This window comes from Melanerpes formicivorus, unplaced genomic scaffold (assembly GCF_026170545.1).
Source record: "Melanerpes formicivorus ecotype bairdi unplaced genomic scaffold, bMelFor1.0.p_v2 SCAF_34, whole genome shotgun sequence".
NCBI lineage: Eukaryota > Metazoa > Chordata > Aves > Piciformes > Picidae > Melanerpes > Melanerpes formicivorus.
Genome location: NW_027142386.1, coordinates 8,684,278 through 8,827,362, shown reverse-complemented (window position 1 = coordinate 8,827,362; position 143,085 = coordinate 8,684,278). Strand labels below are relative to the sequence as shown.

Here is a 143,085-nt window from a genome sequence, read left to right as displayed (position 1 = left end):
CCTCTCTACCCTCCAGCAGATCAACTCTTGCCCCCAGCTTGGTGTCGTCAGCAAATTTACTGATGATGGACTCAATGCCCTCATCCAGATCATCAATAAAGATGTTAAAGAGCACAGGGCCCAGCACTGATCCTTGGGGCACACCACTAGTGACTGGCTGCCAGCTGGCTGTGGCACCATTCACCACCACTCTCTGGGCTCGGCCCTCCAGCCAGTTCCTAACCCATCACAGTGTGCTCCTGTCCAAGCCATGGGCTGACAGCTTGGCCAGGAGTTTGCTATGGGGGACAGTGTCAAAGGCCTTGCTGAGGTCCAGGTAGACTACATCAACAGGCCTCCCCACATCCAGCAGGCAGTCACCTGATCGTAGAAGGAGATCAGGTTGGTCAGGCAGGATCTGCCCCTCCTAAATCCATGCTGGCTGGGCCTGATCCCTTGGCCATCCTGTAAGTGTTGTGTGATTGCACTCAGGATGACCTGTTCCATGATCTTGCCTGGCACTGAGGTCAGGCTGACAGGCCTGTAATTCCCTGGCTCATCCAACCGGCCCTTTTATAAACCAGTACCCATGTATTTCTCTGGGCACTCTCCTGCCCATGTGTAGATGTCTCTCCTGTGTGCATCTGAAGTTGTCAGGGACCCAGAACTGTAAAGTGAAAATAAAAAAAGAACTTTATGTATGAGGGTGTGTCGTAGGGTTGGAAGGGAAAGGCTGGGCCTTCTCCTCCCCCCTATAAAGTGAAGGGAAAGAAAGTTGAAAGAAAAAAAAAATGCACAGCCGGATTAGCAAAGGAGCGTGTGCTGTGTATTTACAAAGCAATTTAGGGAACGCAGGGAAATAGATACAGAATTTACAGTATTTACAATATATACAGAAATACACAACAAAGTCACACAGAAATGAGGGTTACCTCCTCTGCTGAGGGGGGTTCCCCACCCCTGCTCCCCCTTCTCTCCCTCTTTCCCCAAAAGAGGGTTAGAAAGAGAGAAAAAGAGCAAATGTTAAAAATGTTAAAAAAAGCAGTTAGGCGGTTATGTGTTAGAAAAGGCCTTGTCTTATCAGTCTGGCTGAAAGCCCAGAAAGCTGCAAGCTACCGAAGGAGGGGAAGACAGACTGACCAGAAAACTGCTGTACTCTCAGTTCAAAAGGTGCTTCCCCCAGTCTACCAATGAAATTAGTTTAGATCCGTCTTTCGTTTACAAACATCCGACCACAATATTCCCTTTCTTAAGGGGACAGCCTCAAACGGTCACAGGGTGGTTGGACTCTGGAATAGGCTGCCCAGGGAGGCTGTGGATGCCTCCTTCCTGGGGGTGCTCAAGGCCAGGTTGAGCAGCTGAGTCTAGTTAAGAGATTTCCCTGCCCATGATGGGGAAGTTGCAGTAGATGATCTCTGAAGTACCTTCCAACCTGAACCATTCTAGGATTCTAAGGTATGATCCATTCCAGGATTCTAAGGTATGATCAGTGTTCTCCTAGTACAGGCACACAGACAATGGTTATGCCACAGACATGTTTACTGTGAAGGGTGCCTCAAGGACTAGATGCAGACACTAATGATCCTTGCACTGCATGGGACTTCTTCTAATAACTTCTTACATCCTCAGTGCAGATTCCTGTACCATGTACAGGGGTTGGGGACTGACTTGTTGAAGAATGACATAGGGGAAAGGGACCTGGGGGTGCTGGTGGAGAGAAGGATGACCAAGAGCCAGCAATGTGTCCTTGTGCCAAGAAGGTCAGTGGCATCCTGGGGTGTATTAGAAGGGCTGGTGTTAGTAGGTCAAGAAAGGCTCTCTTCTACTGGTGAGGCCATATCTGGAATATTGTGTTCAGTTCTGGGCCCCTCAGTTCAAGAAAGATCTCAGGGAACTGCTTGAGAAAGTCCAGCACAAAGCCACAGAGTTGCTGCAGGCACTGACACACGTGCAACATGGATTCCCCACAGGCACAAAGACCTCCCTGAGGGATCCCTCTGTATCTGGCCTTACACACTCAGTCTACTCGGCAGCTGCCCTGTGGATCTTCCCATCTCCAGCTGGGGCATAAACAGACACAAATATGTAAATGAGCCTCTCAGGTAACCCCAGACCTTACAGTCTCTCCAGCAGTTGGCTTGGGCCTTATGGTGTCTCTAGAAGCCAACTCTCAGATCACCTGATATCTGCAGCATCTGGAGCAGCTTTATGGCCACTTTGATACCTGTCTCCCAGATCACTTGTCCTGCTTGCCAGAAAACACAGCTTGGCATTTGTTAGCCCTTACACTTTGGCACAGGTACCCACACAAGATGCTTTGCATAACCCCCAGATGCTCTTCCCTGCCATCCCATGCCCTTCTCTCAATCCAAAAGCTAAGCTGAGAGCTGCTAGAAGGCTGAGGCTCTAGAGAGCTTCTTCCTTTGACTCATCTGAAGTTTTTATCCCTGGACACTGAGGGTGTTTGTTTTCCTGTTACAGTCTTGGTAGCACCTTTACACTGCGACTCTTTCTCTTGTGCTGCAGAGGTTCTCTGCCCCCTGGTGTCCCTCTGTGCTCCTTTGTGCTGTGATGAGCACAAAGACGAATTATCACATAACCTAAAAAGTATCTAAATAACAAATCTCTTAAGTTATCTGAGAAGAATCATCCTTTATACATTTTTTTTCTTTGCAATACTTAGTGTGATGGGTTGAAAATTCCCCCCAACATAAAATTGCCAGACCAGCTCAGTTAGAAAACAAATGAAGCTGTATTTACAAGCAAAACTACAATCTAAAATATGGAATGCAATGAATATGTACAAAATATACAATATTTACATATCAGTACAATTCATAAACAACACAAGAACCCCCCCGGACAAACCCAGGGGCTACCAACAGCTTCTCCCTCCCTGCTCCCTTCCCTCCCCCTGTACATGGGACAAGAGAAGGAGCAGAGAGTTGCTGTTAGTTACTTAACCACCAGAAGAACACATTCAAGGTCAGCAAAGCCAGCAGAAGGCAGAGGTAGTATCTGCTAGAGTGAAGGAAGATGAAAAGATGAAAGTTAGTTTACCAAACTATGTTTGTTGTCTGTCCAATGGATTATTTAGACCTTATCATTATTTTCCTTTTTACATCCAATGGTAATTTATTTGTATTCTACTACTTTCTGTTCAACATCTGTGGAATGTTTTTCCAGGTACAGCCTAAACCACACAGATTTAAAAATCAAACTTACTGTGGTTTTGTCAGAAGTGGCTGAGGATATAAAATGCTGTAGAAAAGCAAAGATAAGATCTATATTATCATGGAGCAATGTCCATGGTCATTCACTAGCACTGCTATCCAATAATAACAACGGTGCTGGAAGTCACATCCCTGAAGGTTTTTAAGAATCACAGAATCATTCAGGTTACAAAACACCCCTGGGATCACCAAGTCCAACCATTAACCATAAGTCTACAAAGTTCACCCCCAAACCATATCCCCAAGCATCACATCTAAATGACCTTTAAACACCTCCAGGGCTGGTGACTCAACCAGCACATTCCTGGGCAGCACATTCCTGTGTCTGACCACTCTTGCTGGGAAAAAGTTTTTCCTGATGTCCAGTCTGTGGTCCTTTGCTGAACTCCCTCCAGTATTTCCATCTCTCTCCTGCTTTTTCTACTAAAGCAAATGGCTCTAGAATAGGCAATTCTAGAAAAGAATTCTTTCACCCAACCCATCCCTTTCACAGACATTTGCAATTCATCTGGAATGCTGACTGCCACCAATAAAATACTATCAACCATGGACCCTTCTAGCTTCTGAGATGGGTGGCAGCAGGGCAGGGAAAAAAATTCACTTAAGCTCTAGGTAAACTGCAAGCATTTCAGCATTCACCATCATTTGGCCCTTTCTTTTCTGAAAGCAAACAAGTGGAACATTCTGCATCTACACATCTGTGCAGTGGCTTCTGGAAGAGCTCTTTCTAAAACTAGGAATCCTTTGCCATTCACTCAGCCCTGTTCTCAGCTGTTCTGACTTGTATGTACCACAAACAGCCATGAGAACCATGTCATAGCCTGTTAATGAAGCCAGAGAACTTATCCTTACCATGGAAGCATTGGAGAGGTTTCAGTCAAGTCTGTTTGTCTGTAAATGAGAGAGCAATAAAATGAGAGAGAAATAAACCAGGTCTTGGCAAAGCAGCTTTGGATTTCCTATTTCATGGCAGAAGAGATGACCCCACAAGAGATCCTTATGGGTTCCAGCATGAATCTTCCTTCATCCAGTGTCAGTTGAGCTCCATCACACAGGCTACTTAACCTCCATATCCAGAGTTAACTACCTCTAAGTAATGGTCCCCTCAACATGGCCAACTACAGCTGTGAAATACTTTAAGATTATTTAAATTTATTTAAGATTACTTTAAGATTATTTAGGATTATTACAGTAAACTTGTTCCTGTAGTGTGGCCTCAGGAAATTTTACTTCTAAATGGTGAGCCTCTGGCCCACAAAGTCCAACCACCTTGAGTACTGTTTGTAATTTACTCATGAGTGCACATCTCTATGCCTACAGTAGAAAGGAGATAGGATACAGAGCAGATGTCACTGCTGTCCACTTCCATTGCTTATGCAGGGTACCAAATGGGAACCCACTAGTCTTGGTTCCTAGATTTTCCACTAGTAAAAATGTTCTATAAAGTGGAAACACTCCATGAAAGTGGCCCTCCCTTGGAGCAAGTCCAGAGGAGGCCACAGGGGCTGGAGCAGCTCTGCTGTGAGCATAGGCTGAGGGAGCTGGGGGTGTTCACCCTGGAGAAAACTCCAGGGGGACCTTAGAGCTGCCTTCCAGTACTTGAAAGGATCCTTCAGGAAGGCTGTAGAGAGACTTTCCCTGAGGATGTCTAGAGATAGGACAAGGGGGAATGGTTTGAAGCTGAGGGAGAGCAGGGTTAGACTGGAGCTGAGGAAGAAGTTCTTCAGCAGGAGGGTGCAGGAGGGTGTCAGGGACCCAGAACTGCAAAGTGAAAATAAAAAAAGAACTTTATGTATGAGGGTGTGTCGTAGGGTTGGAAGGGAAAGGCTGGGCCTTCTCCTCCCCCCTATAAAGTGAAGGGAAAGAAAGTTGAAAGAAAAAAAAATGCACAGCCGGATTAGCAAAGGAGCGTGTGCTGTGTATTTACAAAGCAATTTAGGGAACGCAGGGAAATAGATACAGAATTTACAGTATTTACAATATATACAGAAATACACAACAAAGTCACACAGAAATGAGGGTTCCCTCCTCTGCTGAGGGGGGTTCCCCACCCCTGCTCCCCCTTCTCTCCCTCTTTCCCCAAAAGAGGGTTAGAAAGAGAGAAAAAGAGCAAATGTTAAAAATGTTAAAAAAAGCAGTTAGGCGGTTATGTGTTAGAAAAGGCCTTGTCTTATCAGTCTGGCTGAAAGCCCAGAAAGCTGCAAGCTGCAAGCCACCGAAGGAGGGGAAGACAGACTGACCAGAAAACTGCTGTACTCCCAGTTCAAAAGGTGCTTCCCCCAGTCTACCAATGAAATTAGTTTAGATCCGTCTTTCGTTTACAAACATCCGACCACAATATTCCCTTTCTTAAGGGGACAGCCTCAAACGGTCACAGGGTGGTTGGACTCTGGAATAGGCTGCCCAGGGAGGCTGTGGATGCCTCCTTCCTGGGGGTGCTCAAGGCCAGGTTGGACGAGGCCTTGGGCAATCAAGTCTAATTGAGAAGCATCCCTGTCCATGGTGGGGAGGTCGATCTCTGAGGTCCCTTCCAACCTGAGCCATTTTGTGATTCTATGATTAAGTAACAGATTAAGCAGCCTAAGAGAGATTAAAAAGGAATCATTATACATAGGAGTGCATGTGGGAGTGGGGTGAAAAGACTCTCATGTTGGATCCTTTTTCATTTAAAATCGGTTGCAAAACTAATGAATTCTCTTTGACATTGTTTTTTTTTTTTTTTGGAGTCAAAATTCATTTCTAATTCAGATACACACATCAGACTCCCTGCAGAGTCAAGGGTACCTTTGTGAATGTGCTCAGAGCAGCTTTTCTAGAGAGCAGTATGACTGTGCATTGAAGAGATGATGTGAAGGGTTAAATCTTGGAGAGCTGAGCTCCAAGCACTGCTGGACTGATAAGAAGGAGACAGTGTTGGCCTTGATGGTTTGTGAACTATGGGAACTCAGTACAGCAGTGCTGTTGGAGGAGGGCAGATATTTGATTACGTGTGGTTGTTATGACCTGAGAGGGTCAGTCTTCAGCCATACAGAAGAAGGATGCAACGGAGTCCCTGCTCCTGTTGTAAACGGCTTCTGCTCTGTATTAGTTTTATAAAGAAGAATTCTGTATAATAAAGTGGACACCTGGCCTGCATTAAGCTGTGTCCCGTCTCTTAATCGCAGCAATGATGGAGAGGGGAAGCCTAAGTCAAAAGGCAGTGATCAGACTTAATTCATGGCACAATAAAATGAAGCATTTTTTGTTTAAAAATATGGAAGTGTTTTATTCCAGTAAACTACTCAGTGTTTCAAAATCTGTTACTTTTCAGATTGTGTTACTCCTCAGACTGTGGACAATATGCCAAAGGGCAAGGCTGCCATTCAGGGAACCTGGAAAGACTGAAGAAATGTGCTGACAGGAATCACAAGAACTTCAGCTAAGGCAAATCTGCTTCAGAGTAACTCTGTGCAGCATGGCAACCGGGGCCATGTCCAATTGAAAATGAGCAGCTAAGATAGGAGTCAGCAGTGGGTACTTGCAGCAGAAGACCTGCATTGTGGGGCATCACAGAAAGAGTGCAGCCATCAGCAAACAGGAGAGACTCTTCCCCTCTCTGACATCGGGCAGATACATCTCAGTACAGCGTCCTGTCTGGGGCTCACCTGGACATGGAGGAGACTGAGGAGACAGAGATAGGAGTCTAACAGAGGCCACCAAACTAATGAGGCCTGGAGCACATGAAACAGGAGGAGAAGCAGACAAAATAGGGATGTTCATCTATAAATCAGAAAGGTTAAGGGGTGACCTTGTTGCTATCCAGAACTAAGTGATGGCAGCAGGATACAAAGGAGATGGAGAAAGGCTCTGTGGTGGTGAGAGAAAGTTCAGCTGTCCCACACACACAAAGAAACCATGGCTAACTCAGTTGGAGAAGCAGAAATGAATATAAGCTATATTTACAAGCAGGATGAAATGCAGGTTATTATATACACAATATACAATATTTACAATATACACAGAAATATACAGCAAAGAATGTAATACAGAACAAAACTTTCCCTCCTCCAGCCAGGAGGGTCCCCCCAACCATGCCCCCTCCTCCCCCTACCTCCCTTTTTTCCAAGAAGGGTTAGAGAGAGAGAAAAAGGTAATTATTAAGGAGGAAATTCTGTTAGTTCAAAGCGTGTGCAAGACTTGAGTGCAATCACACAGCACGTAGAGGATGGCCAAGGGATCAGGCCCAGCCAGCATGGATTTAGGAAGGGCAGATCCTGCCTGACCAACCTGATCTCCTTCTACGATCAGGTGACTGCCTGGTGGATGTGGGGCAGGATGTGGATGTGGTCTGCCTGAACTTCAGCAAGGCCTTTGACACTGTCCCCCAAAGCAAACTCCTGGCCAAGCTGTCAGCCCACGGCCTGGATGGGAGCACACTGCGATGGGTTAGGAACTGGCTGGAGGCTGAGCCCAGAGAGTGGTGGTGAATGGTGCCACAGCCAGCTGGCAGCCAGGCACCAGTGGTGTGCCCCAGGGATCAGTGCTGGGCCCTGTGCTCTTTAACATCTTTATTGATGATCTGGATGAGGGCATTGAGTCCATCATCAGTAAGTTTGCGGACGACACCAAGCTGGGGGCAGGAGTTGATCTGCTGGAGGGTAGAGAGGCTCTGCAGAGGAACCTCGAAAGGCTGGACAGATGGGCAGAGGCCAAGGGCAGGAGATTGAACACATCCAAGTGCCAGGTTCTGCACATTGGCCACAACAACCCCATGCAGTGCTACAGGCTGGGGTCAGAGTGGCTGGAGAGTGGCCAGGCAGAGAGGGACCTGGGGGTGCTGGTTGATGGTAGGCTGAACATGAGCCTGCAGTGTGCCCAGGCAGCCAGGACGGCCAATGGCATCCTGGCCTGCATCAGGAACAGTGTGGACAGCAGGAGCAGGGAGATCATTCTGCCCCTGTACATTGCACTGGTTAGGCCACAGTTCGAGTCCTGTGTCCAGTTCTGGGCCCCTCAGTTTAGGAAGGAGGTTGACTTGCTGGAACGAGTCCAGAGAAGGGCAACAAAGTTGGTGAGGGGTTTGGAACACAGCCCTGTGAGGAGAGGCTGAGGGAGCTGGGGCTGCTTAGCCTGGAGAGGAGGAGGCTCAGGGGTGACCTTATTGCTCTCTACAACTACTTGAAGGGGGGTTGTAGACAGGCAGAGGTTGGTCTCTTGTCCCAGGCAACCAGCACCATAACAAGAGGACACAGTCTCAGGCTGTGCCAGGGGAGGTTCAGGCTGGAGGTCAGGAGGAAGTTTTACACAGAGAGAGTGATTGCCCATTGGAATGGACTGCCCGGGGAGGTGGTGGAGTCGCCATCATTGGAGGTGTTTAGGAGGAGACTTGACAGGGTGCTTGGTGCCATGGTTTAGTCGATTAGGTGATGTTGGATGATAGGTTGGATGTGATGATCTTGAAGGTCTCTTCCAACCTGGTCTGGTCTATTCTATTCTAGTGAGGGACCTTCTGTTAAAAAAGATCCTGCTGAGCAGGAAGAGAAGGTTTGTCTTAAAGATATAGGTGAGTTATTGAGACCATCACTGGATACTGGAGATGCAGGACAGGATACAGATTCTGGTAAGACAGCAGCTAATGGAGGTGCTTCTGAGCTTAAAGAAATCCTTAGGAGAGTAGGTGCATAAGCTCTAATAGTGGGAGACAATTCAGCATCTCAGCTAGGATCTCTCTCAAAGGATAGTGGAATAGACAAGACATCTAGGCAGGTGTCTTGGTATGGTTTCTCTGGACATGCCTTTTACTGGCCGTTCTTATGAGATACCCATCCTGAGATGGCCCTGGAATACCGTGGATGAGGGAATTAAGCATCTGAGAGAATTTGCAGTGAGAGAAGTGCTCTATGGTGTCCATGGCACTCTGAATCCTGATGAAATTCCTGTGCGAACTGGTCTTGCTAAAACCTCAAACTTGTTCCTCCCAATTATGCTACTATTTTGGCAAGCAGAATGGTGGCAAGAAATTATGGTGGAGCTCATCCTACGGTTGGCCATTTCACTGATCAAATGGGACAACTGGAGGATAGTCTCACACATGTTTCTTTGGTTTCAGCCATTGAAACTCTGTCTGGAAAAATTGAAAATTGCATGAAAGAGCTGAAAAATTCCATATCCCAACTGACACAAAGAGATGACTCCAATTCTTCCTCCAGATGGATACAAGTTTCAGCTGTTAGAAACAAACGTCCTCCAAGGAGGTCATTCCAAAACAGATCAAACCAAAACAGACCACAGAGGCAATCACGTGGGAGTATTTGGACAACTCTGCGTGATCATGTTAGTGAGAACATGAACCGCTGGGATGGTTCAACCAACTTCTTCGAATCTTTTCAGGAGAATAAGGGAACTGCAAAGTGGCAGAACCCAAGGTAGCAATACCAGAAGGGTAGCTGTTACTTCCACAGTTTCCCAGAAGAACTCTAAGAGCTCCAACAGTGATTCCAATTCTAACACTGGACACTGTACTAACTGCACATGTGGACATATTCCCCATAAATAGGGATGCCTTGCCTCTTGCCAGGGGGAGGAGAGGGGTAATAGAGATAACAGAATCTATTGGGATGTGTACATCCAGCGGCCTGGCACTTCAAAATTTCAGAAGTACAGGGCCCTGGTTGGCATAGGAGCTCAGTGCACCATAATGCCATCAGATTATCAGGGATCAGAGCCTATAACTATTCTGGGAGTCACTGGTGGATCTCAAGACTTAACTAAGGTAGAAGTTGATATGTTTAACTGGTAAACAGTGGAAGAAGCATACTGTTGTGACAGCACCTGACGCACCTTGTATTTTGGGAATTGATTTTCTGAGAGAAGGGTGTTTCAAAGACCCTAAAGGTTACAAATGGGCTTTTGGAGTAGCATCTGTGGAAAGTGATGGACAAAAATTAAAGCTGTCTATTAGAGCTGAACTTTCTGATGAATCTGCAGTTGTGGGACAACATAAGATAGAGGACATTAAATTGCCGATTGCTTCTCAGACAATACAGGACCGACCGTAGCTCTTCGGTGCCCATTCAAAATCTGATTCATCAGTTGGAAAGTTGGAAAGTCAGAAAATCATCAGCAAAACTTCTGGCAATGCCAGCAATGAGCAGTGTGAGCAACCTGGCAGTGTAGGCCTAGAGCCTGACATGGTGGTAGGCCATGCTCAGCATAAATGAAGAAGTGGCTAGCAGTGTAGCAAAACAGTGCTGTGCATGCAAAACGTGCCTGCAGCATGTAACTAAAGCAGGGCACTGGTAGCTATAAACACAGAGAGTTATCTTGGAATAACAGGACACACACCTGCATCAACAACCTCGCGTGTTATCAGTAGTTTGACCAATAATCTATGACAGTACAATGTGCAGTCACTCATTGGTTCCCCATGAAGCTATGCCAACGACGCTTTCTGAGTCTATATAAGTTGTAGAAGTTCCCTTAATACGCACTTTACTTTGCTATACTATACTCACTATGCTCGCACTATACTCATACAATACTGGAAGAATAAAGGAACAACATTAGATCATATTGGTCATCTGTATTGACTTCTGTCTCCATCGCCGACAAAAACTCGTTCACCTTTCAACAGTCCAGTGTGGCTTGTGCGAAAGCAGAATGGAGACTGGCGTCTGACAGTGGACTATAGAGCCCTGAATGAAGTAACTCCACCTATGAGTTGCAGCAGTACCAGACATGATGGAACTCCAATATGAGCTGGAATCCAAAGAGGCCAAATGGTTATGCTACCATAGACACTGCTAATGCTTTCTTCTCTGTTCCCATAGCAGAGGAATGCAGGCCTCAGTTTGCTTTCACCTGGAGAGGAATCCAGTACACTTTCAACAGACTGCCAATGGGCTGGATCCACAGTTCAAGCATCTGTCATGTGGTGATCCATGATGCTCTGGAGAAAGGTGGTGCTCCAGAACACATCCAGTTCATCAATGATATCATCGTCTGGGGTAAAACTGCTGAATAAGTCTTTGAGAAAGGTAACAAAGTCATTGACATTCTTTTGAAAGCAGGTTTCACCAACAAGATGAAAGGACCTGCTACAGAGATCCAGTTTCTGGGAGTGCGGTGGCAGGATGGATGCTGACACATTCCAGTGGATGTGGTAAACAGTCTCTACCATGGCAAATCCCATGAACAAGCAATAAACTCTTCGTTTCTTGGGTATAGTGGGATTTTGGAGACTGCACATTCCTGGATACAGTCAGATTGTGAAACCTCTGTATGATGTGATTCGAAAGAGAAACAGTTTCCACTGGGGACCTGAACAACAAGCAGCCTTTGACCAGATAAAGCAAGAGGTAGTCCAAGCAATGGGTCTGGGACCTGTCCAAGATGGTCCAGACATTAAGAACATTTTGTACACGGCAGCAAGTGACAATGGTCCAACCTGGTGCTTGTGGCAAAAAGCTCCAGGTGAGACATGTGGACGACCTCTTGGTTTCTGGAGTCGAGGTTCAGAGGCAAATTATACTCCAACAGAGAAAGAGATTCTAGCTGCCTATGAAGGAGTAAAAGCATCTTCTGAAGTGATTGGAACTGAGTCACAACTTCTTTTAGCTCCCAGGTTACCAGTTTCGAATTGGATGTTCAAAGGTAAAGGTTCTACACCACATCATGCCACATGGTCCAAGTGGATGGCTCTAATAATGCAGAGAGCTCAAATGGGAAATCTTGAAAGACCTGGTCTGGTGGAGATGATCACAAGTTGGCCTGAAGGTACCAACTGTACTAAACGTCCAGAGGAGAGAGTAACTCGTGCTGAGGAAGCTCCTCCTTACAATGACCTTCTGATGATGAAAAGAAATATGCTTTGTTCACAGACGGTTCCTGTCGTCTTGTTGGAAACAAGCAAAGGTGGAAGTCTGCAGTGTGGAGTCCAACACGCCGAGTTGCAGAGGCGAAGGATGGAGAAGGAGAATCCAGTCAGTTCGCAGAGGTAAAAGCTGTCCAGCTACCTCTCGACGTAGCTGAACGTGAGAGATGGCCAAAGCTTTATCTCTACACTGACTCATGAATGGTAGCCAATGCTCTGTGGGGTTGGCTAAAGGACTGGAAAGAGAATAGTTGGCAGAGGGAAGGGGAGCTGATCTGTGGCAGGACATTGCTGATCAAATCAAGAAAAATCCAGTGAAGGTGAGACACATTGATGCTCACGTTCCTAAGAGCAAAGCTACTGAGGAATAATAACACAACCATCAGACAGATCTAGCTGCAAGAGTTTCTCAAGTAGACATGAATGCTGATCTTGATCTTGACTGGAAACACTGAGGTGAGATGTTCTTAGCTCGGTGGGCTCATGATTCCTTAGGACATCAAGGCAGAGATGCAACCTACCAATGGCCTCATGACAGATCCATAGACATTTCCATGGATGCTATCACACAAGTCATCCATGACTCTGACATTTGTGCTGCTATTAAGCAGGCAAAGCCAATTAAGCCATTGTGGTATGGTGACAGATGGTCCAAGTACAAGTATGATCAGGCCTGGGTAATGCAGGAGAATGGTGAAATTACTGAATTTGATACTGTATTCCACAAAGAAATGTAACTGTAGCTGAGAGCTTAATTTCAGAATGTTGTACAGATACATCACACCCAAGGAAGAATCTACGGTGCACAAACCCTGAGAGCCCTGATTCAACTGAGCATCCCCAATTCCATTTTTTCACTTTGTCTACAAAGAGACAAACTGTTTTCTTATTTCCTGATTTTTTTCTTGGACTTGTGAATCATCTACAGCTGAGATCAGCCAGAAATGGACCGTGAACTTTACTTACGAATTACAGATATTGTTTTAGATTAGATGGACAGTACTAACAGCCAGTGAAATTGTACAGAAAGGGTGAATTGTGACAGTTTAGGCTGTGCCTTTAAGAAAAAAGATAACTGCAAAACTCTCCAGCTGAACAGTCAGGTGTAAAAAGGAAAACAAAGATTAATTCTAAATTAATTTCATTGGTCAGATGTGAGATGTACCATAGCAAATATCTCTCAGATTCCTTTCTCTCAGGCACTCTGGCTTCTGTCTTTCTCTTGGCATGCATGCTGCCCTTGGACAGAGAGAGAGGCCTCCTATCTAGCAAACTTTCAGATAAGCATTGCTAGCTTTCTCTAACAAAGCTTTGAGCTAACTGAAATACCCCTAACATCTTTTTTCCTACTCTTCTCTTTCCTTCTAATTAACTGGAGGGAAAAGGGGAGGGAGAGAAACTGGGGGGAACCTGAGGTGGAATCCTCTTCCCAAGGAGGTTTTCTGTGTTGTTTCTTTCCTGTAAATTCTTGTATGATATTGTAAATACTGTACATTTTGTATATATTTATTGTATTCCATTATTGCTTGTAAACTACAGCTTCATTTGCTTCTCTGACTGGGTTTCAGCTGAGCTTTTAGTTGGTGTGGGTGGGCTAAACCACCACACTACAACATCCCCCTCCTTCTTTGTTTTTGGTTGTTTGCTTTTTTTCTTGGTCTCAGATTTTTTTTATTTCTTAGTTTTTAATGCAAATGGAAAAACCTCTGAGCAGAGCCCAGCAAAGCCTCTCCCCGTGCATAGGGACAGGAGACACCCCTCAAAACAGTCAGTATTGCAACCCCTCTTACAGGAATCTGTTGACATTTGTGGTGGGTGTGGGGGTACCAAAGGGAAATTTGATAGCATGTGTGCACAAATGGAGGGTGTCCTGGGGGTATTTCAGTTGGATGGTTAGGGGCTGTTGTTGGATCCAACTAATCCCAAATATCCAACTAAAAGATCCTTTGGGACCCTCCAGAGGCTCCCCACATCATCCCCAAATTCCCCTACAACAACCCCACACTGACCATAGATGCCAGCAGCCCCCATAAGAGGGGTGGCAAGATGGACCAGTTAGGGGACACATCTCTTGCCCCCGTGCATGGGGAGCAGCTCAGCCAGCCTGTATTCAGAGGGTTTTCCATTCAGATAAAAAAACAACCAAACAACAAAATCAATGTATTTAAAAAAACTCTACAACCCACACAAAGGAAAATACACCCTTTGTATATTACAGATACACACTGTACATGTATATATTTCAGAACCCCATGTAGCTCATTTCAAAGCCTCCTTTCATACAAATTAATGCCAGTCACAGCCACCCACAACCACAGCCACCCACATTTTCTACATCTAGTTAAACACATGAGCTGTGGAGTTGGATTCATATGGTTGGAGGGGGAGAGTCAGGGTTAGCTAGCTTCTTACATGTTTTATTCCCCTCCAAAAACATTCAGGCATTTCAAACATTCAGAGCTGCTACAGAACCACCCCAGAGGGCAACAGGGGCTGGCACTAATCTGGTGGAGAGCTGAGCCACCAAAGGGAGCCCACAGAAGCTGGAAAACATGGAGCAAAGAGGCGATGTCAGCTGAGTCAGGCAGCACCGAGGCCAGCTGGACAGAGTTGCTGTCCTTTCAGGGGAAAGAAATCTTCTCTCTTCACTGACTGGTCCTAAATATAAAATTAGTGCCCACACTCCTATTCACAACATCCACTTCATCTGTCTCTGGCCATGCTCCTCATGGAGACATAAAACCGCAGATCAAGACTCCCTCTCACTTTGTAGATTTTTTTCTACGTCTCAACCGTGCACGCTCAGCTGCACACTCTAAACAAACAAGGTTTCTAACATTTTAAGTTCTTTTGGGAACTACCCCTGGTTCCCCACAGACAATGCCTTAAACTCTTAGAAGATCCCCATGACCCCATACACTTAAAATACAAATAATATCAGTAATACTTTAAGTTAAACAGTACCTGTAATAAAAGAATGTGACCGGTTGACGCTGTCCCCTTAAGAAAGGGAATATGGTGGACGGAAGTTGGTAAATGAAAAGAACAATCTAAACTAATTTCATTGGTAAAGTGGGAGGAAGCACCTTCTGAACTGGGAGTGCAGGAGGGTATACTAGGCATTCCAGCACTTTATCTTTAGTCTTGCTTCCGTTTCTCCTTCGGGCAGCAGCTTGCAGCTCCTGGGCTTTCTGCCAAGGCTTCAGCCTTGAAACCAATATGCTATAAGGCCTGTATTAACTGCTTTCCAATTAACACAAACTGCTTCTAACTTTTTTTCTCTTTCTCTCTCTTTTCTAACCCACTCTGGGGAATAGGGGGAGAGAGGGGGAGAGCAGAGGTGGGGAACCCCCTCAGCAAGGCGGGGGGGGGAACTCTCATTTCTGTGTTACTTTATTGTATATCTTTGTATATATTGTAAATATTGTAAATTTGTATATATTCCCCTGCATATCCTACATTGCTTTGTAAATATACAGCTCCACTGCTTTGCTAATTCAGCTGTGAGTTTTTTTCTCCCTTTCCCTTCAATTTTCTTTCCCTTTACTTTACAGGGGGGAGGGAGGAGGCTTTTTGGCCTTACCCTTCCAACCCCACGACAAAGAACAATAAAAGAAACAATGCTTATAATACCTTCGGAATCCCCTGGTTCCAACCCAAGAGCTCTTTTACCTCAGACACCAATTTGCCTCTCCTATGTAGGGGGTCCCTTTAAAGCATACATTTGTCTGCCTGGTGCACCTTGTCTGTTCCTGCACTGACCTGAGAGAGTTGAAGGAGCTCTGCCTGAGAAGCCTCAGAGGGGGCACTCAGAGAGGACCTGTTCCTCAGCAGATCTTGCAGCCAGAGGGGTGTCCTGCCGCATTGGCCAGAAAATGGTCTGTGGAAAAAGACAAACTCCACAACTCAAACAAGTTATGGAGTTTTATATGCTTTATTACAGTGCTGGACACAGGCGGGATCTCGCCTAAAGCCTTGTGTGCTAAACAATTTCACAAACTCAATTTAGTTCCATAATACAGGAAGTGGCACTGTTTTAGTGCCAGAAATCTGTTGCATATTTCCCTGTTTTCTGTGGGTTACTGCATATGTTTTTCAACTTTTTTTATCAGCCACTTAGCTATCCATTGTGGTTATTTTGCTCCTTTGACACTGACAGTTTAAAATTCTTATTTTATATGAAAGGTTAATCTTTTCCCATGTTAATTCTTATTTTATACAAAAAGGTTATTTTTTTTCCCATATCAGGCTCAGCCAACCTCTGTTCAGAGGGTTTTCCATTCAGATAAAAAAACAACCAAACAACAAAATCAATATATTTCTAAAAACCCTACAACACACACAAAGGAAAATCCACTCTTTGTATATTATAGATACAGTCTGTACATGTATATATTTCAGAACCCCATGTAGCTTCCTTTCATACAAATTAATACCATTCTTCTACATCTACTTAAATAGGGAAGCTATTGAGTTGGACTGGTAGAGTCAGGGGCAGCTGGCCTCTTAGGGGTTTTAGTCTCCTCCAAGAACATTCAGGCATTTCAAACACTCAGAGCTGCTACATAAAAACCCCAGAGAGCAACAGAGGCTGGAACCAACCTGGTGGGGAGCCGAGCAGCTGAAGGGAGCTACAACACACCCCCAAACACAAAGGCTGGAGCCGCAACACACACCCCCCCCAAACACAAAGGCCAGATCTGCAAACCCCACACCCCGCCTCAAACACAAAAGCCGGTGCCACAAACCCCACACCCCTCCCCCCATAGGCCAGAGCCACAAAACCCACCCCCTCCCACATCTAACCCTAACCATCCAACTAAAACACTCCCACAAGACACTCCATTGGCCCCCACATGCCTCTATGTGCCCCCAAAATTCCCCTTTGATACCCCCACACCCACCATAGATGCCAACAGACCCCCTTAAAAGGGGCGGCAACACTGACCAGTTAGGGGTCCTCTCCTGCTCCTGTGCATGGGCAGCAGCTCAGCTGGCCTTGGTTCAGAGGGTTTTCCATTCAGATAAATAACAACTCATCAACAACAAAATAAATACATTTTAAAAAGCCATACAACACACACAAAGCAAAAGTCACTCTTTTTATTAGAATAAACTAGAATAAACCTTTATTAGAATAAACCAAACCAGGTTGGAGGAGACCTTCAAGATCATCGTGTCCAACCCATCAACCAATCCAACCCACCCAAACAGCTAACCCATGGCACCAAGCACCCCATCAAGTCTCCTCCTGAATATATTTCAGAACCCCACATACTTCATTTCAAAGCCTCCTTTCATACAAACTATTACAATTTTTCTACATCTAGTTAAACAGGAGAGCTATTGAGTTGGATTGGTAGGGTCTGAGTCAGATGGCCTCTTAGGGGTTTTAATCCCCTCCAAGAACCTCAGGCATTTCAAAGGCACTAACCTGGTGTGGAGCCGAGCTGCCAAAGGGAGCCCATGGAAGCCGGTAAAAGCAGAGCAAAGAGCCGACATCAGCAGAGCCGGGAGGCATCTAGAGGAGCCAAGCCTTGCCAATCCCAGTTGGAAGTAGCCAGATGGAACCGCTATCCTTTTAGGGGAAGGATATCCTGTCTTCACTGAGAGAGCTAAGCCAACTCACCCTAAGACTAAAAATCCAACTAAAAATCTCTCCTGTTTATCTAGATATTGAAGATAGATATTAATTGCTAGGTAAAGAGGCTTTGAAATCACCTCCACTGTATCTCTATTACATACAAAGGCTTCTGGAATGTAAAAGCAAATTCTAGGGAGAGCAAAACAGGGTTTCGAAGCATAAACATAAAATGTGTATCAATTAATTAAAAACAGTGGACCTTCCTTATTGCCTGTCATGGGGGGGTGGGGTGTCCTTCTTTGTTTCATTGGGGTTTTTCCTTTTTGTTTCTTTGTTTTCAATACAAATAGAAAAACCTTCAAAGAGGGCCCAGCTAAGCGGCTCCCCACACACAGAGAAGCCCCTATCTGGTCAGTGGTGCCACCCCTCTTAAGGGAATCAGTTGACCATCTCTCTCCCCTCTTCCCCTAAGAATTGTCGAGAACTCAAGCATCCAGCGCAGTTTCCTGCAGCACTGAACGTCCACGGGGCAGTACATGCCGCTGGACGACTGCAGTGCCGACCGTTACACACGTGGGGGCAGCACTGAGCTCTTCCCTGGGCATGGGGAGTGGCTCAGCTTGGCCCTGTTCAGACTATTTTCTATTTACATTAAAAAGCACAACACACACAAGTCCCTGTTTTTCATTTGTACAGACATAGGCTGTGTTTGTAGTTCAAGGCCCTATGTGATTTTATTTTTTCAATTCTAAAAGCCTTTAAAAAACAGAGGAGAGGCAGGGTAATTTCAAAAGCTTTTTTACACATCAGTCGATCCCATTCCTCACTCTCTAGGTGAAAATGAGGTTTTTCTCTGCATCACCTCACACCAGTACTTACATTTTTTTATATTTTGTGGTCCCCTCTGAGAATTTTCAGCATTTTTGGGGGAGTGCCACCAGGCCTTGCACACCTGCTCCTCTGCTGCATCCCCCTGCCCCACATGGCAGAATCAGTCCACCCAGAATCCCCCCACTCCCTTTGATTCACCCTCAAAAAAGGCACAAAATAAAGCAGACTGCCCAGCCAGCAGCTCGTTCCTTTCACAGAAATAACTAAAAATTCTATCTTCGGCCAATGCTATCAGCAGAAAAGGAGGCCTGGCCCATGACGAACTAAATGTAAGTGAACTATCTGACAGCATCACAATCCTGTGAATATTGCAAAGTAACAGTGCATGTAAAATAAGTAAACAATGAGAAAGTTAACTGCTGCTCAAGCTTTACCCAAAGTATCCTATTCAGTTTTGGATTCCACTTAACACAAAGAAAGTAAACATAAAACATGTCAGAGGGAAAACCAACTATACCTATGAAATACATAAAGAAACACCAGAATGATGGGGGCATTTATTCTGCTATCAATAGATAAAGATAACATGAAAACTGATGGGCTAAATCAACAGGGGAAGATTAGAATAAATATTAGACAGAACGGAATATACAAAGCTTCAGCTACATATATTTATCAATTACTCCAATTAGATAACTTTAATGACATAACTTTACTGAATTCAAACAAGCCAGTTTGTGAAGTGTCTTTGTTACAGTCAGTAGACGAGGAGACACGTAGAAGTCAGATGCAAGTGAGGAAGTGAAGAAGTGAAGAAGTGAAGAAGTGAAGAAGTGAAGAAGTGAAGAAGTGAAGAAGTGAAGAAGTGAAGAAGTGAAGAAGTGAAGAAGTGAAGAAGTGAAGAAGGCCTGTCAGCCTGACCTCAGTGCCAGGCAAGATCATGGAACAGGTCATCCTGAGTGCAATAACACAGCACTTACAGGATGGCCAAGGGATCAGGCCTAGCCAGCATGGATTTAGGAAGGGCAGGTCCTGCCTGACCAACCTGATCTCCTTCTATGATCAGGTGACCCGCCTGGTGGATGTGGGGAGGCCTGTTGATGTAGTCTACCTGGACCTCAGCAAGGCCTTTGACACCGTCCCCCATAGCAAACTCCTGGCCAAGCTGTCAGCCCATGGCTTGGACGGGAGCACACTGCGATGGGTTAGGAACTAGCTGGATGGCCGAGCCCAGAGAGTGGTGGTGAATGGTGCCACAGCCAGCTGGCAGCCAGGCACCAGTGGTGTGCCCCAAGGATCAGTGCTGGGCCCTGTGCTCTTTAACATCTTTATTGATGATCTGGATGAGGACATTGAGTCCATCATCAGTAAATTTGCTGACGACACAAAGCTGGGGGCAAGAGTTGATCTGCTGGAGGGTAGAGAGGCTCTGCAGAGGGACCTCAACAGGCTGGACAGATGGGCAGAGGCCAAGGGCAGGAGATTGAACACATCCAAGTGCCAGGTTCTGCACATTGGCCACAACAACCCCAGGCAGAGCTACAGGCTGGGGTCAGAGTGGCTGAGAGCAGCCAGGCAGAGAGGGACCTGGGGGTGCTGGTTGATGGTAGGCTGAACATGAGCCTGCAGTGTGCCCAGGCAGCCAAGAGGGCCAATGGCATCCTGGCCTGCATCAGGAACAGTGTGGCCAGCAGGAGCAGGGAGGTCATTTTGCCCCTGTATACTGCACTGGTTAGGCCGCACCTCGAGTACTGTGTCCAGTTCTGGGCCCCTCAGTTTAGGAAGGAGGTTGACTTGCTGGAACGAGTCCAGAGAAGAGCAACAAAGTTGGTGAGGGGTTTGGAACACAAGCCCTTTGAGGAGAGGCTGAGGGAGCTGGGGTTGCTCAGCCTGGAGAAGAGAAGACTCAGAGGTGACCTTATCACTCTCTACAACTACCTGAAGGGAGGTTGTAGACAGGCGGATGATGGTCTCTTCTCCCAGGCAGCCAGTACCAGAACAAGAGGACACAGTCTCAGGCTGCGCCAGGGGAGGTTCAGGTTGGATGTTAGGAAGAAGTTCTATACAGAAAGAGTGATTGCACTATGGAATGGGCTGCCTGGGGAGGTGGTGGAGTCGCCGTCATTGAAGGTGTTCAGGAGGAGACTTGCTGGGGTGCTTGGTGCCATGGGTTAGCTGTTTGGGTGGGTTGGATTGGTTGATGGGTTGGACACGATGATCTTGAAGGTCTCTTCCAACCTGGTTTGGTTTATTCTAATAAAGGTTATTCTAATAAAGTTCTGAGCTTTGCTGCAGGTTGTTCTGCAGGTTCCAATACTGTCTCTTCTGTGTACATCACTGCAGAATTAGTTGAGCGAATTTGGTCTCAAACCAGCTAATAAGACAACCTCTGCTTTTTCCGTGTGTGCGCACTTGGGTTTTGTTTCATCTGTCACGCTCAGTATTGCATTCAGGTGTAGAACAAGACTCTGGAAAGCCAAACCAAACATACATACTGAAGAAAAGCAAGTGGAAACACAGGCTGATCCCATGAACTTTAAGCATTCACTGAGCCCCAGAAAATGCCTGTAATGTGTTAGCTGCTACCACATCCTTGGTGCCATGTTCATTCTCATTGGAGGCTGTCTAGCAAAAGCATCTGTCCCCAATTTCCTTGGCATTCTTTGATTACCCAGCATGCAAATCTAAGAGGCAGAGTACGAATTGGAAAGCATGTTTCAGCATGTGTGTCTGGAGGCAGGCACTAATGTCTTACTACCCTGTGAACTTAGCATGATGAACCAAAGCTCTTAAGCTTTTTCTATTGGTGAAAACACAACAGGACAAACTTTGTTCCTCGGGTAACAAGGCACAAAACTCATTAAGGGGTTTCTAGGTCAGAATCAATACCTACCCATAATCTGAAACCCTTCTGGCTGCTTCTGCATGTCAGCAAAGTAGCTATTCGTCTCTCTGGGAGAAATTTCAATTGCTAATGAGCAGATGATGTTTCCCATTGGAACAATCCTACTCTTAGTCATGGAGTAAAGATCCCCTTTATGCTGGAAATACATATTCTAATAGGGTAAACTATGGTGAAGAGAAAACACTGCCCTTTTGCAAATAACCAACAGTACTTTTACACCTGTTGCAAGAATATCTGTAAACACTGCATTCAAGTTGTTGTAACACACCCTATGATGGACTCTGATGGACTCTACAGGGGAAAGGTGAGGAGTCTGAAGTGAACTTCTGAGCATATGCCCTGTATTGAATTAAATTAATTAAAATATTTACAGTCAACCATGGTGATCTTCGGGGAAGTGTGACTTTTATTTTTGGAGAGCCTATCTCTAGAGAGCACATGGATAGCAAATGTTGAAGAGCGCTGGTGAAAGAGTCATATTTAGTCAGTAGTCAGGAAAACTTAAACAGGAGCATTTGGGTCCCAGGCAAATGCATGGGTTTTTTCTCACAAGTTTAGAACTAAACTAAAAAGCTGACAGATGTAAACATACTGTGTGAGATACTGAAATATAAGATTACAATGGGTAGGTCAGGCTGTCCTGAGGAGTAGGTGTTACTATACCTTGAGTAATAGAGATATAGAGACATAAGAGCTCCATGATGAGGTCAAGATTTCTTTTTATCCTAATAGCTGTAAAACATTTTCACTACCCAGGCTCCCTCTGCTTCAACCAAAAGCTCTCTTTCTGCTCAGATGGGCTATCTAAAATTTATTTTAGAAGTACTTATTACTAAAGGACAATTTAAACACTTCAATAAGGAGCATGGGATTATATCCTTAGTCCTACAATATATTTCCATCTTCTTTAGCCAACAAACTGCTTTCCACATTCTCCTCATAAATCATGCTGTTCATAATGGGGAAGGGTCTGAAGAACGGGGCTGAGGAGCGGCTGAGGGAACTGGGCTGTTTAGTCTGGAGAAAAGGAGGCTGAAGGGAGACCTCATTGCTCTCTGCAGCAACCTGAAAGGAATCACAGAATGGGTTGGGTTGGAAGGGACCTCCAAAGGTCATCTAGTCCAAAGCCCCACAGTGAGTAAGGACATTCTCCATACAGAACAGTTTCAGTTGCATAAATAACCTGGTTCTAGACTTTTAACACTTGTGATTTTATATTCTTTAGTGAGTTTTTCTACCCAGACTTGGGTAGCTGGGTAGAAAGTAGAAAGGAACACTGTAAGCATGTAGGATTGTACAGGTGAGGATTCAGAATGCTACACTAGTCAGAAAAGACACAAACTCTGACTTACTCTGAAGTTGGTCATTTAGAGTAAAACTTTGTTCAAATGTTAGACTTAGCTGCAAGCCAGGAGAGTGGTTAAAGCTCAAAGAGGAATCAACAGCTATAGATTAGATCATTTTCAGGATGTGAAAAGAATGCTGTGTCTGCAATCCTCAAAGTAGAGTGTACTGACTTAGATGATCACAAAACCCTCCCATGGATTGCTTCCTTAGATGCTTACCTGGGCTGACACAAGCATTACCTTCATCTCTCTCTCTTGAGCAGCACATTTTGCCAGGCTCCCAATCCTGACCTGCTGCCATATAAAGCAGGCCACAGTAGATGTGATCAAGACAAGCCTGGAAGAAGGAAAAGGGCAAACAAAGAAGATAAATGGGGGAGGGAGGAGGGAGGGCAAATCTAAGTTAAGAAGAACTAGCACTGCTCAGCCATGATGAGGGAAGGACAGAGGCCTGGTTTTGAAAGTAGGAAGGTGTTTTTGGCAGCATATGAACTGCCAGCTGCATCTGTTTCATGGGCTGGGTTGCACCAAGTCACTGCAAAAGATGCTAAAATAAATATGCTTAGATGGAGGCTTCTGCAATACAAGCTACAGGAATTGACAAAGGCCACTGCTTGCTCGCTTTTTTCTTTAGCTGAAAAGTTTCTCACTTTGTTCTAATTCCCAAAAGGTTTTCACTGCATTCCTAGGACAGTTACAGGCTTGCTCTGGATGTATTTAATACCTATAAATTCCCATCAAAATCTTTGCAGTACAGCAAGAAAAAAAAAACTCAACCATACCACGAACTGCTTTATATTATTAAGTAGGAACTCAAAATCCTACAGGAATTGTTTTTTATGACAAATTATTCCTCTTTGTTTGTTTGTTTTGGTGCTATACAACTAGTACATATTCACTACCTAACTGAATGTCACAGTTGTGACTCAAAGCCAAGCAAGATAAAGTGTATCAAGAAAAAAAAAGATAGAGAAAGAGAAAGCTAAATAATTCTCATTCTCTTCACTTTTTCCCTTGAGAGATCAAAAACTATAGTAAGGCAGGCCTCAAATTCATGAGCTCTGGGAAATTATTTTGTTTGCATTTCATGGTTCTTGTGTTCAGTTGTAGAATGACATCCTTACAACACCAAATACAGGCTTCTGAAACTGCAGCTTCTGTCTCACTGATACTTCCATGACCTTCTGTCCAAACCCTAATTATATATACTTTAAATTGTTCATAGCTTTTACCACAGATCAGTCTTAGCACATGAGTTTCTGAGCCCAGATGAGTCTTACTGCTGTCTGGCTCTGAGCTCAGGAAAACATGCCAAGCTGCTGCCTACCTGCAGACATCACATCTATAGGACTGAGTCAGTCCAACTTTATATTTCAGACAGCATCTGTCTGACTGCTGTATTCAAATAAGTGTGCCTAGGAAGATCACACAAGCAGACTCGATGTTCATCACAGCCCTGAGGGCACTTGCCAGCTAGCAACTAAGAATCACACAGCTGCTCTCCATACACAGTAGGATGCAGGAGAATAGAATTGGAAGGGTAAAAGTGAGAAAACTCATGGGTTGGGATAATAATAATAGTAATAGTAAAAACAGAAACAACATCAGTAACAACAACAACAATAAGAACAACAGTAATCCTAAGAAGGATAAGAAATGCAAATGAACACTACTGCTCACCATCAGCTGACTGATGTTAACCCAGTCCTGGAGCAGCAGACCACTGGCCAACCTGCTCAGCAGTAATTAAAATGTGCCTGCATTATCAACATTCTTTCCAGCACAAATCCAAAGCACAGCCCCACACCAGTTGCGATGAAGAAAACAAGCCCCACCCCAACGAAAGCCATCACACAGTCTTAGGCAATAGACATAAAAAAACAAGGACAAGGTTGGAGCCAGGTGCGGGTCGGTCTCTTTTCCCTAGGAGCAAGTGCTAGGAGGAGAAGAAGTGGCCTCCAAAAATCCTTCCCATGTCTCCAGCCCCGCTTCAGAGGCTACTCAGACCCCCCAGCAGCACGTGGCAGCAAGCCGTAACCTGCCACGGGCACAAAGCAGCAGCAGTGAATGTGAGAGTCTGCGGTACTTTGGCGCTGAGCCCCCAGCAAGGCCATACAAGAACCCAGACACTGTGCAGATGCCACGGAGACCCCAAACCCACACCGAGACTCCCCCAAGTTCTCAACGGAACCCTGCAGAGAGGCTCCAAGAGCTCCCAAAAGGTCGTTCAGAGGTGCCTATACAATACCAGACCCTTTCAGATGCCCACAAGAACTTTAGATAGCCCCAGACCCTTTTAGGTGCCCCCAGACCTCCTTTGGCACCCCCAAAAGCTGTTTGGATGCCCCCAGATCACCCTTATAGACACCAGAACACGGCTGGGGGTCCCAGGCCAGCAGCAACACTGATAACTGGACTGAAAGCTCCCCGAATGCTGTGGGACCCCTTCCCCTACCAAAGGATGGAGGCTCACAGGCACCATGGCTACACAGAATGAGGTCAGACGCCAAATCAAGGGCTCTCGGTGACAATTCCGGTCCCAAAGCATACGGAACAGAGCGCTGCACACCATGGCGTGTGCGCTGAATCCATGGCGACGCTGGCGCGTGCGTGCAGACCCGCGCTACAGCGCACATGCCGAATCCATGGCAACGCTCGACTCAATCTCTCTCCCTCTCCTCCCCTCTCTCCCCTAAGAATTATCAGCAATCCCCTAAGGATTATCAGTGTCAAGCATTCGGCGCAGCCAGGCTGCAGCACTGAGCGCCAACTGGGCGGCACACGCCGCTGCACCACTGCAGTACCGATCATTACACACGCGGGGGCAGCACTGAACAATTCCCTGAGCGTGGGGAGCAGCTCAGCTTGGCCCTGTCCAGAATTTTTTCTATTTAAATTAAAAACCACAACACAAACAAGATACAATTTTTAATTTCTATAGACAGAGACTGTATTTATATTCCAAGCCCCTGTGTGACTTTTTTTTTGTTCTAAAAGCCTTTATAAAATAGAGGAGATAGAGGGGGGTCATTTCAAAATCTTTTTAACGTATCAGTTAATAGCTAGTTGAAACTGAGAGGTTTTCCTCTGTATCACCTCACCCCAATACTTATATTTTTAAATATTTTGTGATCCCTTCTGAGAATTTTCAGCATTTTGGGGGGGTGCCCCCAGCCCTCCTTCAATCACCTGCTCCTCTGCTGCATCATCCCCCTGCCCCACGTGGCATAATCAGTCCACCCAGAATCCCCCCACTCCTTTTGATTCATGCCCAGAAAGCAGCAGATTCATGCCCAGCCAGCAGCTCGTTCCTTTCATAGTCAGAAGTGTACGCATCCCCCCTCCCCGAAAAGGGGAGCTCTGCTGGAGACATAAAGAGGGGGATGGGAGGGGAAAGGTTCCTCACAAACAGCTGCAGCTACCCCGGTCCTTGTGCGCTGGTGGTGGGGAACGTGCCAGAGGTCAGTGCCACATCTCTCACACCCTGTTTTGGTTGGACCCCTCCGCAGTGATGCTCCCCTCAAGGACTCCATCGCACATTGCAGGCAGGTTCCATGCTGCTGTCTTTGCATCTCAGACACATGCACCCTTTAATCCTCCTGAAGCGATGCAGCCTACTGTGGTGCACCAGCACCCTACAGTGTACCCCAAAAGCTACTTTCTAGACTTTTACAGAGCAGAAAGCTCAGTTTTCTCCCACTAGGAACACGAGACCCAATGCCCTTCACCCCTCCCATAGATGCACTCTGCAGAGCCAACACTTGTTCCCAGAGAGATTTTAGAGTTCAGGTGGATGGAAGATGCAACACAACACACCCAGCACTTCTTTCTCTACAGTAACAAGCATCAACTTGTCAGCAATACTCAGGATACTTACACAAGTGCTCTAAAACGTGCCTCAGATCCATCTCACCCGATCAACTGATCTGCTGAGTCGTTGTGTGAACGAGAAAGAGAACGTACCTTTGCCAGGGAAAGCAAGACAATGTCCTTCTCCCCTGCGGGGGGATGGGGGCTTGCAGGCACCCAGGACTACTCAGCAGCCTGCCAGACGCCCAGGCCTGGGCTCTGTGGCCACAGCTTCCTGCAGCAACAACAGACCAGGAGAACAGCAAAGATGTTTACTTACCTGTCCTTTAAGATTGTGCTGCAGGTGAGAAGCAACAGCTCTCCGCTTCTTCAGCTGGGAAGTACAAAGTATATTAAATACATCCCAGGAGTAAAAACAACATGAAAAATACCACAGAAACACAGCACACACAAAAGCCTTTTACAACAAACACAGCCTCAAACTTTAACCCAGCACAGACTCAAATCCCCTGTCACTGTTGAGTGACAGAGGCTGTTCACATAAACAGTGATCTTCACGGAGACAGCCCTGATCAGCAAGCAGCAGGCTCAGCTGAAGATCTCAACTGCTTTGGCCACCAGATAAGCCAGATCCAGACAGCTTTTCTTGCTTGCTACCCACTCACTGTAAAGTGATTTCTCTGAGGGAAAGAACTCCCTGCTGGAGATCTAAGCTACACCACACTGATCAGTCTCGGCGGAGCGGAGGCTACTCCCCGTACATGAAAACCCTTTGGTTTTCACCACCTCGCAGCCTGAGCTTTTCACCCTTGGCGAGCATCGGGACTTGGAAAGACCTAAGGAAAGCTCTGTGCTACTCTGCTCGGCAGATACTCACCGGTGAGCTGCAGGGTCCTCAGCATTTGGCAGCAAAACCAAGTATTACAAACCTGTTGTGTCTTGTCCGGCCAAACTCTTCGCAGAGCAGGAGAACCACAGGGGACAAGAGTCACAGAGCAGCCGAGGGGGAAGTTCATTTCTTCCAAGCAAGCTCTAAGTGAGAAAGTAAAAGCAGTTAGAGTCCCCAAGGCTGGCACTTTGCAGCAGCTTACCACAGTGACATTCTTGGCTCGCATTGCCAAAGGAAATTTGTTTCTGAGTCACTTGCAGTGAGGAACTTGGTTTCCAACAGCTCCACTTTCTGGTACCAAAGCATCCCACTCCGTGTCAGGGTTTGTGGCTGAGGCCGAACACAAATCTGCAACTTGTCGCCAGGCAAAGCAGTTGAGCTCCCTGAAAAAAAGAAACAACAACAACAACAACAAAAAAAAAAAAAAAAAAAAAAAAAAAAAGAAGAAGAAAAAGAATGTGACAACCTTAAAAACAAGACCTAAACAAAACCCCAAAGCCATTTCTCAGGAAGCCTTCGGGAACCCACCACATGTTGAAATTCCCTTCCCCTGTGGCTCCTGGTTAGCCAAGAGCTGTGGAACATAAAGCAAGGCACAAGCTTGTGGGTACCTGCTGCCCTGTAGCCACCAAAACCGGAGCACCGAGTCACTACCTATCCTAGAGCAGATCCCAGACACAACAGGGACTCCACAGAGACCCCAAAACCTGAGAACCCCCCAACTCCTTCAGGACACCCAGAGATTTAGGTGCCCACAAAACCCCTTTTGATGTACCCAAACTCCTATCTGATACACCCACGTCCATTTCAGGTATCCCCCAGATGCTTTTAATTCCCCCAGACCCACTGCAGATGACCCCAGAAACCCTAAGTCTGTCCCAGATCCTTTAAGGGGGCTCCAGACCCCTTCTAGATGCCCATAGAAACTTTACCTGCCTCCACACCGCATTTGGAGGCCGCTCAGACCCCTTAGCAGCAGGTGGGAGTAAGCAAGTTTGTTGCTGTCATCAGTTAAACCCTTTGATGGTTTCAGCTGTCTGACGCCGTGTCGGTACAAGTCCTTGTCGGGGCACCGCAGAATGAGACAAACCTCCCTTCTGCCCAATAGTTCCAGTAAGAGCACTCTTAGGCAGGCAGCACTGGGGTGGCAGCCGTCAGGTGACGCCATCCTGGCACTGGAGCTGGGCGCCCTGAGCGGCTGAGGAAACCTGGGTAACGCCTGCAGAGAAATGTTGGCTCCTCTGTCGCGGAACGCTGGCATTAGAGACAACGCCGACACCTCCCGAGCCCAGGGCGGAGGGCAGCGGCCGGCGCCGAGCGGGGAGGTGCGGCAGAGCTCTGCGGCGATGCGCCGGGAGCCTCAGGGCGCCGGGAGCCTCAGGGCGCACGGACGCTAGTGCCGCCCTCAGCCCCGCCGCCAGCCCTGCTGCAGTGCTCACAGCCGCCCCAGCTCCAAGCCACCCCCACCCCCCGGCCCTCTTCCATGTCCCTCAGGACTCTCGCAGCCGCTCGGCACACACCAGGCTGCCCCTGCCTCCCCCGCCCGACTCTGCCCGGCACCTGCCACCACCTCTCTGCGGGAGCCTGCCTGGAGAACAATGTCATACTTTGGTGGTTAGTGCAACATAATTCATTAGTATGTATATCATGAACCCACGAGTCAATGCAGAGTAGAGCTCTTACGAGGAGGTCGGAAGGGACTTCCGAAGATCTAATCAACCCCCGCTTCAGGGTTGCACAGGAAAACATCCAGGTGGAATTTGAAAGCGTCCAGATAAAAAGACTACACAACTGCTCTGGCCAACCCGCTCCAGGGCTTCAGCATTCTCACAACAAAAAAAGCTCCTCCTTAAGCTCTCCTTTTTGTTGCATTTCAAGAGGTGGGTTTTCCTCTTTCTGCAGCAAGCTACTTGAGCAGTCTTCTCCTCCTCTGCAGCTGACTCATCTCCAGTAGCATTTTTCATGCTATCGCCTATATCCCTGTGCAGTATGGAGTTTTCTGGTAAAAACAAAGCAAACTAAAAACTTCAGCTGTACCAGAGCAGATTTTATAGCAGACAGCTTGATTCCCCTTCAAAACAAACTCAGTTTGCTGAGGCAGAATTTAAATTACAACAAGAAAGCAGCAGAAAATCCACAGCCTCTTAACAACCCCAGTGAGATTTACAGGTACCATAGACAATGCGTAGATGAAACAGAATCCTTTCAGATTTTTCTGTGGTGATATCCCTATGAACTCCAACTGACTGTGCAATATGTAAGTGGCACAGTAATATCTAAGAGTATGTGTCTGGCATTTAATACCTAATTGTCCACTCCTTTCTTCACTATTACTGCCTCCTCATTTCATTTTCCTTTTTCATATTATTTGGGCTCTAGTGCTCATGATGATGAAATACCGAATCCAAGAGGCTGCCAAGTGAAATTTTAATCAAAGCTGAAAGATTGGGTTTAAGTGATCAATATCTACTGACAGGAAAGAGCCTAGGAGAAAAATAATTCTCTTTGCTTTCACAAAGGAAAAAAATTACCAGCTGTTATTAGAAACATGGGTCAATTTACCTCTCCTGCATCTCTGAGGAACCTGGTTCCAATGTTAAATAAACAGATTGGCTGAAATCTCTGCACAACCGTTCTAAGAGATCTTCTAATCTGTCCTGTTTATGAGAATATGAAGAGACTGCTGATACCTGACACCTTGGGAAAGAAAAAAGCTGCTGCAGTTATAATTACGTGCACCACAGAACTCGTTCTCTATCTCAAACCTGCATTTGTTACTTAGCTGTGCAATGGGCTAAAGAAAAAGAGACTGGGCTGAAAGTACATATGGAATTCTGCCAGACATGGAGGGCTAGAATGGTGAAGAATATTAATTAATATGCTTCTTTGGCAGCATTACAGCTAGGAGGCAAATATGGGCACCACCAGCAAGAACCCAGAATCATATCACAACAGAATAGGAAAGGAAGGCATGATGAGAGCAGGAATGGGCTACAGAGAACCTGATTGCAATTTATTGTGAAGTGATTCAAAAGAAACATCCTGTCAGCCCTTCAGCCTGTTCAAGAAACTTATTTGTAAAATTCCCTGGGGAGCAGCCCTCAAGAACCAAGGGGTCCAGGCTCAAAGAGGAGCTCCTGAAGGCACAGGAACTGGCAGTTCCCACATGCCGAAAGACGAGCCGGCGGGGAAGGCGACTGGCCTGGATGAGCAAGCAGCTCCTGGAGGATTTAAGGGGAAAATAGAGGCTGTATCACCTTTAGAAGGAGGGGAAGGGTTCTCCAGGTATGTTTAAGGAAGCTGTTAGATCACGCAGGAAAAAAGTTAGACAGGCATAGGTCCAGTTGGAACTGAAGCTGAACAGCTCTGTGAAAGAGAATAAACAGCATTGTTACAAATACATCAACACTAAAAAGAAGGGCAGGAAGAACCTGCACTGCTTATTGGACCTGGAGGGGAACACTGTGACTGAAGATGAGGAAAAGGCTGAGGTCCTGAACACCTTCTTTGCCTCAATGTTTAACAGCAAGGCAGGAGGAGTTCAGGACGAGTGGCCTCCTGAGCTGGGCGATGGGGTCAGGGAGCAGTGTAGTGCCCTGGAAATCCATGAGGAATTGGTTTGGGACCTGCTGAGCCACTTGGACACTCACAAGTCCATGGGACCAGATGGGATCCATCCTAGGGTGCTGAGAGAGTTGGCAGATGAGCTGCCAAGCCACTCTCCATCATTTTCCTCCAGTCCTGGCTCACAGGTGAGGTCCCAGGTGACTGGAAACTGGCCAAGGTGGTCCCCATCCACAAGAAGGGTCAGATGGAGGAACCTGGAAACTCCAGGCCTGGCAGCCTGACATCAGTGCCAGGGAAAGTGATGGAGCAGATTATCCTGGCGGCAATAACTGCACACCTGAAGGATGGCCAAGGGCTCAGGTCCAGCCAGCATGGATTTAGGAGGGGCAGGTCCTGCCTCTCCAACCTGATCTCCTTCTATGATCAGGTGACTGCCTGGTGGATGTGAGGCAGGCTGTGGATGTGGTCTACCTGGACTTCAGCAAGGCCTTTGACACCATCCCCCACAGCAAACTGCTGGCTAAGCTGTCAGCCCGTGGATTGGACAGCAGCTCTCTGAGCTGGGTTAGGAACTGGCTGGAGGCTGAGCCCAGAGAGTGGTGGTGAATGGTGCCACAGCCAGCTGGTGGCCAGTCACCAGTGGCATCCCCCAGGGATCAGTGCTGGGCCCCATCCTCTTTAACATCTTCATTGATGATCTGGATGAGGGGATTGAGTCAGTCATCAGCAAGTTTGCAGATGACACCAAGTTGGGAGCAGATGTTAATCAGTTAGAGAGCAGAAAGGCTCTGCAGAGGGACCTCGACTGACTGGACAGATGGACAGAGTCCAACAGGATGGCATTCAACAAGTCCAAGTGCCAGGGGCTGCACTTTGGCCACGGCAATCCCATGCAGAACTACAGGCTGGGGTCAGAGTGGCTGAGAGCTCCCAAACAGAGATGGACCTGGGGGTGCTGATTTACAGCCACCTGAATATGAACCAACAGTGTGCCCAGGTGGCCAAGAAGGCCAAGGGCATCCTGGCCTGTATTAGGAATAGTGTGGCCAGCAGGAGCAGGGAGGTCATTGTGCCCCTGTACTCTGCTTTGGTTAGGCTGCACCTTGAGTCCTGTGTCCAGTTCTGGGCCCCTCAGTTTTAGAAGGACATTGAGAGACTTGAAGGTGTCCAGAGAAGGGCAACAAGGCTGGGGAGAGGCCTTGAACACAAGCCCTGTGAGGAGAGGCTGAGGGAGCTGGGATTGTTTAGCCTGGAGAAGCAGAGGCTCAGGGGTGACCTCATTGCCCTCTACAACTACCTGAAGGGAGGTTGTAGCCAGCTGGGGGTTGGTCTCTTCTCCCAGGTAACCAGCACCACAACAAAGGGACACAGTCTCAAGCTGTGCCAGGGGAAGTTTAGGCTCGAGGTGAGGAGAAAGTTCTTCACCAAGAGAGTCATTTGCCATTGGAATGTGCTGCCCAGGGAGGTGGTGGAGTCACCATCCCTGGAGGCGTTCAAGAGGAGATTGGACGTGTCACTTGGTGCCATGGTCTAGTCATGGGTCTGTGGTGACAGGTTGGACTCAATGATCCTCGAGGTCTCTTCCAGCCTTGGCGATACTGTGAAAAAAAGTCATGTTTTGCAACATGAGAACAGGTTCATTAGCCCCACTCCCTTCAAGGACCACCCCAGTCCCCTCAGCATCCTCATGGCCATCCACTAGACTCTCCCCAGTACTTTCCTGTCCTTCTTGAACTGTGAAGCCAAAAACTTGACACAATATTCCAGGTGTGGTCTGACCAGCGCAGAGTGGAGAGGGAGGAGAAACTCTAAATGTGAAGAGAAACTCCTATACTTTGAGGGTGGCAGAGCACTTGACCAGGATGTCCAGAGGGGTGGTGGAGTCTTCATCTCCGGAGTCTTTCAAACCGTGCCTGAACACATTCCTGTGCAACTTGATCTAGGCAAATCTTCATTAACTGGGAGGTTGGTCTAGATGATCTCCAGAGGTCCTTTACAATCCCTATCGTTGTGTGATTCTGTGACCTTCAGATCCAGGAAGCAACTGCTCCATTGTGGCAGGAGGGTTCTAAATGCAGCTCCTGAAATGTGGGGTTGAAGAAGCCAGTAGAACGGATGGATGATATAAATAACAAAGTAGTCATGAGTATTATATTGTTGGTTTTGTTACTATAACACCTCACAGATGCTTGGTCTATCTTAGGAATAGCCCTAAGGAATTTGATCTCCATTTCACAACCAAAGTAGATACCTTACTCCAAATAAAGAACTTTTCTCGCTCCCCATTCCCGTACCTAAACCATTAATCATTTTCTTCCCATACTGCTACACTGGGTTTTATCTTAATCTCTAATAAATGTCATGTTTGTGAAAGATGTTATAGAATATGGGGAGAAATAAATACAAACTGTATCCAATGACTAAGTGTCCCTTATACTATGACAGTGCTGGTCAGCACTAAATTTAAAGGCACTGTGACAGGGTCATTACTCTGCTGCAGCTTTAGGTTCTCAGCAAGACTTCAAGTACCTGGTCTGTTCAGTTTTACAGATGGCTGTAGACATGTGGCACCTGTGAGGTAGAGAAAAGACCCTCTTAAAGTTTATGTCTGGGAGGAGGTGGAGACTTTACCATGTAAGAACAGGTACATGGCTTCCCTGGGGCTACGGTAATTGCTTTTGTTTGGCTCTAAAAGCCCAATCTGTGTTTTCTTCCTTCCTTCCACTTTAGGACCTTAATTTTTTGAGGCTTAGAGACCTGGTGCTGTTTAGCCTGGAGAAGAGCAGACTGAGAAAGGATCTTCTCCATGCTGATCAACATCCAAAGGGCAGGTGACAGAAGGATGGAGCCAGACTCTTCTTCTCAGTGGGATCCAGTCATAGCACAAGGAGTAATGAACACAAACTGGAACACAGGAGGTTCCACATAAACATAAGAAAAAACCAAAACATTCTTCACTGAGGGTGACAGCACTGGGGCAGGCTGCCCAGAGAGGCTGTGGAGTCTCCGGAACCATTCAAAACCCACCTGGAGGTGTTCCTGTATGGTTTACTCTAGGTGCTTCTGTTCTAGCAGGGGGGGTTGGACTAGATGTGATTCTTCAGTTCATCATCAGTAACCTGGGGCACTTTAAAAAAAAGAAAAGAAAAGCCATATGAAAAATAAATCTCACCTCAGCAGCACCTTCTGCTCAAGGTATTTCATACCAAAACCTCCATCTGCAGACCTAGCTGTGGTGCCTATCTCAGTACTTCATCCCAGCATGCAGATTGTGTGGTCAGCATGGCTATCTCTCCATGTTATGTTCCTCATGCTCTATTTGCCTGCCAGGCAATTCCCCTTTTATATCAAAAGAAGTAATTGCTAACTTATAAACAAGAGCCTGTTAGCTGCCTTCCTCTGTCTGATCTCTGCAGGAGCTGGTAGTCTGCATGGAAGTGAAAAACAGTAATTTCCAGCCCCACCTGTCACGAGCTTGAGTGCACTTTCTTTCTGAGCAATACGGGACTGGCAGGGAATTACGGTAATGGCAAGGACACTGCCTGCTACATCAGCAGAACAGCAAACTTACTGCTTGTGGAGCTGAGCACTGCAACTGGGGACGGATCCCTTGGGGGATGCTGGACTCAAGCTCCTCACAGGCACTGGGATACAGGGAATCGGTGCAGCTGGGAGCCAGCAAGATACTAGTAGGAAAATAAAGGGAGAGAAAACAATGACACAGAGTCCCATCCCTGCATAAAGAGGAGCCTACTGTGTTGTGCTGTGAATCTCCTTTCCAGATGCTTGGAGGAGCTGTGCTGCCTTCTAGAGATTAAAGAGGTGAGTGTGGACTGGGGCAGGCACAACAGTGTGGGGTATGCCCTTCCCTAAACAATCTTTCTCCACAGGTTGAGCATTTTTCTGGTTGGTTTTGAGCATGAGCATTTCTGTCAGTGCTTTCTGTCTCACTAACTTACTGGGAAGCTTTGTTTCATGTACTTAAATTTTGTTTGTTTGCTTGTTTTTAATAGTCAAGCTTGATAGTTCCTTAATTTTCTAGCACACAAACGACCATAGTTGCAATGGTTAGAGAAGCTTAATGCTAAAGTCAGTTTTCATTGATATGTTTCATAAAATCTGTCCTCTACACCCTTGGAATTATTCTTCAACTTGTTCCCTCTTACAGGAAAGAAAAGATAAAGATTTGATTTTGTTTCAGTGCAGAGAAGGCAAATTCCCACAGTGCAACATCTCTTCATTTCCACTCGGCCACCCTCCCCTCTTTGAGAATTGGGACTTTTGGGGGTTCAGAGTTTTAAATACCTTTGCTTGCAGTAAAATTCAGGTTTGAGCTATGTGACAGTCATTGCCGCTCATTGATTCTGTAAAGTGGGATCTGAGTGACTCGTCTGAAAGACCTAATGTTAGGACAGTTAGAACCTTAGCTCATCTCAGATTTAACAGGGTTAGTTTTAGTGATTTTTTTTTTCACATGCCTGGTCAGTGTTTTGGATAGAAATGCTACATCCACACCTAGATGCTGTGAAAGGCTTGTCAGCTCCCACTTGTAGCTTCCCCACTCGTTCCCCCATGTCTCAGTTCCCAGGCTTATCCTCACTTTTCTCTCTGATGTACCTTTTCTCCATATTTAGTCAGCTAAGGCTGAGCTTGGCTTCCAGATGCTCAGAAACATTGTGTCACTCAGTAGGAAACTTGTTCCTTGCAACATCTGCTTGGCAGGGATTGCTTTTCCCTATAGATTTCTCAAATGGGCAGTTCAGCTGGATTAAAAAGCTGTTCAGTAGGTGAAGGAGTCACTTAATAAAGAAATCTTAGAATAAAATCTGTTTTTACAAACCTGCTGAACAGCTTGTAATCCTGAAATGTGTCCTGCAGTCTTCTAACTCTCCTAGAACTGGTCTCTGAAGATGAGCTGATAATTGGGATTGATTGCTATCCCCAAAGGAGAAGGGGCTGCAGCTGAGAATGTGCTGAGAAAATCCAGGCAACAAAATTCATGTTGCTCTTTTAGTGGTTGTTAAACAATACTGTGCTGAAAAAGGTTGGTTCCACTGCCTGGAGCCAGCCTGAGAAAGGCTCCCTAAAATAGCCTCCAGCTCTATTCTTATATGGGAACCCTAGCAGCGAGTAAACCTTGCTTCTGGAAACCATATTGTTTGTATCTTTGTCTCCTTCAGGGGATGTGATGAACTCTAAAGAGTACAACACTGAGCATCTTTGACACAGCAAACTAAACCTCACCGTCCCCTTCCAAACAAGCAAGAAGCTGAGTTAATCTCCAATTCACAGTCCAGAAGCTGAAGTGACAATTGCTCCACAGCATAGAGAAGCTTTCATTGACACTTCAGACCCTGAAGATGGGCAGTGACAAGTATCCCAAATGACAGTGCTGAGCAGACACAGGAGCAGCCTCCACCTTGCCAGGTTTCTGAGCCAGTTGTAAGGCAGAATCAGGACTAACACAAGGTAATTAAAAGCATCAGTGATTTCCTCTTGGGAAAGACCAAAACCTGAGATCCTCTTGGGAGAAACCGAAACCTGAGACCCCTTAAGAATTTATGTTACGGAAAGATTGAATCTTCCCCAAAAGACAAGAATTATTTTAACAGAGACTTCCAATGTTTCTCATCCTGGAAAGTAGGATAAATAGCCTCTCTTTTGTGCAGCCCCACTTCTGCACTGCAAGAAAAATGCAAAAAGAGCTTAACTTTACTTGGAAATGGTGGCTATAAATTGTGCTATGATAGTACAAGAGAGGAAGGTCGATCTTTCTAGTATGTTTCTGGATCCTTCTCATTGTTCCTGGTGCTTCCTGTCTATGACTTTCTGAAAATCTCTTTTCCCTAGCCAAGACAGACAAAGGTTGCCTGTAGCACCTTCCAACAACAGACCCCATCACTTTTTCTCCCTGAGCTGGGAGTGAAGCACAGCAGCCCCACAGGAATGTTACCAGCCACTCAGCATGGCTTTCCTCCCTGGAAACTCCTCTGACTGCTCCAACTGCACCCACTCTGTGGGGCCCGTGAACATTTCAAAGGCCATTTCACTAGGTGTTATTCTAGGGGGGCTAATAGTTTTTGGGGTTTTGGGTAATATTCTGGTTATCCTCTCTGTAGCCTGCCACAGGCACCTTCAAAGTGTTACCCACTATTATATAATTAACCTGGCTGTAGCTGACCTCCTCTTGACTTCCACTGTCCTGCCTTTCTCAGCTACTATGGAGATTTTAGGCTATTGGGCCTTCGGGAGAATCTTTTGCAACATCTGGGCAGCTGTTGATGTCCTTTGCTGCACCGCATCCATTATGAGCCTCTGCATCATCTCAATAGACAGATACATCGGAGTAAGCTACCCACTGAGATATCCAAGTATAGTGACAGAGAAGAGAGGTCTTCTGGCCTTACTGTGTGTTTGGGCTTTGTCTCTGGTCATATCAATTGGACCACTTTTTGGCTGGAAGGAACCGGCACCAGAAGATGAGACCATCTGTCAAATTACTGAGGAGCCTGGCTATGTGCTGTTCTCTGCTCTGGGCTCCTTCTACCTCCCCCTGACTATTATCTTGGTGATGTATTGCCGAGTCTATGTAGTGGCCAAAAGGGAAAACAAAGGTTGGACTTCTGGTCTGAAGACAGAGAGGTCTCATTCTGAAGAAGTCACCCTACGCATTCATCGTAAAAATACTCCTGAAACAAGTGGATCAGCATCCAACCCCAAGAGCAAGCATCACTTTTCAGTGCGTCTCCTCAAGTTCTCCAGGGAAAAGAAAGCTGCCAAAACCCTGGGAATAGTTGTGGGATGCTTCGTTCTCTGCTGGCTTCCATTCTTTGTAGTAATGCCTCTCGGTAAGTAAAGCAAAACTTTCTGCCTTTACAGCTCCCTCCCCAGAGTGAGGTACATGTCTGTGCCTGCACATGGTAATGTTGAGCAGGAAATCGCTGGGGGAACCATTTTCTGTTGGAGAGCTGTCAAACCCCAAACCTTCACCATCACAGAGTGGTGAACATGAAAAATGAGTCTCAAATGAAACAAAGCATCTCTGGTTCAAATTTAAGATAAACAGTCTGAAAAAATTTGAAAGGACTTTTTCCATGCAGAATATCCTCCTTCAGGGGTAGGATTTATTTCTGACCATCTCTGCTACAGGAATAATAGCATCAGATGTGTCTGTGTTTATACCTGAGTCTGCAGCCAGTTCTTCAGGTGATAAAAAGATGCAAAATGTCAAGGGATAAATGCATTCAGAGGCAAAGTACCTCAGCACCTAATAATTCCCACCATGAGAAAAAAAAAATGTCAGCTTGCTATCAGGAAATCACAGAATTATTTCGGTTGGAAAAGACCTTTAAGATCAAGTCCAACCATTCCCTAACTCTACCACAACTACGGCTAAACCACATCCCTCAGAACTACATCTCTGCCTCTTTAAACACTTCCAGGGATGGGGATAACACCCCAAAGGACGGTGAAAGGTGCTATTTCTCATTTAATGCATACTATGAGGTACCATACTCCAAGTGACCTGAATGTCATATTTAATTGCCATGGTAATAATTATATTCTAATCATAATCAAACCAGTTGAAAGTCATCAGTGATGATCCTTCAAACTCATTTTATACTTCTCTGGCTGGACTCTATTGTAGACACCCATTGAACCCGTTGGCCAAACACTGCCTTCAATTATTGTGCTGAATATGAATATTTATTCAGCATCTGTAGTTCTAAAGGGGAGGAAAGTCAGGAATTTGTTCTGCTTTACTATCACTGAAATAGAAAGTACTAATTAAAATTCTAATTAAGCCTTGCTCAGTCAACTCTTATGCAATTCCAGGATTTAAAAGCAGAATACTAATTGCATACCTCTGTGTGTGCTCTATGTGGCACATCACAAAGGTTGCTCTGAAAAAGCTGTACTAAATACTCATCGTAGTTTTTGAACCTTGGCACATTAAATATGTGGCAATTTCAGCATCTTTTTCTACAGGAAGGCCTTGTGCTGTACAGGGAAAATACAGTGAGACTGTGTTCAAGTTACTAGCCCTGTGTTCAAGGGCTAGTAACAGAACAATGTGTGCAACTCAGAAGAAGGAAAACCAGCATGACCTAAGCATGAAAAGAAAGACTTGGGGATTTTTGATTGAATTTGTTTTTAAACCTTGGACAAAGTTGGGTTTCTTTTTCAATAAGCCTCTACTGGATTTATCGAGGTTTCTAGGTTGCTTCACAAAAACCTGTCACTGATGTTGCCATGTGAAAAACAAAACAACAAATACGGACTTTTCAGTCCTGGAGGAAGAGATGTAGATGTTTCATAAGGAGGAGCCCTGGAAGGCCTGGCTCCTGCTCTCCAGAATGTCAGCATGTTGGAATGCTGGTTGCCAAGTTGTCTGAAACATACCCAAAAAGGGTTTGTGAGAACACATTAAACCACATTTTTCATCTGCAAATGTGGTTGCCCGCACAGAGCACAATTACATTAAGTAATTAATTAGCTCTCGATTTAAAAAGAAATTCTGGATGCAAGAGTGGCTTTGCATCCTTTGATGCCTTAGAAGGAAACTCTGAGATTGGTTTCCCTTTCTTTGTGGTCTTATTACATTGTTTGTAAAGCACATAATAAGTCTTTTGAAACATACTTGAAGCTCTTATTTAAAAACAACAAATTAGTAAGCAGAGAAGCGTCACCAAAACAGAGTCTCCGAAAAAGCCAGGGAAACACATGCAGCAGGCTGTCCCATCCCGCGGCAGCTGCGTGCGGAATGCCACACCTGTACCCTGCAGAACTCTTTCCAAGAGACAGCCACCACTGTCAGATCTATTCTGCTGACAGGGGAGTGTGGACACAGGGCAGCAAAGTGATCCAGTCAGGATCACACAGCAAATTAGTGGCAGACATCAGACTTTTCAGAAGCAGAGGATACTTCACCACTGAAACCATTGGCAGCTGTGGAGCCCATAGCAGAGCCAGCTGGGCAGCAAGACAGCTCTGCAGCTTTGTGGTCATGAGACAGACCTATCAATGGTTTCATCAACCAATGCAGGCTGCCTATGAGACAGGCATTCCTAAACTATGCAGTGGCAGGTGCTTGCCATTATGTGCAGCAGAAGCTCTCCAGACAAGTTTATTTTACTGTGTTCTACAGCATCTTCAAGATTCCCACATCTATTAACATCAGGTCTACCAGCCAAGAACCAGTTTTCATCAACAACAGCCTTGTTAAAGCATATAATAAATGGGGTAGAGAGTTTTGAGGTCTAGGTATGGGAAGGGCAAAAGAGATAGAAGGGAGGATGAAGGTGTGACACACACATCACCAGGTGCTGCTGAAAGTAGCTATCCCTGCTATAAGACAATACCTAAAGGGGCAGTTACAATCTGTGTGGGTAATGTCTGTCTTACTTTTTTGGATGGAGATTCATTGCAGATAAAGGGTCCATGCAAAGGTTTTCAGTTGAGTGTTCCAAGTCATCTTCTTCTCACTTGACTTTGATGTTTGTAGAGTAAGCCAGGAATGATAATCTTGTTGCATGAAAACAAGCAAGGCTAAGATTTATTTTATCTCTGCATGCTGGAGCCCTCAGCTCCTTTGCTGGTGCCTAAGAAGAGCGTGGGCTTTATTTTGGCTGAATGGAAGGGCTGGCAGGGGGAAGTGGATTTGAGGCTGTTGCCCACTCCCCACCCCATGACAGGCCTTTGAGGCTTTCCTGTAGCAGCAGAGATGAGCTGGGTGGGAGGCAGCAGCAGCTAACAAGGGCAATGAATGCCACAGTGCATTCACCCACCTTGCATGTCATTAGCTCATCCACCAGTGCCAGATCACTGTCATTTCCCTGTTGACAGGGGAATGTGGACAGAGGGAGGCAAAGTGATCCAGACAGGATCACACAGCAGATTAGTGGCAGGGGTCAGGCTTTTTAGATGCAGAAGGTACTTCACCACTAAAACCATTGGCAGCTGTGGAGCCCATAACAGAGCCAGCTGGGCAACAAAACAGCTCGACAGTTGACCAGTGACTCTGCTCCTAGTTTCAACATTTTCCTCTAAAAGCTTGTTTGAACTCGATATATCTTCAAAACTTTGAAAGAACTGTTGTCCAATCTAGAGCTGCAGTCTTGGCATCCCCCTCATTAAATCTCAGTACCTCTCAAGGCACCAAGGGCAACAAGAAGTCCTTTTACACAGTGGTTCAGAGAAGTCTTAGACTGACCAAAGCACAGGGTGGGAGGTAACAATAAGGTTTTTTTCAACTATATATGACAGTGCTTGGGGGGTGTTTTGAGGTGAAACCTGCACAGACCTGGTGCATCAAAGAGAGGAAAAAAAACAACAACAAAAAATAAAGGTTGGGATATTATAAAAATGGTCTAGACTGGGGCTGGCAGTTCATCTCCCTCAGCCAGCAGGTTAAAGGAGGTTCTCCTCCCACTCTACTCTGGTCATGCCACACTTTGGGAGTATTGGGTCCAGTTCTGGACTCCCCAGTAGAAGACAGACAGACAACTAGTGGAGAGAACCATAAGGATGCTCAGGAGACAGGAGCTTCTCTCTTACTAGGAGAAGCTGAGAGACCTGGGGCTGTTTAGTCCAAAGAAGAGCAGCCTGAGAAGGGATCTGATAAATGCTGATCACTATCTAAAGGATGGGAGGCAAGGGTGTGGGGATGGGCTCTTGTCCGTGGTATTCTTCTCTGGAGACTTGCAAAACCAACACAGTTTTCCTATCACAAAATACTGAACTCCAGCCACTGAGGAAATATTCAGAGCTAGATTACCCATGCTGGTGTTTCAGTGTCTTCCCTCAATGACAGAAACAAATAAACAAACAAACAAAAAAATTCACAAAAGCCAGAATAAAGCCCCAGATAATTTTCTGGAGCAGTGGGAAGGGTGTTCACGCTCCTTGAGCCATGGAGTACCAGGGGGGGTGTGTGTGGGGGGTGTGTTAAGCCACTGAATGGGGAGAAAATAAGTGCTGGAGAGAAGCAGCTGAGATACTTCCTTGGCAATTTGGGGTGTGGGGTTTTTTGGTTGGTTTTGGTTTGTTTGTTGGGGGAGGGAGGGTTGTTGGGGTTTTTTTTGGTTTTTGCTAATTGCACAGAGTGTTTCTCATAAACACAGGAAAGGCAACGCTGGTCTGGGTTGGTAACTCAGCTACACCAAACCCAGTGCCAAAGATCCTGCTGACATCCCTGTGGCTAGCATTACCAAGTCCTGAAATGTTGTGTTCTGCTGACTCACACCCAGCAAAACAGCAGAAAGAATTGGTGATATTAATAGCCATTTTCACTGGAAATGAGACAGAAAGAGGAGTTGTACTTTGTGATTCACTTTTGTGGTTCTCCTGCCTGTACTACCTGTCAGAGGTTTGTCCTTGTCTTCGAAACATTCACCACTTCCAAGTGCCTGCAGTAAATGAACCAAGGATGTAATTTCTCAGTCACGCTCTAACATCACGGTGCAATTTAGGATTGGTTAGTGACTGAAAAACTGATGAGTGATCTCCCACCCCACTCAGCTCTTCCTGCAGAAGATAGCTCCTGGCTTACTGACACTGAGGATTCCAAAATCACAACTGAGAACCACGCAGTGACAAACGCCTGAGTCAGGCTGAGACAGACTCATCTCTTCAAACTATTCTCTGAACCAAAGCCTGGAGTTTTATTTAACTTTTTAAGGAAAGTTAACATCATATTGTAAGGACATGACTCTGAGAGCAAGGGGTTTGGGACCAACATCAAATATCTTAAAAATGCGAGCAATGAGATCCAGAATCATTCCAGTGCAGCAGCAGGATAGGAGCTGGAACTTCAACAGCAATGAAATTTATTTGTTAAAAAAAAATAAAATAGGGGGTTGTTAGATTGGTTTATGTCAGTAAAAAAACCTCAGTTTACCTTCCCAGCAGTTTACCTTCCCAGCAGTTTCTATCAACTTTCTAAATCTGAAGCTGCCCACAGTGAATCTGGAAATAGTTGTGTGCTGAGATGTTTGCTCTTGGCCAGAAATATCACCCATCCTAAGTGGGCACAATATGACACAGAGCATAAATTAGGTCTGAAAAAATCCAAATAACCAGAGCACTATTCCCAGACTGACCCGTTTCTGCTGCCTGTCCTTCCCACCTCTTGCCTGTGTCCAAACACTTGCAGTCTCCTGCTGCCCCAGAGATCTCAATTCAAACCCTTGTGAAGAGGAACAAACTCTTACTCCTCCTCCTAGGTGTTTAGCGTGGGTTAGGGATAGCTGGGCACAGAGGTTCTCTCATTTTCAGCCTGAATCAGCCTCAAAATTCCAGGCTCAGGCACAGATGTAAACTTGCAGGAGTTGACCAATGCTGGCTTTTACCTTTCCTTGCTTGTGGAATGAAGTCCAGTGCTAATGCTGATCTTGGGAACACAAGATGTAACAATGTTTGTAGAGCAGGCTGCCCCTGGTCCCATGTGGGGACATCACTGCTTCTGTGTTTCATCCTCTGGCTCTTTAGGGCAATTGCTCTGGAGTAGCTGCTGCCCTCCAGCTTGACCCACTTAGGGCAGACCCGAGATGATGAGTTTCAGGCTTTGGCTCCCTGTAAACCAGTCCACTATTCCCATTTCCTGTTTGCTGTGAGCTAGGAGCATGGCTCCTATACCTCAAAGATGTTAGGGGTTTGGTCTGATTTCTGCACAAGGTTTAAAATGGATACTTCTAATTCTCTAGGACACTTCAAGCCTTGATAACAGGGCACGTACAAATCTCTGCTCACAAGGTTCACAGGCACTGCTGTACCCTCCTGAGTGGTGTCTGCAGCTCCTGGCTTCCAGGTACTTCAGTCAGCTCCTCACTGCAAACTCTGAATACAGGGGAATGACTTCTTGGCAGGTTGTTGCTGGTCTCTCATCACACATGGGTACAACCCATCTCACCCACATACTAGAATGACCATGCCCTACTGCCTGCCTTTTCCTGAGCTCTGACTCCATCACCACTTTTGTGCCACATGACATAAAAGGAGGAAAGCAGTAAACTCACACAGAGCTGCAGGACTGAGTAGTGGAGATGGATTTTAACACCATGATGGGTCCATGGGTCATAAAAATATATGGGATTATATTTCCATCGTACTGACAGACGACGCAGGGTAAACACCATAATTTTCTGTAGGCTGGTGGCTTCTAAATCTCTTTGCTGTCCCTCAGTGAAACGACACATAACATCAGTACTGGTTTTAAACAACTTATAATCAAGCAGTTCTGACTTCTGACAAATGACAGTCAAATTACATCTTTGTGACTGAACTGGCACTCACCAGGAGGTGCATCAAAAAGTTCTCAGAACTGAAGAAACTTCAACTTGACAAACAAGAAAATAAATTATGAGGGAAGGGGAAAGTGATGAAATGCTTCATAGCAAAGGATCTCAGAAGACTAACAGTACATTTTATTTTATCTTGGTTTTGTTAACAAGCAACTGAATTGTGCTACTGACACTTGAGTCTCCTCAGTCTCTTCATAGAATCTAAAGGAATGGAAAAGACCTCTGAGATCAAGTCCAACCATCAACCCAGCACCACCATCCCCACTAAATCACATCCCCCAGAAACTTCACTAAAGTGTTGGTCAGGCACTGGAATAGGCTGCCCAGGGAGGTGGTGGAGTCACCGTCCCTGGATATGTTTAGTAAAAGGGTGGACATGGCACCTGGGGAGATGGTTTAATGGGCACGGTGGCACTGGGCTAACAGGTGGACATGGACATCTTAGAGGGCTTTCCCAACAAGATGAGCAAAATTTGTCTGTTAAAGCTCTTTGATTTTCTTTTGACTCTGTGTTGTTCCAAGGCAACAAGTCTCAGCACTGATGAACCAAAAAAGGTTACATTAATAAATTAACATACAGATCTTCACCCCAAAAAAAGAGCAAGAGGCAGGCTCTGACACTGGCTGATTTCTATTTTTAACAGACTTTGGCAAGGCACCAGCATTCCATTTAGAGTGAGCCAGAAGTGGCAGCAAACAGGAATTGTTATTGTTTACCCATTTTTACATGCAACCTCGCAAGGCTGATTCCCCAAACTGAGCTTTGTTTCACCTTTTGTTTTAAGACAGAATGGGGAAGTAGTGGAGATGCTGCAGTTAAAGGAGGAAATCAAGAAAAAAGAGCATGATCTGGGCATTTTGAAGCCTTCTGTTATTTTTCTATCTGTCAATGACTTCAGCTAGGAAGCTCTGTGAGAAGGTTGGTTAGTTGTTCTTTCACTAAAGGAAGGCAGCATTAAAGTTCTGAAGAAAAATCAGAGGTCAAGTATCACAGAATCATGGAGGGGTTGGGAGTGACCTCTGCAGATCATCTAGTCCAACCCTCTGCTAACTCAGGCTCCTGTAGAGCAGGTTGCACAGGACAGTGTCCAGATGAGTTTTGAGAATCTCCAGAGAAGCAGACTCCACAACCTCTCTGGGTAGCCTCCTACAGGGCTCCAGGACGCTCACAGGAAAGAAGATTTTTCCTTAAGTTCAAGTGGGGTTCTGGTTTGTACCTCTTACCCCTTGTCCTGTCACTGGGTACTGAGAAGAGCCCAGGGGCATCCTTAGAGTCATAATTGAACTACAGAGGATGACAAATGTATGGATGCATGAATCTTCCAGCGTTGCTTTCAACATGCACTTGCTCACAGTTTTTCAGGGGCAAACAGGAAGACAAGCATTTGTCAGTGCTAAAACTTCTGTTTATGATAAACCTGACACTGAAGTCCCAAACAAGCCAGTTGTGTTTTCTGGGAAATCATTTTCTTCCTCTGCCTGAACTAATTAATGATACTGATTTGACATAAGCACTTGGCTTGGGTTTTTTTCCCCCTTTATTTTAAAGGAGGCAAGAAACAGCCCTTACCCTTGACAGCACAGAGCAAATATTTTCCTCTTTTTCTGGTTCTAAATTTATTTTGACAAATTGGTCTTGGAAGTGCTGTTATCACTCATTCCCACCCCAGTCTCACACTGAGTTTAGTTTTCTGGCTCATTCACATTCAGACAATATTGGCTTTATTTCTAAGAAAGAAAAGGAAAAACAAAAAAGAAGAAAAAGAAGGAAAAAAAAATACCAAAGCACAGAATTAAAGGATCCTGTTCCAATAGGCACTGCCCAGTGCCATTCAAGAAACCCAACAACTGTCTAAACAACTCTCCATAAGCAGCAGAGCTGGCTCCTAGATGTCTTAAGTCCTAGAATCATAGAATGTCCTGGGTTGGAAGGAACATTTAGCAGTCATCCAGCCCAACCCCGCTGCCAAAGCAGGATCACCTAGGGCAGGTCACACAGGAATACCTTAGGCTGGTTTTGAAAGTCTATAGAGGAGTCTCCACTTCCTCTCTGGGCAGCCTGCTTCAGGTCTCCAGCACCCCACAGTCCCCACAGACTGGAAAAGGGGAAACATTGCCCCCATCTTCAAAAAGGGTAAGAAGGAGGAACCAGGGAACTCCAGGCCAGGCAGTCTCACCTCTGTGCCTGGAAAGATCATGGAGCAGATCCTCCTGGAGTCACTACTCGCTCAAAAGAATAGTGAAGAGGTGATTGGGAACAGTCAGCATGGCTTTGCCAAGGGCAAATCCTGCCTGACCAAGCTGGTGGCCTTCTATGAGCAGGTGACAAAATTAATAGATGAGGGGAGAGCAACTGATGTCATTTACCTGGAGCTGAGCAAAGCCTTCGACACTGTCCCACACCACATCCTGGTCTCCAGGCTGGTGACACATGGGTGTGATGGGTGGACCACTAGATGGATAAGGAACTGGCTTGATGGCCGCACCCAAAGAGTGGCTGTCAATGGCTCCATGTCCCAGTGGAGGCCAGGGACAAGCAGAGTCCCTCAGGGATCAGTCCTGGGACCTGTCTTATTCAACATCTTTGTCAGTGACATGGACAGTGGCATGGAGTTTGCTGATGACACCAAGCTGTGTGGTGCAGCAGACACGCTGGAGGGAAGGGAGGCCATCCAGAGGGACCTTGACAGGCTGGAGAGGTGGGCACAAGCCAACCTCATGAAGTTCAATAAGAGCAAGTGCAGGGTCCGGCATCCGGGTCGAGGCAATCCCAGGCACAAATACAGGCTGGGCAGTGACTGGCTGGAAAGTAGCCCTGAGGAGAGAGACTTGGGGGTGCTGGTGGACAAGAAGCTCAACATGAGCTCTCAGTGTGCACTTGCAGCCCAGAAAGCCAATCAGATCCTGGGCTGCATCAGGAGAAGTGTGGCTAGCAGGTCGAGGGAGGTGATCCTCCCCCTCTACTCAGCCCTGGTGAGACCCCACCTGGAGTACTGTGTCCAGTTCTGGAGCCCCTATTACAAGAGGGATGTGGAGGTGCTGGAACGTGTCCAGAGAAGGGCCACGAGGATGAGCACCTCTCCTGTGAGGACAGACTGAAGGAGTTGGGGCTGTTCAGCCTGGAAAAGAGAAGGCTCCCAGGTGACCTCATTGTGGCCTTCCAGTATCTGAAGGGGGCTACAGGAAGGCTGGGGAAGGACTTCTCAGGATCTCAGGTAGTGATAGGACTAGGGGGAATGGAATGAAGCTGGAAGTGGGGAGATTCAGGCTAGATGTGAGGAGGAAGTTCTTCCCCATGAGAGTGGTGAAACCCTGGAATGTGTTGTCCAGGGAGGTGGTCGAGGCCCCGTCCCTGGAGGTGTTTAAGCCCAGGCTGGATGAGGCTCTGGCCAGGCTGATCTGGTGTGGGGTGTCCCTGCCCATGGCAGGGGGGTTGGAACTAGATGATCCTTGTGGTCCCTTCCAACCCTGAATGATACTATGATACCCTCACCATTAAGAAGCATCTCCTCATGTTGAGATGGAACCCCCTGTGTTGTTCTTTGTCCTGTTACAGGGCATCACCAAAAAGAGTCTGGCACCTTCACCCTAACACCCACCCCTTAGATATTTATGGACATTCATAAGATCCCCTCTCAGCCTTCTCTTCTCCAGACTAAACAGCCCTAGGTCTCTCAGTCTTTCTTCATAGGTGAGAGGTTCAAGCCCCTTCATCATCTTTCCGTGTCTCTGAATTCTAGATGCATTCTATGCAATAGAAAAATTTGGATGGTTAGATTTTCCAGAGGTTTCCAGGGAAAATGAGCACCAAATAGTTTACAATTTCTAAGATTTTAAGATAGAGTGCAGCCCACTCAGTAATCCTACTTTCCAGTCACTCTGCCTTCTGAAGTGGTGCTATTTTCTTGCAGTTTGAGAGCTATTTTGATGACCTCCTAGATATGACTGTTATTCGGCTAACTGATCTTGGACTAGAAGTCCCAGAGGAAGCAATTTTCCTCTGTCAGCCCTTGCCTCTCTGGCTGCATATGGGATACAACATTTGTATAATACAGTGGATGTCTTGAATTGATTTCTGATGGAATATCCACATAATAGTACGACACCATCTGTTCTGAGAGACTTATTCCTGCAGGAATTGAACTTTGAGTCCTAAGTTTTCCAAGATAAAACAGAATCTGATTTATTTTTTCTAGTGTTTAAGTTTCTTTGGTTACCTGCAATTTCTCATTGCCTCTGCCTGTGTATTTTCCATTTTAGGCTCTTTCTTTCCTGCAATCAAACCCCCGGACACACTTTTTAAAATAACATTTTGGCTTGGGTATTTAAACAGCTGCATCAACCCCATCATCTATCCATGCTCAAGTAAGGAGTTTAAGAAAGCATTCCAAAATGTCCTGAGAGCGCCGTGCCTCCCAAGGAAACAAACAGCAAGAAAGCAATTCCCAAGTTTCAACCTCAACCACCCCACCAGCCAAAGCACAGAGAGTGGCAGAGGTGTGGTCTGTATTCCTGCTGGCTCAGGAGAGACGTTCTATAAGATTTCCAGGTCGGACGGGGTCTGCGAGTGGAAGATATTCTCTGCTGTGCAAAGCGTGCCTGCAAAAAGTGCCGTTTCTAAAGACTGTACAGCTGCCAAAGTGAAAAGCAAAGGTTTCCTCCAGGAATGCTGTTGTGCAGGCACTTCAGGTAACCTTGTCCACAAAAACTGTCAAGTGCCAACCATTAAAATACACACCATCTCCCTCAGTGAAAATGGGGAAGATGTCTAAAGGACGAGCAGCATGGGCTCACAAACTCAGAGACTCACACAGACGCAGTATGATTACAATTGGAAGGGACCTCTGGAGATCATCTAGTTTGACCTCCCTGCTACAGCAGGATCACCCAGAGCAGGTTGCTCAGGATCACATCCAGGCAGATTTGGAATTTCTCTAAAGAAGATTCCACAACTTCCTTGGGCATCCTGGTCCAATGATCCTTATCATGCTTGTGACTCAGCTAATGGGATGTTGCTCTTTTTATTAGGAAGCAGAAGTGGATGCTATAGCAGTTGAATGGATCCAGTGAAGCAAATATCGTAACACAGGGACAAAGCCTTTGAGGAGACATGTTGCGTAGTGCTGATAGCCTAAACAAAACCCCTTAAAGACAGTGAATGGCTTCAGCAGATGGCGAGCACCCTTCGGTCTTCCAAGTGACTGACCTCTGCAAGGGACTGGCTAATGTTTCAAGGCTTCATTTTTTTGTTATATTTGTGTTTCAAAGTTTCCACTGATCTGATTTAAGTGCAGTGGGGGAGGAAGAGCAAACTATAGAAGACCTCATGCTGATTTTAGCGTGGATATTTCCAGACAGCTCCACATTTAGAGCCATTCTACAATTCCACCCCCTCAAAACAAGACTAGACCTCAATTCAACAGCCAGGAGAGCTAAGCCTGAGAGGCTCAGGTCTTGGGACAGTGTTTACAGACCTCTGCTCATCTTTCATTAATGGGCTGTGGACAAGAACATTTTCCTACCTTGTCTTGCCTCTTTTGTTTGCATCTAGATCGTGCTCTCCTTCTGACCAATGGAAGTTAAGCACATTAAAGAACTTCGGGATCTGCATCCCCTTAGAAAGGCCATCCTTTGGGAATCAGGGAGAAAAGCATTTGGAAGCATGCTATATTTTAATATAGCTAATAAAAATAAATTAATGAGCTGTTCAGCATCTGGAGAAATTCTCTGTACAATATCAGAAATAAGCAGCCCGACATAACTCCTCCTGAGCCTGCCAAGTGAGAGCGCGTCTTCTTGAAACAACACGTAAGCCTTCACTCAATGTCTGCTCCTGTGCTGAATATCTACTGGTTTGAGAAGGAAAAGGGCTTAAGACAAAGTTAGCTTTCACAGGATAGAGCCTTGGAATGACACCTTGCTGTTATTAATGAGGAATCATCTTTCATTCAGGTCTCATTCAGTATTATGTCCCCAAAGTTAAGAGAATTTCAGTCTTCTAGAAGGGGGGGGGGAAGGATAAAGGATGGAAATGGCTCACCTTCACCTTTTATATTTTGCTGTTATTTAAAATGAACTTGGCTCTGGTGAAAGAGCTGCAGGTGCAGAGGCTGAATGTATTTGTCTATCCAAAAAGCACTAGCAGAACAATAAATTTCCCAGTGGGTTGCCATCTATCATCATGAGTGACATCTTTCTAAAAGCAGGACTTGTCTGTCATGCGAAATACCATAGGAGCACAGAACAGAGAGCAGAAGGTGGTCACATGGGAAGTAAGAGCTCAGTGGAGTGCTCAAAGCCACAGCCAGTGGATCACACTGACCTGTCAATCGATGTGTCCTGAATGAAATCCTTGAGGGATGTGTCTAATATCCCACTGTCCTCTCAGTATTTACTGTTGAGGGCTGTAATGGGTTGGGGCAGACCCCCTCCCCACCACGGGCAGAAATAACAACTCAAACGGATTGCAAAATTGATGGAAAGTTTAAATAGAAAAAACAATAAAAAACAACACTGAAAGTCTTACAGAGACCCACAAGCACTGTGACAAAAGAGGGAGATCCCAGAACATACCCAAGAATGTCCCATCCCCACCTGGGGGTACACCCAAACCCCCCCAGGGCTCTTTCTCCCCCCCCAAGGCAGGCCCAAGGGAGGCAGCTCACGCCATGTTACCAAGGCAGCAGCAGGGGACAAAAGAGCAAGTGAAGACCCCATGCTGATCTATTGTAGGGGAGCAGGGCATTATGGGAATGCAGTACCTGCTTTCCTGTGACCACCCCCTGGGCTGGGCCCACCCCTTGGGACCTCCCAGGTGTGGTCTGTGCAGTGGCATCCGGGCCAGCACCCAGCCTAAACCACCACAAGGGCAACAGCCAAGATTTCCATCCTGGGCAGAGCAGATAACCTCTCCTGCACAGGATTGAGAGCTGAGGCATCATAGAGACGACTTCTAATTGACACAGGCTGAGGCGAAGCAGATCACCAATCTCTTCCTCACAGGGCATGGAAAGTTCAATATTTGAGTTTCCATAGATAATATTCATTCAGATTTACTGTCTCATGTTTTTTGAGAGTTCTTGTATTCACTAGAATTATTCAAATCCCAAACAGTTCAGATCTACCCACTGGTCAAATAAAGGTCTCTTTTTTTTTTTTCCTTCTTACATTATGCTCTGCCAAGTCCAAGGATAAGTTCAGCATTGTATAGAAGAATATTTTCCTTTGCCAGGTTTTAGCATCTTGAAAATCAATGGCATTGAAAAGAGGAAAGATAAAGCCAGGAATATTTCTTGCCTTTCTACTTCTCAGAGCCAGCAAACCCACAAAGTTTCAGTCTCACTTGAAAAAATTTCCTGCCTGCCTTTTTTTTCACTTTTCTAGAAGGCACCAGTGGCAGACTGGAGAATCAGATACTGACTCAGGTCAGTTTAAAAAGATCTCACTGCTGCACTGAAGTAGAATTTGCTTAGTTCTAGGTATGCCTGTGGGCCTCACATTAACTAATGCTCACGTGCGAATGGGGTTTTATGAGGAGCACCCCTCTAAAATAAAGCTTCTGAGCACAGAGTGACTCAGCGGTTCACTTAAGGAAGATTTTAGCTGTCCGGTGTTGAGCCCATGCTTGGTAATTAACTTTGTGCCCTCCTCAGAGATACCTTCATCCTCTTCCCTGTCTTAGTCTTGTTTGGATAATCAAGATGATGCTAAAAACCAACCCAGAAGGAGAAGCTGTTGACAGCAGTTATTTCTGAATGATTCCTTCTGACATTTGGGTCTTTATAATGTTGCCCATTTGGGACCTGCACCATGCAGTGTCATCATTTGCTAGAAGAAAAAACTTTCTAATAGCTCACAAGAGAACAGTTGTAATGAGCAGCCTTTTGTATCTGCTCTCTGCTTGCTACCTTCCTCATCCCTGCTTTCAGCCACCCTCCTGGCTTTGTTTCTAAAAAAGCTCAAGAGTCAACAAGCACCCTGTTATGGTTTAAACTTTCCTGGAGTCCAAAAGCCCAAATGGAACAGATTTAGATTTGCCTCCCCTCTCCCTTTTCCCCAGTAGGGTAAAAGCAAATTAGGCAAGAGAAAAGAGAGGTAAAATTATGAAAGAAAAGAGTCTGGAATCAATTTGAAAGTAAAAAGGTAAGTTTAACAAACTATATGTGGCATTTGAGTAAAAGGGAAAGTTACAAAGGTATAAAGGAAAAGGGTAAATGAAAAAAACACTACACAAAATGAGGCCCACCTGGCACAGAACTCTCTCAATGTAAATGTGGATCCTCCTTAGATACAGTCCTTAAGAGTGTGGATGCAGCATGGAGCAGGCTTCACTGTGTGTTGGCCACAGGAGCAGCAAAGGGTCTGTCAGGCAGGAGAGTGGCAAACACATGAGGAAGACATAGGAAGATGGCTCCCCTTAAATAGGCTTGCTGGACTGGAAGGGGGAGTGGAATAGCCCTTGACCTGAGGAACCCTCACCGTGGGTGGGGGAACCAAGTCTCTCTGCCCATCTGGGTCAGGTTTCTATGTTCACCTGTGGGCTAGGTTCTTCTCAGCCCCTCCAGGGATGGGTGTAACCTGACACGTTCTCTGAATTAATCTATCTAGTATTCACTGTTTCTGACCTAATTATAATGAGACCCACAGGGAGAAGGTTTGACTATCTAGCCAGACCAGTCCTGTCATTTCCTATCAGTGTACAGAAGCAAACTAAACCTTCTCCATCTGTAAAAGGGGGCTAACCCGTAAGCGTCATCAACCAGCTTTCGAAGGCATTCCCAAGCAGATCACTTAATGTATGACAGCATTATGAAAATCCAAAGCATTGCAGAGGCAGCTTGTGGTGCACTGAAATAAAGATCTTCCAAGCAGCTTGATGAATGTAATTGAATGACTTATTCCCCAGGTATTAGGGATTCAACTGAAACGTCGTACCTTCTACACAGAGCATGCTGCATATTGCTCCTGCTGACAGAGAAGAGGAAAATAACAAGTATGAGCTAAAGGTGTCAAGGGATACCTATGTACTGCAGGAAACTATCACCTAAGAAATAACTCATCTTTTGGTTCCACAACACATTCAGATCTCTAGTTAGTGCAGATTACTGTCTGCTACAGTGAGATCAAACCCAAACTGAGAAATATCCTCTCCTTTAGCACCATGATAACATTAAGATCTTTTTCAAAGTCCAAAATGTCCCAAGCGTAAATAGTGGAAAGCAAAAATGATTTTCCAATACTTGTTGTCTGGGAGTGACCGTCAAGACCTTCTTCACAGTATCACAGTATCACAGTATCACTTAGGTTGGAAAGGACCTCGAGAGTCATCGAGTCCAACCTATCAACACAGAACCCATGACTAGACCATGGCACCAAGTGCCACGTCCAATCTCCTCTTGAACGCCTCCAGGGTCGATGACTCAACCACCTCCCTGGGCAACCCGTTCCAATGACGAATGACTCGCTCAGTGAAGAACTTCCACCTCACCTCGAGTCTAAACCTCCCCTGGCGCAGCTTGAGACTGTGTCCTCTTGTTCTGGTGCTGGTTGCCTGGGAGAAGAGGCCAACCCCTTCCTGGCTACAACCACCCTTCAGGTAGTTGTAGAGGGCAATGAGGTCACCCCTGAGCCTCCTCTTCTCCAGGCTAAACAACCCCAGCTCCCTCAGCCTCTCCTCATAGGGCTTGTGTTCAGGGCCTCTCCCCAGCCTTGTTGCCCTTCTCTGGACACGCTCAAGTGTTTCTTGCATTGCTCTGAGTTTCTTCTCTGATCTGATAAAACTCTGTCCCTGGGAAATATTTTCTGAATTAAGAAAATAAACCTAGCCAGCACTTTGACTGTTTTCCACTTCAAAAGCAGTTCTACTCGGCTGACAATCACAGCTTCATTGTCTAGTGATACCAAACCTTGGCTGAACGTCACTGAGCACCCAGGTCTATTTACTGGCCTTATGGCTGTGGGAATTGTGCATGAGCTGGTTTGGGCTTTTTTTAGCTTGGTCAGACTTTGGTTGCAAAAATGTTTCCTTTTTCTTTTGCTTGCTGCAGCATTTTGCCTGCGTGTTGTACAAGCCTGGCTGCCAGTGTTTCTTAAATGTGAAAGCAGGCACTGCATTTTCTGAGCATGGATGGTGTTGTAATGTCACCCATTGTTTACCCTGCAAGATGTTGGACAGCCATGCTGGTCATCCTCTTGAGCAAAACTGAATGTCTATGAAACATTGCTAGGTGCACTAAAGCATTATTGGGAGAAATGTGCACTTTGGGATGCGACCTACAAGTCTCTTTGGTTCTTTGTTGCGGTTTTGTTTTGTTTTGTGGGGTTTATTGTTTGTTTGGGGGGTTTATTATTATTATTATTATTATTATTATTATTATTATTATTTTATTTTTCTTTCCCAAAATTATTTTTACTTTTCCCTTTCAACAAACACTTCAGGCAGAGAATCAGTAGAGATTCCCACCAGTAGGGCTGTTCTCAGTGGGGTTTGGGGAGAGGAAGGTACAAGGGTAATAAAGGACTCAAACTTGTATTTCTGCTTGAAAAATTTTGAAAGGAGTTTGAAAACTTCGTTTGGGCCCCAGATCCTCACCATGCCTATTTGGTTTGCTTACAGTAAAACATCATCTCTCAGATGAAATCCAGCTCATTTCGCTGTATTCCTTATAAATAAACACTAAGAGAATATTCTCAATCCAAGAATGTAAATCCTCTTGGGAAAGGCAGAGCTGAATGACTGTTTTCCATGATTTATAAAGGAAGAACTATGACACAGTGAAGGAAAGACAGACTTCCAAAGCAGCCGATGCATGAGGAACCTAGAAAGCCCAGGCTGTAGCTGTCAGTGGTGAAACCTTTGAAAATGTCATCCTAAGCCTCAGGGAAACTGGAGAAAAATCTATAAATGAAAAAAACCCAGTTGCCCTCCTGCTTCTTTTACAGGTCTGTACTTCTCTGTTTCACAGAATATAGAGTGACTTCAGCTGCAAAGCCCTTTAAGATCATAGAAGCTAACAATTCTCTAACAAGGCTGGTGCTAAATTATGTCCCTCAGAACCACATCTGTGGCTTTAAACACCTTCACAGATGGGGATTCAACCACCTCCTTGGGAAGTCCTTTCCAGTCTGAGAGACCCATTTTAGGGAAGAAGTTACATGGTTGCATAGAATCATAGAATGGTCTGGGTTGGAAGGGATCTCCTAGGGTCATTGAGTCCAACCCCCTCTGCAGTAAGCAGAGGCATTTTCAGCTAGGTCAGGTTGCCCAGATCCCTGTCAGGTATCACTTTGAATATCTCCAGGGATGGGTCCCCAACCACCTCCCTAGGCAAACTCTTCCAGTTTCTTCTAAGGTCCAACCTAAACCTCCTGTGGTGCATCTTGAAGCCATTTCCTCTCATTCTATCACTTGTTACCAGGAAGAAGAGACCACACACACACACACCTAGCTCCAACCTCCTTTTCTCTCTCATTATAGCTGCTGAGCTGAAAGCAGCTGGCAGCAAATGAAGCTTTTTGCTAACACCTCCTACTTTCAGTTGTGATGCTCCTTCATCATCAAGTTGCTGCCAGAAATCACACTGAGTTCCTTTGAGACGTCACGATCCCATGATGGATAATTTAGCAGAAGTTAACCCCCCTCGCTTTCCATCTTGTTCTCAAATTTTAGAGGGGCTGGGTGTGACTGAGCTTAACTTCTGAGCGATGCCCAACTGGATCTTTAGTGTGACCAACTTAACATTCTCCAGAACAGAATCAAGACTCAAACGGAGCCAAGTGCCAAGCCACTTCATTTAACAGCAACAGGTCTGAGCACCGCGGGGGTCGGAGCCATAGGGAGCGCTCATGGCTATCCCCCGTGCGGGGACCAGGCAGGACTGCAGCTCCCGGTGGCTGCTCTCCGCGACGACAGCAGCTCCCGGTGGCTGCTCTCCGCGACGACAGCAGCGCGCTCCCTCTGGGGCGGCGACAGCTCGCAGGAAGTTCTCCTAGGAGTTTCTCGGCAAACCCTTCCAAGCAGTTCTAGCAGCCCCCAGAGGCAGCAGCTCCTGACAGATCCTAACTGCAGTTTCCCCTAGCAGTTTCTCTAGCAAAGTTCTTCTTCCCGATTCCCGGTAGCTGATTCTCAGTCTCTAGCAGCCAGTGTCCCGGTAGCCGAATTCCCCATCTCCGCCCTGCTGTGACGCCTTTTATAGCTTCACACTGCTGCTGAAAATAGCCCCCTGCCCCAGCTCGGCAGGGGAATGCATGCCCAGGGCAGTCTCCAGGGCCCGACAGTCTTTCAGTCGACCTTGTCGCCAGGGAGTCTCCAGGGTCCCAAAGTCCCTCGGTCGATCCCAGGGGGCTAAAGCCGGGCTCCCCATGTCCCAAACGATTCTCCCAACAATGTCGAGCCACATCTATAATAATTTCCGGTCCTTCACAAGATGAAACACTTACCGCTTGTTGGTGAATCAAGTGACAGCATCAGTGTGAATTCATTGGCTCCATGTCGCTTACACCACATATCCCCTCTGTTGGCAGCTCCCATGATTCAGCCTTGGGAGAGACCAGGGACTCCAAAATGCTACTTCTGTATCAGGAATGTTTTGCATTTCCCTTGAGAGTCATAAAAACCTCAGAGTAATGGTGCTATAGCTGGAGATGGAGTGGGGGAGGGGACAGGCAGGAAGAATATTGCCAGAGAGTTTTAGGATTTAAAAGCATTCCTTTCCTGGAGCACTTGTGAAAGGAAGGACAAAGCCAGTCTGGTGGTTACAGGCAGTTTTGTTAAACCCAGGGACCACTAATCACACACACACATAAAAGATAAAGATATCAAACCCTTCCTAATATTTTATCTATTTAGTTTTAATTCTAACAATTGAGAGGGAGCAGGGAATCAGGCACCTTGGGAAAGAAGAACCTCCTTCAGTAACTTTTATAATCTGAGGATGCCCAGCAATATCCCCTGATCCTACCTGAAGTCTGAAGGGATAATGTAGGGGGGGTCTCATCTACCTTCCAGTACCTGGATGGGGCTACAGGAAAGCTGTAGAGGGGCTTTTTATAGTCCCTCTGGATCTGGACAGGGGGCCAAGGCTAATTGTGTGAAGCTCAACAAGGCCAAGTGCCAGATCCTGCACTTCACAGTATGACAGTATCACTTAGGTTGGAAAGGACCTCGAGGATCATCGAGTCCAACCTATCAACACAGACCCCATGACTAGACCATGGCACCAAGTGCCACGTCCAATCTCCTCTCGAACGCCTCCAGGGTTGATGACTCAACCACCTCCCTGGGCAGCACATTCCAATGACGAATGACTCGCTCGGTGAAGAACTTCCTCCTCACCTCGAGTCTAAACCTCCCCTGGCGCAGCTTGAGACTGTGTCCCCTTGTTCTGGTGCTGGTTGCCTGGGAGAAGAGGCCAACCCCTTCCTGGCTACAACCACCCTTCAGGTAGTTGTAGAGGGCAATGAGGTCTCCCCTGAGCCTCCTCTTCTCCAGGCTAAACAATCCCAGCTCCCTCAGCCTCTCCTCACAGGGCTTGTGTTCAAGGCCTCTCCCCAGCCTTGTTGCCCTTCTCTGGACATGTTCAAGTCTCTCAATGTCCTTCTTAAACTGAGGAGCCCAGAACTGGACACAGTACTCAAGGTGCGGCCTAACCAGAGCAGAGTACAGGGCACAATGACTTCCCTGCTCCTTCTGGCCACACTATTCCTAATGCAGGCCAGGATGCCATTGGCCCTCGTGGCCACCTGGGCACACTGCTGGCTCATATTCAGGTGGCTGTCGATCAGCACCCCCAGGTCCATCTCTGTTTGGCAGCTCTCAGCCACTCTGCCCCCAGCCTGTAGCTCTGCATGGGATTGCTGTTGCCAAAGTGCAGCACTCGGCACTTGGACTTGTTGAATGCCATCCTGTTGGACTCTGCCCATCTGTCCAGTTGGTCGAGGTCCCTCTGCAAAGCCTTTCTGCTCTCTAACTGACTAACATCTGCTCCCAACTTGGTGTCATCTGCAAACTTGCTGATGACTGACTCAATCCCCTCATCCAGATCATCAATGAAGATGTTGAAGAGGACAGGGCCCAGCACTGATCCCTGGGGGATGCCACTGGTGCCTGGCTGCCAGCTGGCTGTGGCATCATTCACCACCACTCTCTGGGCTCAGCCTCCAGCCAGTTCCTAACCCAGCACAGAGTGTTGTGGTCCAATCCACGGGCTGACAGCTTAGACTGCAGTTTGCTGTGGGGGATGGTGTCAAAGGCCTTGCTGAGGTCCAGGTAGACCACATCCACAGGCCTCCCCACGTCCACCAGGCAGTCACCTGATCATAGAAAGAGATCAGGTTGGAGAGGCAGGACCTGCCCCTCCTAAATCCATGTTGGCTGGACCTGAGCCCTTGGTTGTCCTTCAGGTGCGCAGTTATTGCCGCCAGGATAATCTGCTCCATCACTTTCCCTGGCACTGAGGTCAGGCTGCCAGGCCTGGAGTTTCCAGGTTCCTCCATCCGACCCTTCTTGTGGATGGGGACCACATTGGCCAGTTTCCAGTCACCTGGAACCTCTCCAGTGAGCCAGGACTGGAGGAAAATGATGGAGAGTGGCCTAGCTAGCACATCTGCCAACTCTCTCAGCACCCTAGGATGGATCCCATCTGGTCTCATGGACTTGTGAGTATCCAAGTGGCTCAGCAGGTCCTGAACTAATTCCTCATGGATTTCCAGGGCACCACAATGCTCCCTGCCCCTGTCACCCAGCTCAGGAGGCCACTCGTCCTGAACTCCTCCTGCCTTGCTGTTAAACATTGAGGCAAAGAAGGTGTTCAGGACCTCAGCCTTTTTCTCATCTTCAGTCACAGTGTTCCCCTCCAGGTCCAATACGGAGTGCAGGTTCTTCCTGCCCTTCTTTTTAGTGTTGATGTATTTGTAACAATGCTGTTTATTCTCTTTCACAGAGGTGTTCAGCTTCAGTTCCAGCTGGGCCTTTGCCTCCCTAATTTTATTCCTACATAATCTAACAGCTTCCTTGAACATACCTCGAGAAGCCTTCCCCTCCTTCCAAAGGTGATACAGCCTCTTCTTCCCCCTTAAATCCTCCAGGAGCTGCTTGCCCATCCAGGCCGGTCTCCTTCCCTGCCGGCTTGCCTTCCGGCACGTGGGAACCGCCAGTTCCTGTGCCTTCAAGAGCTCCTCTTTGAAGTAGCTCCAACCTTTCTGAACCCCTTGGTTCTTGAGGGCTGCTACCCAGGGGACTTTACAAATAAGATTCTTAAACAGGCTGAAGTTTGCCCTCCTGCAGTCCAAGGTGAAGGTTCTGTTGGTGCTCCTCCCTAGCTCCCTGCATATTGACAACTTCACTATCTCGTGGTCACTGCACCCTAGGCAGCCTCCCACGATCACATCTCCCACCAGCCCTTCCCTATTGCAGAACAGCAGGTCAAGCAGAGCCTGGCCCCTGGTAGGCTCACTTAACAGCTGTGTCAGGAAGCTGTCCTCCATTCGCTCCAGGAATCTTCTGGACTGCCTCCTCTCTGCTGAATTAAGTTCCCAGCAGATATCTGGGAGGTTGAAGTCACCCACAAGGACAAGATCTGATGATCTTGAGACAGCCTCCAGCTGCTTGTAGAACACTTCATCAGCCTCCTCATCCTGGCTGGGTGGTCTGTAACAGATTCCAACCAGGATGTCAGATTTGTTAGGCTGCCCTCTGATTTTAACCCACAGGCTCTCAACTCCCTCATCTTCCACCTCAAGTTGTGTGGCAGAGAGTGACTCCCTAATATACAGAGCCAGCCCTCCTCCTCTTCTCCCTCGCCTGTCTCTCCTGCAGAGCCTGTAACCCCCCAGTGCAGCACTCCAATCTTGGGTGCTGTCCCACCAAGTTTCTGAGATGGTGACTACATCATAGTCGCCCTGATGGATTAGGACCTCCAACTCCTCTCGCTTGTTGCCCAGGCTGCCTGCATTGGTGTACATGCATTGCAGCTGGCTTCCTGACTTCCTGACTTGGGTCACACCAGCCCCATGGTAAGCTACAGACTTGAGGATGCATTGTTGGAAAGCTACAACTTGGAGAAGGACCTGGGGGTATCACTTGACAGTCGACTGCAATGTGCCCAGATAGCCAAGAAAGCCAATGGCATACTGGTTTGCATTGGAAACACTGTGGCCAGTGGGAACAGGGAGGTGATCACCTCCTGTGCTTAGCACTGGCACAGCCACACCTTGAGTGTTGTGTTCAGTTCTGGGCCCCTTACTGTAGGAAGGACACTGAAGGGCTGGAGCATGTCCAGAGAAGGGCAAGGAAACTAGAGAAGAGCCTAGAGCACATGGCCTACAAGGAGGGGCTCAGGGAGCTAGGATTGTTTAGGCTGGAGAAGAGGAGCTGAGGGGAGACCTCATCACTCTCTACCGCTCCCTGAAGGGAGGTTGGAGAGAGGAGGGGACAGTGTTTTCTCCTAGGTGTCAAGCAAGAGGCGCAGAGGGAATGGTTCCAAGTAGCACCAGGTGAGATTCAGACTGGATCTCAGGAAATATTTGCTCACTGAAAGGGTTCTCAAACATTTGAATGGTCTTCCCAGGGCAGTGCTGGAGTCACTATCCCGGGGACGGGGGTGGGGGGGGGGTGGGGTTCAAGCAGCGTGTGGACCTGGCGCTTAGGGACATGGTTTAGTGCTGCTCCTGCAGTGCTAGGTCGAGGGTTGGACTGGCTGAGCTTGAAGTCTCATTCAACCGGGTAGGGTCTGTGATTCTGCGTGATTTCCGCATCTCCTGCTGCCACCTTATGGCAGTGAGCTCAACCTGCACCTCCCATGCTGGACAAAAGTGGGGAGACAAAAAGGACTCCGAGGCTTCCAGGCCTGCAGAGCAAGCAGCTAAAAGTCCTAAATCCTTCCATTTTTAGCTCATAAAACCGGGGAAATTTAAGTTACTAAAACCTAGTGTTAATTAATAGGACTTTAGACTTTTAAGATCATCAAACCCAACCATTCTCTACCTCTACAAAGTCTGCTGCTAACCCATGTCTCTCAGCACTGCATCTCTGCAGCTTTGACACACCACTTCTCCTCAAGAGCTGACAGCTAGTGTTTCAGGTCACTGGATCAGATTCATCCTCTGCTTGCTCTGCTCCCTTTAACTACTAATTCTGCATCAATGTTAAGATCAGATAAGGTCCACACTGGGTCTTAAATGAGTGGCCAAAGACCAGTCAATGGGAAACCTGCAGAGAACCAAATGAGAGCCCTAAGATGAGTCTCGCTACTGCCAGCATGAGGAATTAGCTGGGTTAACTGGTTTACAAAATAGGTTTGCCTGTGTTCTTCTGTAGCAACAAACCAGCATTAGCTTCAGCATCTTCCTGGCATTTCTGACTGGTTTTGCTCCTCAGGACTTGCTAGGTTTAGATCTTGCTGTTCGTGACTTCTTCCTCAGAAACCTCCATATGCTTCAGGTAGGTTTGGAATGCCTCCAGAAAAAGAGACTCCACAACCTCTCTAGGTAGCCAGGGCCAGGGCTCCAGCACCCTCAAAGTATACAAGTTTCTGCCTTCTCTGTGCCTCCTGAATTGGGGAGCCCAGAAGGTGACCCACTACTCCAGATGAATCCTCAGCCGTGCAGAGTAGTGAGGGAGGAGAACCTCCCTCAACTTGCTGGCCACACTCTTCTTCACACACCCCAGGAAATTACACTGTGGACCACTGATTCATCTTTTCCATCACCATCTTCCAAGGAAGCATGGGACCTTTGCCTGAGCTCTACTCCTGCACAGCTCACTACTGCAGAGATTGGAAGGTTGGCTGTTAACCCAGGACAAGCATCGCCACGAGACACAGACACACCTAGTGAAACAACAACGTTTTGTCTTTATTAGGAGTTCCCAGGTAATATAACACAGAGTCCTTCAGGAATAAAACACAAGACTTGGGGTTGGGGTGGGGTTTGCCATTGAGACAATGGTCAAATATCAGTACTCCCTTTTGTCTACACACATGATCAGCTTTAGCACTTACAGCTCCTCCACTCATGGTTCACAATCACAAATCCAAGGGTTAAAATCCAGCTAGTATTAAATCCTACTTTTATTTTTAGAGCTTCAAGTCACTGCGGTTAATTAATTAAGTCATCTTTTTTGTTTTTCTTTAAGCATTTACATATGACATTCATAAAACAGACACAAAGCGGACAAGCTCTCACAGGAAAAAAACATGCTTACATAGCCTGCAAAAATCTTGCTTTTTTTTGTGATTTTTTTTTTTCTCCTTCCTTTTGAAGAACAAATTAAAAGATCTTCATGAGTCAGTGAAGGAAAAAAACAGACTGAAAAGGAAGACTGAAGTGAATACTGAAGAGCCGGAAAGTGTTTCGGAGAGGTGAAACCCATCTGCAATTCTTTTCTTTCTCCCCCAGCTTGCTGAAATTGGTTTTAACACACAGGTGGGAAAAAAAAAAAACAAAACCCAACACAACAAAAAAACCACACACACACAAAAAAAAAATCCCTCCCCCCCAACCCAAACAAAAAAAAAACACAAAAAAAACCCAACACAAAACAAACAAAAAAACAACCGAAAGGAAAAAGCTGCAATATATAATTAAGTTCACAGATTACTTAAAGTGCAAAACTCTTCTGCAGAACTAAAAGACACAAGAGGCATGGCAATGATTTTACTGAACTTTTGTGTTCAAAGGGGCCCAAAGGAATCAGGTGCTGAAGCTGGGAGGCTCTGGGTTACTAAGAAGCTTCCAGATCCTTTACACATCCCAGCATCAATACCTCCTGAAACCTAATTTTATACTTGTCTCTCAAAAGCCTTCACATACAGAGGTGGTTTTATTTTTTTCCCCTAAAAGAACCTGTAAATGCCATTTAAGAGAATTCAGATATGGAAAACCAAGGTCAATGTAGGTGGCAAAGTATAAAGAGAAGAGAAAGCAGAAGATGCAGGCAAGTGCGGAAGTAACGCTGTGTTAACTGTGGGTAGAAAAGCTCTTCATGCCAAGAGACAGGCCGAGTCCTCAGGACCACCTAGGACTCTAGCTGAGTGGGAATTTAATGGTCCAGATTTATTCTCTGCATCCCAAAAATAATAAACCTCCCACATCAGGGCTAAAAGACCTTCCATCCCAGAAGACAGTTAAGCACCCGGGTCCCACTGACTGCCACAGAAGATTCCAAACTCATTTAAGGATCACCCATGGGCTTCGCTCTCAAATCTGGGGCAGCAGGCATCTGAGGAAGGATGGGGAACCACCAGGCCTTCTGAATGTTTGCACAAGGGAAGATTCTTGAAGAAATGTGCAATTGCATCATTTGCACTGGCCATGAGAGATTCTCAGCTGCTGTAAGGAGCTGCTCTGAGGCTCCCAGTTTACATCATCTGGGCATCTGGACTGGAACTGGAATTGCCATAGATGCTTGGGCACACACTCAGTTGACCAGCCTTCTGATGAGAACTTGGATGGCCAGGAAGGGGGAACGTGACTGCTACAGAAATCTTTCAGGCAACGTGTTGCTCTTTGTGGCCCCTGCTCATGGATTTTCACTTCTGGGAACAGAAGACAAACTAGCTGCTAGAAACTTACCAAGAGACACCATCCCAGCTCCTCAGCTGGAAGCCAGCCCCTTTATTTGCACCAGTTCAAGACCTATAGTACACTGAAGTGAAGATCATAGCTTATGAACCTTCTCTGCAACTTCCCATTGCAGCTAAGTGGGAAGTGTTGGCTGGAATGATGCAACCTAGAAACACCTGAAATACCACAGTGGCTGTGGCAGTGACACTGGTGACAGTCTGTGACTTGAATGAGGTTTAGGAAGAAGAGGGAAGAAAAGGGAAACCTCCAGTTCTCAGCTAAGGCTTTTGCAAATTCCATGATGCAAACTTACTAAAAAACACACAGGCAAACAAAAAACCCACCAATGACAGAAGCTTCCTGATTTGCAGCAGAATCCAGAAGGAAAAACTAAATGAAAACCCAAAGCAACAGAAGCAAAGTCAAGGGTTCTAGCTCAGCCAATGGCTGGGGGATGGTGTTTGGGCACTTCCCAGTGCTGGGTCCTGCTTCCTCTCTCTGGCAGCAGACAGTTACTCAGTGACCTCAAAGGTGGTGCTGGGGATTGGACAGGCTGGGATTGCTGTTCCTCTGTGCTCACCTAGCTATCCTGCTAGAACACAGAACCCTACAGAATATCCAGTTTGAGACCCTTGAACTACTCTGTGGTGTGACATTAAAAATGAGAAAAAAAAGGGGGGGAAAAAAAAGCAATCTTTAACATTTAGTATAATTAGTATAACATATTCCTGTGTGTGTGTCTTAAAGGCAGCTCCTGGGAAATTCACTTTATGCTTCCTTTATTAAAAGAAAGATGATGAATGGGACAGAGGCCACATATCTAAAACATCCTCTTTACATGTACTTTTTGCATGTCAGATGTGTCAAAACAGGGTTTGTTTCTTTAAATGTGTAGGAGCTGAGGGGAAAAGTGAGAGGGGCTGATGAAGATGAGAAGGGAATCCGAGGGGACTGAAAACCTTACTTCAGCACCCCCTCACCGGTTGCCCACAGTAACTGTCACAGGCTCTAAAAGAATCAGAATGGGTCTCCAGGTGCTCCCGTCCCCCAGTCCAAGAAGGGGTTGGTCCTTAGCCCAAGCTGGTGATGTTGGCACGACCCCCGGGCGGTGCCACGATGCGCTGGGTCGTGCGGCGCGGGATGTTGTCGTCAATCTGTGCCCCTGTAGAAGAGAGAAGCAACATCAGGTTTCATCCTGTGCCAGCAAGAGTTTGAGATGAGCCTACTCCTGCTGGCCACACTATTGCAGATCCAGGCCAGGATTCTGATGGCCTTCTTGGTCACCTGGGCACACACTGCCTCGTGCTCAGCCAGCTGTCAGACACCCCAGTGTCCTTTTCTGCTGGGCACTTTCCAACCACACTGCCCAGGCCTTTGTGGTGGTGCTGTGACCCAAGTGCTATGATCCTGCTGAAAGCTGTTCTGCAGGGTCTCCTGCTCCACCTGAGCGGACACCTGAACCACCCACCCCTGCACAGATATAGGCTGGCTAAATAATTTTCCCTTAGCAAGTCTTTTCACAGCCTTTTTTCCTTGCTGCACTGAAACACTACGCTGAGAAACCTTCTGCCCCACAGCCGCTCTCAGCTGGCAAAACTCCACTCCGGATGGTGCCACCTGTCCTCTTCAGACACCCGGCTGAGGACTGAATCCAGAAGGCAATTGGACTCAGCACCTGTGCTTGTCCCATGAAATGAAAATAGCAGGACTTAATGATGGTTCCTGTGCTGCCCTTCTTCCATTCTAAGGGGATAACCTCCAAGCTAGAAACACATCACAGACTAAGCCACTCCCTGTCAATTTCAGCAGACTTAATGTAGAGTAAGGGAGTGCAATTTCCTCCACAAGCCATGATTTCAAAGCCCCATGGCAGTATGTACCAGACAAGCTGAATCCAGACTGATGCAGGTTCCTCACAGGTGGGGCCTGCTGTTTGGCAGGAGATGTCTTAGCTGAAGACGCTGGTGTGACAGTCTTCGGTGTCACTGACACTTCGCAGACAGGTCCATCATAGAGGCCTCGAGGCACACCCCGCAGCTCAGCCAGCTGCAAAACACAGAAGCAGGCAGCCTTCAGGGTCAAAACAGCCTTCAAAACACAACTAAACAGCTGTCCAGATGTTGCTAAGGCAACAGCACACACATTCAGATTTGTCTTTGGTAAGAGGATAGGAAGGCATCCATCACTGACTCTGTGTCAGGCTCTGGAGCAGCACAGCTCCAATCAAACATATTCTGGACTTCCGTGGCTCCAGCAAGTTGCTGGCAGGTGTGAGCAGCCTACAGAAGACAGCCAGTCTGTCCTTTGTACCACAGCTTCTGTTCCTTAATGATCTCAACCTACCTGTTGTTGGATTAAAGGCTCCTGACCTATTACTCATCTACTCGTACCCCAAAAGCCTAACCATGCTGAGACAGAGGCAGGTCTGCAAAGAGAGAAGCCAGCCCAGCTTCACAGCACTGAGCTCTGGATTGGGTTAAGCGCAATTACTCCAGCTGAGATGCTGCCCAGTTGGATTTATAGGTCAGACATATTTCTGTGGGAGACCAGAATACAAAAGAAACCACAGATCTGTTCTCTGTGGTGCTACATTATTTTAGGTTGTAATTTTGATAACTTGCAATTTCTTCCAAAGAACAGTAAGGAAAGACCAAGGAACATAAAGATCACCTGTGGTCTGCAGAACTAGCACAGCCCTGGCTCTGTCCAGGAGAGGGAAATACTTCAAATATCAACATACTTTCATTGTCAGAAAACTGACTTCATCTAGAAATAAGACTTCTTAAATTCTCAGCGACTAAGCTACAGCTGAGTTCAGTGTTCCCTTCTCTGTCAGCTTTCACCAACTAAAAGCACATCACAAGGCAGTTTCTGCTTTGAATGGGTGTATCTGACAAAAAACTTTCCCAACAATTTTAGCCTCTTAAAAATAGGACATTCTCACTTCTAAACAGGCTGTAGGCTGTGCCTGTGACTCAGCAGTCACCAGATACAAGCATCTGATTGTGTCTGACAGAAGGGAAAGCAGCATCACATATTAGGGACTCACAGAAAGGGATCTCTGGAGATGATCGAGTCCAACCCCCCTGCCAGAACAGGTACACACAGGGCTGTGCCCAGATAGGTTTGGAATGGTTGCATCTATAACAATAAATCAGAATGCTACCTGATTGCTGGAAGGTTTGCTATATAAACACCATCAATAACTCCTCTTGGTTCTTCTGCAACATGAGAAGTCTCCTGGGTTATTTGCAGATTGACTCGCATCCAAACTGGATGGTTCCTACATACATGCTCTGTCCAGGTGTCCCAAGACAGACAACCATAGAATGGTAGGGGCTGGAAGGGACCTCTGGAGAGCATCCAGTCCAACCCCCCTGCTCTAGCAGGGGCACCCACAGCAGCTTGCCCAGGATCACAATGTCCAGGTAGGTTTGGAATCTCGCCAGAGATGGAGACTTCACAACCTCCCTGGGGAGCTTGCTCCAGGGTTCTGACACCCTCACATCAAAGAAGGTTCTCCTTAATTTCAGTTGAAACCTCCTGGGTTCTGGTTTGTGCCTGTCGCCCCCTGTTCTTTCACTGGCAGCCACTGAAAGGAGCCCAGGCCCATACTCTTGCCCCTCATACCCTTGAGCTCTTGCTGAGCTTTGAGAAGAGCCCTTCTCAGGCTGCTCTTCTCTGGGCTAACCAGCCCCCAGTGTCTCAGCCTTTCCTCCTCACAGAGATGCTCCAGTCCCCCAGTCATCTGCCTGGCCCTCTGCTGGACCCTCTTCAGTAATTCCCTGTCCTTGAACTGGGGAGCCCTGAACTGGGCCCAGTACTCCAGGTGTGGCCTCACCAGGGCAGAGTGGGAGGAGGACCTCCTTTGACCTGCTGGCCACACTCTTCTTCATGCAAAATTCCATGAAGAACTAAAGAGCAGAAAAATCAAATCTGCAGAGAATCCCATCTCAGGCCAGAGCGTTTTCCTGTCCTGATTCCAGTGAACAAAACAAGTGAAAGAGGAACCGAGATGGATGTGGCTGGGATCCAGGGAACACTTTTTGTTGCAAAAGCGTGTGTCTGTGAGCCAGGGGACAGCATCTGGTTTCCACCTACTTTAACTCAGGAGTTCCAGCAAGAGAACCAATGTGCATCCAACTGCTGCTGCTCACCCTGCTCCTTGCTTTGATGCGCTTGTAAACGAAGTCAGGAAACGGCTTCCTGGGGATGTAGCGCCCAGACCCCTCCGTGACGTGCAGGTTCCCATCCTCCAGCACGATCTTCCCCTGGCTGATAACCACCAGAGGAGACCCACGGCACTCCATGCCTTCAAAGATATTGTACTCCAGAGACTGGAACAGACAAAAAGGCAAAATGAGGCAAACTTATTCATCCCAGCAAAGTGTGCTGTGCTTTAATTAGCAATCACCAGGCATGCTAATTGGCAACACTTTAAGGACAGATGGAAATAAATTCAACGGATTTCCCTGAGTGATGCAAGCTGTGGTTCAACAGAAAGGTTGGTCTTCATTATCCTTACCAAGGATTTACTCCTGAAGATGAAACATAGTTTGGAATGGGACTTATCACGAAGCCTACCTGCTTAAATGCAGAGGCCTTTTCTTTTCCATACTGTGATGGATCAAGAAGCCAAAGGAAGTTTTCTCTAAGTGTCACCCCACAAACAAGGATAACTTAGGAAAGCTGTGTTTCAAATCACTGCTTTGTTCGATGGGTGGGGGACCAGGACAAATCTTGTTTTACCCTAATGGGATTGCTCATCCTCAATCAACAAGCCTGTAAACATCCCACCATGGGAAAAAGGCAAGTTTGAAAGAAATCACTGGTAAATGATCAACCATGAAGTACCCTGGATGAGATGCACTCACGTCATTTGGGGACAAACCCAGGTTGTTTTTACTGAGTTAATGATGGAGTTTGCTCTTGAAGTGCATTCTAAGTACAGGCAGGCTCGACTGCAGATGCACAATTAGCTACAGTGGTGGTTAAACTGACACTGAACTGGGCCTAGTCTGAAAAAAAACTTGTGGTGGCAAAGAAGGATACTTGGTTAAGAGCTTATGAACTAGTCTGGCTCCAAGAACAACACTATCCTCCTCTCTAGCTCCCAATGTTTCCCTGCCAGACAGTGGTAAGAGTAGTGTGAATTCTTGGAAAACATCCCTGTGTTGCTCTAGCATTTATAAAAGTAACAATCATCTGATGCCACATAATCACCACATCTCCCTGTGCCACAGCAACTGCTCTGCCTTTCAAAGAGGCTTTTGTTTTATATTTGACCCAACTAGGATGACTTGGCTCTAAAGGCATCACTCCTATCAGCCTCTCTCCTAACCCAAGGAGCATGTGCAGCGTGAGACAGAAAAGAATACCCCAGCAGGTGAGAAGCCAGCTATAAGAGGGGATGCAGTGACAGGAAAGAGGATGGAGCTGGATGTGTAAGAAAAAACCCTACAATTTCTTAGACAGCCCTTCAAGCTCTAAACAAACCACTTGAAAACGAGAACTATTCACCCTCCATGGTCTTGGCACAACTTAAAGTTGCAGCCTTTGGTAACAGCTGAGCACTGAGTGTTGGAGTCTTGTATGGTGCAAGAGTTTCAGGGGGATCTGCAGTCCTTAATCTCTACAGTATTTCTGAATGGTCACTTCCTGGTGGATTTGGTTCTCCTTCAGCCTGGCCTAGATATATGGAAAAATCGTGAAGCCAATCCTGATTGCACAGGAGCATATCCACAAGAGGTAGAGTTTTATGTCAGGAAATTTAAAGAGCCTAATTCATTTCCTAAAGACAACAGCATTAAATTCAATGACCTTCAAACACTCCATCCAGCAAGCTGCTTCCAGCTCACTGAGCCCTTCCTAAGCACAAATCCAGCGTCAGACCGCTAAGTTTGGCACCTAACAGCACCATGTTCCTGGGCCCCCTGCTCTAAATCAATCCTCTCCAAAATGGAGATGTGATGAGTCTGGAAGCACCTCCAAGGTGACTGAAGTGACTACACCTCTGAGCCTGGGTGTCTCTGTTAGAAGTCTAAGCACAGGGAGGATGAATCCAGGCCACCTCTGACCACTTCTGACTCTGAGTTAAGCCACACAGAAGTGAACTGTGTAAATGTGCCCAGGGATCCAAGTGTGGAAGAAAATTTTGCTCCTTCAGCTCCAGAGTGAATGAAGGCATTCACGGAATAAAAGAACAAGGAGTTGTTTTTTTCCCCAGGGAAACATTCCATAGGTTCATTGCCAGCACTGAAACAAGTCATCAACAAATGCAAACAGTGGTTGCCTTCTCTGAGACAGCACTCAAATGTCACAGGGAGATTCCAACCAGCCCTTTGCACTGGGACTGTCCTGAAGTTTCCCCCAGGATGGGACAAGTTTTTCAGCATAGGAGCCAGGGGTAAGATATGGGACACGGCTGGGGTCCACAAGCCAACAGTGCCTCCACATCCCACCACAAAGCCACAGGAAAAGCAAGAGGAAGATATGGCTAGTTCAGATGCTGCCTTGTGCATCAGGATGACCACCAGTAAAATCATGTCTGACTGCACACAGGTGTGCCAGATCAGCATGTGGTATAAATCCACTCAGACTTGGTGGTCTGGATCAGATTACCACCATTGAAGGTGTTCACAAGCTAGTAAGCTTCACTAACTCCAAAGAGAAAAGGAGCAGTTCACATTCCCACTGCCAGTGAGCCAGGTCACAAAAGGCACATTGTGATGAGGCCTTCTGATATTTTAGAAGCACTAGAGAGCTTTCTGTGTGCTCAAATCCAAGCATCCAACACTTAGAGCAGGCAATCACTTTGCTACAAGAGGAATCTCTGGGTATTCATGTGATTTCAGGCTTGGACTCAAAGCATCCTCCCTTCTGCTCCCATAAGTGAGCTGCACTGGGTGTGAGACCTGAGAGGGCTGGAGCATCACGAAAACAAACTCGCCCAGTTGTCATGAGCTCTAGCTCTTGGCAGCAGTCTGGCAGTGAAAGGCAGAGAGGAGGGAAAGAGCAGCAGAGCTCCCTTACTATGTTATGAGTCTTGGCAGAGATTGTCTTGACACTGTCAGGATCCCAGATGACGAGATCAGCATCGGAGCCCACGGCAATGCGGCCCTTGCGGGGGTAGAGGTTAAAGATTTTAGCTGCGTTGGTGCTGGTCACAGCCACAAACTGGTTTTCATCCATCTTGCCGGTCACCTGGGGAGAGACAGGAGTCATCACTGCACTAGCCAGGTAGGGACCACTTTGAAAAGCAAAGAGCAGACAGAAAGACAGAATCACAGAGTGGTGGGGTTGGAAGAGACCTCTGGAGATGATCAAGTCCAACCCCCTGCTACAGCAGGGTCACCTAGGGCAGGTTGCCCAGGATCACAGTGTTCAGGTGGGTTTGGAATCTCTCCAGAGGAGACTTAACAATTTTTCTGGCCAGGCTGGTCCAGGGCTCTAGCAGCCTCAAAGTGAGGAAGTTTCTCTAAGTTCAAGTGAAATCTCCTGGCTTCTAGTTGTGCCTGTGACCCCTTGTCCTATCACTGGGCACCACTGAACAGAGCCAAGTCCCATCATCATGACCTCCACCCTTCAGATATTTATAAGCATTTGTAAGATACTCTTCCAGTCTTCTCTTTTCCAGGCTAAAGAGCCCCAGGTCTCTCAGCCTCTACTCATCACAGAATCACAGAATTTCAGGGGCTGGAAGGGACCTCGAAAGATGATCCAGTCCAACCCCCCTGCCAGAGCAGGATCACCTACACCAGATGACACAGGAATGCATCCAGGTAAGTTTTGAATATCTCCAGAGAGGGAGACTCCACAACCTCCCTGGGCAGCCTGTTCCAGTGCTCCATCACCCTCAGTGACAAAAATTTCCCTCGTGGAGTTTCCTATGCCTCAACTTCCACCACTGCTCCTTGTGCTGTCATTGGGCACCACCGAGCAGAGCCTGGCTCCATCCTCTCAGCACTCACCCTTTACATATTTATAAACATTGATGAGGTCACTTCTCAGTCTTCTCTTCTCCAAGCTAAAGAGCCCCAGCTCCCTCAGTCTCTACTCAGACAGAAGATGTTCCATTCCCTTAATCATTGTGGGTCTGTTCTGGACTCTTTCAAGTAGCTCACTGTCTTTCTTGAACCGAGGGGCCCAGAACTGGACACAGTATTCCAAACGCAGCCTCAGCAGTGCAGAGTAGAGGGGGAGGAGAACCTCTCTCGACCTACTGGTCACATCCCTTGTAATCCACCCCAGAATGGCATTGGCCTTGCTGGCCACAAGAGTACGTTGCTGGCTCATGGTCAGAGAGATGCTCAACTGAGAATAAGCACAGAAAATCCCCAGTGATCTCTACAGGGGCAAAGAACTCAACTGGAAGGACCACAGAAGTATCTGAGGGTAGTTAACAACACACTGCTGCAGCTCTTCCATCTCTGACATGCCTAGTTGCAGCGTAAGACATATGTGACATACCACAGCCTTATCCCAGATGATGGACATCCTCTCTTCAGTCCCATTTGTTCCTTCAGGGATCAGGGTGAAGTTGTCCTTTCCAACAGCTTTCTGAGCAGTGTTGAAGGTGCAGTGGGCACTGCCAGTAACTTGGAGGTCTCCACTGGGAAAGACAATAATGGGTATCTAAGATATTTTATTGTCACAGGTTTACTCCTAAATGTAAATCATCCTTTTGCTTGCTGGCAACAGCAGTTCTTCTTTCTATCACCCACTTGTCTCATGATGAAGCACGTGTTATCTGAACACAAAGAGCTCTACTCACCAGGACAGTAGTGAGTTGAGAAAATCAGGAGTGGTTGGGTCAGGACTCAGTGGTGGAGAAGTGACAAAAGCAGCTGCCTTAGCCCAGTTCTTGCTCCAGTAATGAGACCCATCGGTACCCAAGCTGGCTGTGATGGGCTCTCCATACACCACAGTGCCTACAGGACAGGAATACAGACAGAGCCAGCGTGAGCACTAAGCAACATGCATCTCCAGCCTGGCTTCCAGGCATAAAGCATCCTTCTGACAAAGGACAAGTTGGGCAAAGGCATCATACACAGCAGGGTGTCTTGGTAGTTTCTCTTAAGTATGTGGTGACAGAGACAACATTGGACTGAATTCACTGGTCTGCATAATCAGGTGATCAGATACCATCCAACTCCCAGAAAGCCTCCTCAGAAACTGTGCTATGCTACATGGGGCATGTTTTCACAAGCAAACTCTTAGTTTTACACCCCTACCCCGAGATCTCTAAAGAAACACTGAGCATTTCCCAACAGTCAGTCCCTCAGACCACGTAACCAAACAGCTAAAAGCCTAAGCTGGTAACAGAGATATTTACCGATAAGAGCTGTGTGACTCTTTAAGGCTGTGCCTTTAAGAAAGGGACACTGCTGGGACACTCTGGCTGAATATTTTGTAAACAAAGATAGGTCTAAAGGAATTTCATTGGTAGAATGCAGCTTTAAGTTTTAGTGCAGTTGGAATCTTGTTCAGTTCCTCTCTGTTCTCCCTTTCCAGCTTGTCTGCTTCATAGTTTCATAGTTTCATTCAGGGTTGGAAGGGACCACAAGGATCATCTAGTTCCAACCCTCCTGCCATGGGCAGGGACACCCCACACTAGATCAGGCTGGCCAGAGCCTCATCCAGCCTGCTCTTAAACACCTCCAGGGACAGGGCCTCGCCCACCTCCCTGGACAACCCATTCCAGGGCTTCACCACTCTCATGGTGAAGAGCTTCCTCCTCACCTCCAGCCTGAATCTCCCCACCTCCAGCTTCATTCCATTCCCCCTAGTCCTATCACTACCTGAGATCCTGAGAAGTCCCTCCCCAGCCTTCCTGTAGCCCCCTGCAGATACTGGAAGGCCACAATGAGGTCACCTGGGAGCCTTCTCTTCTGCAGACTTCTGGGCAACGAGCCGGAGTTCTGACCTTGGATAACAGATAAGCACTAATGCTGCTTGCGCCTGGAGGCCTAACAAGAACTCTCTTCCTTTTCTCTCTCTAACCCTTTTTGGGAAAAAAGGGAGGTAGAGGGAGAGAGGAGGGCACAGGGGGGGAACCCTCCTCTGTCCGGAGGAGGGAATTTTGTTTTCTTTGCTGTATATTTCTGTATATATATTGTCAATACTCTCTACATTGTGTATATACAACCTGCATCCCAGATATTGCTTGTAAACATAGCATTCCTTTGCTTCTCCGACTGAGCTAGCTGTGGTTTCTTTTCTTTGTGGGGGAGGGAGAGCTAGGCCTTCTCTCAACCCACTACAAGCTGGGAGCAGCAAAATGTGCACCATGCCTTCACACAGCTGCTGAGATTGGTAATTGAAAGGGTTACTGTCAAGATTCATTGGATTCTATCCCGGGCCAAGAACCTTATGAAGGTTTAGGACAAGAGGAAATGGCCTCAAGTTGTGCCAGGGGAGGTTTAGCATGAATATCACGAAAAGTTCTTTTCTGGAGATGGTCAGGCATTGGAACAGGCTGCCCAGGGAAGTGGTGGAGTCACCACCCCCAGCGGTCTTCAAAAATCCTGCATACACAGTACTGTGGGAGATGATTTAGTGGGCATGGTGGTGGTGGGTTGAGGGTTGTACTTGGTGAACTTAGAAGTCTTTTCCAACCTTAATGATTCTATAAGGAGGCTGAGGGGAGGAGTCAGAGTGGGAGGAGCTCCACTCTGATTTAGAAGGGATGGGGAAGAAAAAGAGTGATATGAATAGCACCTGCAATATCTTCATAAATGTGGATATATCACAGATCTGATGAGGCTGAGTTTCTTGGAGCAGGCTCTATGCACAGATCAGATAAAACTACCAGGAAAGTTTCCTCCCTTCCTGCCTCACAGAGGCAGTATCCATGTTTCTGGTTCACAAATGCAGCTCAGGGAAACAGAGAGACTCCCAAGGGGACATGGTGTATCTCCGTCAGAACTAGAAATTGAATTGACTCTTTTAGCTCTCTCTCCAGTGGGCAAACCACCACTGCATCCTTCCTCTTCATTAACATGTTTGGAACCACATAAAGGAAGAGCAGATCTGTAAGGCCAGGATACATTGCAAGATGGAATGCACCAGCACCATCTGCACACCAAGCAGATGCAAGATGCTGCAACTTCAAAAGCAGTGCCAGCTAGCAGATCCACAGATCTGCTCACCAAACACAGCCTTCCTGAGGGTTCTACTTCTACTCATCTGGCTTCTAGCATGGATTTTGATCTGCCTGCATTAGACAGGGGTAATCAAAATAATCACCCTAAATAATTCCGTCAGAAAAGACTAGCAGAGGCCCCTCCAGAACTGGGCTGCAGGGTCTCACACACCTTCCCATGCTGAGTAAAAGAATAGGAGATCTTTTTTTCACCATGTTGTCCTACCTACTGTTCTGTCTACAAGCTCTCAAGCTCCCTGGGAAAGAGTGCATTATCTGAGGCAGAATGATGCTTTAACTGGCTCCCAGCTGCTTCCAGGACCACACTGGAACAGAAGATGTAGGAACAGCCTTTGTCAGAGGGGATCCACCAGCAGAGGAAGAAGCTGTCTGACATCACTTGCCACAAATAGGGTTACAAAATCAGAACAAGGCAAAACACACGCTGGCTGCTAATGGGAGACTTACTGTGGGCCAGTACACTGCGTGGATTGTTCTGCGAGGAGTGATGGTTTGAACTCCCAGATCTGCCAGCGACAGACAGCAGGGAGTCTTCTCCATGCAAATGCCACTGGGAACATCTGGCTTTAAGTAGCGTCTATTCTTTGACATTTAGCAAATCAACTCTGATTTGTTTTTGCCTTGGATTGTGTTTCCTCTGTTGCTTGGGAGGGCAAAGTTAGTGTGTGTGGCCCTCTTGGGTTACCCAGTTGGGTAACTGCAGAGCATTTGAATCATTTAAATAAAGGACCAGCGACAGTGTGCCACTTATACCCCCCATCCTCCTTATAAGGAGAAAAGGCATTCTGAATGAAAGCGGCACGCTGCTTCGCTTGGGAGGCTGAGTGAAGTGAGTGCTGGGGAAGCATTCAGCTGGGCAACCCCAGCATCTTGCACAAGCAGAGGAACATCCCCCACCCACCCATCAGATTGTGTTTTGTATAAGTCTATGGTTCCATTGCCACTCTTTCTGGTCTCAGGGGACAGTGAGCACAACAAGAGGTGGTTTTGTTGATAGAAGAATGGAATGGAATGGAATGGAATGGAATGGAATGGAATGGAATGGAATGGAATGGAATGGAATAGAATAGAATAGAATAGAATAGAATAGAATAGAATAGAATAGAATAGGAATAGACCAGGTTGGAAGAGACCTTCAAGATCATCACGTCCAACCTATCATCCAACACCACCTAATCAGCTAACCCATGGCACCAAGCACCCTGTCAAGTCTCCTCCTGAACACCTCCAGCAATGGCAACTCCACCACCTCCCTGGGCAGCCCATTCCAATGGGCAATCACTCTCTCTGTGTAAAACTTCCTCCTGACCTCCAGCCTGAACCTCCTCTGGCACAGCCTGAGACTGTGTCCTCTTGTTCTGGTGCTGGTTGCCTGGGAGAAGAGACCAACCTCTGCCTGTCTACAACCCCTGTTCAAGTAGTTGTAGACAGCAATAAGGTCACCCCTGAGTCTCCTCTTCTCCAGGCTAAGCAACCCCAGCTCCCTCAGCCTCTCCTCACAGGGCTGTGTTCCAAGCCCCTCATCAACTTTGTTGCCCTTCTCTGGACATGCTCCAGCAACTCAACCTCCTTCCTAAACTGAGGGGCCCAGAACTGGTGTGGCCTAACCAGTGCAGTGTACAGGGGCACAATGACCTCCCTGCTCCTGCTGGCCACACTGTTCCTGATGCAGGCCAGGATGCCATTGGCCCTCCTGGCTGCCTGGGCACACTGCAGGCTCATGTTCAGCCTACCATCAACCAGCACCCCCAGGTCCCTCTCTGCCTGGCTGCTCTCAGCCACTCTGACCCCAGCCTGTAGCACTGCCTGGGGTTGTTGTGGCTGATGTGCAGAACCTGGCACTTGGATGTGTTCAATCTCCTGCCCTTGGACTCTGCCCATCTGTCCAGCCTGTCCAGGTCCCTCTGCAGAGCCTCTCTACCCTCCAGCAGATCAACTCCTGTCCCCAGCTTGGTGTCGTCAGCAAATTTACTGATGATGGACTCAATGCCCTCATCCAGATCATCAATAAAGATGTTAAAGAGCACAGGGCCCAGCACTGATCCCTGGGGCACACCACTGGTGCCTGGCTGCCAGCTGGCTGTGGCACCATTCACCACCACTCTCTGGGCTCAGCCTCCAGCCAGTTCCTAACCCATCACAGTGTGCTCCCGTCCAGGCCGTGGGCTGACAGCTTGGCCAGGAGGTTGCTATGGGGGACAGATGCTCCATCCCTGTGGTGTATGTATCTCCAGAACATCCCAGAAAAAGGCAGGGATGCTTTCCTGGTTTATTGGATTGAGTTGCTCAATGACATCAAGTTATTGTCTCAGGTAATGCAACATGCTGTCACTGCCAACATCTCTTCATGTCAGCATGATCTCCACTAACAGAGCTAGGAGAGGTAGGTTTATCCCAAACAGCTCGAGCTGTTCCCATGCCATGAAGAGAAAGAGATAACTTGGAAATCAGTTCTCCTCACCAACTCTGAATTAATTTAACAGGAACCATGGGCCCAAAGTACTTCTGAGCCAGTAACAGACACCAATCTGTTTGCTGCTGTAGGAAATTAGCTCTGCTCACATCAAACACCCAGATGGAAAGTGATGTCATCTGTACATCCATTCAGGCTTACTTATACTGCACAAAATTAAATCCAACCCTTCTAAGAAAGAAAGGGGAATATCATCCCTCCTCCTTAGTCACCCACCCAGAGCTGCTTCAAATAGAAATTAAGGGTTTAGTCACAGAATAAAGCAGGGAGACAGGCACTCACTGTGCTTTTTAACCCTTTCTCCCTTGGGGTAAGACAGCAGGGTCAGGAGAAGCTCCTGCATCCATCAAAGCAGCACAGCTCCCTCACAGAGGAAGCTCAGTTACAGAGAACACAAGACAGCAGGATCCACAGCAAGTCTGAGTCTTTCTTCTTGCAACATCCTCAGGGTTATCAGAAGTGATCCTCACTTCTCACCCACATCCTCACCCAGACTACTGGATCCCAATTTTTGGGATGCCAGGCTGTGAGTTACAGCACAGCACAAGCAAGGAGCACAGTGGATAGCTGGGACCAGGAATCTCTGGCTAGGCCAATTAAATCCAACAATGCTTTTGAGTTGAAAGCTCCATCAGGACTCTTGGAAGCATTTCTGACCTCAGGGAGCAGCTGAGCAGAAAGTACCAAGGAAAGTCTCTGGAAGATGAGACAGAAACAGTTGCAGGAGACCTTTTGAAAAAGAGCCTGACAATAACACTGGGAAAGGAGATCTTTCCTGCAGCGATGAAGCTTCTGTTGGCACCAAGCTGAACTGCATGAGCTAACAGGGCACTTCCATCCAAGGGCAATAACTTACCCTTTTTCCTGGCTTGAGCAATGACATCAGCAGCACTTTTGCTCATCACCTTGGTGATATAAAGGGGGCAGTTGGTTTGGTTTGCAATGGTTATTGCCCGGTTCACAGCCTCTGCCTCCACCTGAGACACAAATTCAGCGGCAAGTTAGTAACATCCCACATGTTGGCACATAACATCCCACATGCCAGCATATCCCATTTACTCCAGAGGGTCACAGCCTATGCTTTCATGGGACACAAAGTGTACAGGGCTGAGACTAGAGACCTTTCCAGTTCAAAGACAGAAAAATGTAGTGCAACCATGATAATTAAAATGACATCAAGCTCTCATTACTCCCTTTTCTTCCAGACTGCTTCTAAGTTTCTCTGCAAGCAGATTAAGTCCTAAAGTAAGACTCCAGGCACTCAAGGTCAGAATGATTCAACCTAGACAAAGGTAAGCAACTGAGTGTCTACTCAACAAAACTCTTCGTTCTCCAGCCCACATGGAAGAGAGATGCTATAGCCACACACTCTGGTAAGCCACGTTTGCAAACAAGCTTCCTAAATTGCACCCTCCACTATAATACCTGGCTTGGGATCTGAGAAGAGTCTGAACCACCCCATAAATTAACTACTATTTCTTGCATGCACAGAGGGAAGAACCTCAACAAGATTGATGGTCACTTTATAACTCCAGCCTCAGAAGGAACGTCACCACTGTGCAGAGTTTCAGGGATCACACATCCTAATCAAAGCAATCCAGGAGACAGATTAAGCAGCAGGGTAACGCTCACAGTGCCTGCTACCATGGAGAACTGAGCCTGCAACACCACAGACATTGTTCAAGTGAACAACAGAGGAAGCTGATCCCCAAATGCGAGAGGCCACCAGCACATCCCATGGACTCCACGTGAATCCATGAATCCCATGGACTGACACACACTCAGCACCTTTGAGAATGTGCTCTACAATAACTCATCACAGGGAAAGGGCTGCAAATCACCACCAGCCCCCGACTGGAACACACTGGCTCCCAGCATTGTGCTTGGTCCCTGAGAAGGAGCTGAGATTAGGAGCTTTGGAAACTGTATTCCTCAGGCTGATGTCCTAAGTGGCCAAAACAGCTCTGCTCACACTGGCAAAGCCACCACTTGTGCCACTGCTCAAGAAAAACACCACAACAAACAACACCAGCAAACCAGCCTCCCAGACCCAGGAGGTTGGTCTCTAGTTCCCAAAGGGTTAGAGCCCATGCCTGTCACCACACCAGGGCTTGTGGCTAACCCTCCCCAAGCAGGGTGATGTACAGGAAGGGACATTTTCTGGCCCAGCTGTCCCAGGAAGATGGAAAAGGCAACATTGAGGAGTGTTTATTCCAGGATATTTGCCTCAAGTATGCCACAGCCAGCAGCACTTGCAGACAAGAGGGAGGCTGAAAGGAAGAGCCAAGAAAAGCATTCCTGTCCCTCCTTCGAGACAAGCAGGGAACTCAAATGGGCCAATGCTTCCAGGCAATGGCACTGGAAACTACCCATTCAAAGCAGACCTGCACACTGCTCTGTCACTGCAGCTCTTGGAGTCACCTTTCCAAGCTGTACCTTAGTTTCCCCACTTGTAAAGCAGGGATAAAACAGCACAAATCTTCATACTTTTGACCAAAAGGCACTTGAGCAAGTGCTAAGCAGGAGGAGAGTACTTTCTGTGCGGAAGAGAGCAAGGCTGCTGAATTCATGTCTTGTGCCCAGATGCTATAGTGACAAGCACACAACAATAATCAAACAGCTAGTCCAGAGGGGAATGTTTGCAATCACCACAATGCATTAGAAGCCCTAGCACAGCAGTTCTCTTGGAAAAGAAAACAGACAGACATTTCCTGGAGCACTTGGGACTGCCTGTGCTTTCAGCATTTTTGTGGCTAAAATAAAAACAAAACCAAGACAGATTGCTCTGAAAAGTCATCACAGAAGGATCTGAGCTATGAAGGGGGGGAGTTTTCTAGAGAAGTGATGGGTGATGCTGACCTGGGATGGCAGTGTCTTAATTAAAACTCCTTTTGGTGACTGGAAAAATGTGGTGAGCACCATCACCTTGGCTCAACCCAGGGTACTAAGGTGAGCGAGCTAAACCCATGAGTCAGCAGTGAAACTTAAGCCTTAATCCATGCCTTCTGCTCAGCCTGGGAACCCAGATACCCACACTCCAAGTAAGACCTCCCTGCCAGAGCAGGGTCACCCAGAGTAGGTTGTACAGGATGGCTTCCAGGTGGATTTGGAATGGCTCCAGAGACTCCATCACCTCTCTGGGCAGCCTGCTCCAGAGCTCTACCACAGGCCAAGTAAAGAAATTCCTCCTCATGTTTAGAGTGAACTTTGTATGTTCAAGTTCATGCCCATTACCTTGTCTAAACATTTTAGACTTGTTCAACAACTCCTGCTAGTCTGCTGTAGATGGAGGTCTGAATTAAGCAGCTTTTCAATTAAGATGACACCCACCATCAAGTCCTTGGGACAAGCTCTACACTTCCTAAGGGGCGATGTGAAAAGCCAGAAAGATGCCAAGAAATATTCTCCTGAAGACAACAGGACTTAGGGATCTGTTACCATCCTCAGAACCCAGCCTCTGTCATCAGCCAGCTTTAAGGAAGTTTTGTTTTTAAAAACACAGAGTTACTGGAGCAGAGGTGGGGAGAGAGCCAGATGACAGCATTTCCTGTTCTGTTTGCTATGACTTCCAAGGAGGAGAATGTTGAACCAAACACTTCCACAGTGGGCAGACAGTGCAGCTGGGGGCAGCTGCTGAGAGGCTGCCCAGTGACACTGGGAGGAGTGTTCCAGTGGAAGATGCCCATGTATCCTCAGAGAGCCTTCCCTGCTCTGCAGAGAAAGAACTTATTTCTGCACAGATGGAACAAAGCAACCAAGCCAGGGAGCTACACAGTTCACGCTTTAAAGCTTCTGCTCCTATAAGGCTGAGCTTTGGAGCAGCTGGACAAGACTTGGTTAGCTTGATGGCCAGATCCTTTAAGGTAAGGAGCAGCCTTCCTTTGATGTCAACAGAAGTTCAGGGGTATTCCACAGATGAGCCCCGTGTGTCATGTCAGCATCTCTTCCTGCTCTCCAGATGCAAGCCAAAAAACGTGTTAAAAAACCCTGCAGGGGTGGGTGAGTGGCAATCTCAGTGCAGCTTTCAGGAAACTAAACCCACAGATTCTGTGAGGGTTCACATACTGCCCAAGCTGAGCATTATCTTTCTTCCCCTTCTGTATGAGGTGACTGAATGATTTATATCCCTACTGAAACATCTCTGGATGTCACTTGTCTCAAGGAAGGGGAGGGAATAGAGAGAGAGCATATGGGGCACGTGTAGATGATCTCACACATCCAGCTTCCAGCTGCTGCATCTGGCAGTCAGTAAAGCCCAGCTATCTTGGGGGAACAAAAAGAACTTCTTGCACCTGAGATGGACTTCACAGAGTCAGAATGCCATGGTGAGATACCCAGTCTGGTGATGCTGGAAGACTGGAAAGGAAGAATGTGATGGGAACCAAGACATCTCACCTCACTTTAGATACCTGATGTGTGAGCCCCTATAGACTGTGTTTGAGAATCAAGAGAAAGAGACAAGCTTTTCCAGAGGGTTAATGAAATCTTAGGCTGGATGAGTTACTCCCTGGAGATGTCCTCTTCTCCAGTACAGAACCTGAGGGGCCTCCTCAACTCCTCCTAAATTAGTCCATAGCAATTACTCTCAAGAAAGGACGAGCTATCAGTTAATCCCTAGAAGTGACCGAAGTTCTTCCCTTACCCCACGCTGCAACAATGTTTATAGCCAGGATGAAATTGTGTTTCTGGCTACATTTATCCCAGAATGTTGTCGACAGCAATATTATGAATTGAGGGAGTAAAGGCAGTGGGGTACTCACTTCTTCAGGTCTGCTCAACACATGCCCTTCAGGGCCTGTGATCCCCAGTTCCAGGATCCTTTGCTGCTCCTAAGGGAGAGAGAAGAAAGATCAAGAAAAATATTTAAAACAACACCCATTTTTTTCTTGCAGCAAAAGCTGTTTGAAGGAGGTGTAAGTAAGCATCTATGCTAGCTAAGGATCATAGAGAGCTCTACAAAAGGGCCTTACAACCAGTGTCCTGCCCAACTTCCTCTACTGAGAGGAACCTGAGCTCACAAAACTGTTGCTCATTTGTTCACAAGAGGTCAATGTAATCTTTTATTTTGATTGGCTTCACGCTAGGTTCATAGCCCTTCAGCTTTCACTGTTAATTTGTGACTATAACATTCTCACACAAAAAAGATCATCCTGAAGCTGCAGGTGACTGGGTTCAAAGACTCAGGCAGGCTCCTCCCAAGACAGGTGGTGCAGAAGTCCTCTGCAACACCAGCTTTGCATGCTTGCAGCAGAATGCATGCAGTGAGCTGGAGAGCAGATTGAAACTAAACATATTACTAACATTTCTTTAGAATAAACCAAACCTTTATTAGAATAAACCAAACCAGGTTGGAAGAGACCTTCAAGATCATCGTGTCCAACCCATCAACCAATCCAACCCACCCAAACAGCTAACCCATGGCACCAAGCACCCCAGCAAGTCTCCTCCTGAACACCTTCAATGACAGCGACTCCACCACCTCCCCAGGCAGCCCATTCCAATGGGCAATCACTCTCTCTGTATAGAACTTCTTCCTAACATCCAACCTGAACCTCCCCTGGCGCAGCCTGAGACTGTGTCCTCTTGTTCTGGTGCTGGCTGCCTGGGAGAAGAGACCATCATCCGCCTGTCTACAACCTCCCTTCAGGTAGTTGTAGAGAGCAATAAGGTCACCCCTGAGTCTCCTCTTCTCCAGGCTAAGCAGCCCCAGGTCCCTCAGCCTCTCCTCACAGGGCTGTGTTCCAAGCCCCTCACCAACTTTGTTGCCCTTCTCTGGACTCATTCCAGCAAGTCAACCTCCTTCCTAAACTGAGGAGCCCAGAACTGGACACAGGACTCGAGGTGTGGCCTAACCAGTGCAGTGCACAGGGGCAGAATGACCTCCCTGCTCCTGCTGGCCACACTGTTCCTGATGCAGGCCAGGATGCCATTGGCCCTCCTGGCTGCCTGGGCACACTGCAGGCTCATGTTCAGCCTACCATCAGCCAGCACCCCCAGGTCCCTCTCTGCCTGGCTGCTCTCAGCCACTCTGACCCCAGCCTGTAGCACTGCCTGGGGTTGTTGTGGCCAATGTGCAGAACCTGGCACTTGGATGTGTTCAATCTCCTGCCCTTGGCCTCTGCCCATCTGTCCAGCCTGTCGAGGTTCCTCTGCAGAGCCTCTCTACCCTCCAGCAGATCAACTCCTGCCCCCAGCTTGGTGTTGTCTGCAAACTTACTGATGATGGACTCAATGCCCTCATCCAGATCATCAATAAAGATGTTAAAGAGCACAGGACCCAGCACTGATCCCTGGGGCACACCACTGGTGCCTGGCTGCCAGCTGGCTGTGGCACCATTCACCACCACTCTCTGGGCTCAGCCTCCAGCCAGTTCCTAACCCATTGCAGTGTGCTCCCGTCCAGGCCATGGGCTGACAGCTTGGCCAGCAGTTTGCTATGGGGGACGGTGTCAAAGGCCTTGCTGAGGTCCAGGTAGACCACATCCACAGCCTGCCCCACATCCACCAGGCAGTCACCTGATCGTAGAAGGAGATCAGGTTGGTCAGGCAGGACCTGCCCTTCCTAAATCCATGCTGGCTGGGCCTGATCCCTTGGCCATCCTCTAAGTGCTGTGTTAATGCACTCAGGATGACCTGTTCCATGATCTTGCCTGGCACTGAGGTCAGGCTGACAGGCCTAATTCCCTGGCTCATCCAACCGGCCCTTCTTCTTTGTTGCTATTTAAAAGATGAACAGATCCAAAACATCAGCATCACATGTACTGTTTCCCCTTCCACTTCACAGAATCATGGAATGGTAGGGGTTGGAAGAGACCTTTGGAGACCATTCAGTCCAACCCCATCTGTCAGAGCAGGTTTACCTAGAGCAGGCTGCACAGGATGGTGTCCAGGCAAGTTTGGAGTAACTCCAGAGACGGAGACTTCACACTGGGCAGCCTGTTCCAGCAGTCTATCACTCTCAAAGTAAACAGTGTGGTAGAGGGTCCTCATGTTTGGATGGAACTTCCTATGTTCAGGTTTGTGCCCTTTACCTCTTGTCCTGTCACTGGGTGCCACTGAAAAAAAAGACTGGGCACCCACCCTTGAAGGATTTATAAGCACTTCCCCTGGTCTTAGCATACATGGAACATTATATTGTGCTCAGTGACAGCCACACTCAGACATAGCTTCCACATAAGGAAGAGATGGCTGATATCCACCACAAACTGAAACCTGCCACGGACACCTGCCTTAGCAGTGGCAACAAAGGGGTAAGATTTGATACACCGCTCTGCTTGCATTCTTGACACAGCTCTGCCATGCTCTTAATGGTTCTTGGCGATTTTCTGCTTGCAAAGAAGGAATAAGGAGTTTAAATCCCTCCCAGGGATTTTGAAGTTAACAGTCCACAGAATAAACACTACATACCTCAGCAATGATGTCACCATTCTCGGCATGCACTTGAGCTGTCGCACCAATATCCCGGATTACACTCAGGACTTCGTATATCTGCAAGACAGAAAACACTCCTTTCAACATGCACTGAGTATACTCTCCTGTAACAAAGGCAGAAACACTCCAGACTCCTTCAGCAAACAGAATTCTGCAGAATGGAAGAGAGACAACCACAGAATCCCACAGTGGTGGGGGTTGGAAGGGACCTCTGGAGATCATCCAGAGGTCATCCTGCTAAAGCAGGTTCTCCTAGATCAGGTTGTCCAGGAGTGTGTCCAGGTGGGTTTTGAAAGTCTCCAAAGAATGAGACTCCACAGCCTCTCTGGACAGACTGCTCCAGGGCTCCAGCATCCTCACAGCAAAGAAGTTTCTCCTCACATAGAGGTGGAACTTCGTGCATCCCAGGTTGTGTCTGTTGCCCCTCAACCAGCCCCATCTTCTTTACATCCACCCCTCAGATATTTAGCAGGACAGAATCATAGGATTACTTTGGTTGGAAAAGACCTCTAAGATCATCTTGTCCATCCATCAACACCATCATAGCCACTAAACCATGTCCCCAGGAGCCATGTCCACAAGTTTCTTGAATGCCTCCAGAGACGGTGATTCCATCACCTCCCTGGGCAGCCTCTTCCAATCCCTGACCACTCTTTCAGGAAAGAAATTTTCCCTAATATCTTAATATTTGTAACCATTAACAGGCTGCTCTTCTCCAGACTTAGCATCCCCAGGTCTCTCAGCCTTTCCTCATCAGACTGATGTTCCAGTCCCTTCATCATCCTTGTGGCTTCTGTTGGATATACTCTCTAGTATTTGTCCCTCGTGAACTGGGTTAAATGTGGTTTGCTGGATAAACATGATCCCTTTTCCCACCTGTAATTGAATTCCCCAGCCTGCACAGTTGGATGCCACTGATATGGTAAAGAAGCACTGTTCAGCAGCCAGGTGTTTACCACACTGGTGGAAGAAACACAGGGCTAGATCTGGAGTGATTTTAAAGAGCTGACAGAGTTGTACCTGCTTCATGCCTTTATTTATTGGTGATTGGCACGAAAAACAAAACAACTCAGAATCATAGAATGGTTTTGGTTGCAAAAGACCTTTAAGCTCATCCAGTCCAGCCATTCTCTAACTTTACCAAGAGTGGCACTAAACCATGTCCCTCAGTGCCACATCTCTGCTCTTTGGAACACCTCTGGGAAGGGGGCTTCTACCACCTCCCTGTGGAGCCTGTTCCAGTGTTTCCTTAGTTTTGATTTTCATGGAGAACCTGCGCCCACCCCTCTTGCTGCCTGGGACAGAAGCAGTGTGATTTCCCACTCCAGCAAACCAGTTTGAGAGGGCTCAGGTTGAGTAACCCACAACCGATGTTGTCACTGTCAATGGTCACCCATTAAGATGCTGACCAGAGTCATCAGAGATAATTGTCTCAGACCACTGCCTCCCACACCATTCCAAACACTTCACAGGCATTCCTCTTCTGCCTCCATGTTAGAAATACAAACTGCCCAAGTATCCAAACCCATCCACCAGAAACACAAATGAGATGACAAACCCTTTGTACAGTCCCACTGATTCTAAGGCTAAAGCCAAAACCCCACAACTGGAGCAGGACCAGTTGCAGCTTGACAAACATCCAGAGCAGGGATCTCCTTCTCCTGCCCTATGCCTACACATAGAGCAGCAATTTATACACTGTCCCTGCAGTGACAGAAGGATGTGACCATGAAGCTTTCCTACCTGAGAGTCAGTTAGCTGGAAGCGATCTTTGAAAGCCATGTAAACCAAGAAGGAGTTCACACCTGGCAGACAGAGAGCAGAGAAATTATCTCTGGGGCACAAACTGCAGGCACAGATAGAGCTACAAAATACCATTTCTCCTAGAGAGCACATCCCCCTCAATCAGCCCCCCACACAAGCAGTAGTAGACAGTGGAGGAATAAATGACTTTAATCTGCTGTGAAATGTGTCCACACACAGACACAGGAGTTCTCAGAAGATCCCAGCACCCTGCCAGGATATCCTCAGCCATGTGGCATCTATTAACCCAGCTGAGGAGCCTGCACTCCAGCCTTGGAGACAGCTACACCCCATGGCCTCAGCTTTGCACTGAAATAAGAAAAACTCCATGGATCCAACATTGCAGGAGGCTGAGGAAAAAGAAAGGCAAAGATCACACACAAGAAAAGGCAGAGACTGGGTTCGTCTGCCAGATCCCCCGCGGCCTCCTGCCAGAGTAATGGGAGATCAGTATCTGCAAGCACATCCTCCTCCCATGTGCACACACTGACCGAGACACAGGGAGTGCTCCTAAGCTGGCTTTCCTTTTCCTGCCTCTTGAGCCAGTAAAAGCTTGTGTGACAAAGCACTCCTTGGGATGTGAAAGGGTGTTTTGTAAAGGACACACAGAATGGAAAATTGCTCTCGCCTAACGATGAGAGGTCAAGGAAATTAAAGAGGGGAAAAACCTATGAGGTCATTTTATTCAGCTCTTCTCCACTTTCAGCAACCTTCCTGCTGGATTGTTCCTCTGGGCTGGATTTTTCCCTTTTTAGTTTACAATGGTCTAGGAGCTGAAGATATCACCTACTTGCAGTAATGAGAATTAGAAGGACTCCACTTTGAACAAAGGTGCTTCTCTGCATGGCAGCAGCAAGATTCAGCTCTGCAAAACCAATGCTCACCCACTGCAGGGGCACCAGCATGTACTATCTCCCTGAGGCCCCTATGACAGTGACTGACAAAACCTTCAGAAGAAGCTAGAATGGGTCAAACAGCCAGAAGGGCCCAAACCAGCCTTATGAGGATACAAGAGTCAAATATATCACAGGAACCAGTCTTAAATAACAGGGAAGACAGATGTAAAAAATAAGGAGGGAAAAGGCTTCCCTGCACTTACCATGATCTTTCACCAGAGCTTCCATCTCCTCCTGGACACCTTTATGCCACTCAGTGATATCCACATGCAGAGAGTAGTCACAGCAGGATTTGCTGTCTGCCCATTCTCGCCACTGGTCAAAGGCAGTCAGCAAACTGGTCCCTGGCTCAGGAACCACGTGATCAACTGGGAAAGACAACCAAAGCACTGGTAAGTGGATGAACAATAGCTTGCCTGGATGTCCAAGACACTAAGCATGTTGCAGAGGCTGCCACAAAAACAAGACATTCCTGCCCCCTTAAATATCTGAGTTCGAAAGACCTGGTTTTGAAAGCCCCACATAGGAGGAAGCTGGTTATGGAGCAGAAGCTGAAGGAAATGGTTGAATTCCTACAGCTTGTGTACTACAATGAGTTATGAACAGAGCAAACAGAAGTCCAAACACAAACCACTGCAGAGAGCTCTACAAACACTGCTCCCGGGTCCGGTGACAAACGAACAATGACGCAGGCAGGGTCTTCGGAGAACACCAGGCAGCAGCGTCCAGCGCTCAGCAACTCGTGTGCAAGAAGTGCCTGTCTCTGTGCCCCTGAGTGGGCCAGAACAGGTGTCCAAAGAGTGCAGAGATGTATCACTGAGCATATGCAGTGGCAACCAAGTTTAGTTTTGGGCCACTCATTACAAGAAAGACATTCTGATGCTGGATGAGTTCCAGAGAAGGCTAAGGGATACTCCACCAGCCTACAGATCCAACCTCAAAGGGTAACAAGAGGTTTGGATATGAAGTTTTAGTTCCTCCCCACAATAACAGTCACATTTTTATCTGAATGTAGGGGATCTCTGTGATGTTCACCAGACTCCAAGAAATAAAAGAAGCGAGCCAGCATCTCAGAAATTGAACTGCTGCTGAGAGGAGGAAAAGTCTGTGGGACTTGAGGGGTCACAAACTGGGCAGACACTGCTGGGGAGGAGGAGGGAGCCCTGCCTGGATTTTACACCAAATCACATCAAAAAAGTTAAAGAGTTGCTTCAGTAATCAGCAGAGGAATTCAAGCAATTTACTTTTAATTTTACTGCTGGGTATCTGGGATGCCATCAGCTCAGTGGTCAGCTTGAAACCACAACTGATGTAAGATACAAAGTCCTCAATCCCGGCTCACTCTCAGTGAAGCACAAAACTTCGCTTCCCCCCACACAGCCCAGCCTGGGTTTACTGCCTGAAGAGCTGGATTTACACCAGAAGTTCCATGAAAGCAATGCAGCGCTCCTGAACAGCCCATAAGCCTCAACCACCTAAGTCAGCAATGACATCTCCGAGGTTTGGGATTTGCAGAGGCTGTAGAGAGCCAAGATGACACGAAGCAACCGTCCTGCCCTCTCCTCCCTTCCACAAAACGACGATGCGGCAGAGAGCGAAGCAGCAGTTAAAACGTTTGTGCTTTCCCAAAAGGCTTGTGTCTGCCCCTCAGAGCATCATGAAACCCTGCAAAGGGAACAACACGGTGTCTCCTTCTTTGCTGATACACCAGCAGCAGAGCTGCAACTTTGATCAGGAGTCCTGGGGGTTGAGGAGAGGCTGGTGGCTTTTGTCTGCTCAGATGAGGAGGCAGATGGAACATTCTACAAGCAACTGGAGGATGTCTCAAGATCACCAGACCTTGTCCTTGTGGGTGATTTTAACCTGCCAGACATCTGCTGGGAACTTAACTCAGCAGAGAGGAGACAGTCCAGAAGGTTCCTAGAGCATATGGAGGACAGCTTCCTGATGCAGTTAAGTGAGCCTACCAGGGGCCAGGCTCTGCTTGACCTGCTGTTCTCCAATAGAGAAGGGCTGGTGGGAGATGTGACAGCAGGAGACTGTCCAGGATGCAGTGACCATGAGACAGTGGAGTTTTCAATACGCAGGGAGATAGGGAGGAGCAGTAACAGAACCCTGACCTTGGACTTCCAGAGGGCAAACTTCAGCTTGTTCAAGCAGCTTATTCAGGAAGTACCCTGGGCAGCAGCCCTTGAGAACCAAGGGGTCCAGGATGGTTGGAGCTACTTCAAACAGGAGCTCTTGAGGGCACAGGAACTGGGAGTTTCCACGTGCTGAAAGATGAGCTGAAGGGAAGGCTCTGGGCCTGGATGAGCAAACAGCTCTTGAAGGAATTAAGGAGAAAAAAGAGGGTGCATCGCCTTTGGAAAGGGGGGAGGCAACTCCAGATATCTTTAAAGATGTTGTTAGGTCATGTAGGAGAAAAATTAGAGAGGCAAAAGCCCAGTTAGAACTTAAGCTGGCCACTTCTGTGAAAGATAATAAAAAGCATTTTTATAAATAGATTAATGCTGAAAAGAGGGCAAGAAGAACCTCCACTCCTTCTTGGACCTGGAGGGGAACACTGCAACTAAAGATGAGGAAGAGGCTGAGGTTCTAAGTACCTTCTTTGCCTCAATTTTCAACAATAAGGCAGGAGGACTCCAGGATAACTGGCCTCCTGAACTGCTTGATGGGCTCAGGGAGCAGTGTAGTACCCCTGAAATCCACGAGGAAATAGTTTGGGACTTGCTGAGCCACTTGGATCCCCACAAGTCCATGGGGCCGGATGGGATCCATCCTAGGGTGCTGAGAGAGCTGGCAGATGAGCTGCAAAGCAAAGTTCTGGCTCAATGGAGGGGTCCCAGAGGACTGGAAACTGGCCAATGTGGTCCCCATCCACAAGAAGGGTCGGATGGAGGAACCTGGAAACTCCAAGCCTCTCAGCCTGACCTCAGTGCCAGGCAAGATTATGGAACAGATCATCTTGAGTGCAATCACACAGCACTTAGAGGATGGCCAAGGGCTCAGGCCCAGCCAGCATGGATTTAGGAAGGGCAGGTCCTGCCTGACCAACCCAATCTCCTTCTACGATCAGGTGACTGCCTGGTGGATGTGGGGCAGGCTGTGGATGTGGTCTGCCTGGACCTCAGCAAGGCCTTTGACACTGTCCCCCACAGCAAACTCCTGGCCAAGCTGTCAGCCCACGGCCTGGATGGGAGCACACTGCGATGGGTTAGGAACTGGCTGGAGGCTGAGCCCAGAGCGTGGTGGTGAATGGTGCCACAGCCAGCTGGCAGCCAGGCACCAGTGGTGTGCCCCAGGGAGCAGTGCTGGGCCCTGTGCTCTTTAACATCTTTATTGATGATCTGGATGAGGGCATTGAGTCCATCATCAGTAAGTTTGCTGATGACACCAAGCTGGGGGCAGGAGTTGATCTGCTGGAGGGTAGAGAGGCTCTGCAGAGGGACCTCGACAGGCTGGACAGATGGGCAGAGGCCAAGGGCAGGAGATTGAACACATCCAAGTGCCAGGTGCTGCACATTGGCCACAACAACCCCACGCAGTGCTACAGGCTGGGGTCAGAGTGGCTGAGAGCAGCCAGGCAGAGAGGGACCTAGGGGTGCTGGTTGATGGTAGGATGAACATGAGCCTGCAGTGTGCCCAGGCAGCCAGGAGGGCCAATGGCATCCTGGCCTGCATCAGGAACAGTGTGGCCAGCAGGAGCAGGGAGGTCATTGTGCCCCTGTACACTGCACTGGTTAGGCCACACCTCGAGTCCTGTGTACAGTTCTGGGCCCCTCAGTTTAGGAAGGAGGTTGACTTGCTGGAACGAGTCCAGAGAAGGGCAACAAAGTTGGTGAGGGGCTTGGAACACAGCCCTGTGAGGAGAGGCTGAGGGACCTGGGGTTGCTTAGCCTGGAGAAGAGGAGACTCAGGGGTGACCTTATCACTCTCTACAACTACCTGAAGGGAGGTTGTAGACAGGCTGATGATGGTCTCTTCTCCCAGGCAACCAGCACCAGAACAAGAGGACACAGTCTCAGGCTGCACCAGGGGAGTTTCAGGATGGAGGTTAGGAAGAAATTCTACACAGAGAGAGTGATTGCCCATTGGGATAGGCTGCCCAGGGAGGTGGTGGAGTCGCCATCATTGAAGGTGTTCAGGAGGAGACTTGACAGGGTTCTTGGTGCCATGCTTTAGTTGATTAGGTGGTGTTGGATGATAGGTTGGACATGATGATCCTGAAGGTCACTTCCAACCTGCTGGTCTATTCTATCCTATCCTGTATTTGGGGTGGAATTATTCTGCTTTCACTGGGCATATGTGAACAGGACACATTATCCTGTCAAAACACATTAAATAAACAATGTTTAGATGCTTTAGAATTCCCTTAATGTCTTTGGTCATCACTGCAGAAGGTTCTGGGACTGCCATAGATTGAGTCATATTTGAGAAACACTTTTAGCTCTTTAAGGCATATGAGATAAAACTGAAAACTTGTTCTTAGGCTGGTAAATCCCCCCTCTAGTCTCCATGTTGTTTCATCTCCTGAACTACCTCTGATACCTAGATTACAAAAAAGTCTTTCTGGAGGATGCTATTTGACTACCAAGGAAACATTAGCTTTATTATATAATGATTCATAGATTGATAGAATGGTTTGTGTTGGAAGGGACCTTCAAGACCATCTAGTTTAAATCCCCCTGCCATGGGCAGGGACACCTCCCACTTCATCAGGTTGCTCAAGGCCTCATCTCAGGCTTAGATGAGTGACCTTTATGCACTTAAATTAGGGATAGTGACCTTTGTCCTTTCAGTCATGGGGCATAAATCTCTCTAGTTAATAATGTGAAATATGTCCTAATAACAGCATCATAGCAATCTGCAGTAGGAACATTAAAGCTGAGAACCATATATGAAAATAACATGAGATTTTGATCCAAATTCTACACATCACAGCCCATTCACCAGACAGAAAACAATGAGTCTTGACTTGCTCTGAAATTATTAAAACAATGCCTGTTCAGTCATTAAAAAACAAAATATGGAGCAGAGATCACAGAATCACAGAATGTTAGAGGTTGGAAGGGACCTCTGGAGATTGCCCAGTCCAACCCCTCCGACTGAGCAGGATCACCCAGGGCAGGTCACACAGGAACACATCCAGGTGGGGCTGGAAAGTCTCTGGACTGCACAACCTCTCTGGGCAGCCTGCTCCAGGGCTCCAGCTCTCTCACAGTGAAGAAGTTTCTCCTCATGTTGAGGTGAAACCTCCTGGGTTCCAGTTTGTACCTTGTTGTTCCTTGGCTTATCCCTGAGCCCAGAGAGTGGTGGTGAATGGTGCCACAGCCAGCTGGCAGCCAGGCACTAGTGGTGTGCCCCAGGGATCAGTGCTGGGTCCCATCCTGTTCAGTATCTTTATTGATGATCTGGATGAGGGGATTGAGTCAGTCATCAGCAAATTTGCAGATTACACCAAATTAGGGGCAGATGTTAGTCAGTTAGAGGGCAGAAGGGCTCTCCAAAGATACCTCAACCAACTAGACAGATGGGCAGAGTCCAATGGGATGGCATTCAACAAGTCCAAGTGCCAGGTGCTGCACTTTGGCCATGGCAACCCCATGCAGAGCTACAGGCTGGGGTCAGAGTGGCTGAAGAGCTGCCAAACAAAGAGACCTGGGGGTATTGATTGACAGATGGGTGAACATGAGCCTGCAGTGTGCTCAGGTGGCCAAGAAAGCCAATGGCATCCTGGCCTGCAGCAGGAACAGTGTGGCCAGCAGGAGCAGGGAGGTCATTCTGCCCTGTACTCAGCACTGGTTAGGCCACACCTTGAGTACAGTGTCCAGTTCTGGGCTCCTCAATTCAAGAAAGATGTTGAGATGCTGGAAGGTGTCCAGAGAAGGGCAGTGAGGCTGGGGAGGGATCTGGAGTACAGCCCTGTGAGCAGAGGCTGAGGGAGCTGGTGTTCCTTAGCCTGGAGAAGAGAAGGCTCAGGGGAGACCTCATTGCTCTCTACAACTACCTGAAAGGTGGTTGTAGCCAGGTGGGGGTTGGTCTCCTCTCCCAGGCACCCAGCACCAGAACAAGAGGACACAGTCTCAAGCTGTGCCAGGGGAGGTTTAGGCTGGAGGTGAGGAAAAAGTTCTTCACTGAGAGTTGTTAGCCATTGGGATGTGCTGCCCAGGGATGTGGTGGAGTCCCCATCCCTGGAGGTGTTCAAGAGGGGATTGGACGTGGCACTTGGTGCCATGGTTTAGTAGTCATGAGGTCCTGGGTGATAGGTTGGACTTGATGACCTCTGAGGTCTTTTCCAACCTTATTGATTCTACGATGGCAGGGTCCTGCCCATCTGAGAAATCCATGCTGGAAGTGAAAGTTATGAAATTTCCCTGATGACTGGCATCAGGTTAAGGATGTGCTTTCCACTATCCTCAGGAAAAGAAACCCAAATATAACCAGACAATAAACTCTCCTGTTCATTAAGAAATTCATCCCGTTCCTGTTCTATGATGTCCTTCTCCCCAGTGGCCAGAAACCTTCTGCTAGCTTCCAGACTCAATGGTTTCTTGACCAGTGTGTAGCCTTTTGTCACTCTGCCAAAGTTAATCTTTAGCTGAAGTAGTATGAACAAGGAGAAAAACAACATTCTCTTTGCATTACCAGCAGAACACAGAGCAAGTCCAGGCCCTCACAAATGGCCAGGTCCTTCACACAAAAGCAGTCTTCCTCAGCCCACTGACTAAACAAAAAAAAGCCCATTTCATCTCTCACACATCACAGCCATCAACCCCTCTCTGCCCCAAGAGCTATATCAACCCCACAATGAGCCATGTCCTATGGGACATGGGAGATTCTGCTCAGAGGCACCAAGGGGTTAACAGAGTGGAGTCTTCCCAGCCCATCAGAGAGCTCCTCAGAATGACTGTGGTGTCTAGAGGGGAGGTTTATCACCAGCCCATTTCATGTGCTGCCCAAGATTGACTAATGGGAGTTTGTGGAGGGAGTGAGAGAGGGTAAGGGAGCTCTATCAGATGTTTGACAAAGACAACCCACAGATGGTTGCAATAAGAAGAGATGGAGGTGGTGCTGTGTTATCTGCACAAAAATCAGCTCTGGTGATCAGGAATATCTCACGTGAAAGCTGTGCTGCTGACATCTCATAGCAGCTCCTTTGAGCTCACCCATAGCCAAATGCCCCCTCACACCCACCAAACCAGAACAGACTGTTGCCATAGCAGCGTGCTGCCAGGTAAATCAAAGGATCACAGGATGTTAGGGGTTGGAAGGGACCTCCAAAAATCATCAAGTCCAACTCCCCTGCCAGAGCAGGACCATAGACTCTAGCACAGGTCACACAGGAATGCATCCAGATGGGTCTTGAAAGTCTCCAGAGAAGGAGACTCCATAACCTCTCTGGGCAGCCAGCTCCAGTGCTCTATGACCCTCACAGTGAACAAGCTCCTCCTCATGCTGAGATGGAACCTCCTGTGCTGTAGCTTGTATCCCTTACCCCTTGTCCTATCACAGGGTGCAACCGAGCAGAGCCAGTCCACTCCCTCTTCACTCCCAGCCCTCAGATATTTATAAACATTTATTAAATCCCCTCTAATTCTTCTCCAGACTAAACAGCCCCAGGGCTCTCAGCCTCTCCTCATGGGGCAGTACTCTAGACCCTTCATCATCCTGGCAGCTCTCCCTTGGACTCACTCCCTGTCCTTCTTGAACTGGGGAGCCCAAAACTGGATGCAATATTCCAGGTGTGCCCTAGCCAGGGTAGAGCAGAAGGGGAGGAGAACCTCCCTCAATCGCCTCTTAATGTTCCTCAGGATCCCATTGGCCCTCTTGGCCACCAGGGCACACTGCTGACCCAAGGATAACTTGTTGTCCACCAGGACTCCCAGGTCCTTCTCCACAGGGCTGCTCTTTCGCACATCCCCTCCTAACCTGTACTGGTGCAGTTTATTATTCCTTCCTACATGAAGGACTCTGCACTTATCCTTGTTGAACCCCTCTGCCCAGCTAATTACTGATCAAATACTCTGTTATATTCATGTGGAAGAAGTCATCAAGAGGAAGGCCTTAATGTGCAAGGCAAGCCAACAGCCTTCAAAAGCCTGTGATTATGAGGAGTAATGGCTTCAAACTGGTTGAAGCTGGATTGAGATCAGACATTAGGAAGAAATTTTTCCCCATGAGGGTGGTGAGGTACAGGATGCCCAGAGAATTATGTGGAGGCTCCAAGCCTGGCAATATTCAAAGCTAGGCTGGATGGTGCCTTGAGCAACCCAATCTAGCAGGAAGAGTCCCTGATCATGGCAGGGAGTTGGAACTAGACAATCTTGAAGGTCCCTTCCAACCCAACCCATTGTATGATTTAATGAGTCCAAAGAGAGTCAGGGAAGCAACATGATAGAGCATCCCATGGGATAATCACAGGGACATCCCTGGACAGAAGTCCAAGTGCTGGAGGGCAGCTCTGCCTGACAATGACACCCTGCAGCAGGAAGGAATCTGTCTTGCCACAGATGAGACAGCAAAAGCAGAAGATGGGGCACATAAGACATGAGGAAGTTACATGTAAACCCTAAGTGCTAGTCCAGAGGTAAGTCAGACACAGATGCAAATGTCTCCTCAGTTTCACCATCCCTTGATACAATGAAGGAGCCAACTACATTGCAAGGTCCTGGCCTATGTCTCCACGTGCTAGGGTTGGGGTTTTGGGAGCTCAAGTAAGCAAAAAGCAGCCTAGAGCCTTTAAAGAATAAGAGTCCAGGTTGATTCTTCAACTGCTGTTCAAAGAACTGAGCATTGCAACTAGTTCTGCCTACTGTTATGGGCAGAAGTTGCCCACAAGACAGTTCAGAGGAAGTTCTCCCTCCAGTCCCCAGGCACATCTCAAGAGCTCAGAGTTAAACAAAAACCTTTTTCTTTAAGGTCCCTGTGCCTCACAGCACTACAAATCAGCTGATGAAAGCTCCATCCACCATATTCCCACAGACCTAGGTTTCACAAGATGACCCTTGGGTATGATCTGCCACAGGATCAAGGACACAAGGTCTCCTGACCCACCAGAACATGTAGCAAATCCAGCTGTGGAGACTATTCTAGAGGCTGCCCATGTGAAAAAGAAGAGTGTTGTCCTGACCTCACTGAACCACTTCTCTCCAGGGAACCCAACAGCTCACTGTCCCATCTTTTATTCCATCCATCAGGAATGTTCAATGCCTGCAGTCACTGGACTGGCCTCATGTCTGCAGGACATTCTCAAGATAAACTGTTGCAACACAGACTGTTGTCACTCCTTTATCTTCTAGAGCACTACAGCCTTCATCTCTTCGTGCTTCCAAGCCTACGTTTCCTTCCTGTTGTTCACTATTGCGGTGCAAATGATGTCACAACTGCCACACTCCAAAAAGGAAGTGGCCAGATCAATTTCAGCACGAAGCTTGCTCCAAAAATAGAAGCAAAATGAAGGGGGAAAACAAAACAAAAAGATAACTAAAGTACCACTTCATCAGCACTGAAACCTTCAAAGGAGGAACTGCATAGCTTGTGGTCCTTGTAGTGGCTCCCTGAATCAGAAAGAATTTCAGCAATTTCAGTCCTAATCTTAATGTTCCTCTTTATTTAGCACAGGCTCTCAGCAAGCTCTGTGGCCATACCACGGTTAGGATTACAGTGGTTTCTCAGCTATGAAGATTTATCCATAAGCCCTGCAAGATGGAGAATCCAAAATGCAACGGCCTGTGGCAAGCACAAAGTAACAAAGCACATCAGCTCTGACAACATTTGAGCGCTCGGTTCAGTTCTGGAGCCCTCACTCCAAGCGGGAGCATTCTGACCCCGCAGCAAGCTCAAGGGAAATTACTGCTTCGGTGGGAGAGCTGAATTAGCCTTGCCTTGAAAACAAAACTTGATTGTTTGGATCAGTGTCCCCATGGGTGGGGATCAATGGGTTCTAGAGCTTCCTGCTATTGTGCTATGTTCCTTCTTCCTTTTCGCGTTCTGCCTCCCTGGAGCAGGTCTTGGCTTGCTAACAGCCCCTTCCTGGACCTTCTATTAATAGCCAGTGGCTCCAGCTTTCCCCTGCAAAGGTAATTAAATGAGCTGAAAGACACAAGTCATCTAAAGCAGGCATTACATTTTTCTTGGTGACAGCTCATGAGCACCACTACCAGGAAAAAGGGAAAAAGCTCTTTTGATATGGAGAATATAAATGTCAGGCTCAGATGTTACTAAAATTGTGTACATCATAAAACCATGTATGCAGGGCTCCAGTTGCTACTATAAACTGCAGTTGTACACATTGTTTCCTTCTCCTCCTAGCATCAAACAGGACTGCAGCTCAAGAGAAGTTTATAAGGTGAAAATCCTCAACATTTAAGCTGAGCCGCTAGCGAGCAAATTTCCCCTACCCAAACCTTGAACGAGCAGCTCCATGGCTACAAACACATCTGCCTTTGTAATGCTACTCAATCTTCACAGCAAGGGCATGTGATGAAAGCTGGTGACTTTATGGAGTAGTACTTTCTGTCACAAGCCATTTTATTGAGAGGTAGCAATTAAATTCAGCCCTGGTAATTGCACAGTTCCCTACTTAGAGGAGTCGGAAGTGCTGCTAGCCTGTGGCTGCAGTGCTGCTCTCCGGGCACTGGTGCAAACTGGGAGTAATGCTATGAAATGCTATGCTGGTTGATGGTAGGCTGAACATGAGCCTGCAGTGTGCCCAGGCAGCCAAGAGGGCCAATGGCATCCTGGCCTGCATCAGGAACAGTGTGGCCAGCAGGAGCAGGGAGGTCATTCTGCCCCTGTACACTGCACTGCTTAGGCCGCACCTTGAGTACTGTGTCCAGTTCTGGGCCCCTCAGTTTAGGAAGGAGGTTGACTTGCTGGAATGAGTCCAGAGAAGGGCAACAAAGTTGGTGAGGGGTTTGGAACACAGCCCTGTGAGGAGAGGCTGAGGGAGCTGGGGTTGCTCAGCCTGGAGAAGAGGAGACTCAGGGGTGACCTTATCACTCTCTACAACTACCTGAAGGGAGGTTGTAGACAGGCAGATGATGGTCTCTTCTCCCAGGCACCCAGTACCAGAACAAGAGGACACAGTCTCAGGCTGCGCCAGGGGAGGTTCAGGTTGGATGTTAGGAAGAAGTTCTATACAGAAAGAGTGATTGCCCATTGGAATGGGCTGCCCAGGGAGGTGGTGGAGTCGCTGTCATTGAAGGTGTTCAGGAGGAGACTTGCTGGGGTGCTTGGTGCCATGGGTTAGCTGTTTGGGTGGGTTGGATTGGTTGATGGGTTGGACACGATGATCTTGAAGGTCTCTTCCAACCTGGTTTGGTTTATTCTAATAAAGGTTATTCTAATAAAGGAAAGTGAGTGGAGAAAAATCAGTGTGTGTGAACTGAAAGCCATAGAATCACTTTGATTGGAAAAAGACTTTTAAGATCATAGAGTACACCCAACTGCCAACCCAGCACCACAACAGCTATTGAACCATGCCTCAAAGCTCTCCTCACATCAGGCCCTTAACTGACCCAAGAACCTTCCCAGAAGATTATTCCCATCCTGGTAAAACACCCCAACCCCTTCTGCTACTGGACAACAGAAGAAACTTCTTCACTGAAAGGGTTCTTGAAGACCAGAACAGGCTCCCCAGGGAGGTGGCTCAATCCCCATCCCTGAAGTGCTTCAAAGCCCCAGAGATGTGGTGCTGAGGGACATGATTTAGCCCCAGCCTTGGCAGAGTCAGAGAGTGGTTGGACTGGGTGAGCTTCAAGGGCTCATCCATCCAGAGCAATTCTATCATTCAAGGGTAGAGAACTTATCTTCCTTATCTCCCCCCAAAAAGGCCCAAATACTCAAGGGAAAATATGGCTTCTCCAATCTGCACTGCAGATGTCTTACCCAGGCCACAGGTGGACTAAGTGTCTTTAACTGGTGCTCATGTCTATTATACATCAAGATCTCCTGGGTGTAGGAATGGCCCTTGCCAGGAATAGGCAGGCTTCCATTGTAGTTTTATTTCTTTCTACTGCTTTGGTTTTGTTGGTTTGGGTTTGTTTTGTAATTTCATCCTCCTCTGTGGCTCCTGTGAAAATACCAAGTCAGATGCTCAGCTGTCAAAAGTCACAGCAGAGGCCTTGGCTGTGATAGGAGCTGCACTGACAAAGACCACTTGCCTATGTGTTGTTTTCTGCCAGTTCAGATCCAGTTTATTAGACTTCTTGCTGAGAATCAGAAGCTGGACCAGCAGAATTGGACACATCCCTGCTACATTGATTACATTCTCACGCTGCAATGCTCTGTTAGTCCCTCGCTGATGTCACACAGACATTTCACTTGTCTTTTTAGCTGATTAGATCCAAAAGATGATGAACACTTCATGGCAGCTGGATACAAATGTAAAGAACAGGGGTCTGTATGTCCAACAAGCAGTTACTGGCCCTCTCCAACAGCTGCAATGACTCCATGCTCAGATCAAAGCACAAAAGTCTCCATTTCTTTGTGGCACAAATATATTGAACATCCAAGCTATGCTTGTATCTCGGGAGGTCACCATGGGAGAGGAGGCAGGTAGCCAGGTTCTGAGGAGACATTTAGGTGTTTCCAAGTAACCTTTCTTTTAGGCATACTCAACACTGAAAAAGCACCAGGAAAGGTACAGAGGACTACAGAGACTTCCATAGAAATTAGCCTGTAAACCCTGAGGGAATGAGACTGAGGCAACCTGCTTGTAAGTGTGGATTTCAAATCAAGGCAAACACAACGAGGGGAAAAAGCTGGATCAGGAACAAGGGGACAAAAAGAGGAAGTGCTGTAAGCCAGCTCTGTCCCACTCAGGTACACCCTGCCCATCAGGCTTTTTCCACTAGCTGGGAAGCTGGGGCAATTCTGGATTTGCACCGTTGTTGCCAAGACCAGATTTTGGCTCCTCAGCTTCATTTTATTGCCCACAGTTGTCTCAAAGGGGTGTTGGAGATGAAGAAAAGCATAACTACAGAATGGGAATTTTTACAATGGACATTTGTGATGACTCAGAAACCTTTATGACATTTTCAGGACCAAAAAGTTTGTGTTTCCACCTACAAAATAAACTAAACGCAGAGAGTCCTGATTGTACAGAACCACTTCGGGTTTTTAAACAGCCTGTGAGAGAAACAGAGTAAAAAAACATCTGCTTGCTGAACCTGTCCTTTCCCACTGTGTAGTTCCCATATAAATATCTCCACTTGCTGAACAAAATCCAGACACTTCCCCTTCTCGTGGCTGTGGTGAAGCGACATCTCACTTTCCATCCATCACCATCATTCCAATTCAACCTCCATCAAGATACTGAGTCTCTCTGTTGTTCTCAGTTAAACAATTGGCTTTCATACAATCCCAGTATGGTGGGGGTTGGAAGGGATCTCCAGAGATCACCCAGTCCAACCCCCCTGCTCTAGCAGGGTCACCCAGAGCAGGGTGCCCAGGATCACAATGTCCAGGTCGGTTTGGAATCTCTCCAGAGAAGGAGACTCCACAACCTCTCTGGGCAGCCTGCTCCAAGGCTCCAGCCGTCTCAAAGAAGATTTTCCTTAAGTTCAACTGAAACCTGGATTCCAGTTTTGCCTATTGTCCCTCATTCTGTCCCTGGGCATCACTAACAAGAGTCTGGCCCCATCCTTTGGCCCCCTTTAGTTCTTCCTGAGCACTGATCAGATCCCCTCTGGGGCTGCTCTTCTCCAGGCTCAACAGCACCAGGGCTCTCAGCCTTTGTTCCTCACGGAGTTGCTGCAGGCCCCTATACCTTTGTGGCCCTCAACTGGAGTCTCTCCAGCAGTTCACTGTGCCTCTTGAACTTGGGAACCCAGAACTGGATCCAGTATTCCAGATGCAACCTCATCAAGGGAGAGTAGAAGGGGGAGGAGAACCACCCTCAGCCTGCTGGACACACCCCAGGAGACCATTGGCCTTGGCCATGAAAGCACATTGCTAACGTTGACCTTGTCTTCCAGCACTCTCAGGTCCTTCTCCATGGAGCTGCTTCCCAGCAGGTCCCTCCTCACCTGTACTCATGCAGAGAGTTATTCCTCCACAGGTGCAGGGCCCTACACTTGCTCTGGTTGAAATTCACAATGTTCCCCTCTGCCCAGCTCTCCACTTTGGCCAGGTCTCACTGAAAGGCAGCTCAGCCCTTACCCCATCTCTTACTATGCTACGCTTTGGGAACTTCCCTTCAAAGAAGCTGTGCTAAGAGTACGGATTGCTCTCCAGGAGCTCCTTCACCAGCTCACGCTGCCTGTGGGCTGTGCCAGGGAATTCCATTCAGATGTGAAACACCACAGAATACCCCAGAATCCAAAAATACACACATGTAACTGCTTTCAGGAGCAAAGCAATCTGGTGAAAATGTGCCTTAGGAGCAGGCAGGAAAGGGACCCTCCAAAGGCACAGCTCCTTTTGATGGGTTTCAGAATTTCACTGAGAGATTTCCCCATTAACAGTTGCAGCTTGCAGTCCAACAGTTCCTTCCATTGCTTAAAACAGGCTTTCAGGATTCAAAGCCAAAAGCACTTCATGCACATAGGGCTCACCTCATCTCTTCCTGCCTCCTTTTATTCCTACCCTGACAGTAACCAGAGCTGTGAATCATGAGCTGCAAGGACTGGGTGCCCAGACAGCTCCCAGCGGGAAGGGAGGAGAACAATCTCATTGCTAAGTGGCATCCAACACATCAGGCTCTCAGGCAGCTCTGCATAAAAATAATAATGGTGTGCTTATGATGGCCTAGATAACCCTAACTAACCTAACTAATTCTAGATGAATCTATCTAATGGGCCCTCTGCACAAGAAGAACACAGACCTGATGGAGAGGAGGGCCATAGAAATGATTCGAGGGCTGGAGCATCCCTCCTGTGGGGACAGGCTGGGACTGATGGGGCTGTTCAGCCTGGAGAAGAGAAGGGCTCAAGGGAGATCCTAGAGCAGCCTTCCACTACCTGAAGGAGGCTACAGGAGAGCTGGGAAGGGACTTTTTACAAAGCTTATAGTGATAGGACAAGGGGCAATAGTTAGAAACCAGTGAAGCTTAGATTTAGATTGTACACTAGGAAGAAGCTCTTTACCAGGAGGTTGGTGGAATACTAGAGCAGGTTGCTCAGAGTGGTGGTGAAGGCCCTGTCCCTGGAAGTACTCAAGTTTAAGCTTGATAGGGCTGTAGTTGATGTCCCTGATTACTGCAGACTAGATGGCCTTTAGAGGTCCCTTCCAGCCTGATGCAGTCTGTGATTCTGTAATTAAAGCTTACAAACCCTCAGCAACAAAGCCACCTGCCATTATGGACAGCTAGCAGCCAGCATGGAGAAACTGGCACACCCACTGGCATAGCGCTAACACTAACTGTAGTAGTATACCACGGGGAGAAAAGAGCTTTCCAGAAGCCCTAACTCCCAGGTGTCCACCACCTGTATGGGAGTTAGGGCTGTGCAAAGCTGCAGGCACAGCCCTGAGTTGGCAACAACCTGCAATTTCTAAGCACAACTCAAGTGCACTGGACAGGAGCTAATTTGTGTTCCTTGAATGTTTCCCTTCTCACTAGAAAGAGTTAAAAAAGCCAATTTCTAAACAATAGATAGGATCTATGTACTGAAAGCATGGTGGCTGAGGAAAGATGGAAAAAGACTCCATTGACCCAAGAAGTCCAATTCCGCTCCACAAGCAGTACTCACCCAAATCTAGTTTTAGCCATCAATTCCTTTAGGCATCACTTGCTTCACTCCCCTGACACACAAAGCTAATTCCCAACAGGGAAAGTGAAAAGTTCCTGTCTGACCAGGATGGTTTCTGCTGTGTGAAGCTCACAGGAAGGTAGAAGCAGCCAAAGGATGAACACTGATGGGAAGGTGTAAATCCAGTCCCAGAAAAAGCCTAGAAGAGGGCTGGAGACACCATCCCCTGCTGTTTCTTTTAAGGCCTTGTCTCAGCTTGAAGGTGATTGAAAGGTTCTCTCTCAAGACAAATGCCCTGCAAACCCAGCACACACAGCCCATGATGTCACATTAATAGAGGTGAGCAATTGTAGTTTATTTTTTAGGATCACTTTTCCATTGCATTCCATGAAGAACTGTAACAGGCTGCCCAGGGAAGCAGCAGAATTATTACCCCTAGAAGTGTTCAAAAATGTGGAGGCATGGTGCTAAGGAGAGGCTGAGAGCCCTGGGGCTGCTTAGCCTGGAGAAGAGCAGCCTGAGAAGGGATTTGCTCAATGCTCAGCAAGAGCTAAAGGGTGGGGAGCAAGAGGATGGGGCTGGGCTCTCCTCAGTGGCATCCAGTGACAGAACAAAGGGCAATGGGCACAAACTGGAACCCAGAAGGGTCTGTCTGAAGAGGAGGAGAAGCTTCTTTGGTATGAGGGTGCTGGAACCCTGAAGCAGGCTGCCCAGAGAGGTTGTGGAGTCATATTCTCTGAAGAGATTCCAAACCTGCCTGGACACAGGATCTCAGGTAGTGATAGGACTAGGGGGAATGGAATGAAGCTGGAGGTGGGGAGATTCAGGCTAGATGTGAGGAGGAGGTTCTTCACCATGAGAGTGGTGAAGCCCTGGAATGCGTTGTCCAGGGAGGTGGTCGAGGCCCCGTCCCTGGGGGTGTTTAAGAGCAGGCTGGATGAGGCTCTGGCCAGCCTGATCTAGTGTGGGGTGTCCCTGCCCATGGCAGGGGGGTTGGAACTAGATGATCCTTGTGGTCCCTTCCAACCCTGAATGAAACTATGAAACTATCCTGGGCAAGCTGGTGTGGGAGCCCCTGCTAGAGCAGGGGGGTTGGATGGGATGATCTCCAGTGGTCCCTTCCACCCCCACCACACTGGGATTTCAAATCATCTCTTCAAACAAAAGAACATGAACTCTTCTCCACACTGTAGGAAGGCAGCACCATTGATTCCAAGCATTATATGGAATAAGAGGGATTAAGTGCTTTTGTATAAACATGGGTTGTTTCTCCTGAGTGAGTGCCAAATCCTTCTCTTTTCAGATGCATGGAAAAATCTAGGTCAGTCACATCTGCAGGAAGACAGCTGCACTGTCAGTACAGTTGCCATTTCAACATTCATTTGTTCATAACTAAATCAGTCTCCAGGCTCCAGAGTGTGTTGGGACAACCTCCATCCATTCCTCCCTCCACAGCAATGGGGGGGAGCAGAAGGCAGTAAAGTGGAAATGGGGTAGGGGCCCCATTCACCTTTCTTTAAACAATCTCTGCTGCCCAAAGAAGCAGAAAGCTGGGAGAGAAGTGAGGGCCAGCAATCAGAGCAGAAGATGGGAAAACAGGTAAAAATCTACTACCTGACTTACAAACATGCCATGCTGGACCACACTGGCTCCAGTTCTAAGTCAGACACTATTCTACTTTTCAGTACTATAAGGAAAGATGGCCCAGCTCCTAGGCAGAGCCTGAGTACCTGACAGCCAGGGTTAAAGACTCCACAGGCCTCCTGCATAAACTCAGGCAAAGCTACACAGCTCCCAAAGTCCTCATCTGATCCTCACAGGAATCCTCATATCCAACCTAAGCCTCCCCTGGTGCAACCTGAGAACATTTCCTCTCATCCTGTCACAATACAGATGACAGACAATAATTACAGCCCAAAGGGAAAACAAACAAACAAAATGCACACAACAAATCAGAGGACTGAGCTGCTGTTTCCTTCTGTGCTAACTAGCAAGAGACACCAAGGGCTTGGCAGATTGGTTTTGTGGACTTTCAACAAGCCCCCTTTGGAAACACCTCCAAACCAACAGAGGGGATCCCATCCAGCAGAGGGTCAGTATCAGCGCCCCGGCTGGAGGAAGAGCCAGTCCCAGCAAAGCTGGGTGTCACCTGTACAGTAGCTGCACACAGTACTGCAGGCAGAGATGTCTAATGGACTTGCAGGGTTTAAAAGCTTGATGAGTATCTCTCAATGAGGAAGTACCCATCTCTGCTTATAGACCTTCCCATTAATGATTTTAAGCCCTCTCTGCACGAAAGCAAGAAGCACATCAGCAGGAAGGTGGGGGTTGGTGAGATTTATAGCCATAGAATCACAGTACACACTGGGTTGGAAGGGACCTTCAAAGCTCATCCAGTCCAATCCCCCTGCAGTCAGCAGGGACATCCCCAACTGGTGCAGGTTGCTCAGAGCCCCATCAAGCCTGACCTTGAATGCCTCCAGAGATGGGGCCTCCACCACCTCCCTGAGCAACCTGCTCCAGCGTTTTACCACCCTCATAGTAAAGAACTTCTTCCTAATGTCCAATCTAAATTCAGCATGAGTCAGTGCAGAGAATGAAGGTGATGGGGCAGGAGGGTGGGTGTACAGAAAAGGGAAGGAAAGGACCAGAGGGACTGTGCACACTGGTGTGGTAACAGGATCATCTTGGTCACCGGATTCAAGGAAGCCTCTACCCATCTGAATCACCAACAATCCTCTACACAAGGGAACATTTTCATTGCCTTTCTAGAGAACTGAGCACTCTTGGCTGCAGAAGAACCACTGCTAGCTGCTGGAAAGTGAAACAAGCCATACAGCCCAGCACAGCCCAGTCCCCAGCAGCACAGTTCCTCTTTTATTTCTGCTTTTGGGTGCAAAAAGCAAAGGCAGAATGGTGCCTGCAGAACATGGTGCTGTGCACGCAGCCACAGCAACCTGGGGAGACACTGCAGCTCTCTGGTCAGTGCCCTTGGACTCAAAATGTTTGATTTTATCCTTGCAGCTTGGCCACAAGTTACTTCACAAGCACTGCTGTGTCACCTCCTTCTGTGACTCTGTTTCCAGCCTCCTCCTGTGCCTAACGTTTGCTTCCTTCCAGGATATAATGGTTGAACTTGATGATCTCAAAGGTCTTCTCCAATTGAAACAATTCTGTGATTCAACGAGAGGGCAACCCTGGTAATATAAAATTGCAGCACCCAGCAGGTGGGCCTAAATACCACCCCATGCCAAGCTGCACTTGCCCCTGAACACTACCTGCCCCTTTTCCAAATCCTGCTCTTAAGCTTGGGTTGTGATGTAGACTCTGACCTCCTTTGAGGTGGCTCCATTCTCCCAAGTCATGCTCAGTTCAAAAACAGAGAAGCAAGGAAGCATGTTACACTGGAAACATTTCACAGAATCCCAGCATAGTAGGGGTGGGAAGGGACCTCTGGAGACCATCTGGTCCAAGGGCCCTGCTCCAGCAGGGTCACCCATAGCAGCTTGCCCAGGATCACAATATCTAGGTGGGTTTGGAATCTTTCTAGAGAAGGAGACTCCATGACCTCTCTGGGCAGCCTGCTCCAGGGCTCCAGCACCCTCTCAGTAAAGAAGTTTCTCCTTAAGTTCAAGTGAAACCTCCTGGATTCCAGTTTGTGCCCACTGCCCCCTATTCTAATTTGTGCCCATTTCCTTCTAGCAAGGTGGTGATCCTCAGATGACCTAGGAAACCTGGTGGCAACTCACTACAGACTTGCTTGCAGCTGAGCAGCTAAGACACTCCTGAAAACCCCTGTCACCCTGCACACGAGCTCTCTCTTTAACAGCAGCATAAAGTATTAAGAAACAGACTGCAGCCCATCTGAAAGTCCCTTTCATTTTCTGAACCTCCTAAGATACAAAGACTGACATCCCAGGGCACATTCCCATGTTATTAGGATAACTGTGAGTCAAGTCCCAAAGGCAGCTGGCTTCCGAGTCGCCAAGCCAGAAAGAACTGTCATTTCTCTTGCTGTAATGTCGCTCGGTGATTGTGACAGTGGTTGACTGAGTCAACACAGGCAATGTCAGCAAGTGACCTCACTCAAGGACAACAGACACCCAGAAAGAAGCACAGTCTTCAGGAGGTGGAGCTGATGTGTGTGGGGGAAATGGCCTGGATTGATGCAGTTCTCACTAGCACAGTAATCAGGCGTCAGGATCAGAGCGCCACTAAATATACACAGCTTAGCTTCATCCTCTATGAAGGGTTAGGAGCAGAGAAAGGCAATCCTGCCTCTGCTGAAATCAGGGGCAGTTTTACCATTAATTTTGATGGGGACCTCACCCATCATAGTTCATAAGAGACCAAACCTTCACAAGACTTGGAGAGTGTTATTAGTAGTGATGTCTTCCTTCCCTAAGGGCTCCAGAGAATGTTTTATATCCCAGGACACCAACCTGTCTCAAGATAGGCTGTTATCTGCAATGCTCTGAAAGGAGGTTGTAGAGAGATGGGGGTTGGTCTCTTCTCCCAAGTAATTAATGTTAGGAGGAGATGAAATGGCCTCAAGTTGCACCAGGGAAGGTTCAGGTTGGCTTTTGTGGAACCAGCAACTAGGAAAAAGAAATAAGCCCTAATTCCTGAGTGAAGCAACCCAGAGCGGGGGCTCAAGCAGGCCAGGGCCAGAGAGCTCTAAGGAACTCATCAAGGATATAGAGTCTCCCTCTCTGGAGACTTTCAAAACCCATCTGGATGCATTCCTGTGTGACCTGCACTAGATTCTATGGTCCTGTGTGCTTCCCTTGGATGGATTTGCCATAAGAATTAAAGGCGCAGCACTGCTCTTGAGCTGATCTGCAAAAGAAGATCACTGAAACCAGACCAGATATACAGAGTTCCTGGCACAGATGAAGCCAATGACAAAACTCTCCTGTACCTCACTGAAGCCAGGATTCCACCCACAGCTTTTATAAACCAAACCAGCAATAGAAACCTCTCCAAGATTCTTGGTTTAATTTCACTGAAAAACAAACAGAATCCAGATCATTCCCTGTTCTGATTGTAAAGAGCCTTCAAGTGTCCTCCTGTATGAAAACATGAACCAAATTGAAGCATGAAGCTGACTGACCTGTTCCCTTGCCCAAAATGATGGCTGTGTATGAAAGAGAAAAATGGAAGGAGTAAGGATACCAGCAAATAAATAACACAGAGTTTGCTTAAGGATAAGTGAAGAAAATGGGTGCTGTTTTCCACAGGGATAACATCCATGGGGCTCTTCCAAAACAGCCTGAAGAACAGTGGTGCACAGCTAGAGACGTTCCCCTGAGGGGAGCATACCTTCTTCTGAAGAGAGGTAGTTAAAATCCACAATGACAAACATTCATGTTTCACTTTCAGGCTGTCATTTCTTCATGATATTATGAACACAGTTCCCTAAATGTTGCCCTATTTGTTATCAAAGAAAAGATACTGCAAACAACCACAGTCCCCACCTGCTTTGCAGGGGGACAAAAAGGCCACCCCCCAAGAGCATGTTCACCAGGGCACTGTCCATGTTTAACTGCAGAAAAACATCTTTGCAAATAGCATAATTTTGCTGAGAAGGGAACAGCTGAGGTGACCCAGAGCAGAGTCTCCAAAGCTCTGAAGCCTAGTTGCATTATTTATCCTGTTTTCCACTGTTAAGCTCCTGTTGTTGATACCTGCCCATCAGAAACACCTCCATCATCCTAAGCAGTCCAACTGATGTCCTTGTTGCTGTACTTCAGGAAGATGTTTTTTTGTTCAGGGATGATTGTGTGTTTTGGTATCCTGATCCAAGACACAGGAAGGCAGCAGGGTCAAGTTTAGTCACCAGCCTCCTCTATGTAGTTTGCCAACTGACATACATTGTTCTAATTTTCCACAGCTGTAAAATGAGAAGCTGGGGAGGCTGGAGGGGGGTCCTCCATTTTCTAACTCAGAGATGAGTCCAAACACCCTTAGTGTCATAAGGGCAACATACCTCCAAGCATTTCTGAAGGATGATGCTCTTTAAATGAAGCTGGCAACCAAACTAAAGGGGCTACTAGAGAAAATTTTGTCTAAGCAATTTCTCCTGTTCTAAAGTGCTGCTGGGGGGAATAATGTCTTTGAAAGATCAGTTGCAGATGACAGAGAATGCTATTCTGATCCAATCCAACTTAACAAGGAAGAACAAAACGGTGGTTTGAGTAGGAAACAGGTGTGCTAGTAACAAAGGAACAACCAAGGAAATAAGATCAAGGAACTGAGGCTGGAAAGAAAATCCCGTTTCAGTGTGATTAATTTAATTGGACAGCAAAGATTTGAAGAAAAATTGGGTATTAGTATGCACAACTACAGCTGCACCCCCTTCATGTTCTCTGTATGTCTGTAAAGGTTATTTAAACCATTAGGTCAAGTTGTAAGCCAGACACAAGCTCTTTGCAAGGTTCAGAGCCAGAAGACTACTTGCTTCTGAAATAATCTACCCATGTTTGGACCACTAGCTCCTACTCTCACATTCAATCTGAGTCCACCCACCAGGCCAGGGATCAAAGACTGGCCATAACCACCCTCTAAGGGATGAGGATGTTCTCATCCATAAGGAGCTGGGGTTTGAAGTGAGGAAAGTTAGGCTGGTGCCCGACTGTGCCTCAGATGCCCGTGGATTGGACAACAGCCATGAGTACCTGTTCTGAACCATGCTCCTTAATTCTCCTCCTGTAAAGTGGCAGCACCTCACAGTACATGAAGAAGCACAAGATGCCCAGCTACTTGATTCCCATAAGCAGCAACAGACTCCAGGACATGGTGTTAACAGTTTACACAGGATCAGCTGCACTGCAGCAGAGGGGGTAGCTTCTTTTCACTCTAGCTCAAGCAAGGTTAACAACAAGGACTTACAAAGGTCCTGGCTCTGACAAGCCAAGGAATCTGCAGCCAACACAAATGGCAATGGATAGCCTGGAAGTCATTCATGAGGCATTTTAGAGCCAGAGTGGAACAGCATGAGTGTCTGTCTAATCCTGGTGTCAACCAAACAGTCAGTCTGTCTGTCTTTCTATTTTGAGATGTTTTCATTTCCCCATTCCTCTCTTCCTCCAAAAGAGGATATGAGCACAAAAGAAACCAGGCTAACAAAAATCCTGCTGCTAAAGCTGCACACATAAGTGAGCATATGCAAATCCTTAAAGAAGTGTCCCAGTTTTCAAAAACACACTGGCATCCAACTTCTGGGTGAGAAGCACAAGATGGACATCTATCCTTACACATCATGGAGAAACGCTTCTCCACGGGGATGTGGAGAATCTGCTGCTCACACTGGAGCCAGAGCTCAATGTGGCACCAATTTTAGTAGGAGCTGACCCAAAAATCTAGCAAAATCACCCAAGCAGTAAGGTAAACCCTGCCAAGAGAGAAGACAGGGTTGAAATGACTGACAGCTACAAGATATGGAAATCCTGGGGTCTTGCTTTTCCATCCTTTCCCACCCCCACCCAAGCTTTTCTCAGCAATCTGGACAGAAAACAGAAATTCCCCACTGCTGGTAGCTGGTCCAAAATACCACACGAGTACTACAGCCCCCAGTTACTGGACTTATCTGAGAAAGAGAAGAGCAAAGCTTTTGTGGAGGAGAAAAACATCCAACTTACTTATCATGGTGGTGCCCCCAGCCAGTGCAGCCTTGGTCCCTTGGAAGAAGTCATCAGCAGATGTCATCCCCTGTTCTGGCATCTGGAAACGGGTGTGCACATCAATCCCCCCAGGAATCACCATTCTGCCATGGGCTTCAATAGTTTTCACTCCCCCTGGCACAATCAGGTTCTCTCCTATTTGCCTGAGTAAACAGGTTTCAAACAGCACATCAGACACAAGCAGGGACAGCAGCCTGTAAACATAAACCCCACTTAACCTGGCTACTGTTTTCTTTTTCCCACATACAGCATCAGCACACACAGCTGATAAAGATTTTTTCTTCCACTTGAAGCAGTTGCATCGCTGAGAGCAAAGTGTGCAAATACTTCAGGACCTTGGGGCAGTATTAGGCTTAACAGGAAGGAAAAGAAGGAACCACATTGGCAGGCAGCTGGAGAAGAGACCATGAGGATAATTAGATAATTACAGCACCAAACACAGCAAGAGCCTGGTGAGCAGCTGCACTGAGAGTGGACTGGGGCTGCTCAGCAGCAGTTCCATGCTGGGTTCCAGCTAACAAACAGCAGTTTAGATGTTTGTATTGTTTTGGGATCACAGAAAAGAATTGTGCATCCATATTGTCTGCTTCCATGCACAGCATTTCGTAATCCCTGCACAACCAGATTCCAGATTCCTGGTGTGACCCTCTCCAGTCCAGTTCTTCACAGAAGTATTTTTAGAAGTGCAACAGCAGATGACACATTGCAACTAATTAGCTATCTTTGGCTGGATCCTTTAACTTTTAACCTTGATCAACTAAGCACATGTGTTGACCATATATCCAGAACAGGACAAATCCTTGTTTGCAACCTCTGGCTCATTTGTTCTTTTTCCTAAGAGTAATTTTACAAAGAAATCTGTACTATATTTAGCATACCAGAAACACAATTCAGGATCGAAAACACAGAAGTGTGGTGGACAGAGGTCTGAGCCTTAAACTACAAGGTCAATCCTCAAACTATAAGACCATTTTTAACTTTTGTGGGGGGCTGGACTGATCCTTATAGTTTCATAGTTTCATTCAGGGTTGGAAGGGACCACAAGGATCATCTAGTTCCAACCCCCCTGCCATGGGCAGGGACACCCCACACTAGATCAGGCTGGACAGAGCCTCATCCAGCCTGCTCTTAAACACCCCCAGGGACGGGGCCTCGACCACCTCCCTGCACAACACATTCCAGGGTTTCACCACTCTCATGGTGAAGAACCTCCTCCTCACATCTAGCCTGAATCTCCCCACCTCCAGCTTCATTCCATTCCCCCTAGTCCTATCACTACCTGAGATCTTGAGAAGTCCTTCCCCAGCCTTCCTGTAGCCCCCTTCAGATACTGGAAGGCCACAATGAGGTCACCTCGGAGCCTTCTCTTCTGCAGACTGAACAGCCCCAACTCCTTCAGTCTGTCCTCATAGGAGAGGTGCTCCAGCCCTCTGATCATCCTCATGGCCCTTCTCTGGACACGTTCCAGCACCTCCACATCCCTCTTGTAATAGGGGCTCCAGAACTGGACACAGTTCATAGAATCATAGAATCATGGGAGACAGTGCTGCAAGAGACCTCAAGAGGTCAATTAAGTCCAATCTGCTAGCCTGAAACAGATTTAACTCCAGGTTCAAAATACCTTGTTGTAACTGACTAAAACGCTCCAACACAGGTAACTTCAAATAGCTGTCATGGCCAAAATGAAGCACCGGTAAGCACCTACTTAACTCACACTTTAATAACAGAAGGGTTTGGGGCCACCTGCTTATTTAACATCTTGCTTTTAAAGTTGTTCCATCAAACAGCAGGATAGAGGTGAAACATTGATTCTCCATTGCAGTCTAATATAGTTCCCTGCGACTAAGTCATTCCTTGCTAATGCCTGTACAGCTGCAATCATGCCACGGCATTGGGCTTCACTTACTTTATCAACCCATCTTCCATGTAGATGTCTGCATAGAAAGACTGGTCGTCATTAACTATTTTACCACCTTTGATCAAGAGACGATCACTCTGCAAGGAAGAAGCACACAATGACACATTATTACTCTGTGAGAATGCTGACAGTCTGCAGTGTCACTTCAGAGAGAAAAGGAGCAGAGACAGAAACAAACTCTGCATTATTCAGAAGCAGGTGTCAAAACAAGAGTCAACTGCTGCACTTTCAACTGCAAAGATAAAATATTTTATTTCATCTGCAAGTCCTTTAATCACAGTAATGATCACGAAAACATCAGAACTGAAGCTTTCTTCCAGCAGGCTTCTCCCCTTGGCAGCTGCACTCATGCCTGCAGTCTCCTCCATCACCTCCAGAAAAAGCATTAAAGCATACTTTGAGGGATGCAGAATAGCCACATCTGTTTTTTTCTGCCTTGGTCCTATGCACAACCACCTTCCTACATGCACCCACACACTGGAGTCACTCCTTGGCTAACTGCAAGTCAACTGATGCAGGGAAACGGACCAAAAGTCTGTTGCCAGGGGTTTCACAACACAAACAAGTTCATTTTGTCCAACTTTGTGATGTTTCAGTCTAGTGGATGCTTTTACTGCCTTTCCAGAGCACTACTGCATAATCAGATAGAAATAAGCACATAATTAGCAAATTGAGTTTAAGAGAAGCATTTAAAAAGTGATTACTAAGATCTCCTCCAGTTAGAAGACAGCTTGCTAAGAATGGAAAGGTAACTGCAAGAGGGCAGCTTTCAGCCCAGGATGTATCTTGCTTTTTCTCATTCAGTGGTTTGGGTTGGAAGGGATCTTAAAGTTATCATCTACTTCCAAGCCCCCGCCACGGGCAGGGACACATCCAGCTCAAGACTTTAGGTCAAAACCAGACATTTGTTTTGTTTTGGGGTTTTTTTTGCAGTGGTCATGAACAGGAGTGAAACACACTCTGGATGAGGAGGCAAGTTCAAAGTGACTGCTACCTTCTTCTAGCTCCTTCATTCCCCAAGTTACAGACACTTAAAGCAAAGCACAAACACCTTGTCCAGCATTTAGTTTAACCTATACCGTGGCCCTTACAGTTGCACTTGTACTTGCTCTGATTCTCCTTCTTCCTCCCTAGAGCATCTTTATATGAGGACAAAGCTAAAACAGCACAGACAGGATGGTGAAGCCAGATGTTGAATTCAGGTAGTTGAATGCAGGATGAGGAATGGCTGAATGACCCACAGACCTTTTATGCTGGAGAAGACTGAGGTTATCTTGTCAATGCTTATAAATATATCAGGGAAGGATGTCAACAAGATGAGGCCAGACTCTTGTAACACCACTCAGTGACAGGACAAGGGGCACTGAGCACAAACTGAAACCCCAGCAGTCTTCACTGAGAGGGCTGTCAAACATCGGAATGGGCTGCCCAGGGCTGTGGTGGAGTTACTGTCCCTGGAGGTGTTAGCAGTTTCTGCTTAAGTGACCGTGCTATAGCAGGGGAGTTGGATTAGATGATCTCCAGAGGTTCCTTCCAACCTCTGCTGTTCTATGATTCTGTGTGTGAACTTAGTAATGCCTTGAATTTATAGCAAATATACATATGACAGTGGTTCGCAGAGACCTTATTTTCAGCTGGGGCTCTGCTCATCGAACAGAAGAATCAGGCATGTTCCCAAAGAGCTTGGAACAAGACTGAAGAGCTGGAGCACCCACTTCTCAACTGGCACAAGCTGACATGGCTCTACTGATACATACAGGACTACGTGGATTGCATCAGCTGCTGATTCGCACCATTATGTCCCCCTCTTATAAAGCTGCTGAGCATATGAGATGTTGAGTGCCCCTCCTTCCTCCTCCTGCTGCAGTGGAGTTTCTCTCATTAACATGACCACTTGAAAAAAAACCACACACTGAAGCAAACAAAAAAACAAACCACAAACACAAAAATCCCCAAACCAAAACAATACAGAAAGAAACCCCCAAGATTTAAATTTAGGATCTGCTGTGAATGCCAATGAGTCACATTAACTAACTTGGGTGTGAAAAAGCTGCTTGTCTTTCAATGCCAACCTCTACAGCAAACTGTTGTACGTGCTCACCATAGACAGGAACACTGCAGAATTTATGCCCATCTCTAGTGCAGGCTCCTTGTGCTATTACAAAGGCAGGGTACCAGTAAAACCGGCTACTTTGGCACTGACAACCCATGTCCTACTGCACTGGGCATCAATTAGGAAAGAAAAATATCTCTACACATGTAGTGAGCAACAAAAACGCAGCCTGGACCGGTTTAATGATGCTCTGGATGCTTCTGCTAGTAAACAGGTCTCCTGCTGAGGCTGAACCATAGGGCTCTGAAATCAGCAAGAATCCTTCCACTCATTTCACCTTGGAGACAAAGCACACGCAGTCTGCAGCCCTGTGGGCCTAAATCTGGGTGCAGTTACCCTCCTGATGCTGGGCAATAACCATGCTCCTTCTTCAAGCCTTAGCCTACCTAGATCAGTTCCAGGTGTATACAACAGCAAATGCAACCAGAACCAGGGTTTTTTTTTAGCCCTTCCCCTCACAACTGCAGCGGGTGCACCAAACATAAATCAGAGCATTCAGTCAGAAGAAAAATGCGTCACACTTGTGGCCTGTGACAGAGGTTCAGCAGCAGCCTTCACTGCTCTTGAAATACTGGCATAATTTTGAACTATCGTTTGGATAGAGGTTTGGACTCGGGGTGTCTGTGTATTATCCCCTTTCCCCCTCCCCCCAGCCCTCGCCTTACCCCCTCCCCCCCCAAAAAAAAAAGATGCTCCATTTCTCGCACATCAATTTTGCACATCCTCTGCCCAGCCCAGCAGCTCCCGCACAAATGTCACGATCCAAAGCTCCATTTCAGAGATGACACTGCTGCCTGCAAGACTGGGGAATGGGAGCACTGGGATGGGTGTGTCCGCGGGGCTGCGAAGAGCCGCTGCGAGTAACCAAAACCTCCCGTATCAAAAACCCGCCGAGGGGGCACAGCCCTTCAGATGCGAACATCTCGCCTTACGTAAGGAAAAGTTGATACCCTGGGGTCTGCCCTAAATCGGCTCCTACAACGCCGAAATCCAGGGAGGGGTTTATGTAACGGCTCCTTCCCTTCTCCCCCAGGATTACATGGAGGAGCGAACCTTGCCAGAAGCTTCTTCGGAAGGGAACCCTGATGCACCTCCAGGGCCGCACCGAACACCCACACCCCAGCCTCGAGCCGCCTTTGCCAGGCTGTGGCAGGAGGGTGAAGGGGGCGAAGCTCCATCGCTCCTTTCTCCCGCAGCCCTCCGGGCACACACACACGGCAGGCTGGGAGAGCGCAGTGCTCCCGATGCTCTCCGGGGACCCGCCGGTGTAATTCCCCCCTCCCTTCCCTGCCGCGCACCCCGCTGCTCCCCGGCCCCCCCGCGGCGATCGCCGCTCCTCCGCGCACACAAAGGGCTTAATCCCCCCTCCCCCTTCCCGGCTCCCCCACTCACCGTGATCCGCGGAATGTTTTTCTTCCCTTGATAAGACATCTTGTGAAATCGCTCCCCAAATTATTTATTGAATAATATTAATTATATTGAATTTTTTTGTCCCCCCCCCTTTTTTTTTGTTCCAGAGGAGCGGGGCAGCTGCTGTATCGCTATTGTCTGCCGTGCAGCAACTGCTCCTCGACCTCTCCACCACAAGAGAAAAATAATAGTTAGGTTAACAATAAAATGAATAAAAATTAATGCCCGAAGCCCAAATCAAGGCGGTCACCAAGAAGGGAAGCGGGGGTGGGGAGTGGGGAAAAGGTCCGCGGGGGAGGGCGCGGCGGGGAAGCGATTCCTGCTCTCCGCAACGGCAGGAAGAGGAGAAGCAGCCAGTCTTGCGCCTCTCCCTTTCTTCCCTCTGCCCGGAGCCCAGCCCAGCCCCGCGGAGCTCGGCCCGGCCCAGCCCAGCCCAGCCCAGCCCAACCTAACCCAACCCAGCCCAGCCCAGCCCAGCACGGCACGGCACAGCACGGCACGGCACGGCACGGCCCCGACCGCACAGGGAGGGGGGGAGCGCCGCCAGCGACAAGAGCGGCAGAAGCAGCGGACACTGCGCATGCACACCGCCCTGACCGCACCCTTTCCTCTCCTCAGTGAAAGGGAGGCCGCCATTGGCGGAGATGCAAATGAAAGACGGGCCCCGCCCAATGGGGAGACATGAAGGGGCCGACATGCAAAGTGGCGCAGTGGAGACGTCAGGGCGGGCGCGGGGTCGTAGGGCGATGGCGGCAGCAGGCGGCGCAGCACTGCGGAACGGATGCGCCCCTGCACTCCTCGCCTTGTTCCTGTGCCTGCTGGGGCTGCGAGCCTCGCAGGAGGGAGAGGGGATGCTCCGCATCTTCTTTTTATGCTACCTGCCCGGGGCGGGAGCGGTGGCAAAGTGACGGGGGAAGGGCGTGTTAAAAACTCAGGTTTGAATCCCCTCCCGGCCTTTTGATGTCCCCCGTGGCTGTGGTGCCTTCTGAATACCTTCTCCCATAGCCGGGGTTGCAGCCCCCCCATCCTGTGGTCACTGACCTGAAGCTTTAGTCCCGGGCCAATGTGGGCTCAGAGCTACACACACAGGCATGGGGTCCTCTCCATGGCCATTCCTGACTATTCCCAGGTTGCAAACTCTTGTGTTCAATATTTCAGTTCCACTTGCAGTCTGATATTTCCCAGTACTGGCACTTCAAGGAAAGAAATGCATTAAATGGCAGAAACACTTCCTCGTTCACACTGTCCTTGCCTCACTTCAGTGAAGGAGAAGGATCCCTAGGTGCAGTGTGGGATAACTGTATCGAAAGACACCATTTCCTCTTGGATCAGCTGCTCTGGGGAATCACATAATGGTGGGGGCTGGAAGGGGTTAAGTCCAACCCCACAGCTAGAGCAGGGTCACGCAGGAATGTGTCCAGAGAGGTTTTGAATTACTCTGGAGATGGAGATTCCACCTTCTCTGAGCAGCCTGCGCCAGTGGTCTACTACCCTTGAAGTAAAGAAGTTCCTCCTCATGTTTAGGTGGAGCTTCCAATGTTCTTCATGCCCATTGCTTCTTGTCCTGTCACTGGGTGCCACTAGAAAATACTGAACACTAAATGAGTTTTCCTGTCCCTCTCTGATGGGTTCTGGAAGAGCTTTTGAAACCTCAGAATAGCTTTGCTCAGAAGATGGAGGAAAGCATCTAAATTTCTGAATTTAGACAGTGCAACTGATTCCTTTTTTTCTTTAATGCTATCTTTCCTGAATTTTAGATCTGAATGGTTTCTTGCCTTAGCTTGCCAGGTGAAAGATTGTCTTCATCTCTCACTGCCTAAAGATTGGAAAGAGAGCATCAAGGCCCTTTGGCCAAGTCTAGCTTTCATTTCACCACCACAAACGTGGGCACAGGAAGCCCTTCATTTCCAGCACTCGTTCTCCTTCCTGACCTTGGGCAAGTCATTTTTGCTGTGGAGCAGCAGCACTACCAGAAGAAAGAGAAGCATCATTAAGGGGTTGGTGGCATCAACAAGGTAACATTTCTTAAGCTATTCTCATCTGCCCATCTAAAATAGTGTTTTGAAGAGGCAATCCTTCCTGTGCATGGTCCTAATACCAAACAGCAGTTCCTGGCTTTGAACATATTCCATACCTGAATCCAGTAGTGGCTAGATTCAGAAAGTGGTAACATTTCTTTAGAGGACACTTACTTAGCTTTTCCTTCCCATCACCATGATGCAAGAACCTAAGTAGTACAGAATACAATAAATGAAGAGATTAAAGGGCCAGCATTGTGGTTGTTCCCTATTCAACATCTACACAGCACCACATTTTAAAACTTCCACAGGATTTTACATGTAGCCAGAGGTCCAGAATGGAGCTCCCAGGTTCTAGCTTCCAGTTCCATATGGCAAAAGAGCAGAAGAAGGGAGGAAATGCACAAACCAGAGCATTGTGTCCACATTTGCACTGCCAGCCCCTGCCCTGGCTGAGAGGCTCTGGCCCGTCCGTAGCCTTAGGCTGTTTGGGGGGTGCATTGGCCAGTGGACACGTCAGATATTGCCATCAGCCACTTCTGCACAGATAGTAGCTGGTGCAGGACATCTTGTGCAGGCTCTCTGCAGCAGAAATGCACTTTGTATTAAAGGAGCATTTATATCTAAATTTGTCTTCTGGAAAGGTCTAGTGGGAAAATGGCACAAGAAGGAGAGAATTCCTGCACAGTGATAATCTATGCTAAAATAAATCATCACAGCCATCAGTGGAAATCAATCTACATCAGCTCTGAATCTTAACATTACAGATTCTGTAGGCTACCATAATGCACTTAGCAAGGAATTTTATTCCCACTATGGAGTTAATGGATGGTTGGGGGGAAAAAAAGCCAACCAAACTATTAAAAGAGTCTCTTTCTCTGTGGACTTTTGGTGTAATTGCAACAAACCTCACGGAATTTCTGCAACAGCCAACTGCTTTTACTCCTGCTGAATTCTTACAGGTTTATCTGCAAAGACATTTTGCTGTGAAATTCTAAAACCTGCAAATGGAAATGGACATTTTTACATGGAAAGGAAAAAAAAAACCAACTATCAGAGATGGATTTAATGTGTTCCTGGCACTATCTGAAACAACTGCAAGATTTCCTTTTAGTCTTGCTGGATGCTGCTAACCCCTACCCACTGCTGGGGGGCATTCCCTGCCAAAGTCATAGAAATATTTCGGTTGGAAAAGCCCTTTAAGATCATCTTGTCCAAACATTTTACCAAGGCTGGGGCTAAACCACTCTCACCATGAGAGTGGTGAGACCCTGGACTGGGTTGTCCAGGGAGGTGGTCGAGGCCCCGTCCCTGGGGGTGTTTAAGAGCAGGCTGGATGAGGCTCTGGCCAGCCTGATCTAGTGTGGGATGTCCCTGCCCATGGCAGGGGGGTTGGAACTAGATGATCCTTGTGGTCCCTTCCAACCCTGAATGAAACTATGAAACTATGAAACTAAACCATGTCCATTATCACCACATCTCTCTCAGCAGTTGCTGTCACTGCTTTTGTCAGCCAGCTTTGCCTACTTCTGATGTACAGGACAATCATTACTCCAGACAATAAGAGAAGAACTTCTGTCTTCTGTTCTCCCACTCTGAGATTCATTCCACATCTCTGGAGCTGACCAAAGAGCAGGATGTTGTGTTTCTGTGTTAATTCCCCAGTAAAGAAGGGACGCCAATTATACACACAGGAAATCTGGGAAGTCCACACAGAGAAGTGATCCTGGTCAAAGAGGCAATGGCCAAGGTGTCTCAAACCTCAGATGAAAGCATGTGTTGCAAGTTTGTTCATTTAAGGAACAAAGGACTGATATCTGGGAAACCATTTTATCAGTCCCTTGTTAGGAGACTTCTGCACTAAGTTCCATAGGTCCCTGCCCTGATGCTATCCAAACACCAAATCCTGCTGTGGGAAATGGGTGCAGAGGTGCTCAAATATTTATGGAAGTCAGACCAAGTGTTTATTTTCTTGTTCCAGAAGTCACAGCTTTGAACATGACACTCTTGTTAGGCTGCAGTGATGGTCCAGCTGGGGTCAGGGTGTTGAAGCACTGAGCAACACTCAGACATTGATTAAGTAGCTACCGGACCAGGCATTAACAGACCAAACAGGGCAGATGCCCAAATTTAAGCTGGAAAATAAAAGTCCAGTGAGTTCTCCAAGGCCTGGCAGCTGGGAAGAGGCAGAATCTGCCTCAAATTTGCTGAGCTACAAACCTGTTGAATAGGTCACGCTGCCTCCAGAGGCCTAACCATAAAGAGCTGCTTAAACTGAGACAGAGCCTTTCTGGTGCCTCCAGAGATGATCTTAACCCTGAATTATGAGGTAGCATGGCCCAGAGGCAATAAAACCAGGCCATGATAGATGCCTATAGAATACCCTAGACAGAATAGACACAAAGAGATTATCTTTGCCTGCAGAAAAATATATTGCAATTTAATGTGCAATAATTACAGAATCACAGAATGTTAGGGATTGGAAGGGACCTCAAAAGATCATCTAGGCAATTATTTCTTTCCTATCCTTTTTTTCCTATCCTCTGGACATTTAAGACTTCAGAAAAGTTGTTTGGTTTTTGTTTGGTTTGTTGTGTTTTTTTAATAGCTTGTCCATCTTGTTTTGTTAATTCAGGGGGTGGTTAATACAAGGTCTTCCTGTGTAGTGACAAAAAGGCTTGGGATCCATTTGCTGGCTAAAATATTCCCACCTATCTTCATCAGCTCCAGCTGATCAGCAACCATTCCCAACAGAGATACAGTCCTTTGGTTGCTGGAGCAGAGCGTGGACCTGTACATTGATTGTTACGTGAGGTGATAAAAATCCAACTCTTGTCAGCCTCAAGCTAAAGAAAAAGAAGCAGCAAGATATCTAGTCTGCTGTGAAACCACTGATGCAAGTTATGCATTCAGGATCCTATGAATTAGCATACTGGGCCTTTAGATTCCTATCACATGGAAATAGTTCACAGGCTATCCAGGAAGAACCTATGTCAGATGTGTTGTGGAAATACAGCTGGATGGAGCCCTCAGGTTACTGTAGGAGGAAAAAGCAGTGGAGGATCTGATTTGGGGAGGATGACACCCCACCCCCACCCCCAGTAATACTTCACATTTGTGAAAGCAGGAGGAATTAGCAAACAAGCCTATATAATACATTCAGCCTGTATGATACATTCCTGCCCTGCACACCTAACCCATATCAGCAGACACAGCCCAAACAGTTTCCAGAAGGATGGGCTGCTCCATGGACCAGCTGGGGGACCACTCACAGAAACTCCCAGTGTGCCAGGAGTTGAGCAGTCTGCTGGTGAGTGCTTCATTCATTTCCATTTTTCCAGCCCATGCAGAGGAGCCAGCACTGCCAGAGGCCTTCACAGAGTATTTCATGGCTCAGACCTGAATGGAGCCTGCTTAAATCTATTCACCCACAAAAGCAAATGTGCACAGTGAGCTACACCAGTGGGCAGGATAAGTTTTGCTTCGGGAAGAGGATAGGCTTTGTTGCGCTGTGAGACATAGAGTGAGGAAATAGCTTCAGCAGTCTTTTAAGACTGAGAGGATTTCAGTGGGTTTCTGAGAACACAGCACATTCCTGTGAAAGTCTCACATTTTCCCAGGCAAAAAAATCCCACAGAGGCTTTGATCAAGATTTATATTGAAATACAGCTCTCAGGGGTAACTCTGGAGCCTGTCCTCCCCCAGTAAGAGAGGGCAGAAGTTTCCTCTTGAAAAAGCCTACAAGGATTTGATCCCTGTAGGTAGAGGCTCACTGATGCACTTTCGCTGTTACATTTCTGTTCCTGTGAGCTGCATTCATAGAGTCATACAATCAGTGGCTGGGTGGGGCATTTTGCTGCTGTTGTGCAGGGGGGAATCTCCTAAGAAACAAAAATGTCCCTCTCCATCACCAAATGGGAAGACAGGGCAGGGTGTTTGTGGATGTGGGGGCTCCTTTCTTCTTCTGCCCTCCTCCCTGTGTACACACACACACATGCCTGCAGAGAGCACACAGATAGCTTTAGAGGTCTGGTAGAAAGGTTCTAGGAGAGATGCTGCTTATTAGAGGAAGAGGCTGACTGCCACATACACGAAAGTGACACAAAAGCAAGAAACCAGAGGGTGGAACAGATCGCTCCCTTCTGCAGCCTATCGCGTGTTCAAGTTGCATCTCACACAGCACACACACATGTACCCACCTTGTCATTCAGGTTCTGCAGCGCCTCCTTCCCAGTGGCACTCCTGATTTCCACCTTTCTCCCGAAATCAACAGATGGTTCCCCTCCCTTCCCGCTCTGCCTGGAATAGAGGGACTGAGCATCCGGACCCAGGTGGGCAACATCCTTCTGTTTTGCCACCACTTTGTTTGATCCACGGCCCACAGAGAGGGAGTCGAAGTCAATGGTCTTGTTCTCCAGGGAGCCTTCCACTGGGCAGAACATGCCACAGAATTTCTGCCGAGGCTTGGGACTGCCTGAGCCCAGGTTTTTGAAGAAGGCTGGCACTTCTTCTTCCTCACCTTGACGGCCAGACTGCTTCCTCTCAGCCATGACTTGGGTGGTCTCCCTGCTAAGGCAAAATAGTAACCAGCGGTAACCAGGAGGATCCTTCACACAAACACACACACGAAAAAAAGAGAGGAAAGGAAAAAAGAAAAGCCAGGGAGATTGCTCTAGGTCCTAGAGACACAGCCACATCAGCTGGGCAGGGCTGTGCCTGACAGCTTCCCTGCCCCCATCGGTACAACCCAGCCTGTGGCTTGCTCGGTTTTCCTTTGATGCAGTGCAAAGTTGAGGGAAGGTTGGGGCAGATCCTGCTGCAATCAAGGGAGGAGGATTTCAAGTTCCCAGCATCCAGACGGGGAGGGAGGGAAGGAAAAAGAGAGAGAAGAGGGGGGAAAAAAAATTAAAAAAAAAATCCTCACTCTGCAGCAGAAGCTGAGGAGTGCTCCGGAAGTGATGCGAGTGGTGAATTGGCAAATGGACTTGATCAGGTTGGAGCAACAGCCCCCCGCGCACACCTCCCTTCCCCCCTCCCTTTTCCTGCTGTCGCTGCAAGTTGCCCAGAGGCTGATGGGGACCGAAGACCCTCCCTCGCCCCCGGCTGCTCCCGAGGCTGTTCCCGACTAGGGCAGAAAGGAGCAATCTCTTCCTCCCAACGCCCCTTCCCCTTCCTTCCCCGGCCCCGCAATGGTGGAGCCAGGGAGGTCTCTGGGAATCCCATTGTTCCTCACTTTTCCCAAAGCTGGCGGGCGGGGAGCAGGTGATCACGGCTGGATTTACTGGGAGGCAAAATGCTGACTGGGTTTACTGGGAGGCAAAACGCTGACTCATCTGTCTGGGTTTGAGGGCGTCGCTGGTGCCGTGGCTCGGGTGGACCCTCGGCAGGGGGGTGGCAAGGGCTGATTGATGGCCCTGAAGGGAGAACGAGAGACAGACGGGAGAGGGCTTTGGCAACCGAGGGAGGGGTAAAAAATGAGCCCTTACCCAGAACTTACCTCCACGAGCCGAAATTAGTGCCTTTGCGAGTCAATTAACCGCCAGCAGTCCCCAGGCCCTCCTGGGGTGGGGCTCGGGGGAGGCAGCGCAAGGCGGCTGCAGGCAGGTTTCTGCGGAGGATGCAGAGCAACAGCAGCAGCCCCTTGCCCGTGTCGACAGCGTGGGAGACGGAGACGAAGGGGCAGCGAGGGACAAAGCGAAATACAGGGGCACCAGCACCGGGGCAGGTGCAGGGGCACCGGGACCCTAAGACCGGGGCGAGTTGGACCGCCGGTGCTGTCCCTTCAGCACCACCCGCCCTGGCAGCCTGACCCGGGGGGAGCCTCGGATCTGGTCCGAGTGGCTCAGAGACAGCCCCGAAGGATTCAGAACCAGTCCCGAGGAGCTCAGAACCAGTTCTGGAGGGCTTAGAGCCAGCCCCGGGAGACTGAAAGCCCCGTCCAGGCACTGACAGCCTGGGCCCCTCTCTGCCTTGCCTGGGCTGCCAATCTCTAACACACCCTCCTGCTCCTCGTGGCTGGTACAAGCTTCATGTGTCACGATCCTTGTTTTTCACTTATTCACAGAATCACAGAACAGGATCAGAAGGGACCTCGAAAGATTCTCCTGGGTTTTTACCCATATGAACTGCTCTAGTGGCTGGTGATGAGGAGGGAGGGTTGCTTTAGTCATCTCCAAAGGGTTGGTTTGATTGCTGCCAGTCCAGAGCGTGAGAGAAGAGACATTTTTATCCCCAAGGTAAGTGGTGCAGCACACTATTGTTGAGCGTGGCTGTCTCCACCTGATCCACGTTAATAATGCCACTGATCCAGGTCCATGAGGCTAATCCATACATGATATTGCTCTGAACCAAACCCAGTCACCAAGCTGGTTGTGACTATACATTATTCATTGATATGCCTCTTTGCCCACGCATGCATTAAATGGTAATTTCAGAGGCATCATTGTCCAAAGGGTTACCCAAGCACCTTCATAGGGTTCAGAAAAAAAGAAACAGAAAAAACAACACCACAAGCAAACAAAAAACCCCCATCAAAACCAATAAGTAAATAAAGAATAACCCCTCAGAGCCTTCTCTCCCTGCAATCCGCACCCAAATCAATGCATTTTGACCAAAAGGCATGGGAAAAAAAGCAAAAAAAAGAGAAAGCAAGCAACTCCCCCCTCCCCCCAAACAAACAACAAACAAACAAAAACCCCAAACAAACAAAATAACCAAAAAACCCCACCCAAGCCAAGGTCACCACCAAGTGAAGCCTTGTAACAAATGCACAGCACAGTGATAAAAGCCTCCAGACTGAAAGGCAAAGAGCTAAGCCTGCAGCTTGGCCCTGAAGGATGAAAATGATGTGCTCTGGTAACTAATGAAGGAGGGAGAGATCCAAAGCCAGAAGCCCTCTGGGGGTGGGGGGAAACCTCCACCTCCTTCCCCTTCTGGGACCCTAATGGTGGATGTAGCCACACTGATCTCAGGTGCTTTGCTGGGGATTGGAGGCCACCATATGGTCTCTCAGGTACACTGAAGTCCTGCATTATTTAAGGTTTATAAATATTAATAATCACAGCACTGCTGATCAGGCAGCCCACAGAAGTTGCAGAGTGCTGAGAGATGCTTCAGCAAGCTGAAAGCCTTGAAGTGATCATGTTGACACATTCTGCAGTTTGCTGAAATGGACGCAGTGTCTTTCAGAGAGAACCTTAAATAAAACTCATTCATCACTTGGCACATCCTTGGAAGAGGCTCAGATGGCCTCTGGGGAGGGATGGAAAGAGAATGCTCTGCCAGTAAGCTGGCCCAGAAGCTGTGAAGTGATGGAGACAAGAATGAAATCCTGCAGACACGACCATGACTTCTAAAAGTTTCAGACTTGATGAAGGTCGTTACCAAAAGCTCAGGTTTCCCACCAGACTTTCCTTTCCAGTAAACCCTCAAAACATGGACCAACAATCACATTGTGAAGAGCCATCTCCAAGTGTTTCCCCTGTCCACAGGTCCTTGAGGACACACTCTCCAGTGTCTGATTTTGTGAATTTATTTCCCAACGTACTCATGGGAAGCCCATCAGAGACACCTTGCCACAGGCTGATCTGCTGAGTCTTTGGCCTCCTGTGTCAAACTGAAGACACTTGCATTCACCCATATGGAAGCACAGGCACTATGAAAGAATCACTCAACAAGACGTCTTCCTTTTAGTACATTCTCCTTATTTTGCCAGTTCATAAGGTCTTTTTGTAGTTCTGTTTCTGTGGTCCTTTTAAGGACACTGAAACATCATAGAATCATTAAGGTTGGAAAAGACCTCTAAGATCAAGTCTGACTGTCAATCCCACACCACAATGGCCACTGAACCATGGCCCCAGGTGCCATGTCTACACATTCTTTCAACATTTTTAAGGATGGTGACTCAACCACCTTCCTGGGCGGCCTGTCCCCATCCCTGAGTACTCTTGCAGCAAAGCAATGTTTCCTAATCTCCAACCTAACCCTCGCCTTGCACAATTTCAGGCCATTTCCTCTCCTCCTATCACCTGGTCCTAGGGAGAAGTGACCAACCCCCATTTCACTTCAACCTCCTTTCAGGGAGCTGAGGTCTCCCCTCAGCCTCCTTTTCTCCAGACTAAACAATCCCATTTTTCTCAGCTGCTCCTCACCAGCCTTGTTCTCCAGACCCTTTACCAGCTTTGTTTGACCTCTCTGGGCACATTCTATCACCTCAATGTCCTACATGTAGTGAGAGGTCCAAAACTCCTAATATCATAATCCTCTGGACATTTCTGGGCGAGTGACTTGTAGCAGTAATCTCTCAACACTGTTGAGGAGGAAGGTAATGAATAGAGCTCACACAGCTTGCCTGAGACTACAGAGGAGAGTGGAGGCAGAAGTGGCTTAATTGACAGTTCTTTTCTGCCAGTGCACTGAAGTCCCAAGTGACACAAGTGTTCACTGCCTTAAGCACTGCACTACCACAGGACAAAAGGTAGTGCCTGGGGTAGACAAGGAAAAAGGCCTGACCTCACGAAGAGTGAGAGGGTTTCACAAGGATCCTTTTGCAAAGACATTTTAAAATGATTCAGGGGGGAAAAGGTGAGCACAAAGGTATGAACTAGGCAGGCTCCTCATCACACAAGTGGAAAATTAGGTCTCTTGACTGACACATCAATATTCCCTCCATGCTACAGTGCTCTGGTAACTGTGGCCTGCCTAGAATATCTCAGGAGCACAGGACTCCTTCACTAAGCTAGCTGGGATGAGAAGGAATGGACTCAAGTTTCACCAGGGAGGGTTTAGGTTGCACATTGGAAGAAACTTTTTCACTGGAAGGATTCTCAAAGACTGGAACAGGCTGCCCAATGAGGTGGTTGAATCCCCATCCCTGGAGGTAGTTAAAAGCCACAGAGACGTGGTGCTGAAAGCCATGGTTTAGCACCAGCCTTAGTAGAGGTCAAGAAGGGTTGGACTGGATGATCCTAAAGGGCTTTTCCTGTCTAAACAATTCCATGATTCTAGGCATCAGTGGCTCTAGTGATTGCTGATCTCCACTGAGAGGAGACTCCATGGTGAAGTGAGCTAATTGCTTTTAATGAGCATAGAACCGCTCAGGTTGGAAAAGACTTTTCAGATCATCAGATCCAACCATAAACCCAGCGCTGCCAAGTCCACACTAAACCACATCCCTCAGCACCTCATCTACATCGCTTTTAGATACTTCCAGGGATGGTGACTCCACCACTTCCCTGCGGAGCCTGTTCTAGGGCTTGGCAATGCTTCTGGGGAAGGAATCTTATTTCACGTCAAAAGGGAGGAGCAGGGATGTCTTTCAAAACTAGCACAATGATGCCTGGGAGCATGGGGCTAAAAGCAGCGATCCAATGACCAATGATTCAAAGAGAAGCTGAACAAACCCTCAACATAAACCCACAACCAAACTCCAAGGATGCTCATAGCAAGGGCTTGGGATGGCTCCTGCTGACCTCTGCACCATCATCTCTTACAGAATTATGCAGCCCTTGAAAATACCAACTTGTTGCTTGGGCCCCTGCAATAGCCTGTGACCTTCCCTGCCTGACCACAGCCTGGGAAAGCCATGTCCTTTCTCTGGTGGTTGCTTTACCAGCTGCTGATGCCTACATCTGACCCTGTGATTATAATTTTCTATGGTGTTGGCTCAGTATCAAGAGATGGCAGTGAATCATTTTATTTCCAGAATATTACTTGAAGAATAAGAATCAACCTCAGTCCTAAAATGCTTCATTGGGTTGGAATTGTTCTGGCATGGCACAAAACCTGAAAGCCCAAGTTGTCTTCAGACAAATCATTAACCAGCTTCCCTTTGGGATATGGTAATTGCTGGAGTGGTTGACAGCTTTTCTTGGCGTGGAGCACTCAAAGAGCAGACACATTATTTCAGAAGCATTAAAGGCCAGAAGAAAGTCTTTTGATAAATGAGTCAAGTCCATTCAAATGCTGAAACAAAGTTCACTTATTTCCATGGTCCTTTCTATTTCTGCTTATCCTATGCCTCTCTTCCTTTATGGTTTTGTCCTCAGCAACCTCAACTAATGTAAACCAGCCCTGGTGCATTTCTGCCAATAAAGGTTTGGTGCAGTGGGGTTTAGTCCTTGAAAACAGATGGTTTGAAAGCCACATTGTGCCACCATGCACACAGCCAATAGTACAAATATTTGTTCAATTAGAAGGGGATTTTCCAAGTCACAAATGTGAGAGGCAGACAACTCCCAGTGTCTTCCAGAGGGAGTGGAGAGCCTCATTGCCTCCAAACCTCCCCCTGCTAGTTCAGTCTTTCTAAATGCAGGCGGAAGGTCCTGGCCTGCTCCGAAATCAGACATTTTCCAGCTATTCCCAGGGTGACAGTCACAGATAGAGGCAAGAGGAATCTCCAGAATGCTCTGTATTTAAGATAAAAGTTTCAGCAACATTGTTGATTCCATGGATGGAATTCCATTCCAGAGATGTCCTGTGACATTCTGAAGCCCTAGCAATAGGTTGTGTGGATGGATTGCAGCCAAGGATTGAGGAATGCTTCTTCCAGACGGTGTCATTAAGAGACCTCGCCCTTCTGACCACAAAAAGGCATCATTAAATATTAACATTTCCTCTCAACACCTCTCTAAGAATATGACAGCTATTGGCTCACCACCACTAAAATCTGTATGGAACTGGGACTCAACAGGAAATAGAGACTGATTTGGACTGGAAATTATCTACAGTTTTACCAGCAGTTTCCCATCTGCAGGCTGACTGAGGGACCACTCAGTCCTAAAGATACGGAAGGAGACTGGTTATGCTGATGGCTCTGTTATGAACATCAGTGGATGGCCACAGCACATATTCATGTTCTGTCATCTCATAGAACCAAAGCACCTTACCCTTAAGCTGCATTAAGGAGCTTCACCTCATGGGCTCTGTGTTTGGTGGTGGCTGCAGAGCCTATTTTAAACTTGTCACAACAGTCTGCACAGGTAGGGTGCACACAGTCAGAGAATGGAGGGGGTTGAAAGGGACCTGTTAAGACACATTGGGGTTGCTGAATTTAAAAGTGAAGCTAGGAATAAAAAGCTTCAAGCAGAAACCTGTACTGGACTGTCTCTGTGCTGCTCAGCTTCTTCATTCCACTGACATGGCTTGAAACCCTCACCAGGCCACAGTGCCCAGCAGGGCAGAATTCAGTTCTGAAGACACCTTCAGCTAAAGCACTGGAAATCGTTTGTCATTTCTGAAACTCTCATCTCATTACCTCTTAAACAGTCAGGACAGACAAAGGCAGCATTATAGGCCTCACGTGGGAAATGAGGCATAGAAATTCAAATGACCCACCTAAAAGAGCAGAAGCAGCTTGTCACATGGAGTGATAGCAAGACACTGGTCAAAGACTCTTGTCTGCAGCCAGCCCAGTTTGGGGATCCCCTCCAGCCATAACCATTGCTTTGTTCACTAGTTTGATTTCTTAAAAGCAATTAAACCAATAGAGATGAATTCATAGTTTCATAGTTTCATTCAGGGTTGGAAGGGACCACAAGGATCATCTAGTTCCAACCCCCCTGCCACAGGCAGGGACACCCCACACTAGATCAGGCTGCCCAGAGCCTCAGCCAGCCTGGGCTTAAACACCCCCAGGGACGGGGCCTCGACCACCTCCCTGGACAACCCATTCCAGGGTTTCACCACTCTCATGGTGAAGAACCTCCTCCTCACATCTAGCCTGAATCTCCCCACCTCCAGCTTCATTCTTCACAGTGTGTCCTCTGTGAGCATTAGCCCTTGTCCTGTCACTGAGCACCACTGAAAAAGAGACTGGGCCTGTGCCCCTGACACCCTGCCTTGGAGCATTTATGGGCATTGAGAAGATCACCCCTCCCTCGGCCTTCTCTTCATTAGGCTGAAAAGCCTCGGGTACCTCAGCCCTTCTTCACATATAAATAATAATAAAAATACTAAATACTAATACAAAGCAATACCTCCTTCATTCCCTTCTTCTCCTCTTTGTTTCCTTGCCATGGAACAGAGAACAGAACACAGCGCCAGGAAATTTGCTGCCCAGGTTGCTGGAGGCAGGCACACTCATAGTCCAGGCCTCTGTAAGACGTCTCAAGTTGGGAATCTTAATTGCTAAGCACTGAGGAAACCCTTGCTGTAAACACTTCAGAGTCTTTCCTGTCAGAATGGGCATCTGGCCAGTGGGCTTCTATTCTGCACCCTCCCTTCAATGTCAGGAGCTTTGGGAGAGCTTTCTTGACAATGGTGTCTCGACTCTGCTCTGTTGAGGTTGCACTTAGATTATTGTGTCCAGTTCTGGGCTCCCCAGTTCAAGAGAGAGAGGGAACTACAGAGGCTACAAGGATGATTAGGGGACTGGAGCATCTCTGTGAGGAGGAAAGGCTGAGAGCCCTGGGGCTGTTTAGCCCAGAGAAGAGCAGCCTGAGAGGGGATCTGATCAATGCTCAGCAAGGGTGGGGGGCAAGAAGTTAGGGTTGGGCTCTTTTCAGTGGTGCCCAGTGACAAAAAAGGGGCAATGGGTACAGACTGGAACCCAGGAGGTTTCACTTGAACTTAAGGAAGACTTCTTTACTTTGAGACTGCTGGAGCCCTGAAGTAGGCTGCCCAGAGAGGCTATGGAGTCTTCTCTGGAGAGATTCCAAACCCACCTGGACATTGTGATCCTGGGCAAGCTGCTGTGGGTGCCCCTGCTAGAGCAGAGGTATTGGACTGCACGATCTCCAGAGGTCCCTTTCCAGTCCGTTCTGGCTCCTCCCACCTGTTTTTTCTAGAATCAGCTGCCTGGGTTTCCCGGCTCAGAAATGGACATCAAAGGCCCTGGCAGGAAGCTGCTGCCCTCCAGTGCTGCTGCTGGCCTGTGGGAGCTGTAGCAGATCTAGGATCTGACTCTGCTGGCTCTGGCTGCACTCCTTCTTTAGACTCATGTCTGGCACTGTGCTCCTGTGGAACTGTCGTGTGCTGATGTGTTAATCCAGGGGTGAAAGGTTTCTGCTATTCTGCTCCAAACAGAAACCCATAGAATTCTTAAAAACTCCAGGCTTCTGTGCCTCCCCATCTCATGACAGGGATGGATTGACAGAAGGACTTGGAGGGGCTGAGAGCCTGTCCTCTGCCTGTGCCTGAGTGAACAGAGGGAAGGAGGGCAGCACAGGGTGAGTCAGGCTGGATGAATTGTTCTGGCAGGGCCCGACCCTGATGTATTCTGATGCATCCAGGCATAGCTGAATGAAATGTACTGGGCTGAAGTTCCTTGATGATCTTTGCCTCAGTCAGGGTGGGTTTTTTCCCAGTGGAAGTCTGGTATTTACATCCCTTCTGTTTCATTATCCAAAGCTTGCTCCTTAGAAGCAATTGAGAGGTTTGGGTGATGAGAACTTTGGAGCAGGCTCAGGCTCACTGTTGGCTGCAATAGGTTTGCACTTTGCAACCAGAATACAAAGAATTGCTCTGAAAACATTAATATCAAACTGGTAGTAGCATGGACAGCTCAGTGGAGTCCAGTTCTGGTAAAGATCACAGAGTGTAGCTGTGTCTTTTGTGGCATGGTCCGGGCTGGGACATCTGAGCAGTAGAGCCTGCTTGAGAGCAGCGCGGCACAGAACAACTGGTCAAGCGTGTGGCCAGCGGCCATGTTGTACTACCCGACCTGCAACTGTCCCGGAGAGGAGAGCTCCCTCATTGTGTCAAGGAGCCAGACATCAAAAGGGGTCATTTGTGGTGCTGAGAAGAGTGAGGGAGGAAGGACTCTGGCTAGTGTGGTAAGCACGTAAGAGTGATCATAAGTGGGGCCCTTTTGGATAATTGATTAATTACTCTCATTTTATTAGCAGTGTATTAAGTAGGGTTCAGTGCACTAAAACCTCATTAACTAGGGCAATCAGGGACAAGCACAATGAGCAGACACAATTTGATTTTCACAAGGGTTGCAAAACACCCTCAGTTATACACAAAACCCCTTTGAAGTCCAAAGTCGTCTACAACCTGCGAGCTGGGAGAGCAGCCCAGCTAAACTGCTCTGCCCACTACCGTGTGTCTTGCAGGAGGCTTTTGCTGTGAGGACCCTGTCTTTGGGACTTAGTGGGACTTTTGCTTTGACATCCCTGTGGTCAGAACTAAAAGCTTCTTGTAAACTTCTTCAAAGCTGTAGTGAAAGGAAGGGAAGAGTCCAGAGGACTTGTAGAAGCTGAGTGATTTATCTGCATCCTCCATGAGAAGGAGGAGGTTGGTTGTTGGAGTGGATGTAGCAAATGGGCATGAGTTGATAGCCCCTGCCTGGCTTGCAATAAAGAGCTGCCCACTGAACTCAGGTTGGATGTTCTGACAGGATCTGGACAACAGGTAACACTGGTCAGATAACTCCCTAGGAAAGCCACAGCAATAAACACCCTCCCAGGTCTCTTTAGTACACAGCAGAGCAATGCCTGATGCACCCACAAGCCAAAATGGGAGCTGGATCTTAAATCCACGTGGCAAATCTCAAGCTGTTAATGGCAGTAATTGGCTTGGTAGTCTGTTGACCATTTTGTAGAGGTTTGGATCACTTTTATTATGGAAATGGAACTGATAATAAAAATGGGGTTGACTTTAGTGTGCACTATGGCCCAGTGGACCATTTACCACGGCCTCATGGACAGCAGTGCTTTGTAGCTGGAAAGACACTGTCTCAATGCAGTGCTGAAAGGTAATTTTGCTGTTAGGGTGATAGATGCAGCACAGCAACAAGAGTCGAGAATGGTGCCTATTTATAGGCTTCTCATCAGGTTATATGAACTACAGAATGAAGCACTTACTCAGTGATTGTTTCATAGTTTCATTCAGGGCTGGAAGGGACCACAAGGATCATCTAGTTCCAACCCCCCTGCCATGGGCAGGGACACCCCACATTAGATCAGCCTGGCCAGAGCCTCATGCAGCCTGCTCTTAAACACCCCCAGGGACGGGGCCTCGACCACCTCCCTGGACAACACATTCCAGGGTTTCACCACTCTCATGGTGAAGAACCTCCTCCTCACATCTAGCCTGAATCTCCCCACCTCCAGCTTCATTCCATTCCCCCTACTCCTATCACTACCTGAGATCCTGAGAAGTCCTTCCCCAGCCTTCCTGTAGCCCCCTTCAGATACTGGAAGGCCACAATGAGGTCACCTGGGAGCCTTCTCTTCTGCAGACTGAACAGCCCCAACTCCTTCAGTCTGTCCTCACAGGAGAGGTATCTGTGAGAATTGCTGAGAGCCTGGGCTGCAGCCTGCGAGCACAGAGGAGCAGCAAAGATGGAGGCAGCAATTAGGATGAAGGCAAAGTCAGCTGACAAATTGGCCATGTCCCTTTTTTCCATTCAGTTGTGAGTGACAAATGGTTTAGCTTATATTACTGCCTGGAGATGAATGCAGTCCCTGGATCTTATAGCTCACATTTCTTTGAATGGGGTTTCTGTTTTAAAAGCTCTTAGTGAATTTTGATTTTGGTTCCAGTCTGTTAGGTCTCTGAAATGCAGTGCTTGCCAGAAACCTGGCTGAAAGGATTACACTGCAATTAAAATTCCTTGTCCTTTTGATTTTCCTCTTGATTATTTTTCTCCCCTTTCTGGCACTCCTGTGTGTGTGGTGGATTGTTTCTGTCTGGAAGATCTAATTAAGCTTGCAGCTTTGGAAGAGACAGAGGAGCATGAGAGGTGGCCTTTTCAGTTCAATTGAGGTGGAGCATGAGGTCTGCACGGTGTCTTACTTATTTCATGTTCTTGTATAATTTACACTCGATGTGGTGAGCTGACATACCATAAAAGTAGATAGGAATGGTTGTTTAACTGAGTCACACTGATTTACAGTGCTGAGAATGTGACTGGACCTTCCAAAGCTTGGATTAGCCAACTTTAACTTGTTCGCTATGCAGAAGAATGCCCAGACCTTTCTCAGCGTGTGTTAACATTTTAGTTGGCTCTGAACCAGTTGTCAGCCAGTGATAAAAAACCAAATCAGGTGCTATTTTTAGCTGTGTGCCAGTGGATGCAGAAAATTACTGTAGAATCTGTGGAGTCATGAAATCACTGGAGTTGGAAAAGACCTCTCAGGCCAGCTTCTAGGAACAGAAGAGTTAACAGAAACAGCAAGCAGTTTCCATTGGAGTTGGCTTAAATGCCTCCTTTACATCTTTAGATGTATGGACTGACACATCAGAGTTTTTCTGTGTACCTCTATCACTGATTTATCTCTCTGTGCAAATTCTGGTCTGTGCTGTGTTGATGAGTGCTCAGCACTCTTAATCCGAGCTGGTTTGGGTATGTGTGCCCAATACACCCCCTCAACTCCTTGCCTTACGCCTGCAGGCAGCCTTCAAATCTGACCTAGGTGCTTTTCTGAGTGGGTTGAAATAATGCTTAGGCCTGAAATCAGCTCCTCTTGGCATAATAAAGGAAGGACAGGGGAAGAGGAGGCTACTCAGAGAGGAGGACTGATCTTGTGGCTCTGAAGCTGGGTGAGCAATGTGGTTTCAAAAACTACATCAGGTGTGGGGTACAGGCTGGGTGAAGTGACTTAGTTTGTACCCCTGCTGAGGATCTCAAAGTGGTGGGTACAGCCTTGTCACTGTCTGCCTTTCTCCTTCACTTTGCAAACCCATCTCCTTTGCTCTTAGAAATCCTGCCTCTGATCTTCCACTACAGCTTGGGTGTAACAGGATTTGATTCCTCTGTTGCCATCCCTGGACTGCAAGGATTTGTGTGCTCTGTGCAGCAGGGACTGCAGAGGAGGGCTTTGGGCACATGCAGCCCCAATGATGCCCCAGTTTCAGTCCTGTCTAACCACTGCAGCAGAGTGATTGCCAGCTCCTCGGGATCCCTCCCAAGTGTGTTTTGCTGTGAAACCTGTTTGCAAGTCTCTGTGGCTACACCAAGAGCAGGCTGGCTTCTGCTGCTCTTCCACTGTTTCTTCACTAACCTTTGTTTTGTACAAGCGCTCAGGAATGATGCACGTTGGGAGCATTTCCCTCAGGTTTTCCAACTTATTTAGTTCCAGCTTTCTGCTGCACTGCCTGAGAGCAGAAATCTCAAAACCCAGGACAAAGCCAAGGCAAAGGTAGATCTGCACAGAGCTTACAAAGGCCAAGGTTTGATGATCAGTAACCAAGGCAACAAGGGCTCTTTTGAAGTAAGTGCATGCTGCAGACCCCCCATTTTGTAGGGAGAACTGGTCAGTATTAATGACTAGAGAAGACAAGCTAAGATCTATTAAGCACACAAAGCTCCCAGACAGGTGATCAGATCTTATGGCAAGGTCTGAATCTGATCCTGAACCTTTGCTGCAGGATCCCTTGCAGTGTCACTGCTGGCCAATGTGTCCACATCCATCCACCAGCAAAACTTCAGTCTGAGGGAAGTGGCCGAGTTGGTTCTGAAGATAAAGGCATGATCAGGTGTCTGAACAAAGCACTGATGGGAGGAGGCTCTGCTCACAGGTAGTTTTACTGCCCAGTGCTTTTTGTCAGGAAAAAACGAGCCCAGCCTTTTAATTGTGCAGCTATGAGTTTGGTTTTGGCTGCTTCAGCACCTGGAAAGTAAGTGGGTGGAGGTCTGTCTTTTGTCTTCAAGTGGGCCCCGTTTCAGTGTAGTTTAAGCTGCTGAAGCTCAAGCTGCTGAAGCTCAAATCCAGTGACCTACAGCAAGCATTATAGAGGGAGGGGAGTGCACTGGCAGACTCGAACTGCTATGTCTGAGAGCCCCGAAGGATGAAGAGAATCAGAACACTGAGTTTCGTTGGGAGCTCTTCCTGCCCTCTGGAGAGCACCCTTTGCATTCTACTGCCATTGCTATAGTAACTTTCTGTCTCCGGGTTTTGTTCTGAATGGCAATGGGGAAAGCCTCCGTGCCGGCTCCAGCTGATGCCCTGCTGTTCCAAACAGCCTCCAGGCCTGCTCTCGTTTTTAACTCATGAATGGGTGGTACTTTTTAGCCGGGGTGCTTTGTGAGCCTGTGTTTGCTTCCTTTTGTCTCTCCTGCGTCCATTGTACATACAGAGGAGAAATTTGGAGCAAGCAGCTCTAACAGCTCTGGATCGTTGGGGTGGGTGCTGGGCATTGTGGGGAGGTGGCAGTTTATAGCAGTAGGGTTTGTGAAATGAATGGGAGCCAGTGGGGTTTAGCAGGCACCAGTGCTAGGCTCTGAAGACTGACTTTTGTCTTCCTTTATCACAATCCAGGCATCCCCTCTCCAGACACAAAGAGGCTCTTTTCCAACTGCCAGCATGTTTCCCCTCTGGGACTTGCTGCTGCCATGGAAAATAGCAGAAAGCTCTGGTGAATCTGTTCTGTACCCAGTGGTGAGCAGCAGGTCAGGGTTATTGCTGCCATTTAACAAATGGAGGTGGACCCCACAGAAGGGAAGTGGCTTGCTCAAGTCAAAAGAACATACATCAGAACTGGGGGAAGAGCTTGGGAATCTGGGGATGCAATGCTAATTTCTTGGCTTCTGTTTGGAAAATAAAACTGAGTAACTTGAGGGAGATTGTTTGCTTGTTGCTCCTCTGTGTGACTGGGGAAACTGACCCAGACTGAAAACGGATTGGTTATTACTGGACCTGGAAAGAATTCGGCCATGTGCAGGGGCTCAAACTGCAGAGCAAAACTCCTGAATGGAAGGTTAAATCTCAGTGGAAGAACTGCTCCACTAGTACTGCTGAGGCCACCACATGCTTCTGAGTCTGGGCTGGTAGTTTGCAAGGAGATGCACAGATCGGTTGGGAGACGGAGGCGTGATCCATTATCTTTTGCCTATCGATACTGAGGCTGCAGCAATTAACTGCTTCTGCCTGAGAGCACTGGTGTCAGAGTTGGATACTGCAGCCATGCTTGTTGTTTGGAAATGTTCTTACACATGCAGTGGGGCAGTGTTGGCAGTGCTGGGATCACTGGGGCATTCCCTGACTGTCTGCCAGATGCTAGCTCAGCTAAACTGGCTTGGGGCAGGCATTGTCCATGCTAGAGATCTCTGGTGGTTACAGTGTGAGGCCTTTGTGAGCATCCTTTATCCAAATGTGTGAAGTGAATATCAAACTTCTCTCTTGGGCCCTTATTAAAATGGATCTGAACACTGTCAAAATGTTTGATTTTTTCCCTTTCTTGTTAAAATTTTCATGCTGGTTCTTGACAAAGAGCAGTTCTTCATCTTGAAGTCAGCAAGTCTTTCTATGCAAACATTTCCTGGATCCTACACAAGCAACAACTCACCCCTGAAAAGAGCAGTTTAGCCCCCAGAGGAGATGCTTCCCACGAAAGGGAAGCAGGTCAGTCTGAAAGGTGGCATGTTGATTCACTGAAGTTTGTTTAACATTGTTTCACATTGGTCTCAGATCATTAAAACAAGCTCCTAGCGCACAGCAGGGAGGAAGGGCTGGTTGGCACAGTGTAACACAGACCCTGACCTCCGGGTCCTGCTCTTCGGGAAGTCAGCAACACCCTGCGTTTCTTCACTGGCTCTTTGGATGACTTTAAACAAATATTTCCACGTACACAGCCTATGGTGGAGGGTTTGCAACTTGTTCTTTGAAACACCGCTACTAAATGTGTGTGGCTGTTACAGCAGCCTCCTAGTCACTCTCCAGACACTGCATTTCACTGGGGGGGTCATCCCTCTGGGACACTCCTCACCCTGCCCAGGGAGAGTGGACTGTGGCACTGGCATAGGTCTCTGTCTGTGCAGGGATCCCCTGGCAGAGGACAATGAGGGGTCTCCATGTGCTGGTGACATTACTGTTCCTTTCAAAAGCAGCAGCTGGCAGCCCTCTGATTAGTATGCTACAGATGGCAGCAAGATGCAAAGGGCCTCTCCCACCCCTGCACCAAAGCACAGCACCCTCCATGCTGTCCCCTTCCTCCCTAATCCAAGGGAACCCACGGCTGCTTGCTGGGATTTTCCTACTCTGACAGTGGCAGCTGCAAAGCCACGAGCTGGGCTTTGGCCTGTGACACGCAGAGGGCCCTGGTTTTGTCAGGAGGAAAGGCTTGGTGCACCCAGGAGTTAATGACCTGGGTGATCTGCATTTATGAAATAAAAACTTGGAATGCAGTTTAATGAAACAAGTGCAAGACGAGGAGGTTGGTGCATGTTGGTAGCTACTGCAACGCCCCAGACTTGAGGGGCTCTGCAGAGCAGCACAGAGGTCTGCTTTTTGCATTGCTGTATTTTTCACTCCTCTCTCTTATTACTGCCTTTACTCCTGGCTTCTACCTGCTTCTGCCCTGCCTAGAACTATGAGAAAGTGTGACTTTCTAGAGAAGCTGTTGCTTTATGAGGAAGGGGAAGGGGAAGTTGCAGGAGTTCTTGGTTAATCAAGCTGCTGAAAGGTTAAGTATCTGTCAGAACACACACAGGGTGAAGAAAAAAAATCCTTGTGGGGCACAGAGCTGCTATGGATCAGAGGTTCCAGGAACAAAAGGTAAACAGATGCTTGGGGCAAGGAATCTCCATCCCTCTCTTTGCAGAGCACCATGTGCATCTGCAGCAGGGTATTAGGCATGGCTAATGATGAACTCCAAGGCTGGGCACCTGCTAGACTGATTGCAGCACAGTAGGTTGGAGTGCTGTATGGACAGCATCTGGAGACAGCTCTGCACTCAGGGCAGTGCTGGAGCTCACAGCCAGAGCTGTGCTCTCATGCTGGCTCCCGAGTGCCAGACTGCTACAAAATCTCTGCTGTGGGCTGGGGAATGCAGAGCACCAACAAGAAAGAAGGAAGTGGTGTCAGTTGTCTCCTGCTCTGTCCCTCACCCTGAAGCCTGCAGAGGCCATTGGAGACTTGCCCTGGCTCTGCATCAGGCTCTCTGTCACTAACATGCCGCATGGCCATGGCAACCCAGCATGGCTGAGGAGGTCACAGCACTGGAACAGAGCTTGGCCTCTGCTTCACTAGGCCTCTGCTTCACTAGGGCTGTGAGTGCTCTGCTCCCTTCTGAGCAGAGATCTGGCCTAAGGCCTGGGCAGAGCTTAGGTCCCACAAAAGAAGGTTTGTGCTTGAGGAACTTGACCCACATCTCTTATCCACAGTCGATGAAATAGAGCCGCTTAGATTCCATGCACTTATTCTCCAGAAAAGAAGCCTTTGCATGACCCTGCTGAAACCCACAGCTCCCAAGGAAGGATGAGGTGTAGCACAAACTCTACTGAAACTCTAATCCAGTCCCCAGCTTGCCTAGAAGCCTTTGCCTCTCTTCCTGATACCCTAGACCAGTTCTTATTTTGACAACTGCAAGGACAGCAGCTATCCCCCACTGCTCCTCCAGGAACCCTGTAGAACATGCCCCACCCTGGCCCTCTTTGCCACAGTGGATCCCCAGCAGCTCAGGTATGTGACCCAGCTCTAGCCCACTGTCATGCAGAGCCTCTGACAAAACAACCATGTCACAAACTCCAGACTCTAGGTTTTAGGAGTCAGGAAGAATCCAGTGGTGCCAGAATAGCACATCTGAACGTTGATCAAGACCTGTTTCTCTCCAAGGCAACAGAAGATATTTAATGGTGGACTGGAAAAAAGCCCTTGTGAGGTTTAAATTGTTCTGTCCAACCAATACTCAAATTGCTCTAGAGATCAGCATCAGATTTCTAGCTCACTGCCCCTCTGCATGTGATAAAAGCATTTCAGGCTTAGCAGTGAGGTTTCCATCACTCTCCATGGGAGTTCTGGGAAGACCACTGGATTCTGTCTGGAGACATTAGACATTTTCTTGCTGATAACAAGGGCAGGGAGCAGATTATAGAACAGGCTGCATGCATGCACTGAAAGAGAAGGGATCTTGATGGGACAGCAGCAGTCACCCCACCTGGCATCATCTACATTCTAGTGCACAAGCACGTCTGTAGGCTTGAGCTGCACTGCACACACAACCTGCCACAATCCCCGAGTTTGGCTCACTGAAAGAAGTTGATACACAGACACTGTGAGGCTTCATGTGCATTATTTGAATTGATTAAACAGATTTGCAGATCCTGACCCTCACAGTACAGCTCCTACAGCAATCGGATTGCCTGATAATGCCGAACAGAAGCCTTGCAAACACCTTTCACTTCTGCAGGAGGCAAGGGAAGGCAGCACCTTTCAGCACCACTCTCTTTTACACTTCTCTGCTGAGAAACGAAAGCCTAAGGCTGAGAAGTGCCAGAACTCGATCTGGTGCCAGGCCTGCTGGGGTGACATCACTCATCACACCACCGTGGACCCAGCCAATTGGGGAGGTTTCTTCTCCTGCCGTTATTTCTCATGTAGCAGGGAAGCCTATAGGCAATGTTACAGCCCTAGGAGAGGACTCACTCTTCATTGTTGATGCTTATCTTGCCACACCTTCCCTTCCTATCCCACTCCAGTGTGCACAGACACAGAGAGCACAGCGGAGGCAGAACAGACACAGGCAGCAAAAATCCCTCTCCAAACGTGAAGCTTTTGGCAGTGACTCACAGAAGAGTTTCTTGCTGGTTCTGGAGATTGGTATTTTTGTTCGGCAATCTCAGGGGGAGGAAGCAGCTTCCTCTTCTAAGTCACTGATCAGTGTAACTCATTGTCAGACACCATGCAGCTCTCAGCCTTTGTGTTTCCATCCCAAGTACACTAAAAGCAATTCATCTCCAGCCAGACAGCCCAGTCATGCCTGTGACCCTGTGAAAAGACAACACAGAGTTTAAGGCTAGGCCTGCAAGCTGGCTTTTCCCAGACTCCTGTTCATTTAACCAGGCTGGACCTAATTCTTAGCACACAAACACAAAGCCCAATATGAGACCAGGGTAAGCTGCAGTGCTGCAAACTGAGGCTTGCAGGTTATTGTTCTGATTACAGCAGGTATTTCACTGCAGGGCTGTCTAGGAGAGGAAAACAGGAAACAGGCACACAGTCTTGCTCACAGAATGATGCAAGCTAGTAAATAATTGGTAGGAAGCCCAGAGATCTCTGCTACCTGTCAGACAGCACCCTTAAAACTGCAGGTGTAAGTTCTGGAATGAAACACTCGGTGCATCAGGAAAGCAAGCTGAGCAAGTTGTAGCCTTCAAGTGCTGGCACCACCCGCTCATGCAGGAGGTTCAAACAAGCCCTGTCTGCAAGAGCTCAAAAGGAGACTGTAGGTTGAACCCCAGGCGCACAGCTTTAAACCCAACTCAGCAGCACCTCGAAAGCCTGTGGGTATAAACAGCTTTTGGTCCCGCCCCAGGCAGCGGTCACACACTGCCAGGCTTTGCAAAGAGTGGGCTGAAAACAATCCAGCACCAGTGTCCATCTTGCTTTTGCTGACTCTGGTGTGAGCATTTGTTCCTACCTTATCAGTACTTACAAAAATACCTTTACTTTTTAAAAGGCAGAATTCTGCAACTGGAGCTGAGTAGATAACCCCATGGAAAAGAACATCCTGTTCTTTCCCAGTGCTGGGGCAGCAAACCCTGCCACACTGTCCCAGCAGACCAGTTTCTGCAGCTTGCCCAGCCCTTGGCTGCTCTGCCAGCCACAGGCAGGAGTTATTACAGCCCTCTGCCCAGCCAGATCTTACTGCAGAGCACAACCAGGACTCGTCAGTGCCTGTTCAACTTTCCCCTCCCTAACACCCAGCTAGTCTTTCTGAAACCCAAATAACTGCAGCTACAGCTTCATCTTATCTCCAACAACAACCAAAACACTGGCAGAAGGAGCAAGTTATTTCTGTGAGCTCCCTTCTGCATGAAAGTCAGAGCTATAAGTAACCATCCAGTGCCACTGGAAGTAAACCCTGGTACAAAGCATCCTCCAGACCTTCAGGACTTCTCAGCCAGAAAAGTCCCGAATGTGATTCCATGTTTGGAGATAAATCCCAACTTAGCTTACTTATTAAGCCTGCACCCTTCTCTTAGAAGCATGACAGGCTGCTTGGAAGTGACCAGGCGTGCTGTGCAAGAGACCACGCCAACCCCAGGGGGCAGATCTGGTGGGACAGGGAAAGGCACCACAAAACAAGGCAGATTTTCCTTGAAACACTTATTCAGCAGACAGCCTCTGAGAAGTATGTATCTGGGAGGCAAAGTCTCCTTTATCTACCACGGAGAAGCATCCCAGGGTCCTGTGGCTGAACTGTAAAGTATGGTCCAAAGACAATGCAAGGTAAAGGCTGTGACAACTGAGCTGGGTGAGAGGGCCAGCACAACTCACACACTGAAATCTTGCATGGATCCTAAATTACACATCTTAGCAAGTCAAACCAGATGGAGCACTATTATACTTCAGAGTAAGCACTTTGGTCATTTTCTGGCTTGAAAATTACTGGATTTCACTTTAGATAACAAGCTGCAAGCTCAATAAACTGCCAGCGAGAAAAGTCTCTAAACAAACTCCACAACCTTATGGGAAAAGTGTTAGGAAGCAGTTTAAAACAGCTAGAGTCCACAAAAGCCACTTTCCACGCTCTCAATTCTCGGCAGCAGCACAGCAAGTGAAGTGCTGTTTACTTTCCTTGATGGAAAAGCTCCACTCGCTCTCCCCCTAATGTCAGGACTCATCACAGAGCTTTGGCTGAGTCAGCTGCACTCAGCTGCGCTGACACAAAGAGCGAGTTCATGGAACAGGAATTAATGTGGCCAATGCTTGTTCCTCTAGGTGCTGCATAAAACACCAGAGTTC

At 47.6% G+C, this 143,085-nt stretch overlaps 2 protein-coding genes and 1 long non-coding RNA gene across 6 annotated transcripts; 1 reads left to right on the top strand and 2 right to left on the bottom strand.

The window, feature by feature from the left end:
- Positions 1-20,549: 20,549 nt before the first annotated feature.
- LOC137450060 (uncharacterized) lies at positions 20,550-28,490 on the bottom strand. 2 transcript variants are annotated; one of them, XR_010989540.1, is made up of 6 exons: positions 28,361-28,490; positions 27,687-27,811; positions 27,469-27,571; positions 26,859-26,912; positions 22,949-23,066; positions 20,550-20,946 (listed from the first exon to the last, which is right to left on the bottom strand). It is a non-coding gene; the product is annotated as an uncharacterized lncRNA (long non-coding RNA). The 2 variants fall into 2 exon arrangements; XR_010989541.1 differs by having other exon boundaries at positions 22,970-23,066.
- Positions 28,491-34,582: 6,092 nt separating this feature from the next.
- ADRA1A (adrenoceptor alpha 1A) lies at positions 34,583-50,498 on the top strand. 2 transcript variants are annotated; one of them, XR_010989573.1, is made up of 4 exons: positions 34,583-34,817; positions 36,176-37,843; positions 43,700-43,803; positions 48,557-48,623. XR_010989573.1 is itself a non-coding variant. In XM_068156812.1 (3 exons), exons 2-3 carry the CDS (start codon positions 36,961-36,963, stop codon positions 49,066-49,068), a joined length of 1,395 nt encoding a protein of 464 aa, XP_068012913.1. In that variant the 5' UTR covers positions 34,583-34,817; positions 36,176-36,960; the 3' UTR covers positions 49,069-50,498. The 2 variants fall into 2 exon arrangements, 1 of the variants encoding a protein (XP_068012913.1); XM_068156812.1 differs by lacking the exon at positions 43,700-43,803 and having other exon boundaries at positions 48,557-50,498.
- An 11,627-nt stretch (positions 50,499-62,125) lies between these two features.
- On the bottom strand, positions 62,126-123,021 carry DPYSL2 (dihydropyrimidinase like 2). 2 transcript variants are annotated; one of them, XM_068156810.1, is made up of 14 exons: positions 122,656-123,021; positions 112,904-112,992; positions 110,956-111,140; positions 87,827-87,991; positions 86,668-86,729; positions 84,901-84,981; positions 82,254-82,322; positions 78,350-78,470; positions 72,630-72,786; positions 72,326-72,467; positions 70,889-71,059; positions 68,014-68,193; positions 65,737-65,902; positions 62,126-65,018 (listed from the first exon to the last, which is right to left on the bottom strand). In XM_068156810.1, exons 1-14 carry the CDS (start codon positions 123,004-123,006, stop codon positions 64,927-64,929), a joined length of 2,031 nt encoding a protein of 676 aa, XP_068012911.1. In that variant the 5' UTR covers positions 123,007-123,021; the 3' UTR covers positions 62,126-64,926. The 2 variants fall into 2 exon arrangements, with proteins under 2 accessions (XP_068012911.1, XP_068012910.1); XM_068156809.1 differs by lacking the exon at positions 122,656-123,021 and adding an exon at positions 116,421-116,850.
- Between the last annotated feature and the right edge of the window lie 20,064 nt (positions 123,022-143,085).

Coding starts and splice junctions, on each gene's coding strand:
- ADRA1A (XM_068156812.1), top strand. CDS start 36,961: ATGGCTTTCCTCCCTGGAAACTCCTCTGACTGCTCCAACTGCACCCAC. Junction 37,844..48,556: donor CTTTGTAGTAATGCCTCTCG/GTAAGTAAAGCA, acceptor TTTCCATTTTAG/GCTCTTTCTTTCCTGCAATC.
- DPYSL2 (XM_068156810.1), bottom strand. CDS start 123,006: ATGGCTGAGAGGAAGCAGTCTGGCCGTCAAGGTGAGGAAGAAGAAGTG. Junction 87,992..110,955: donor TGGGGGCACCACCATGATAA/GTAAGTTGGATG, acceptor TGTCTTTCCCAG/TTGATCACGTGGTTCCTGAG. Junction 72,468..72,629: donor CTCAACTCACTACTGTCCTG/GTGAGTAGAGCT, acceptor TGTCTTTCCCAG/TGGAGACCTCCAAGTTACTG.